This window comes from Oncorhynchus keta, chromosome 22 (genome assembly GCF_023373465.1).
Source record: "Oncorhynchus keta strain PuntledgeMale-10-30-2019 chromosome 22, Oket_V2, whole genome shotgun sequence".
NCBI classification, from domain to species: domain Eukaryota; kingdom Metazoa; phylum Chordata; class Actinopteri; order Salmoniformes; family Salmonidae; genus Oncorhynchus; species Oncorhynchus keta.
The window spans coordinates 48,357,156-48,501,334 of record NC_068442.1 but is presented as its reverse complement, the minus strand read 5'-3'; the positions used below and the strand labels follow the sequence as shown (position 1 = coordinate 48,501,334).

The 144,179-nt window shown below is 42.9% G+C and overlaps 1 protein-coding gene across 1 annotated transcript; it reads left to right on the top strand.

Annotated features, from left to right (window-relative positions):
• The first annotated feature begins 23,256 nt into the window (after positions 1-23,256).
• Positions 23,257-95,123, top strand: nmur1a (neuromedin U receptor 1a). The gene is made up of 3 exons (XM_052475425.1): positions 23,257-23,388; positions 37,312-38,221; positions 90,479-95,123. The coding sequence occupies exons 2-3, from the start codon at positions 37,330-37,332 to the stop codon at positions 90,838-90,840; spliced, it is 1,254 nt and encodes a 417-aa protein (XP_052331385.1). The 5' UTR covers positions 23,257-23,388; positions 37,312-37,329; the 3' UTR covers positions 90,841-95,123.
• The last annotated feature ends 49,056 nt before the right edge of the window (positions 95,124-144,179 follow it).

Here is a 144,179-nt window from a genome sequence, read left to right as displayed (position 1 = left end):
CCTGGTTTTCATTCCCCAATCAATATACATGTATTTAGTCCTCTGTTCCCCATCATGTCTTTGTGTGTAATTGTTTATAGTTATGTGGACATTTGTCAGGCGCTGCACTTTTGTTATAGACCGTGTTTTTTGGCACCAGTATGTTTGATGTGCTGTCATTTGTTGACCGGTAATTATACTCCGCTCTCCTGCACTTGACTTCGCCTCCCATATACACCCCTAACAGTCCGTCTGCTGGAGAGTTCATCCAAGTCTCTATCTCTCTCTTTCTGTTTACGTGAAGATCAAAGTATTTCGTGGTTAGAATGGATACTTCAGAGTACCATTCAGAAATGTTCTCATAGGATAGATGTTTCGGCGGTTGTCGGTCCCCGCATCTCAGGTTGACATAATTTCTAACTGCAGACTAGTAATTAGTATCTAAGATTTACTCTTATTCTGTAGGGATCGAAGGTCTCAGAGTTTAACCATTTCCAGCCGTGTAGCCAATGCTCTACGTCGTATGGTTAGGAATTCAATAACTATTCTCAGTCTCAGCTGGCGCTGTGTGTTTGCTTAGTCTAAACTCAAACCTGTGCCACCTCAGCTGACACCGAGGTATGTGTGGTCTAAAGAGGATTTCCTCAGGAGGGGGTTTAACATATACTTTTTTAATTTAGTTAATTTAGCAGACGGCTCTCATTAGATTTTGGGTTCTTACGAAAAAATGTGGATCAAACAGACATTCTGCCTGATAAAATGAGGTCCCGCTGAAAAAAGTTTGAAAAAAACAGTTTACGGAAGAAGAAAAAAATAAAAGAAAAAACACCCTCAATTTGCTGTATGATTTGGGCCACTTCCTTTTCTACAAGAAAGTGGAACAGCAAATCTTCTCACATTTCTGTAGATGTAGAAGGTTTTAATCTTTCGCAGATGCTTTTTTCAAACCAAAAATGCCGCCGACAGCGAATGTCAAACACTGGCCTCGAATTCTGCAAGATTGTCTATTGAACTTTTTAAAAGTAAATGCTGCCTACAGCCCACACTTCTATGCAAAAGATGTTGCATTTTGATTGTGTTTCTATCTTCTGGTAAGTTGGCTATTAGGCTATATCACACTACTATCACACAGCGATACTGCAATAGGCTACCAGTCTATTTACTTGGTTAATGGTTGGCTATTTAATAAGCATTGAATAATTGGTAGCCTAATATTTGTAGTGGAACGGGAATAAATCGTCATGTTATGAAAGGAGAGACATGTCCTGCAATATGACTATGACTTAAGCCTATATAATAGAAGTCAAATAAACACACACTACATAACCCAAAAGCATGTGGACACCTGTTCGTCGAACATCTCATTCCGAAATCATGAGCATTAATATGGAGTTAGCCTTTGCTGCTATAACAGCCTCCACTCTTCTGGGAAATCTTTCCACTAGATGTTGGAACATTGCATTGGGGACTTGCTTCCATTCAGCCACAAGAGCATTAGTGAGGTCAGGCACTAAGGCTGTTGCCGTGACTGTATTACCGCCACACCGGCGAGTCATGAAGGCAGTCAAATTCCATGTGACCTTTTAGTCATGGTAATTAGGCTTCTCCAAGCTCTGATGCTGCTGCTGGTCATTAGTAGCCTACCAAACATGCTAACTGCCTGGTACTCAGCAATCTTTTGTCCCTCTAATCACTCTGACATCAATGCAAATGTGATCAAAATTCTAATCAAACACTTCACAAGCGCCCATGAGCCCATGTTGCGCAACATATCTACAGGCTATGCAATTGCTTGAGAAAACAGGGGGATGGCCTCTATTAAAAAGAGGAGGAGCCGATCAGCTTTCTATAGGCTAGGCCTACTATATTTATCTATCAACTTTTCTAATATTAAGCACATTGCTTATCTTTACAAAAGGAGTATAGTCTACCCGGCTGGCATGAAATTGAAACACGGGAAAATCGTCTTCCATTCACTGTCAGTGCAGAGATCACATGTATTTTTCCTTCTGCCCCTGTTTCGAAACAGGTGATGATAATGGTCCATTCTACATCAAAACAAATTTCACACATATATTATTTAGTGTATGTACAGTAAAAAAAAAAACAGATTAAATCAAGAATAGTCTGATGGGTGACAATATTAGCCTTGTCACTTGTGAATGATATATAATCACTTGTTAATGATCCCCAGCTTAAGGCAAGAAACAATGCCTTTTTCTTTTGCCACTGTTTCGAATCATAGTCGCACACCTCATGTAGCCTAGCCCATAGGCCTATATGTTTTAATAAGGTTTGTATCACACCTCATGTAGCCTAGCCCATAGGCCTATATGTTTTGATAAGGTTTGTATCACACCTCATGTAGCCTAGCCCATAGCTATGTGTTTTGATAAGGTTTGTATCACACCTCATGTAGCCTAGCCCATAGGCCTATGTGTTTTGATAAGGTTTGTATCACACCTCATGTAGCCTAGCCCATAGGCCTATGTGTTTTGATAAGGTTTGTATCACACCTCATGTAGCCTAGCCCATAGGCCTATGTGTTTTGATAAGGTTTGTATCACACCTCATGTAGCCTAGCCCATAGGCCTATGTGTTTTGATAAGGTTTGTATCACACCTCATGTAGTCTAGCCCATAGGCCTATGTGTTTTGATAAGGTTTGTATCACACCTCATGTAGCCTAGCCCATAGGCCTATGTGTTTTGATAAGGTTTGTATCACACCTCATGTAGCCTAGCCCATAGGCCTATGTGTTTTGATAAGGTTTGTATCACACCTCATGTAGCCTAGCCCATAGGCCTATGTGTTTTGATAAGGTTTGTATCACACCTCATGTAGCCTAGCCCATAGGCCTATGTGTTTTGATAAGATTTGTATCACACCTCATGTAGCCTAGCCCATAGGCCTATGTGTTTTGATAAGGTTTGTATCACACCTCATGTAGCCTAGCCCATAGGCCTATGTGTTTTGATAAGGTTTGTATCACACCTCATGTAGCCTAGCCCATAGGCCTATGTGTTTTGATAAGGTTTGTGTCACACCTCATGTAGCCTAGCCCATAGGCCTATATGTTTTGATAAGGTTTGTGTCACACCTCATGTAGCCTAGCCCATAGGCCTATGTGTTTTGATAAGGTTTGTATCACACCTCATGTAGCCTAGCCCATAGGCCTATGTGTTTTGATAAGGTTTGTATCACACCTCATGTAGCCTAGCCCATAGGCCTATGTGTTTTGATAAGGTTTGTATCACACCTCATGTAGCCTAGCCCATAGGCCTATGTGTTTTGATAAGGTTTGTGTCACACCTCATGTAGCCTAGCCCATAGGCCTATGTGTTTTGATAAGGTTTGTATCACACCTCATGTAGCCTAGCCCATAGGCCTATGTGTTTTGATAAGGTTTGTATCACACCTCATGTAGCCTAGCCCATAGGCCTATGTGTTTTGATAAGGTTTGTATCACACCTCATGTAGCCTAGCCCATAGGCCTATGTGTTTTGATAAGGTTTGTGTCACACCTCATGTAGCCTAGCCCATAGGCCTATGTGTTTTGATAAGGTTTGTGTCACACCTCATGTAGCCTAGCCCATAGGCCTATGTGTTTTGATAAGGTTTGTGTCACACCTCATGTAGCCTAGCCCATAGGCCTATATGTTTTGATAAGGTTAGTATCACACCTCATGTAGCCTAGCCCATAGGCCTATGTGTTTTAATAAGGTTTGTATCACACCTCATGTAGCCTAGCCCATAGGCCTATGTGTTTTAATAAGGTTAGTATCACACCTCATGTAGCCTAGCCCATAGGCCTATATGTTTTGATAAGGTTTGTGTCACAACTAAAGTGGCCAAATAACTTACAATTAAGCACATTAAATCTGCTTTACAAGGGGTGTAGAGTCTAACTGGCATACATACGTAGCACGTGAGTTTCAAGTTTGGGGAAGCTAATTTTCACCATATAAATGCACCTTTATAATAAAAGCATTACATGCATAATTGCATTTACGGCCATTTTTTTCTTCCTCTAATGGAACATTTGCGCTTAAAGCCTGTTGCCGTGTGAAGAAATCGCCTAATCGTTTATCAACATTTTAAGATAAATGTTCTGATCTGTTGCGTCAGCCTCATTGCATAAAAACGTTTTTTTGATGCTAGTGGTTGTATTAATTTGGAATCTACTGTCCCAGACTATGTTTTAAATTCAAATTCAAATGTATTTTTAATTTATAATAATTTATAAATGTTTTTATATAGCCCTTCTTACATCAGCTGATGTCACAAAGTGCTGTACAGAAACCCAGCCTAAAAACCCACAAACAGCAGGCAATGCAGATGTAGAAAAACTAGCAGGAACCTCGGAAGAAACCTAGAGAGGAACCAGGCTCTGAGGGGTGGTCAGTCCTCTTCTGGCTGGGCCAGCACAAAAAACAAGCTACTTTTTTCAAATCATCTTTAGAGTCGCATGCAATGTATTAAAAATCAAAACATATAGCCCAACTTTTGCATCACAACTAAAGTTACATAAATAACTCTAAATGAAGCATATAGGAGGACCTATTTCTATGTTAACGCTCAACACAGAATAGCCGCATGTGCGCACTCCATCAAATTGTTTTGAGAAAATATCCTTTCTATTTTATTAAATTGTATATATTTAATTTAACTAGGCAAGTCAGTGAAGAACAAATTCTTATTTACAATGACGGCCTACCCCGGCCAAATGACACTCTATGGGACTCCCAATCACAGCCGGTTGTGATACAGCCTGGAATTGAACCAGGGTCTGTAGTGACGCCTCTTTCACAGAGATGCAGTGCCTTAGACTGCTGCAGCACTCGGGAGCCCACATATATACATAGTATTCTTCATACTATAATATAAAATAATTCCATGGAATTCTAAGCAAATCTTATCTGCTAAATGAACTAGTGTAGCCCACAGCCATATGGCATAGCCACATCAAGACTATTATGCTCTTCTGAAATAGACTACATTTTCTTCATATCATCTTTCTTTAGACCGGTCTAAAATAAATAATGGATTTATCGTGAAGGTGTATGCTACATTACAAGGATTTATTAGACTTTTAAAAATGTAGTTGTTTCCAAAAGTCTGCATCAGTGGCTTGTGGAAGCCAGGAGATGCTAAATGTGTTTATGTTAATTAACGGTCAATTTACCTTCGCTGATATCATGTTACCAAAAGGTGTCCACTACCCCCCAAAAAAATCCCACTACTCCCACATGCATGCTCGCACGTAGACCAAATCAAATCAAATCAAATCAAATGTATTTATATAGCCCTTCTTACATCAGCTGATATCTCAAAGTGCTGTACAGAAACCCAGCCTAAAACCCCAAACAGCAAACAATGCAGGTGTAAAAGCACGTGACCAGTGAAGCTTCTAGTAACGTTGACTGGAGAAAAAGGTGTGCAACTCTCTCGGAGGGTTGGCTCTTAATGAATACACAATACTTTGCCATATAAATTACAAATGGTCATGTCGTGTCAGGAACATGTCAACACACTGTTTCATACTGTTTCATAGGTTCACCTTACTTGGTTCCAAGTGTACGATGTCAGTTGAGACAAATGGAGCCTTTCAAAAGGTCATCATGACACTTATTAACATTCAATAGTCCAGGAGAGCTTGAGAACACCTGTTGGACGTGACCATATTGTTATTCATCAAGAGGATCTAGACTACAGGACAGAACCCAAGTATCGTGAAATGACACATTCACCTCTGGCTCCATTGCTACACAAATGAGAGAACTGAGTGGATAAAAGACACCGGCTGCCTTTAAATAATACACAACGTTTAAACGTTATATCATTGGCATATCCCTGAACAGGTACTCAACATCCCAATTGTCATTTTATGATACAACAATTAGGTGGCTTCTTTGTGGAGCACAGGACACACTCAGACAGCTATAAAGGGTGTGATTAGCAACTTATCCATTGTCGTGCTATACCTACATGAAGAAATACTATTGTATACTATTGTATACTATTGTATACTATTGTATACTATTGTATACTTCAGGACGCAACACTGAGTGCCAGGACACAGCCATTAGCTGTGGTATATTGGCCCTATTGTGTGTTATTGTTACTATAAACTGGTTAATTGTATGTAATGTAATTACATACAATTGTAATTAGAAAAGTAAAAAATAAATGTTTTGTCATACCCGTGTCAGCCAATCAGCATTCAGACCAATCCAGTTTATAATATGGTATGTATACTGTCGTAATACTACTGTATAGATATATATTATAGTATTCACTGAAGTGTATTTGCTGATTTTTCTGTAGTATGTTTGCATGCTGTATGATTTACAGTTTACTGTAGTAATATTGTGTTTTTGTTCAATTATTGTTTTACATAAAAGGGTAGGCTTTCTCCCTGAGTAACCCTACTGGACAGATACCAAAAGAGCACATTTTCTATAACCTAGGGGAGATGGACTGGAGGCTGAACAGTCTGAACAGACTCCACTTGTATAAAATCATTTACAAAAAAGTTATAACCTCTAGGTTCAGACTTGGCATGTAGGTTTCTCACTCATTGGTGGCACACGTTTGGATATGGGGGAGGGGAATAGGTGGGGTATAGGCAAACTAAATACTGTACTATTACTACACTGTAAACCTCAAGGCATTTTTAACTCAAATACTAAGCAAAAAAGTAAATCAAATAGTAAGTTGAACTTGAAGTCAATGAAAAGTCTTTATTACTTCAATATGTATGTGGTACTGACTCAAAACTAAATTAGAAGTCACACCAACTAAAATGTTTTATTAAGATATGATAACAAATACACTTTTTTCCCAGCATGCTCTACTGCAGGTTGATTTACAAAAATCTGTGTTTTTACATGTACATTGGGTGATTGATTGATTAATCTTATATTACACCAAGATAAATAACATATATTTTTTTCTAAACTAATAAAATGATTTAGTTTGATTTATTTGCACCCATTTACTGAAATGGTTTTTCCGGTTTAAATGAATAAGTAATCGCCTCATACTTTATCCAATCCCGGCTGTTATTATGAATATAGGTTGTAAGTGAATATAAATTTAAACTGGAGTGTAATTTAACTCTAGTAGGATTCCAACAGGATTTACACGTGGCTTTGCAAGCATAATGTGATTTGAAAATTCCCAGGTTTTCTAAAAATTCTGTCTGGAAAACTTTCAACCAGGATTTTTTGAAACTCAGGAAAAAGTTGCTGTATTTTGTGACTCCACTTGCAGGCCTGAAAGCCACGAATAAAACTAGGGATGAAAATAAGTCCTTATGCAATATCTAGTGTATTGTCTTGTCATAAAGAGTTTAATTAAAATGACATTTACTCAGGAACTCACTTGATGATGGCCACAGGATTGTAAAGGAAGGAATTCAATTCTGTCTAACAAATACAGCCATGGATGGTAACTCTACAATTCACTCGAAAAGGCAAGACACGCTGGGATATTATATTGGAGGCGTGGCTTAGCGGGGGCATTACTCTGTAAAACTGATACAACTCAAATCTGGACCCTCTACAGCAGCATTTCCCAAACCCGGTCCTTGGGACCCCAAAGGGTGCACGTTTTGTTTTTTCCCCTATCACTACACAGCTCTTTCAAATAATAAATGAATCATTAAGCTGTGTAGTGTTAGGGCAAAAACATGCACCTTTTGGGGTCCTGAGGACCGAGTTTTGGGATACCCTGAATGTAAAGATTATCTACACTCAAAAAGCTTATTTCTCTAAAATGCACACATTTTTAATATCCCTGATAGTGAGCATTTCTCCTTTCCCAAGATAATCCATCCACTTGACAGGTGTGGCAAATCAAGAAGCTGATTTAATAGCATGATTATTACACAGGTGCACCTTGTGCTGGGGGACAATAAAAGGCCATTCTAAAATGTGCCGTTTTGTCACACAGCACAATGCCACAAATCTACCATAAGCCGCCTCGAGTATTAGTTTAGCTCATTTGGCACTACGTCCAACCTGTCTAAACCGCAGACCACAGGTAACCACGCCAGCCCAGAACCTCCATTTCTGGCCTCCTCACCTCCACTTCCTGCCCATATCTACCAACTTTACAGGATATGTAGGTGTTGCTGTAGGCCCTCCTTGGTTGAGGACAGCATTAACAAAAAATCAGAGCAAACTAGTGTCGTGTCTTTGGCTATGCCCGATTAAGTGATATGACATGCTATTCTATAAAATAATTTATCCGTAATTAATATTACCTGATTGAGCTAATCATGTAAATGTAAATAACTAGAGAGTCGGGGCACCACGAAAGAATATTTATAGAGCTGTTATCTTCCGAATAAACTCTTAAAGACCTAGTATTATTTTACATCAATAGCAGTCAATATTAATACCTTAATTCAGTCTCATCTGAAAGTTGTAAATTACACAAAAGAAAAGGGCTGGGTTTGAGTGAAAGAGCGGGAAGACTGAGGGACAAAGGAAGAAGCTGTGCTATCGTAAATACAGTATCTTATGCATTCTAAATTACCGCCCATTTGGAAAAGGAAAATACAATAAATATTTACTCTGAGTCCTTTGAAGAATGTCTCTGGTGGTCAATTCGATATGTTGATGTGTAGACTTTCCACTGTAGAGTCTATGTCATCTTATCATTGATGAGAATATCTCAGATGACAACCAAATTGACATCATATTCATTAAGTACCACCGCATGTGTTCAATTGGTTGGATTACCAGAATATAGGTCATTTCCCCCCACCTACTGATGTTCCCAGAATCTCTATGGTAACCAAGGAGAGAGAGAGAGAGAGAGAGAGAGAGAGAGAGAGAGAGAGAGAGAGAGAGAGAGAGAGAGAGAGAGAGAGATTATATATATTTTTATTCTATATGTATACTTTGGCAATGTAAGTAATAATGAACTTGCCATGTGAATAATGTCAATTGAAATTAATTGAAAGGAGAGAAAGAGATGCTCAACATGAGCTCCTGATATATCTAATATTTTTTGGTTTTTAGACAAGAAGTGATGAACAACAACTCTATTCAATTAGAATAGAAAAAAAAGTAACTTTGCGCCTCAAGTTAAGAAATTTTGACACCAGCTAGCTAGCTAGAAACACAACAAAAGCCTAGCCAGCTGACTAACAAGCTAGCCAGAAAAACATTAGCTATAACAAACCTAGCAAGGGGAGTTAATACAACTACATCAAATGACCAAACTGAGTGAGGAAACCAAAAAGGAGCACGGACTAACATATCTTAGTTGTTTTGCCGGTTTTTGAACTAAATTAGAGCTAGCAACAGCAGCAGACAAACAACCGGTTGCTATGGCAACGGGGCAACAGAACAGAGCAGCAGAGCCCACAGGCACCATGTCCCTATTCCCCCTCAGCGCTGAATCCATTCTTTACCCTCCAGAGGCCCAAAATGACACCACGTGCAAAGCTTTTAAACAGAAACTACTAAAGGGGAGGCCAGAGAAAGAGAACAGAGGACAGGCTGCAGGAGAGACAGAGAACAGAGGACAGGCTGCAGGAGAGAAAGAGAACAGAGAACAGGCTGCAGGAGATACAGAGAACAGAGGACAGGCTGCAGGAGAGAAAGAGAACAGAGGACAGGCTGCAGGAGAGAAAGAGAACAGAGGACAGGCTGCAGGAGAGAAAGAGAACAGAGGACAGGCTGCAGGAGAGACAGGGAACAGAGGACAGGCTGCAGGAGAGAAAGAGAACAGAGGACAGGCTGCAGGAGAGAAAGAGAACAGAGGACAGGCTGCAGGAGAGACAGAGAACAGAGGACAGGCTGCAGGAGAGAAAGAGGACAGAGGACAGGCTGCAGGAGAGACAGAGAACAGAGGACAGGCTGCAGGAGAGACGGAGAACAGAGGACAGGCTGCAGGAGAGAAAGAGAACAGAGGACAGGCTGCAGGAGAGACAGAGAACAGAGGACAGGCTGCAGGAGAGAAAGAGGTCAGAGGACAGGCTGCAGGAGAGACAGAGAACAGAGGACAGGCTGCAGGAGATACAGAGAACAGAGGACAGGCTGCAGGAGAGAAAGAGAACAGAGGACAGAGGACAGGCTGCAGGAGAGACAGGGAACAGAGGACAGGCTGCAGGAGAGACAGAGAACAGAGGACAGGCTGCAGGAGAGAAAGAGAACAGAGGACAGAGGACAGGCTGCAGGAGAGACAGGGAACAGAGGACAGGCTGCAGGAGAGACAGGGAACAGAGGACAGGCTGCATGAGAGAAAGAGGACAGAGGTCAGAGGACAGGCTGCAGGAGAGAAAGAGAACATAGGACAGGCTGCAGGAGAGAAAGAGAACAGAGGACAGTGGACAGGCTGCAGGAGAGACAGGGAACAGAGGACAGGCTGCAGGAGAGACAGGGAACAGAGGACAGGCTGCATGAGAGAAAGAGGACAGGCTGCATGAGAGAAAGAGAACAGAGGACAGGCTGCATGAGAGAAAGAGAACAGAGGACAGGCTGCATGAGAGAAAGAGAACAGAGGACAGGCTGCAGGAGAGAAAGAGGACAGGCTTCAGGAGAGACAGGGAACAGAGGACAGGCTGCAGGAGAGACAGGGAACAGAGGACAGGCTGCAGGAGAGACAGGGAACAGAGGACAGGCTGCAGGAGAGACAGAGAACAGAGGACAGGCTGCAGGAGAGACAGAGAACAGAGGACAGGCTGCAGGAGATACAGAGAACAGAGGACAGACTGCAGGAGAGACAGAGAACAGAGGACAGGCTGCAGGAGAGACAGAGAACAGAGTACAGAGGAGAGGGACAGGCTGCAGAGACAGAGAACAGAGGACAGGCTGCAGGAGAGACAGAGAACAGAGGACAGGCTGCAGGACCAGACAGAACAGAGGACAGGCTGCAGGAGAGACCTGTCTGCTGCTCACAGGCTGCCAGCCCACAGAACAGACAGGCTGCCACTGAACAGAGGACAGGCTGCAGGAGAAAAGAGAACAGAGGACAGGCTGCAGCTAGACAGAGAACAGAGGACCTCCCCAGCTTCTCCTTCAACAGAGGACAGGCTGCAGGAGAGACTAGGGAACAGAGGACAGGCTGCAGGAGAGAAAGAGAACAGAACAGGCTGCAGGAGAGAAAGTAACAGAGGACAGGCTGCAGGAGAGAAAGAGAACAGAGGACAGGCTGCAGGAGAGACAGAGAACAGAGGACAGGCTGCATTGAGAAAGCAACAGAGGACAGGCTGCAGGAGAGAAAGAGAACAGAGGACAGGCTGTATCATCTAGGAGTGACAGAGCCAAACTGAACAGAGGACAGGCTGCAGGAGAGACAGAGAACAGAGGACAGGCTGCAGTAGAGACAGAGAACAGAGGACAGGCTGCAGGAGAGAAAGAGAACAGAGGACAGGCTGCAGGAGAGAAGAAACAGAGGACAGGCTGCATTTAGAGATCCCAGAACAGAGGACAGGCTGCAGGAATCCGGAACAGAGGACAGGCTGCAGGAGAGACAGAGAACAGAGGACAGGCTGCAGGAGAGACAGAGAACAGATATGCAGGAACCAGAGGACAGGCTGCAGGAGAGAAAAGACAGAGGACTGGCTGCAGGAGAGAAAGAGGACAGGCTGCAGGAGAGACCAGAGGACAGGCTGCAGGAGAGAAAGAGAATCAGAGGACAGGCTGCATGAGAGAAGACTCAGAGGACAGGCTGCAGGAGAGAAAATGACTGGCTGCAGGAGGTGCCCCAGGACAGGCTGCATGAGACAGAGAAAATCGGAACAGAGGACAGGCTGCAGGAAGACAGGAACAGAGGACAGGCTGTAGGAGAGAAAGAGAACAGAGGACAGGCTGCAGGAGAGAAAGAGGACAGGCTGCAGGAGAGAAAGAGAAAAGAGGACAGGCTGCATGAGAGAAAGAGAACAGATGATGTCTGCAGGAGAGATCAGAGAGACAGAACAGGCTGCAGGAGACACAGAGAACAGAGGACAGGCTGCAGGAGAGACAGAGAACAGAGGACAGGCTCCAGGAAGACAGGGAACAGAGGACAAAGCTGCAGGAGAACAAAAACAGAGGACAGGCTGCAGGAGAGAAAGTGAACAGAGGACAGGCTGCAGGAACAGGCTGCAGGAGAGACAGGGAACAGAGGACAGGCTGCAGGAGACTCTTGAAGAGTACAGAGGACAGGCTGCAGGAGCAGCACTGAGGACTACTGCAGGAGAGAAAGAGAAAGAGGACAGGCTGCATGAGAGAAAGAGAACAGAGGACAGGCTGCAGGAGAGACAGGGAACAGAGGACAGGCTGTAGGAGAGAAAGAGAACAGAGGACAGGCTGCAGGAGCAAAAAGGACAGGCTGCAGGAAGAAAGAGAAAGAGGACAGGCTGCATGAGAAATGAGAACAGAGGACAGGCTGCAGGAGAGACAGGGAACAGAGACAGGCTGCAGGAGAGAAAGATAACAGAGGACAGGCTGCAGGAGAGACAGAGAACAGAGGACAGGCTGCAGGAGAGAAGAGAACAGAGGACAGGCTGCAGGAGAGACAGAGAACAGAGGACAGGCTGCAGGAGAGAAAGAGAATTAGGACAGGCTGCAGGAGAGAAAGAGGACAGGCTGCAGGAGAGACAGGGAACAGAGGACAGGCTGCAGGAGAGAAAGAGAACAGAGGACAGGCTGCAGGAGAGAAAGAGGACAGGCTGCAGGAGAGAAAAGAAAGAGGACAGGCTGCATGAGAGAAAGAGAACAGAGGACAGGCTGCAGGAGAGACAGGGAACAGAGGACAGGCTGTAGGAGAGAAAGAGAACAGAGGACAGGCTGCAGGAGAGAAAAAGGACAGGCTGCAGGAGAGAAAGAGAAAGAGGACAGGCTGCATGAGAGAAAAGAACAGAGGACAGGCTGCAGGAGAGACAGGGAACAGAGGACAGGCTGCAGGAGAGAAAGATAACAGAGGACAGGCTGCAGGAGAGAACAGAGAACAGAGGACAGGCTGCAGGAGAGACAGAGAACAGAGGACAGGCTGCAGGAGAGACAGAGAACAGAGGACAGGCTGCAGGAGAGAACAAAGAGGACAGGCTGCAGGAGAGAACAGAGAACAGATGACAGGCTGCAGGAGAGACAGAGAACAGAGGACAGGCTGCAGGAGAGACAGAGAACAGAGGACAGGCTGCAGGAGAGACAGAGAACAGAGGACAGGCTGCAGGAGAGAAAGAGAACAGAGGACAGGCTGCAGGAGAGAACAGAGAACAGAGGACAGGCTGCAGGAGAGACAGAGAACAGAGGACAGGCTGCAGGAGAGAACAGAGAACAGAGGACAGGCTGCAGGAGAGAAAGAGGACAGGCTGCAGGAGAGAAAGAGAAAGAGGACAGGCTGCATGAGAGAAAGAGAACAGAGGACAGGCTGCAGGAGAGACAGGGAACAGAGGACAGGCTGTAGGAGAGAAAGACAACAGAGGACAGGCTGCAGGAGAGAAAGAGGACAGGCTGCAGGAGAGAAAGAGAAAGAGGACAGGCTGCATGAGAGAAAGAGAAAGAGGACAGGCTGCAGGAGAGACAGGGAACAGAGGACAGGCTGCAGGAGAGACAGAGAACAGAGGACATGCTGCAGGAGAGAAAGATAACAGAGGACAGGCTGCAGGAGAGAACAGAGAACAGAGGACAGGCTGCAGGAGAGACAGAGAACAGAGGACAGGCTGCAGGAGAGACAGAGAACAGAGGACAGGCTGCAGGAGAGAAAGAGAAAGAGGACAGGCTGCAGGAGAGAACAGAGAACAGATGACAGGCTGCAGGAGAGACAGAGAACAGAGGACAGGCTGCAGGAGAGACAGAGAACAGAGGACAGGCTGCAGGAGAGACAGAGAACAGAGGACAGGCTGCAGGAGAGAAAGAGAACAGAGGACAGGCTGCAGGAGAGAACAGGGAACAGAGGACAGGCTGCAGGAGAGACAGAGAACAGAGGACAGGCTGCAGGAGAGAACAGAGAACAGAGGACAGACTGCAGGAGAGAAAGAGGACAGGCTGCATGAGAGAAAGAGAACAGAGGACAGGCTGCATGAGAGAAAGAAAACAGAGGACAGGCTGCAGGAGAGAACAGAGAACAGAGGACAGGCTGCAGGAGAGACAGAGAACAGAGGACAGGCTGCAGGAGAGACAGAGAACAGAGGACAGGCTGCAGGAGATACAGAGAACAGAGGACAGACTGCAGGAGAGACAGAGAACAGAGGACAGACTGCAGGAGCAGGTAGATCATCACTCAATGACCTGGCCTCACACAGCAGAGGAGCCCACCTCAACCAGCCAGACCTCCCCAGCCCTGTCTGCTGCTCACCTCTCCCCCAGCCCACAGAACAACCTCCCACTGACAGCGGCCAACAACTCCACCCCGCCGCAGCTACTCGCCCAAGCCTCCCCAGCTTCTCCTTCACCCAAATCCAGCTAGCAGATGTTCTGAAAGAGCTGCAAAACCTGGACCAGTACAAATCAGCTGGGCTAGAAAATCTGGACCCTCTCTTTCTTAAACTATCCGGCCATTGTTGCAACCCCTATTACCAGCCTGTTCATCCACTCTTTCGCAATACAAAGATCCCTAAAGATTGAAAGCTGCTGCGGTCATCCCCTCTTCAAAGGGGTGACACCCTAGAGCCAAACTGTTACAGACCTATATCCATCCTGCCCTACCTTTCTAAAGTCTTCAAAAGCCAAGTTAATAAACAGATCACTGACCATTTCAAACCCACCCTACCTCTCCGCTGTGCAATCCGGTTCAATCACGGGTGCACCTCAGCCACTCTCAAGGTACTAAATGATATCAAACCACCACCGATAAAAGACAGTACTGTGCAGCCGTATTCATCGACCTGGCCAAGGCTTTCGACTCTGTCAATCACCGTATTCTTATCGGCAGACTCAATAGCCTTGGTTTTTCTAATGACTGCCTCAACTGGTGCCCCAACTACTTTGCAGACAGAGTTCAGTGTGTCAAATCGGAGGGCATGTTGTCCGGACCTCTGGCAGTCTCTATGGGGTGCCACAGGGTTCAATTCTCGGGCTGACTCTTTTCTCTGTATATATCAATGATGTCGTTCTTGCTGAGGGTGATTCCCTTATCCACCTCTAAGACAACACCATTCTGTATACTTCTGGCACTTCCTTGGACACTGTGCTAACTAACCTCCAAATGAGCTTCAATGCCATACAACACTCATTCAAACATTCAACTGCTCTTAAATGCTAGTAAAACCAAATGCATGCTTTTCAACCGTATGGGGAAACACCCGCCCGCCTGACTAGCATCACCACCCTGGACGGTTCAGACCTAGAATATGTGGACAACTATAAAACCTAGATGTCTGATTAGACTGTAAACTCTCCTTCCAGACTCATATTAAAACATCTCCAATCCTAAATCAAATCTAGAATCGGCTTTCAATTGGGGAAACCTCCTTCACTCACGCCGCCAAACTTACCCTAGTAAAACTGACTATCCTACTGATCCTCGACATCAGCGAATCTATAAACATCTTCCAATACTCTACTCAGCAAACTGATGTAGTCTATCACAGTGCCATCCGTTTTGTTACCAAATCACCTTATACCACCCACCACTGCAACCTGTATGCTCTAGTCGGCTGGCCCTCCCTACATATTCACTGCCAGACCCATCGGCTCCAGGTCATCTATAAGAATGCTAAAATCCACCTTACCACAGTTCACTGGGGAAACAACACCCACCCGTAGCGCACTCTCCAGCAGGTATATCTCACTGATCATCCCCAAAGCCAACACCTCATTTACACCTTTCCTTCAGTTCTCTGCTGCCAGTGACTGGAACACTTGCAAAAATCGCTGAAAGACTTTTATTTTCCTCACTAACTTTAAACATCAGCTATCTGAGCAGCTAACCTCGCTGCAGCTGTACATAGTCCATCTGTAAATAGCCCACCCAATCTATCTACCTCATCCCCATACTGTTTTTATTTTATTTACTTTTCTGCTCTTTTGCACACCAGTATCTCTACACACATCATCATCTGCTAATTTCTCACTTCAGTGTTAATCTGCTAAATTGTAATTATTCACTCCTATGGCCTATTTATTGCCTACCTCCTCATGCCTTTTGCACACAATGTATATAGACTTTCTTTTCTCTACTGTGTCATTGACTTGTTTATTGTGTTATTGGCTTGTTTATTGTTTACTCCATGTGTAACTCTGTGTTGTTGTCTGTGTCACACTGCTTTGCTTTATCTTGACCAGGTCGCAGTTGTAAATGAGAATTTGTTCTCAACTTGCCTACCTGGTTAAATAAAGGTGAAATCAAAAATGTTAAAATAAAACTGGCTGACATCGTTCTGTTGATGGACTCAAATGGAAAGTTTGTTCAGTAGAATAAACTTTTCCCTAGACACAAAAGGAGAAAGGTGTGGTGCCCAACAACGCAGAGTGCCATGGAGCTGCTTGAAAGGCCCATCTCGGGTCACTGAAGCCACATAATCATACACACCGGATGCAACGACCTGCGTGCTCAGCAGGAGAGGGTGGGGACTTCAATACGGGGAGTGATTGAGAAGGCCTCCGCAATCTTCCCCAACTCAAGGATCATGGTGTCAACCCTTCTACAGAGGAAGGACTTCTACCCTGCCACAATCCAAAGAATAAACGCCAGCCTCTCCCGGGACTGAGCCCTACGAGCCAATGTACACCTGGCCCACCATCCCACCCTCGGGACTGAGCCCCACGACCCAATGTACACCTGGCCCACCATCCCACCCTCGATCTGGACTGAACAAATGTACCCTGGCCCATCATCCCACCCTCGATCTGGACTGTGCCCTGCGAAACGTACACCTGGCCCACCATCCCACCCTCGATCTGGACTGAGCCCTGAGAACAATGTACCCCTGGCCCATCATCCCACCCTCGATCTGGACTGTGCCCTGCGACCCAATGTACCCCTGGCCCATCATCCCACCCTCGATCTGGACTGAGCCCTAACCCAATGTACACCTGGCCCATCATCCCACCCTCGATCTGGACTGAGCCCTACAGCCAATGTACCCCTGGCCCATCATCCCACCCTCGATCTGGACTGTGCCCTGAGAACCAACGTACACCTGGCCCACCATCCCACCCTCGGGACTGAGCCCTGCGACCCAACGTACACCTGGCCCACCATCCCACCCTCGATCTGAACTGTCTCTATGACCATGTTCACCTGTACAGGGAGACAGTCCCCATCCTGCCAAAACTCTCAAGGACGTTGCTTTAAACCGCAGCCTGACCTCTCCATCCAGGTACAGCGGGCAACACCCCTCCGAGATCACCAAGAAAACACCCGGACCAGCACCCTGGCCCCCCAGCCACGACCACAGCACCACCAACCTCAATGCCCACCACAGCCAGTATAGCACAGACCACCCCAGCCAAGCTTCCGACCAACAAATAGGCCTACCCCTCCTCCCCATCCCAGACCCCCACCTGGAGGAGCCAGCCCAGCAGGCAGAGCTACGCCCACCAATGAAATGATATTAAATAAATGCTGAGTTTAATATACTCACATGTGATAACACCGGGGTCATGGTAAGATGAGCGCAAGAACTCCACCATCATCACACTACATCCACCCAAGTGGCATGACACAAATGCTATCTTTAATGATGAACCAATCACATTTGCATAATAAGACGTTACAATTGATAAATCCTATTATAATAGTTAGTGGATTGTGAGTGTTTGTCTCATTTTAAAGGTCAAGAGCAGAAACCCAGACTTCCTGAAAGAAATTGATGATGTTGATATTGTAGTACTACAGGAAATATGATGCAGAGGTGATGTTTCCACTGGCTGTCCACTAGGTTATAGAACAAATCATACCATCCACTAAATTAAAAGGAATCTAACAGGGCAGAGACTCAGGGGAATGCTAATATGGTATTCATCTGAACTATTTAATTCGATCGAAGAACAAAACATAATTCTTTATCTGGTTAACAATCAAGGAGATAAACACTACCAGGAAACAACAAATCCCCACATACCCCTCCAGAAACAACTATGACAAAGTGAAAACAAAAACACAGTACAGCTCCTGCATCTCTGGGAACACTGAAGTCTGTACAAAGTCAATGGTAGGCTGAGAACTCTTTTGGTATACACCTTCAGCTCATCCCACACCCTGAGAACAGCACTGTAGACTACTTTCTCACCGACCTAAACCCAGAGTCTCTCAGAGCCTTCAAGTCAAACTAACACCTCTCTCAAGCCTTCATGGGGAACCCACAACACCTCTCTCAGAGCCTGCACAGTCAGCCCAAACACCTCTCTCAGACCACAAAAGTCACACCTGTATCTGGGAAGACACTGAACAACCAAACATCACGGCCCAATAAAACAAAACAGGCCTATAGATGGGTGCAAACAGTACAGACATTCGTAGCAAAAAATACAATCTCTCCTGGACAACTGTTTATAACATTCCTTCAGCAATGAAGGTGTACATTTGGCCGTTTGGAACAGAAACTTTATATACAAAGCACAATCTAAAGAAACATAGAACAAACCAAAAACCATAGATAATGAAAAATGGTTTGATAATAATTGGAGAAACTAAGAAAGTCATTGAGAAATATATCTCATCAAAAACACAGAGAACCAGACAACAAAAAATATACACCTTCAATATGGGGAAACACTGAAGCAATACAAACACACCCTGAGAACAAATATACACCTTCAATATGGGGAAACACTGAAGCAATACAAACACACCCTAAGAACAAAAAAGGAACAGCACATTAAAAATCAGCTGGATGGAATTGAGGGATACATAGAATCAAACCACTTCTGGGAGAATTGGAATAACTTAAACAAACCTCATCAGGAGGAACTGGCTTTCCAAAATGGGGATATGTGGAGAAATCACTTTGTAAACCTCTACAGCAATATATCAAAGAGCCCAGAACAAAAAGATATACAAAACCAAATACAAATCCTTGAATCAGCAGTCAAAGACTATCAGAATCCTGTGGATGCCCCAATTACGGAAGAATAATTATTGGAAAAACTATGCACGCTCCAACCCAAAAAGGCCTGTGGTGCTGATGGTATTTTAAATAAAATGATCAAATATACAGACCACAAATTTAAATTGGCTATACTCAAACTCTTCAACATTATCCTCACTGCAGGTATTTTCTCCGACATTTGTAACCAAGGATTGATCACACCAATCTATAAAAATGGAGACAAATTTGACTCAAATAATGACAGAGCTATATGCATTAACAGCAACTTGGGGAAAATTCTCTGCAGTATTATAAATATCAGACTACATAATTTCCTTGATGAACACAACGTCCTGAGGAGAAGCCAGATTGGATTTCTAAAAACACATCGTACAACAGATCACATTTACACCCTCCACACTCTAATTGACAAACAAGTCAACCAAAACAAAGGCAGAATCTACTCGTGTTTTGTAGATTTCAAGAAAGCGTTAGATTCAATTTGACACAAAGGTATTTTTTATAAACTAATAGAAAGTGGTATTGGAGGGAAAACACACGATGTTATTAAATCAATGTACACTAAAAACAAATGTGCGGTTAAAACTAGCAACAAGCAAACAGACTTCTTCTCTCAGGGACTGGGAGTGAAACAGGGCTGCCCAATAAGTCCAACACCATTTAACATCTACATTAATGAATTGGCAAAAACATTAGAAGAATCGGCAGCACCTGGTATCACCCTACACAACACTGAAATCAAGTGTTTGCTGTACGCAGATGACCTGATGCTACTGTCTCCCACTAAGGAGGGTCTGCTGTAGACAGATGACCTGATGCTACTGTCTCCCACTAAGGAGGGTCTGCTGTAGACAGATGACCTGATGCTACTGTCTCCCACTAAGGAGGGTCTGCTGTAGACAGATGACCTGATGCTACTGTCTCCCACTAAGGAGGGTCTGCTGTCTCCCACTAAGGAGGGTCTGCTGTACGCAGATGACCTGATGCTACTGTCTCCCACTAAGGAGGGTCTGCTGTAGACAGATGACTTGGTGCTGCTGTCTCCCACTAAGGAGGGTCTGCTGTAGACAGATGACCTGATGCTACTGTCTCCCACTAAGGAGGGTCTGCTGTAGACAGATGACCTGGTGCTACTGTCTCCCACTAAGGAGGGTCTGCTGTAGACAGATGACCTGATGCTACTGTCTCCCACTAAGGAGGGTCTGCTGTAGACAGATGACCTGATGCTACTGTCTCCCACTAAGGAGGGTCTGCTGTAGACAGATGACCTGGTGCTACTGTCTCCCACTAAGGAGGGTTCTGTCAGACCTGGGCTCTGACCGTTAACCACAGGTTCTGTCAGACCTGGGATCTGACCATTAACCACAGGTTCTGTCAGACCTGGGCTCTGACCGTTAACCACAGGTTCTGTCAGATCTGGGCTCTGACCGTTAACCACAGGTTCTGTCAGACCTGGGCTCTGACCGTTAACCACAGGTTCTGTCAGACCTGGGCTCTGACCGTTAACCACTGGTTCTGTCAGACCTGGGCTCCACTGGTTCTGTCCGACCTGGGCTCTGAACCACAGGTTCTGTCAGACCTGGGCTCTGACCGTTAACCACAGGTTCTGTCAGACCTGGGCTCTGACCGTTAACCACAGGTTCTGTCAGACCTGGGCTCTGACCGTTAACCACAGGTTCTGTCAGTCCTGGGCACTGACCGTTAACCTAAAAGAAACAAATATAATGATATTCAAAAAAAGGTCCGGAAATCAGGTTGACAAATATAAATTCTATTTGGACACAGTTCTATTAGAACACACGAAAAACGACACGTATCTTGGACTAAATATCAGCAACACAGGTAGCTTTCACATGGCTATGAAGGAGCTGAGAGACAAAGCAAGAAGAGCATTCTATGCCATTAAAAGGAACATTAAAATCAAAATTCCATTTAGAATCTGGCTCAAAATGTTGGTTATAGAACCAGTTGCTCTATATGGTACAGAAGTATGGGGTCCACTCTCTAACAGTGAATATATCAAATGAGACAAACATCCAATCGAAATGCAGAGTTTTGCAAGACTGGATTGCAAGTGCAAAGAAAAACTCAAAATAACGCATGTAGAGCAGAATTGGGCCAATACCCCCTCCTCATTCAAATAGAAAAAAGAGACATCAAATTTTACAACCATCTAAAAACAAGTGACCCCATAACATTCCATCACACAGCTCTACAATGTGAAGAGATGAAACAAGAGGAGAGTCCCCTCAGCCAGCTGGTTCTGAGGCTCAGTTCACCAACCCAAACCAAGCCCATAGAGCCTCCGGACAGCACTCAGAAAATCTGGCCCAACCAAATCATCACAAAAAATAAAAATATATCACCTATTGGAAAGACACCACAAAAAATCTAAGTAAATTTCAATGCTATTTGTCTCGAAACAGACTGTGGCAGACTATTTCACCACCGTGACTGATAGAAAACTGAGGATAACACTGACTAGGTACAGACTCAGTGAGCACAGTCTGGCTATAGAGACCGGTCGTCACAGACAAACCTGGCTGCCCAGAGAGGACAGGCTGTGCTCACTCTGCTCCAGGGGAGAGGTAGAGACAGAGCTACATTTCCTATTACACTGTGATAAATAGAAGACCTAAGAGAATATTTATTTCCCAAAATTATAATTCAATACAATGAATTTGAAACTATAAAATATGAAGAAACATCTAATATTTATTGTGTGAAAAGCCAAAATGTGCAGTTTTGGCAGCCAAATGTGTGTCCTCCTGCCACAACCTGAGGGACAGCCAGTGAAAAATGCAACATAATGTCAATAATATTTCCCATTTAGCTTTGTTTTGTCTTTCATACCATGTCATGTCTTCTCAGTCATGTTGAGACCGGTCTACTACTATATTATTTTTATACTATTGTTATACTATTACACTATTGTATTGTTATACTCATTAATATTGTTGTTGTAGTTGCTGTTTTTGTAGTTGCTGTTAATTGTTATTACTATATATATATATATATATAATATATATACACATATATATTTTTATATGTATACTTTGACAATGAAAGTAATGAACTTGCCATGTCAATGAAGCCAATTGAATTGAATTGAAAGGAGAGAAAGAGGAAAGGAGAGAGAGAGAAAGAAAGGAAGGAGAGGAAGGAGAGAGAAAGGAAGGAGAGAGAGGAAGGAAGGAGTGAGAAGGAGAGATGAAGGAGAGAGGAGAGATAGAGAGGAAGGATGAGGAGAGAAAGAGGGAGAGGAAGCAGAGTGAGAGAGAGAGAGAGAGAGAGAGAGAGAGAGAGAGAAAGAAGAGAGAGAGAGAGAGAGAGAGAGAGAGAGAGGAAGGAGAGAGAGAGAGGAAGGAGAGAGAGAGGAAGGAGAGAGAGAGGGGAAGGAGATAGAGAGAGAGGATGGAGAGTGAGAGAGGGAGAGAGGAGGGAGAGAGGAGAGGGAGATGGTGTGGAAGGAGAGAGGAAAAAGAGAGAGTGGAAGGAGGAAGGAGGAAGGAGAGAGGAGAAAGAGAAAGAGGAAGTAGAGAGAGATGGAGGGGAGTCAAGAGTGTGAGGAGAGAGAGAGAACGAGAGAGAGGAAGGACAGAGAGGAAGGAGAGAGAGAGAATGAGAGAGAGAGGAAAGACAGAGAGGAAGGAGAGAGAGGAAGGACAGAGAGGAAGGAGGGAGAGAGAATGAGAGTGAGAGAGGAAAGACAGAGAGGAAGGAGAGAGAGAGAAGGAGAGAGAGTGTAAGGACAGAGAGGAAGGAGAGAGAGATGGAGGGGAAGGAGAGAGAGAGAACGAGAGAGAGAGGAAGGACAGAGAGGAAGGAGAGAGAGAGAATGAGAGAGAGAGAGGAAAGACAGAGAGGAAGGAGAGAGAGAGAGAAGGAGAGAGAGAGTAAGGACAGAGAGGAAGGAGAGAGAGATGGAGGGGAAGGAGAGAGAGAGAACGAGAGAGAGAGGAAGCACAGAGAGGAAGGAGAGAGAGAGAGAACGAGAGAGAAAGAGAAGAAGAGAGAGAGGAAGGACAGAGAGGAAGGACAGAGAGGAAGGAGAGAGAGTGAGACAGGGAGAGAGGAAGGAGAGGGGAGAAAGATAAAGAGGAAGGAGAGAGAGATAGGGTGGAAGGAGAGAGAGAGAACGAGAGAGAGAGGAAGGACAGAGAGGAAGGAGAGGGAGAGAGGAAGGACAGAGAGTAAGGAGAGAGAGAGAGAGCACAGGGGGAGTATATTCACCGCGTGACAGACTGAAAGAACAGTTACTGAAAGAACGCTCACAAGCATGGACTTAAAACCAACTGACCAGCGAAATTTCACTCTGTAGGAAATGACTGAATAAGAGCTGTAGAGTCATTACTTAAGAAGATACTTGTGTGACATCATAGGAATATAAGGTGGGAAAAGCAGAAAAATTAGAAGGTAAGACTATTCTTGCTGAGAAACTTGCATAGATGTATTTTGTTAGATTTTTTTCAAATGTATTTAGGAGTTTTTACAGTATGATGTCGACATGATAACATTAGTAGAGATTTTTTTGTGTCAAAAGTATGGTACATTAATACAGTATAAATCGTACATTAATTCAGTATAAATATATCAATGTTTACTGTGATACAAACAATCTATTTCATACATTGTTCATAGCTTTAATTGTATACCACATTATTCATTACATGACACATTAATTACGTTATTTTATCAGAGCTTTCATAAAAACCAGTCATGGCATTACAATTAATACACGATGACATCATATCGAGATCTCATGCCCTTTACAAACTGACAACAGTTTCTTCAAGGATAAAAAAAAAAACATTGCCTTGCCTTGATTTGAACTCGGAAGCTGAAAGGTTTTGCTGATTTGGTTTGTGAGTGCTCTATCGCCTTCAATTAGTCAACCGTTCACCCCAGGGTACAGTACAGTGAAGTCAAGCTCACTATGACAACTACTCGTTTTATTACTGGTAAATGTGAAATGATGTTTTCCCAAAACCAAGTCAGCAGTCTGTGAATTCACTTGATCTTTGGCACTCACACAAAGTCTTGAAACGCAATCCAGAATTTGTACAGCTACTAATGTTACCATGTCACATTTCCCAGCAGTTATTTTAGTCCCGTAATTCAGGGTTTTACTACTTTTAGATTGAGCTGGATTTTCAGCCTGGTTCAATGGTTCTGATGATCAAACCTTTCAGTGAAGTCTAAAACTATTATGTTGGTTTAGGAGCCAAAAGTACCTTTAGTCCCTCTGAACACTGCACTTTGTAGCACTTGTTGACTGTAGCGCTATTTATTGAACTGCATTGTTGGTTTTCAGGGCTTGTAACCAAAGCATTACACGGTAAGATCTACACTTGTTGACTGTAGCGCTATTTATTGAACTGCATTGTTGGTTTTCAGGGCTTGTATAAGCAAAGCATTTACACGGTAAGATCTACACTTGTTGTATTCGGCACGTGACACATAATATTTGATTTGATTAGATTTTTAAAATTTGATTTTGATTTTGACAGAGATGGCAGAGCTATTCCTATGTTTAAATAGCAGAACAAAAAATTCAGACTACAGGGATTGGATGACGGGACTGTCACATGAAGTGTCATATGAAAGATTGTCTTCGAATCCCTTTCCTATTGACCGGTAAATAGAAGTGACAGATACAGCAAATAAAAGAGAACATAGTTATGTCCACAAATGCTCTTATTTCACAGGAGTTCCTGATATTGTGGAGTTGATTCCTTTGGCAGTTGTCTCATATCGTGGAGTGGATTCCTTTGGCAGTTGTCTCATATCGTGGAGTGGATTCCTTGGGCAGTTGGCTGATATTTTGGAGTGCATTCCTTGGGCAGTTGTCTCATATCGTGGAGTACATTCCTTGGGCAGTTGTCTCATATGGTGGAGTGCATTCCTTTGGCAGTTGTCTCATATCGTGGAGTGCATTCCTTTGGCAGTTGTCTCATATCGTGGAGTGGATTCCTTTGGCAGTTGTCTCATATCGTGGAGTGGATTCCTTGGGCAGTTGGCTGATATTTTGGAGTGCATTCCTTGGGCAGTTGTCTCATATCGTGGAGTACATTCCTTGGGCAGTTGTCTCATATCGTGGAGTGCATTCCTTTGGCAGTTGTCTCATATCGTGGAGTGCATTCCTTGGGCAGTTGTCTCATATCGTGGAGTGCATTCCTTTGGCAGTTGTCTCATATCGTGGAGTGCATTCCTTTGGCAGTTGTCTCATATCGTGGAGTGCATTCCTTGGGCAGTTGTCTCATATCGTGGAGTGCATTCCTTGGGCAGTTGTCTCATATCGTGGAGTGCATTCCTTGGGCAGTTGTCTCATATCGTGGGGTTTCAGGTGTCTCCGGAAGGTGGTGATTGACTCCGCTGTCCTGGCGTCGTGAGGAAGACTGAGGAACAAAGGGAAGAAGCTGGGCTATCGTAAATACACTATCTTATGCATTCTAAATTACTGCCAATTTGGAAAAGGAAAATACAATAAATATTTACTCTGAGCTGCGCTTCAGTAGGTTGGTGGTAGATGGAAGGCCGTGTTGCCAAACCAAGTCCTTTGTCCTTTGAAGAATGTCTCTGGTGGTCAATTGAATACGTTGTAGTAATGTCGTTGTGTGGTTGACAGGATACTCTGTCTGTTCCGTTCTAACCTACGTTTGCAGCTGTGGTTGCTAACTCAACGGCTAGGAGGTATCACTTCTGTAGTGAATAAGAGTTCAAAGTTCATACCATTCGCAACCAAAGCTCACGCTGATGTTGGCTTCGTTCTGTAGTTATTATCTGAACCATTCTGACATAGGACCATCGTCCTACATCCCCGGAACAGGAAGTTCTATTGTCGTCAAGGCTTTATATAGGAAGGGAGAGGAGGGTGTGTTTGAAAAGTTTTATAGCCCATGTCCCTTCACAGGGCGGGCCACTGATTGAGCAGCCCTATCTTATGAAAACCCACATCTCACATTTTAGAAGCTAAAATCACATTTCATCCTATCACAAATAATTTCATATTCAAACATTTAAATTGAACAACAATTCCATGTGAATCCGATAACTCTGATGTGTAGACTTTCCACTGTAGAGTTTATGTCATCTTATCATTGATGAGAATGTCTCAGATGACAACTGAACTGACGTCATATTCATTAAGTATCACTGCATATGTTCAATTGGTCGGATTACCAGAATAGAGTTAATTTCCCCCACCTACTGATGTTCCCAAAATCTCTGTTAAAACCAAGGGTTTTGCAAATGTAACCTCAGTAGGGTAGAGAGAGGAAAAGGGGAGAAGAGGTATTTATGACTGTCATAAACCTACCCCCCAGGCCAACGTCATGACAGTTTATATTTAAGTCAGAAGGGGTAATACCTTGACCTATTGATGTAAAGTCTAAGAACTCTCTTGAATGAAACTAGATTAAAGTAACTGTTCAGTGTTTCCATGTCTATGAAATATGACTTCCAACTCATTACAGTATTAGAGAAATAGTTGTCCTTTCAAAAAATGCTTTGACTGTTTTAAAAAGCAGCTTTTCTGTGTTGGAATCAGAGGATGTGAGCAGAGTGGGTTTTAGTGAAAATGTGAGCAGAGTGGGTTTTAGTGAAAATGTGGAGTGGATTTGGAGAGGATAATTTTTTAGGTGGGTTCAGCTTTCTCTCCTGCTCCAACTTCGCTGGCAATGCTCTGCCCACCATCACTGTTATTTTAATTAGGCCTATTGCATGTACAGTGCATTCGGGAAAGTATCCAGATCCCTTGAATTTTTGTTACAGATTAAATAACAAAAATTCATCATCAATCTACACACGATAATGGCAAAGCAAAAATAAAAGGTTTTAGACATTTATGCGGATTTATCAAAAATAAAAAAACAGGAATACCTTATTTATTTAAATATTCAGACCCTTTGCTATGAGACACACAATTGAGCTTATGTGCATCCTGTTTCCATTGATCATCCTTGAGATGTTTCTACAACTTGATTGGAGTCCATCTGTTGTAAATTCAATTAATTGGATGTGATTTGGAAAAGCACACACCTGTCTATATAAGGTCCCAATGTTGACAGTGCATGTCAGAGCAAAAACCAAGCCATGAGGTCGAAGGGATCGTCCGTATTGCACCAAGACAGGATTGTGTCGAGGCACAGATCTGGGGAAGGATACCAAAAAATATCTGCAGAATTGATTGTCCCCAAGAACACAGTTGCCTTCATCATTCTTAAATAGAAGAGGTTTGGAACCACCAAGACTTTTCCTAAGGATGGCCGCTAGGCTAAACTGAGCAATCGGGGGAGAACGGCCTTGGTAAGGGAGGTGACCAAGAACCCGATGGTCACACTGGCAGAGCTCCAGAGTTCCTTTGTGGAGATGGGAGAGCCTTCCAGAAGGACAACCATTTCTGCAGCACTCCACCAATCAGGCCTTTATAGTTGAGTGACCGGACAGAAGCTACTCCTCGGTAAAAGGCTCATGACAGCCCACTTGGAGTTTGCCAAAGGCACCTAAAATATTCTCTTTTTTACCTCTATTTAACTAGGCAAGTCAGTTAAGAACAAATACTTATTTTCAATGACAGCCTAGGAACAGTGGGTTAACTGCCTTGTTCATGGGCAGAACAACAGATGTTCACCTTGTCAGCTCAGGGATTCAATCTTGCAACCTTTCAGTTAGTAGTCCAATGCTCTAACCACTAGGCTACCTACAAGACTCTCTGGTCTGATGAAACCAATATGATACTCTTTGTCCTGAATGCTCAGTATCACATCTGGAGGAAACCAGGACAATGACCCTAAGCACACAGTCAAGAAAACGCAGGAGTGGCTTCGAGATTTGAACCCGATCTGACATCTCTGGAGAGACCTGAAAATAGTTTGAGAGGATCTGCAGAGAATAATGGGAGAAACTCCCTAAATACAGGTGTGCCAAGTTTGTAGTGTCATACCCAAGAAGAGTTGAGGCTGTATTCAGGTGCTAAGGTGCTATGACAAAGTACTGAGTAAAGTTTCTAAATACTTCTGTAAATATATTTCAGTAGTTTTTGTTTATAAATTAGAAAAAAATGCTAAACCTGTTTTTGCTTTGTCATTATGCGGTATTGTGTGTAGATGGATGAGAAAAAAATAGAATAAAAAAAATTAGAATAATTCTGTATCGTAACAAAATGGGGAAAAAGTGAAGGGGTCTGAATACTTTCTGAATGCACTGTATTTGGATTATCCCTATGTGCAGAGGTGTTGGTATGAGTCGACCAAGTCATAGGTCACAAAGCCTGTGTAATCGATGGCAAGACAACAAATCAAATATAGTTTATTCGCCATTAGTCAGCACCTCTATGTAAAATTATTTTCTCTGGGTGTGCGACAGCTCATGTGTTTCAGCTATTTCAGCCACACCCATTTATGACAGGTGTATAAAGTCGAGCACACAGCCATGCAATCTCCATAGACAAACATTGGCAGTAGGATGGCCCGTACTAAAGTGCTCAGTGACTTTCAATGTGGCACCGTCATAGGATGCCACCTTTCTAACGAGTCAGTTCGTCAAATTTCTGCCCTGCTAAAGCTGCCCCAGGCAACTAAAAGTGCTGCTATTTTGAAGTGGAAACATCTAGGAGCAACAACGGCTCAGCTGTGAAGTGGTAGGACACAGAAGCTCACAGAACGGAACCGCCGAGTGCTGAAGTGCGTAGCGAGTAAAAATCATCTGTCCCCTGTTGCAACACTCACTACCGAGTTCCAAACTGTCTCTGGAAGCAAAGTCACTACAAGAACTGTTCGTTGGGAGCTTCATGAAATGGATTTCCATGACTGAGCAGCTGCACACAAGATCACCATGTGCAATGCCAAGCGTCGGCTGGAGTGGTGTAAAGCTCGCCGCCATTGGACTGTGGAGCAGTGGAAACTGGAGTGATGTATAAAACTTGACCATCTGGCAGGCCGACGGACAAATCTGGGTTTGGTGGATGCCAGGAGAATGCTACCTGCCCCAATGCATAGTGCCAACTGTAAAGTTTGGTGGAGGAGGAATAATGGTCTGAGGCTGTTTTTCATGGTTTGGGCTAGGCCACTTAGTTCCAGTGAAGGGAAATCTTAACGCTACAGCAGACAATGACATTCTAGACTAATCTTTGCTTCCAACTTTGTGGCAGACGTTTGGGGAAGGCCCTTTCCTGCTTCAGCATGATAATTCCCCCGTGCACAAAGCGAGGTCCATATAAAAAGGGTTTGTCGAGATCGGTGTGGAATAACTTGACTGGCCTGCACAGAGCCCTGACCTCAACCCCATCAACAACCTTTGGGATGAATTGAAACTCTGACTGCAAGCCAGGCCTAATCACCCAACATCAGTACCCAACTTCACTAATGCTCTTGTGGCTGAATGGAAGCAAGTCCCCTGGAACAATGTTCCAACGTCTAGTGGAAAGCCTTCCCAGAAGAGTGGATGCTGTTATAGCAGCAAAGGAGGAACCAACTCTGTATTAATGCCCATGATTTTGGAATGAGATGTTTCGACGACCAGGTCATGACCAGGTCATTGGTCATGATGTGTAGGTAGATATTAAAGTGAATGAAAGGCACGAGAAACTTGAATGGAATAATTCATGCGACAGTGTTGGTCAGATTTGTCTTCTCTTATCATCAAAAGCCTATAGGATATGACCCACAGAACATAATGTACATATTCATGAAAACATGTTATTGCTCAGAATCTTGTTTGCGCTGGAGTTTCGAACGGCTTTCGGTCTGTCCTGAGCTGTTGATGCCTGCCTCTCTTCGCTTTTTTATCTACTAAGACAGTAATGTCAACGGATTTACAGTATAAAATATGAAACATGAAGACATCACTCTTTTATGATGCTGGATTCTCCGGACACTAAGTGAAACATCTGGTAGCCTGATGGACACTGCTCTGTTGTCTCCCCGTGTTGTATCCTCTGTAGCGCCCAGGCAATCTTGTGTCTGTCAACAGCAGCAGCAAGCAATAAGGGCTTGTTAGAGGCATGATGGAAATGCTGTAATGTAATTGAAATGCCAAGGACAATTGACATGGCCATGGTTTGGCTTGATTTGGCAGCCAGCTAAATTTCTTTCTCCAGCCTGGTTCCACACAATGTGCTGCTGATAGAATGCATATGATTCCCTGCAAGAGAGGGGGAAACTCATTAAACTGGCTAATGTATATGTATAGCCTATTACAGTCAACAGACGTTGTCTGTAATAGGCTATAGGAGTCTGTTTTTTGAAGTAGTTTTCTATTTTCTTCATTTTCTTGCAGAATAAAGAACAGAAACTCATTAACATAAATTCTGTTCACCTGACTTAGAATTCCTCACAATCAAATGTCGACCGCATTATCTAACAAGAGAATTCTCTTCGATTTGAATCACAGCCGCATATATCCCCCCCCATGCAGACACATCGATGGCCCTGAACGAACTTCATTTGTCTCTATGTAAACTAGAAACCACATATCCTGAGGCTGCATTCATTGTAGCTGGGGATTTAAACAAGGCCAATCTGAAAACAAGACTTCATAAATTCTATCAGCATATCGATTGTGCAACCAGGGCTGGTAAAATCCTGGATCATTGTTATTCTAACTTCCACGACACATATAAGCCCCCCCCCGCCCACACATATAAGCCCCCCGCCCTCCCTTTGGAAAAGCTGACCACGACTCCATTTTGTTGCTTCCAGCCTATAGACAGAGACTAAAACAGGAAGCTCCTGCGCTCAGGTCTGTTCAATGCTGGTCCGACCAATCTGATTCCATGCTTCAAGACTGCTTCGATCACGTGGACTGGGATATGTGTCAAACAACAACATTGACGAATACGCTGATTCGGTGAGCGAGTTTATTAGCAAGTGCATCGGCGATGTCGTACCCACAGCAACTATTAAAACATTCCCAAACCAGAAACCATGGATAGATGGCAGCATTCGTGTGAACCACTGCTTTTAATAAGGGCAAGGTGACCAGCAACATGACCGAATACAAACAGTGTAGCTATTCCCTCCGCAAGGCAATCAAACAAGCTAAGCGTCAGTATAGAGACAAAGTAGAGTCGGAATTCAACGGCTCAGACACAAGAGGTATGTGGCAGGGTCTACAGTCAATCACGGATCCAGGAGGTCTTGTTCCCAGACAGACTAAACAACTTCTTTGCTCGCTTCGAGGACAATACAGTGCCACTGACATGGCCCGCTACCAAAACCTGAGGACTCTCCTTCACGGCAGCCGATGTGAGTAAAACATTTAAACATGTTAACCCTCGCATGGCTGCAGGCCCAGACGGCATCCCCAGCTACGTCCTCAGAGCATGTGCAGACCAGCTTGCTGGTGTGTTTACGGACATATTCAATCAATCCTTATCCCAGTCTGCTGTCCCTACATGCTTCAAGAGGGCCACCATTGTTCCTGTTCCCAAGAAAGCTAAGGTAACTGAGCTAAACGACTTACTTCCGTCATCATGAAGTGCTTTGAGAGACTAGTCAAGGACCCAATCACCTCCACCCTACCTGGCACCCTAGACCCACTCCAATTTGCTTACCATCCCAATAGGTCCACAGACGAAGCAATCACAACCACTCTGCACACTGCCCTAACCCATCTGGACAAGAGGAATACCTATGTGAGAATGCTGTTCATCGACTACAGCTCAGCATTTAACACCATAGTACCCTCCAAACTCGTCATCAAGCTCGAGACCCTGGGTCTCGACCCCACCCTGTGCAACTAGGTACTGGACTTCCTGACGTGCCGCCCCCAGGTGGTGAGGGTAGGTAACAACATCTCCACTCTGCTGATCCTCAACACTGGGGCCCCACAAGGGTGCGTTCTGAGCCCTCTCCTGTAAGAGTGCTTGGCCATGTACGCCTCCAACTCAATCCTCAAGTTTGCAGACGACACTACAGTGGGAGGCTTGATTACCAACAACGACGAGACAGCCTACAGGGAGAAGGTGAGGGCCCTCGGAGTGTGGTGTCAGGAAAATAACCACACACTCCACGTCAACAAAACAAAGGAGATGATCGTGGACTTCAGGAAACAGCAGAGGGAGCACCCCCCTATCCACATCGACGGGACAGGAGTGGAGAGGGTGGAGAGTTTTAAGTTCCTCGGCATACACATCACGGACAAACTGAATTGGTCCACCCACACAGACAGCGTGGTGAAGAAGGCACAGCAGCGCCTTTTCAACCTCAGGAGGCTGAAGAAATTTGTCTTGGCACCAAAAGCACTCACAAACTTTTACACAATCGAGAGCATCCTGTCCACAACCGTAAGGCTCTCCAGAGGGTAGTGAGGTCTGTACAACGCATCACCGGGGGCAAACTACCTGCCCTCCAGGACACCTACACCACCCGATGTCACAGGAAGGCCATAAAGATCATCAAGGACAACAACCAACCGAGCCACTGCCTGTTCACCCCGCTATCATCCAGAAGGCGAGGTCAGTAGAGGTTCATCAAAGCAGGGACCGAGAGACTGAAAAACAGCTTCCATCTCAAGGCCATCAGACTATTAAACAGCCACCACTAACATTGAGTGGCTGCTGCCAACACACTGACTCAACTCCAGCCACTTTAACAAAGGAAAAAATGTATGGAAAAATGTATCACTAGGCACTTTAAACAATGCCACTTCATATTATGTTTACATACCCTACATTACTCATCTCATATATATATACTGTACTCTATACCATCTACTGTATCTTGCATCTTGCCATCTTGAGGTAATACATGTATCACTAGCCACTTCAAACAATGCAACTTTTATATGTTTACGGAGTCAATCACCACCTTCCGGAAACACCTGAAACCCCACCTCTTTAAGGAATACCTATGATAGGATAAGTAATCCTTCTCACCCCCCTAAAAGATTTAGATGCACTATTGTAAAGTGGCTGTTCCACTGGATGTCATAAGGTGAATGCACCAATTTGTAAGTCGCTCTGGATAAGAGCGTCTGCTAAATGACTTAAATGTAAATGTAAATGTACGTACCCTACATTACTCATCTCATATGTATATACTGTACTCTATACCATCTACTGCATCTTGCCTATGCCGTTCTGTTCCATCACTCATTCATGTATTTTTATGTACATATCCTTCATCCCTTTACACTTGTGTGTGTATAAGGTAGTTGTTGTGAAATTGATAGGTTAGATTACTTGTTGGTTACTACTGCATTGTCGGAACTAGAAGCACAAGCATTTCGCTACACTCTCATTAACATCTGCTAACCATGTGTATGTGACAAATAAAATTTCATTTGATTTTCATGTTTTGTTTTCAAACACCTAAAACCAAATCATTCATGTCTAATCGGATATTAATTGATTATTTAATGGGATCGTGGACATGTGGACTCTCTCTTCGACGTCTATTCACCATGTCCTTAATCTTCCTCTGTTTATACCCATCTCCTCCCTCTCTTTGACGTCTATTCACCATGTCCTTAATCTTCCTCTGTTTATACCCATCTCCTCCCTCTCTTTGACGTCTATTCACCATGTCCTTAATCTTCCTCTGTTTATACCCATCTCCTCCCTCTCTTCGACGTCTATTCACCATGTCCTTAATCTTCCTCTGTTTATACCCATCTCCTCCCTCTCTTCGACGTCTATTCACCATGTCCTTAATCTTCCTCTGTTTATACCCATCTCCTCCCTCTCTTCGACGTCTATTCACCATGTCCTTAATCTTCCTCTGTTTATACCCATCTCCTCCCTCTCTTCGACGTCTATTCACCATGTCCTTAATCTTCCTCTGTTTATACCCATCTCCTCCCTCTCTTTGACGTCTATTCACCATGTCCTTAATCTTCCTCTGTTTATACTCCTCCCTCTCTTCTCCTCCTTAATCTTCCTCTGTTTATACCCATTCCTCCCTCTCTTTGACGTCTATTCACCATGTCCTTAATCTTCCTCTGTTTATAATCTTCCTCTCCTCCCTCTCTTCGACGTCTATTCACCATGTCCTTAATCTTCCTCTGTTTATACCCATCTCCTCCCTCTCTTTGACGTCTATTCACCATGTCCTTAATCTTCCTCTGTTTATACCCCTTAATCTTCCTCCCTCTCTTTGACGTCTATTCACCATGTCCTTAATCTTCCTCTGTTTATACCCATCTCCTCCCTCTCTTCGACGTCTATTCACCATGTCCTTAATCTTCCTCTGTTTATACCCATCTCCTCTCTCTCTTCGACGTCTATTCACCATGTCCTTAATCTTCCTCTGTTTATACCCATCTCCTCCCTCTCTTCGACGTCTATTCACCATGTCCTTAATCTTCCTCTGTTTATACCCATCTCCTCCCTCTCTTCGACGTCTATTCACCATGTCCTTAATCTTCCTCTGTTTATACCCATCTCCTCCCTCTCTTTGACGTCTATTCACCATGTCCTTAATCTTCCTCTGTTTATACCCATCTCCTCCCTCTCTTTGAATTCTGTCCTTAATCTTCCTCTGTTTATACCCATCTCCTCCCTCTCTTCGACGTCTATTCACCATGTCCTTAATCTTCCTCTGTTTATACCCATCTCCTCCCTCTCTTCGACGTCTATTCACCATGTCCTTAATCTTCCTCTGTTTATACCCATCTCCTCCCTCTCTTCGACGTCTATTCACCATGTCCTTAATCTTCCTCTGTTTATACCCATCTCCTCCCTCTCTTTGACGTCTATTCACCATGTCCTTAATCTTCCTCTGTTTATACCCATCTCCTCCCTCTCTTCGACGTCTATTCACCATGTCCTTAATCTTCCTCTGTTTATACCCATCTCCTCCCTCTCTTCGACGTCTATTCACCATGTCCTTAATCTTCCTCTGTTTATACCCATCTCCTCCCTCTCTTCGACGTCTATTCACCATGTCCTTAATCTTCCTCTGTTTATACCCATCTCCTCCCTCTCTTTGATGTCATCCTCAAACGCATTGGATTAACTTCCTTTGCGTTGTCATTTCAAAGGGGCTTGATGATGGACTCTCCTTGATCAGATATGAGTCACTGCAGGGGGATCGTATGTTTGATTTGCTCCTTACTCTGACTTGTCAATATAGAGCCAACTCCAAACCCCCTCCCTGCTATTAACAAGTGCATTTATATTGTATTGTATACATGATATACTGTAGATTGGCCGGCTCCTAGATGGAGCAAGTCTCCATGATCCTCTCTAGAATGTCATATGACATCTATTGCCTGGCGCTGACCTCAAAGGCCTTCACATTACCATCAGATGACGTTCAGAGACACCCCTGAGTGACGTTAACTTTGGTGGTTTGTGCTCATCTGGCAAGCCATTTAAAACCAATATACCAAGGAAGAGTAGTGGAAAAACCTGGGGTGAGTATCAGGTGCATGGTGCAGGGATCACAGTCACGCTCCGTTGGGCTTTCATCAAACCCACATGTATTGACACAGATGAGACTTGGATAGCTGTTGTTGTCCAAGCAGTTGATTGTGAGTAGTTGACCCGAACACTTACAGCTCATTTGTAGTATTCAATGAACTCACATGTAGTAATGTAGTGCAATTACTGACTAATATACTTTAATGCCAGGCCTGGTTTGGATCAAAGCACATTGTTATCCTTGCACTCTGAAAACATCATGGGTTAAAAACAACCCAGCACTGGGTAAATAGTGGACAGAACAAACGTTGGGTTATATTTGACCCAGCCAGTTGCGTCACTTAGTTGGGTTATTGTGCTATGATCCGTCGGGTCAGATCAGAAGACTAGTGTGGCTTAGTACGGCCGTGGCTTTCAGATAGTTATTTTTGGCCACCCGTGAGAGTTCAATGTGCAGTGTACAAACATAACATGAACAGGAAGACATTTACTCTCACGGGTGGACAAACATACCTATCTGAAAGCCAAACCCTACATTTTAATCTAAACTTATATATTTTTTAAATATTATAACAAAGTGGTTAATATCCCAACATTGTGATATGCATACACACTTAAGGAACTCATACACTTGTGTAAGCCTTATTAAAGCTACAAAAGTGTCAGTGCTCAACCTTAACATGTTTTGACAATAATAACAGAACAGATTAATAGGAATTACATTCACGGGGTGCCAAAAATTATTATCTGAAAGCCACTTCCCTACTAAGCCACATCTCCAGTGTTCTGATCTGACCGGTTGGATCATAACTCAATAAACCAGCATCAACTACCCAACTTAAAGAAAACAGTGGGTTGTTTGTGACCCAAATGGCTGAGATCAAATATCTCAATGTGTGTTCTGTCACATATTTTCTCAATTTGGGTTGTTTCTAACCCAGCAATTTTTGGAGTGTGGACAAGTCCTGATGGCAAACACATAATCAAACAAGCACTATATAAAAAAATACATGTGTTTTCATGGTTACTGCTTAATAAAGTAAATGAATTTCCATGTGTCCTGTATGTGCTTAGAGTTATAAAAAAAGAAGACATTAAGCTAGCAGTGTTATTAAAAGTCTTATTCTGTGAAAGTTTTAAGGAAACTTCCAAATAACCAAGAATTTCTGTTCTCAGTGCATTAAATTAAAACATTCAAGTAACCAGAGTAAAACGTTCTCAGAACATCCCTCCAACCAAAAAATAAACGTCCCCAGAACAGGGAAACGTACGTTCAGGACGTGTATGGCTTCGTTCCCACAACCAATGTGAAACCAAAAACATACGTTCCCACAACTGCCAAGGAACCAAATGTGCTAGCTGTGTCTTTTTTTTACATTTAAGATTAACAAAAAAATTATAATTCAGTGTAATTCATGTTCATTGGGGCATGGTTTCCCAAACTCGGTCCTGGGGGCCACATGGGTGCACATCGATTTTGTTGCCCTAGCACTACACAGCTGATTCAATTACCCAGTTCACCATCAAGTTTTGCTTGATGGAAACCAAAACGTGCACCCATAGGGGGCCCAGGACTGAGTTTGGGAAACCCTGCAATACAGGACAAAGGTCAAGTTTCTCAGAAACTTTAAATCGCCCCCAGTGAGCTTTAAACATCCGGTAATTAGAGTTTAGCCAGTTTTCACCCTGTCTGTTTCGGGAAAATCCTTACAGCAAAATGCTGGGAACATTATTCTGTGCAACATTAATAATCACACATTCAGACATTATCAACAGAGAGCAGACATTTACGTCCACATATACTACCAACATATTCATTTAGATTTTATATCCTTCTATGATCCTGCACTTTATATTTTACTAAATAACTTTTTGCTTAGTGCAGGGACTCTAACTTGTATTATCACTACAAGAGCATGTTACAGAAAATCATATATAAATAATATAAATAAAATATAAATGTCTTGCCTCTGCAGGCTCCGTATCCCAACACGATGACATCCAGGTACAACTGCTCCTCCGCTGACAGCTGGGACTGCCCACAGGAGGGGATGTGTGGCAACCTGACCTCTAACCTGAACGGCAGCGCGGGGCTGGTAGTAGATGCATGCCTGACACAGGAGGAGTATCTAGAGAAGTACCTGGGCCCTCTGCGCTCCTCTGTCTTCCTCCCCATCTGCCTCACCTACCTGCTCATCTTCCTGGTGGGCGCGTTTGGCAACTTGCTAACCTGCATCGTCATCGCTCGCAACAAGGTTATGCGCACGCCCACCAACTACTACCTGTTCAGCCTCGCAGTGTCTGACCTGCTGGTGCTGCTGCTGGGCATGCCACTGGAGCTCTACGAGATGTGGCAGAACTACCCATTCCTCCTGGGCAAGGGCGGCTGCTACTTTAAGACTTTCCTGTTCGAGACGGTCTGCTTCGCCTCCATCCTCAATGTGACAGCGCTCAGCGTGGAGCGCTACATCGCTGTGGTGCACCCTCTACGCGCCAAGTACGTGGTGACGCACACGCATGCCAAACGGGTCATTATGACCGTGTGGGGGATCTCGGTGCTATGTGCCGTGCCCAACACCAGCCTGCACGGCATCTTTACCCTGCAGTCGGCAGAAGGGGACACCACCAGGAAGGAGATCCCAGAGTCGGCCATCTGTACACTGGTCAAGCCCCGCTGGATGTACAACTTGACCATCCAAGTGACCACCCTGCTTTTCTTCATGCTTCCCATGCTGACCATCAGCGCTCTCTACCTGCTCATCGGCCTGCAGCTCAAACGTGAGAAGATGCTCCAGGTGATGGAGGCTGAGACAAGCCGCAACAGCTACTGCAACGTCCGCAGCCAGCAGCAGAAAGCCCGGAGACGCCAGGTCACCAAGATGCTGTGTGAGTATTGCTGCTAACTCCTCCAACCCCCCCCTCTCCCGGCCCTCCTGACATCCACGTAAACGTATTTAATTTACGCTCATCCACGATAGCAGAGGCCATGTATCTTGAATTCATTGACCCATCCCAGTAGACTGTTAAGTTCAAAGGGCGACTCCTGGGTTTCATGGGATGTTATTTATTACACACTTGTGAGGTGTTTTTGTGATATATTTGTAAACCCGTGATAAAGCGACAAGTAGGTATAAATTGGGACTAAGACTGAGTTAAGTTGCTTGAGGAACTTGAATTTGAACTTGAACTTGAAGTATGTACACAACAAGTTTTTTTTTTTTTAGACTGAAGGGAACGTACAACTAAGTTAGTGAATAAAATAGTAGAGTAACTGTTCAAAGCAACTGCTTAAACATTCCCTGTTGTACCTTGTTTGTTGTTGTTGCAATTGAAAACCTCAAGAGCATTTTATAAGATAAAAAATAAATTGGTGAAAGACAGTGACCATATCCTTCCTCAATTTATTTGTGATTGTGTCTCTCGGGCATTGTAAAGAACAGCAAAAAAAACAAAAAAACAATGGTTGTGAAATGATCCAAGATAAAGACTCAAGCAAGACGGATATAGATAAGAGTAAAGACCTGACTAATATGCCCTGTGTAATCTATTTGCTGATGTCGATTAAGCATCTTTATAGCTGTTTATATCCAGTACTATTCCTTATAATTTCCTTTGGGAAGTATTTAAAGTAAAGAACCAATATCCAATATATGCTCTTCAAACAAACTAATCTATTGAAGATGAGATGGGGGGGGGGACCACTGCTCTGATAGATTAATTAATTCATTTAGCACGGTAGTATCATTATGACAATACGTTTGTCATTCAAAGTAATGTTAAGAAGGTTCTCCAACAACATTTATTTTTATGTGCGAATTTAGTCGAATCATGACATACTTTAAACAACAAAAAATAAACCCAACATGTAAAGTGTTGGACCCAATGTTTCATGAGCTGAAATAAAATATCCCAGATGTGTTCCATATGCACAAAAAGCATATTTCTCTCAAATTCTTGGAACAAATGTGCTTACGTCCTTGTTCGTGAGCATTTGTCCCTTGCCATACTACCTCAATTGGCCCGACCAACCAGTGCTCCCGCACATTGGCTGACCGAGCTATCTGCATTGTGTCCCACCACCCGCCAACACCTCTTTTTACTCTACTGCTACTCTCTGTTCATCATATATGCATAGTCACTTTAACCATACCTACATGTACATACTACCTCAATCAGCCTGACTAACCGGTGTCTGTATATAGACTTGCTACTCTTGGTTTCAAAAGTATTTTTACTGTTGTTTTTACTTCTTCACACACACACATACACACATACACATTAACACACACACACACACACACACACACACACACACACACACACACACACACACACACACACACACACACACACACACACACACACACACACACACACACACACACACACACACACACACACACACACACACACACACACCTTGTTTTCGCACTATTGGTTAGAGCCTGTAAGTTAGCATTTCACTGTAAGGTTATGTGGGGGAGCAGTTTGCTAATGTCAATGTTGTGAATAGAGTGCCCCATGGTGGCGGTGGGGTTATGGTATGGGGCAGGCATAAGCTACAGACAATGAACACAATATAATTTGTTGTATTCGGCATACGTGACAAAGATAATCCATCCACCTGACAGGTGTGACATTATCAAAAAGCTGATTAAACAGCATGATCATTACACAGGTGCACCTTGTGCTGAGGACAATGAAAGGCCACAGTTTTGTACAATGCAATAAATGCAATTGGCATGCTGACTGCATGCTGACTGCAATGTCCACCAGAGCTGTTGCCAGAATGTTCAATTCTCTACCATAAGTTGCCTCCAACGTCGTTTCAGAGAATTTGGCAGTACGTCCAACCTGCCTCACAACCGCAGACCATGTGTATGGCGTTATGTGGGCGAGCAGTTTGCTGATGTCAACGTTGTGAACAGAGTGCCCCATGGTGATGGTGGGGTTATGGTATGGGGCAGGCATAAGCTACAGACAATGAACACAATAGAATTTTATTGATATACAGTTTAGATGCACAAAAATACTGTGACGAGATCATGAGGCCCATTGTGAGGCCCATTTTTTTTACAGATGCATATCTGTATCCCTAGTCATGTGAAATCCGTAGATTAGGGCCTAATGAATATATTTCAATTGACTGATTTCCTCAAAATGAACTGTAACTCAGTAAAATCTTTGAAATTGTTGCATGTTGCATTTAGATTTTTGTTCAGTATACTTTACAGCTGCGTTGATATTACAAAATTTGATAATGAGGATGAAGATGATGAAGACGAGGATGAAGATGAAACGGGGGATGATGAGGAGGAAGATGACGACGACATGGAGAAGGATGATGATGATGACAAGGAGGAGGATGAGGATGATGAGGATGATGAGGAGGAAGATGATGATGACATGGAGAAGGATGATGAGGATGATGAGGATGACAAGGAGGAGGAGGAAGATGAGGAGGATGATGATGATGATGAGGATGATGATGACAAGGAGGAGGATGAGGATGATGAGGATGATGAGTATGGTGAACAGTAAATGCAACCCCATAAAGCTCTAAACTTTGTCCCTTTCAGCCAATTTATGTGAACTCACTGTGTTTTGCTGAATTTTTTTGTGTGCAGTGTAAACACTCCAAAGGAACTCAGATCCATCCAAAGAGCCCCCTGAAGGGAACCGAACTCAGACCCATCCAAAGAGCCCCCTGAAGTGAACCGAACTCAGACCCATCCAAAGAGCCCCCTGAAGTGAACCGAACTCAGACCCATCCAAAGAGCCCCCTGAAGGGAACCGAACTCAGATCCATCCAAAGAGCCCCCTGAAGTGAACCGAACTCAGATCCATCCAAAGAGCCCCCTGAAGTGAACCGAACTCAGATCCATCCAAAGAGCCCCCTGAAGGGAACCGAACTCAGATCCATCCAAAGAGCCCCCTGAAGTGAACCGAACTCAGACCCATCCAAAGAGCCCCCTGAAGGGAACCGAACTCAGATCCATCCAAAGAGCCCCCTGAAGTGAACCGAACTCAGATCCATCCAAAGAGCCCCCTGAAGTGAACCGAACTCAGACCCATCCAAAGAGCCCCTGAAGTGAACCGAACTCAGACCCATCCAAAGAGCCCCTGAAGGGAACCGAACTCAGATCCATCCAAAGAGCCCCCGAACTGAAGTGAACCGAACTCAGATCCATCCAAAGAGCCCCTGAAGTGAACCGAACTCAGATCCATCCAAAGAGCCCCTGAAGTGAACCGAACTCAGATCCATCCAAAGAGCCCCCTGAAGTGAACCGAACTCAGATCCATCCAAAGAGCCCCTGAAGTGAACCGAACTCAGATCCATCCAAAGAGCCCCTGAAGTGATCTGAACTCAGATCCATCCAAAGAGCCCCCTGAAGTGAACCGAACTCAGATCCATCCAAAGAGCCCCCTGAAGTGAACCGAACTCAGACCCATCCAAAGAGCCCCCTGAAGTGATCTGAACTCAGATCCATCCAAAGAGCCCCCTGAAGTGAACCGAACTCAGATCCATCCAAAGAGCCCCCTGAAGTGAACCGAACTCAGATCCATCCAAAGAGCCCCCTGAAGTGATCTGAACTCAGATCCATCCAAAGAGCCCCCTGAAGTGATCTGAACTCAGATCCATCCAAAGAGCCCCCTGAAGTGAACCGAACTCAGATCCATCCAAAGAGCCCCCTGAAGTGAACCGAACTCAGACCCATCCAAAGAGCCCCCTGAAGTGATCTGAACTCAGATCCATCCAAAGAGCCCCCTGAAGTGAACCGAACTCAGACCCATCCAAAGAGCCCCCTGAAGGGAACCGAACTCAGACCCATCCAAAGAGCCCCCTGAAGTGAACCGAACTCAGATCCATCCAAAGAGCCCCTGAAGTGAACCGAACTCAGACCCATCCAAAGAGCCCCCTGAGGGGAACCGAACTCAGATCCATCCAAAGAGCCCCCTGAAGTGAACCGAACTCAGATCCATCCAAAGAGCCCCCTGAAGTGAACCGAACTCAGACCCATCCAAAGAGCCCCTGAAGTGAACCGAACTCAGACCCATCCAAAGAGCCCCTGAAGTGAACCGAACTCAGACCAAAGAGCCCCAGATCCATCCAAAGAGCCCCCTGAAGTGAACCGAACTCAGATCCATCCAAAGAGCCCCCTGAAGTGAACCGAACTCAGACCCATCCAAAGAGCCCCCTGAAGTGATCTGAACTCAGATCCATCCAAAGAGCCCCTGAAGTGAACCGAACTCAGATCCATCCAAAGAGCCCCTGAAGTGAACCGAACTCAGACCCATCCAAAGAGCCCCTGAAGGGAACCGAACTCAGATCCATCCAAAGAGCCCCTGAAGTGAACCGAACTCAGATCCATCCAAAGAGCCCCTGAAGTGAACCGAACTCAGATCCATCCAAAGAGCCCCTGAAGTGAACCGAACTCAGATCCATCCAAAGAGCCCCCTGAAGTGATCTGAACTCAGATCCATCCAAAGAGCCCCCTGAAGTGAACCGAACTCAGATCCATCCAAAGAGCCCCCTGAAGTGAACCGAACTCAGATCCATCCAAAGAGCCCCCTGAAGTGATCTGAACTCAGACCCATCCAAAGAGCCCCCTGAAGTGATCTGAACTCAGATCCATCCAAAGAGCCCCCTGAAGTGAACCGAACTCAGACCCATCCAAAGAGCCCCCTGAAGTGATCTGAACTCAGATCCATCCAAAGAGCCCCCTGAAGTGAACCGAACTCAGATCCATCCAAAGAGCCCCCTGAAGTGATCTGAACTCAGATCCATCCAAAGAGCCCCCTGAAGTGAACCGAACTCAGATCCATCCAAAGAGCCCCCTGAAGTGAACCGAACTCAGACCCATCCAAAGAGCCCCCTGAAGTGAACCGAACTCAGACCCATCCAAAGAGCCCCCTGAAGTGAACCGAACTCAGATCCATCCAAAGAGCCCCCTGAAGTGAACCGAACTCAGACCCATCCAAAGAGCCCCCTGAAGGGAACCGAACTCAGACCCATCCAAAGAGCCCCCTGAAGGGAACCGAACTCAGACCCATCCAAAGAGCCCCCTGAAGTGAACCGAACTCAGATCCATCCAAAGAGCCCCCTGAAGTGATCTGAACTCAGATCCATCCAAAGAGCCCCCTGAAGTGAACCGAACTCAGACCCATCCAAAGAGCCCCATGAAGTGATCTGAACTCAGATCCATCCAAAGAGCCCCCTGAAGTGATCTGAACTCAGATCCATCCAAAGAGCCCCCTGAAGTGAACCGAACTCAGACCCATCCAAAGAGCCCCCTGAAGTGATCTGAACTCAGATCCATCCAAAGAGCCCCCTGAAGTGAACCGAACTCAGATCCATCCAAAGAGCCCCCTGAAGTGATCTGAACTCAGATCCATCCAAAGAGCCCCCCATGAAGAGCCCCTGAAGTGAACCGAACTCAGATCCATCCAAAGAGCCCCCTGAAGCTCCCATCCAAAGAGCCCCTGAAGTGATCTGAACTCAGATCCATCCAAAGAGCCCCCTGAAGTGAACCGAACTCAGATCCATCCAAAGAGCCCCCTGAAGTGATCTGAACTCAGATCCATCCAAAGAGCCCCTGAAGTGAACCAACTCAGATCCAGATCCATCCAAAGAGCCCCTGAAGTGATCTGAACTCAGAGCCCATGATCTGAACTCAGATCAAAGAGCCCCTGAAAGAGCCCCCTGAAGTGAACCGAACTCAGATCCATCCAAAGAGCCCCCTGAAGGGAACCGACTCAGATCCATCTCAGATCCATCAGATCCAAAGAGCCCCCTGAAGTGAACCGAACTCAGATCCATCCAAAGAGCCCCTGAAGTGAACCGAACTCAGATCCATCCAAAGAGCCCCAAAGAGCCCCCTGAAGGGAACCGAACTCAGACCCATCCAAAGAGCCCCCTGAAGGGAACCGAACTCAGACCCATCCAAAGAGCCCCCTGAAGTGAACCGAACTCAGATCCATCCAAAGAGCCCCCTGAAGTGAACCGAACTCAGATCCATCCAAAGAGCCCCCTGAAGTGAACCGAACTCAGATCCATCCAAAGAGCCCCCTGAAGTGAACCGAACTCAGACCCATCCAAAGAGCCCCCTGAAGTGATCTGAACTCAGATCCATCCAAAGAGCCCCCTGAAGTGAACCGAACTCAGATCCATCCAAAGAGCCCCCTGAAGTGAACCGAACTCAGACCCATCCAAAGAGCCCCCTGAAGTGAACCGAACTCAGATCCATCCAAAGAGCCCCCTGAAGGGAACCGAACTCAGATCCATCCAAAGAGCCCCCTGAAGTGAACCGAACTCAGATCCATCCAAAGAGCCCCCTGAAGTGAACCGAACTCAGATCCATCCAAAGAGCCCCCTGAAGGGAACCGAACTCAGATCCATCCAAAGAGCCCCCTGAAGTGAACCGAACTCAGACCCATCCAAAGAGCCCCCTGAAGTGAACCGAACTCAGATCCATCCAAAGAGCCCCCGAACTGAATCCAAAGAGCCCCCTGAATCTGAACTCAGACCCATCCAAAGAGCCCCCTGAAGTGAACCGAACTCAGATCCATCCAAAGAGCCCCCTGAAGTGAACCGAACTCAGATCCATCCAAAGAGCCCCTGAAGGAACCGAACTCAGATCCATCCAAAGAGCCCCTGAAGGAACCGAGCCCCCTGACTCAGATCCATCCAAAGAGCCCCCTGAAGGGAATCCATCCAAAGAGCCCCTGAAGTGAACCTCAGATCCATCCAAAGAGCCCTGAAGTGAACCATCCAAAGAGCCCCTGAAGGGAACCGAACTCAGATCCATCCAAAGAGCCCCTGAAGGGAACCGAACTCAGATCCATCCAAAGAGCCCCCTGAAGTGATCTGAACTCAGACCCATCCAAAGAGCCCCCTGAAGTGAACCGAACTCAGATCCATCCAAAGAGCCCCCTGAAGGGAACCGAACTCAGATCCATCCAAAGAGCCCCCTGAAGGGAACCGAACTCAGATCCATCCAAAGAGCCCCCTGAAGGGAACCGAACTCAGATCCATCCAAAGAGCCCCCTGAAGGGAACCGAACTCAGATCCATCCAAAGAGCCCCCTGAAGTGAACCGAACTCAGATCCATCCAAAGAGCCCCCTGAAGGGAACCGAACTCAGACCATCTCCAGAGGTGGTGTGAGTTTGGTTCGCTTTGAATTCCACAGTTTTGTTCCCTTTTGCAGGACAATGTGAACGCAAAGCAGCTATTTAATGTAATTTATTTCACCTTTATTTAACCAGGTAGGCTAGTTGAGAACACCTTTATTTAACCAGGTAGGCCAGTTGAGATCACCTTTATTTAACCAGGTAGGCCAGTTGAGAACACCTTTATTTAACCAGGTAGGCCAGTTGAGAACACCTTTATTTAACCAGGTAGGCCAGTTGAGAACACCTTTATTTAACCAGGTAGGCCAGTTGAGAACACCTTTATTTAACCAGGTAGGCCAGTTGAGAACACCTTTATTTAACCAGGTAGGCCAGTTGAGAACACCTTTATTTAACCAGGTAGGCCAGTTGAGATCACCTTTATTTAACCAGGTAGGCCAGTTGAGATCACCTTTATTTAACCAGGTAGGCCAGTTCAGAACACCTTTATTTAACCAGGTAGGCCAGTTGTCACGAACCGGCTCAAACCCGTAACAAAGGGAGACAACGTGGAGACAAGGAGTAGCAAAATATATATTTATTAACTAAAGCAACTAAGTATAATATACCATGGTGTGTGTAATCAGTAATCAGTAGTGTAAGTGAGTGTTTTGCATGCATGAATGTGATAATGCAGGGTGATGAAAGGTGCCAAAGCAAACAAACAAACAAAAGGCCACCAAGAACCACAACACAATCTACAAAAGGTGTCTGCATGGAGAGAGTCTCTTCCATGAATGTGGAAGAGGTCTATTTATCCTGGGAGACACCTGGCCCAGGTGTTTCCCATGTAGGTGTTTCCCTCCCAACTCCGCCCATCGGCATCCTAATAAGGAAACAAGAACAAAGAGAGAATACGGCAGACAGAGTGGGAGGGTCGTCACACAGTTGAGAATACCTTTATTTAACCAGGTAGGCCAGTTGAGAACAAGTTCTCATTTACAACTGCGACCTGGCCAAGATAAAGCAAAGCAGTGCGACAAAAACAACAACACAGAGTTACACAATAAACAAACGTACAGTCAATAATAACGCAATAGAAAAAAAATCTATGTACAGTGTGTGCAAATGTAGAAGAGTAGGGAGGTAGGCAATAAATACGCCCTATAGGAGAAAATTATTACAATTTAGCAGTAATACTGGGGTGATAGATGTGCAGATGATGATGTGCAAGTAGAGATACTGGGGTGCAAAAGAGCAAGAGGGTAAGTAATAATATGGGGATGGGGTATCTGGATGGGCTATTTACAGATTGGCTATGTACAGGTACAGTGATCGGTAAGGTGCTCTGACAGCTTATGCTTAAAGTTAGAGAGGGAGATATAAGACTCCAGGTTCAGCGACTTTTGCAATTCGTTCCAGTCATTGGCAGCAGAGAACTGGAAGGAAAGGCGGCCAAATGAGGAGTTGGCTTTGGGGGTGACCAGAGCAATATACCTGCTGGAGCGCGTGCTACGGGTGGGTGCTGCTATGGTGACCGGTGAGCTGAGATAAGGCGGGGCTTTAACCAGCAAAGACTTATAGATGACCTGGAACGAATGGCACTGTATATCCAGTTTGCTGAGTAGAGTGTTGGGGGCTATTTTGTAAATGACATTGCCAAAGTCAAGGATAGGATAGTCAGTTTTACGAGGGTATGTTTGGCGGCATAAGTGAAGGAATCTTTGTTGCGAAATAGGAAGCCGATTCTACATTTAATTTGGGATTGGAAATGCTTAATGTGAGTCTGGAATGAGAGTTTACAGTCTAACCAGACACCTAGGTATTTGTATTGGTCCACATATTCTAGGTCAGAACCGTCCAGAGTAGTGATGCTAGGCGGGTGGGAGAGTGCGGGCAGCAATCGGTTGAAGAGCATGCACTTAGTTTTACTAGCATTTAAAAACAGTTGGAGGCCACGGAAGTAGTGCTATATGGCATTGAAGCTCGTTTGGAGGTTTGTTAGCACAGTGTCCAAAGAAGGGCCGGATGTTTCCAGAATGGTGTCAACTGCGTAGAGGTGGATCACCAGACTACTGCAACACTGTTTCCCCTGACATAACCCCTCACACTAGACTACTGACATAACCCTTCACACTAGACTACTGACATAACCCCTCACACTAGACTACTGACATAACCCTTCACACTAGACTACTGACATAACCCTTCACACTAGACTACTGACATAACCCCTCACACTAGACTACTGACATAACCCTTCACACTAGACTACTGACATAACCCCTCACACTAGACTACTGACATAACCCTTCACACTAGACTACTGACATAACCCTTCACACTAGACTACTGACATCACCCCTCACACTAGACTACTGACATAACCCCTCACACTAGACTACTGACATAACCCCTCACACTAGACTACTGACATAACCCTTCACACTAGACTACTGACATAACCCTTCACACTAGACTACTGACATAACCCTTCACACTAGACTACTGACATAACCCTTCACACTAGACTACTGACATAACCGTTCACACTAGACTACTGACATAACCCCTCACACTAGACTACTGACATTACCCCTCACACTAGACTACTGATATAACCCTTCACACTAGACTACTGACATAACCCTTCACACTAGACTACTGACATAACCCTTCACACTAGACTACTGACATAACCCCTCACACTAGACTACTGACATAACCCTTCACACTAGACTACTGACATAACCCTTCACACTAGACTACTGACATAACCCTTCACACTAGACTACTGACATAACCCTTCACACTAGACTACTGACATAACCGTTCACACTAGACTACTGACATAACCCCTCACACTAGACTACTGACATTACCCCTCACACTAGACTACTGATATAACCCTTCACACTAGACTACTGACATAACCCTTCACACTAGACTACTGACATAACCCTTCACACTAGACTACTGACATAACCCCTCACACTAGACTACTGACATAACCCTTCACACTAGACTACTGACATAACCCCTCACACTAGACTACTGACATAACCCTTCACACTAGACTACTGACATAACCCTTCACACTAGACTACTGACATAACCCCTCACACTAGACTACTGACATAACCCTTCACACTAGACTACTGACATAACCCCTCACACTAGACTACTGACATAACCCTTCACACTAGACTACTGACATAACCCCTCACACTAGACTACTGACATAACCCTTCACACTAGACTACTGACATAACCCTTCACACTAGACTACTGACATAACCCCTCACACTAGACTACTGACATAACCCTTCACACTAGACTACTGACATAACCCTTCACACTAGACTACTGACATAACCCCTCACACTAGACTACTGATATAACCCTTCACACTAGACTACTGACATAACCCTTCACACTAGACTACTGACATAACCCCTCACACTAGACTACTGCAACACTGTTTCCCCTGACATAACCCTTCACACTAGACTACTGACATAACGCTTCACACTAGACTACTGACATAACCCTTCACACTAGACTACTGGCATAACCCTTCACACTAGACTACTGACATAACCCCTCACACTAGACTACTGACATAACCCTTCACACTAGACTACTGACATAACCCCTCACACTAGACTACTGACATAACCCTTCACACTAGACTACTGACATAACCTCTCACACTAGACTACTGACATAACCCCTCACACTAGACTACTGACATAACCCCTCACACTAGACTACTGACATAACCCCTCACACTAGACTACTGACATAACCCCTCACACTAGACTACTGACATAACCCTTCACACTAGACTACTGACATAACCCTTCACACTAGACTACTGACATAACCCCTCACACTAGACTACTGACATAACCCTTCACACTAGACTACTGACATAACCCCTCACACTAGACTACTGACATAACCCCTCACACTAGACTACTGACATAACCCCTCACACTAGACTACTGACATAACCCCTCACACTAGACTACTGACATAACCCTTCACACTAGACTACTGACATAACCCTTCACACTAGACTACTGACATAACCCTTCACACTAGACTACTGACATAACCCTTCACACTAGACTACTGACATAACCCCTCACACTAGACTACTGACATAACCCTTCACACTAGACTACTGACATAACCCTTCACACTAGACTACTGACATAACCCCTCACACTAGACTACTGACATAACCCCTCACACTAGACTACTGACATAACCCCTCACACTAGACTACTGACATAACCCTTCACACTAGACTACTGACATAACCCCTCACACTAGACTACTGACATAACCCTTCACACTAGACTACTGACATAACCCCTCACACTAGACTACTGACATAACCCTTCACACTAGACTACTGACATAACCCTTCACACTAGACTACTGACATAACCCCTCACACTAGACTACTGACATAACCCTTCACACTAGACTACTGACATAACCCTTCACACTAGACTACTGACATAACCCCTCACACTGACTACTGATATAACCCTTCACACTAGACTACTGACATAACCCTTCACACTAGACTACTGACATAACCCCTCACACTAGACTACTGCAACACTGTTTCCCCTGACATAACCCTTCACACTAGACTACTGACATAACGCTTCACACTAGACTACTGACATAACCCTTCACGCTAGACTACTGGCATAACCCTTCACACTAGACTACTGACATAACCCCTCACACTAGACTACTGACATAACCCTTCACACTAGACTACTGACATAACCCCTCACACTAGACTACTGACATAACCCTTCACACTAGACTACTGACATAACCTCTCACACTAGACTACTGACATAACCCCTCACACTAGACTACTGACATAACCCCTCACACTAGACTACTGACATAACCCTTCACACTAGACTACTGACATAACCCCTCACACTAGACTACTGACATAACCCTTCACACTAGACTACTGACATAACCCTTCACACTAGACTACTGACATCACCCCTCACACTAGACTACTGACATAACCCCTCACACTAGACTACTGACATAACCCCTCACACTAGACTACTGACATAACCCTTCACACTAGACTACTGACATAACCCTTCACACTAGACTACTGACATAACCCTTCACACTAGACTACTGACATAACCCTTCACACTAGACTACTGACATAACCCCTCACACTAGACTACTGACATAACCCTTCACACTAGACTACTGACATAACCCTTCACACTAGACTACTGACATAACCCCTCACACTAGACTACTGACATAACCCTTCACACTAGACTACTGACATAACCCTTCACACTAGACTACTGACATCACCCCTCACACTAGACTACTGACATAACCCCTCACACTAGACTACTGACATAACCCTTCACACTAGACTACTGACATAACCCCTCACACTAGACTACTGACATAACCCTTCACACTAGACTACTGACATAACCCTTCACACTAGACTACTGACATAACCCCTCACACTAGACTACTGACATAACCCTTCACACTGGACTACTGACATAACCCTTCACACTAGACTACTGACATCACCCCTCACACTAGACTACTGACATAACCCTCACACTAGACTACTGACATAACCCCTCACACTAGACTACTGACATAACCCTTCACACTAGACTACTGACATAACCCTTCACACTAGACTACTGACATAACCCTTCACACTAGACTACTGACATAACCTCTCACACTAGACTACTGACATAACCCCTCACACTAGACTACTGACATAACCCCTCACACTAGACTACTGACATAACCCCTCACACTAGACTACTGACATAACCCCTCACACTGGACTACTGACATAACCCTTCACACTAGACTACTGACATAACCCTTCACACTAGACTACTGACATAACCCCTCACACTAGACTACTGACATAACCCTTCACACTAGACTACTGACATAACCCTTCACACTAGACTACTGACATAACCCCTCACACTAGACTACTGACATAACCCTTCACACTAGACTACTGACATAACCCTTCACACTAGACTACTGACATAACCCCTCACACTAGACTACTGACATAACCCCTCACACTAGACTACTGACATAACCCCTCACACTAGACTACTGACATAACCCCTCACACTAGACTACTGACATAACCCTTCACACTAGACTACTGACATAACCCTTCACACTGGACTACTGACATAACCCTTCACACTGGACTACTGACATAACCCTTCACACTGGACTACTGACATAACCCCTCACACTAGACTACTGACATAACCCTTCACACTAGACTACTGACATAACCCTTCACACTAGACTACTGACATAACCCCTCACACTAGACTACTGACATAACCCCTCACACTAGACTACTGACATAACCCCTCACACTAGACTACTGACATAACCCCTCACACTAGACTACTGACATAACCCTTCACACTAGACTACTGACATAACCCCTCACACTAGACTACTGACATAACCCTTCACACTAGACTACTGACATAACCCCTCACACTAGACTACTGACATAACCCTTCACACTAGACTACTGACATAACCCTTCACACTAGACTACTGACATAACCCCTCACACTAGACTACTGACATAACCCTTCACACTAGACTACTGACATAACCCTTCACACTAGACTACTGACATAACCCCTCACACTAGACTACTGATATAACCCTTCACACTAGACTACTGACATAACCCCTCACACTGGACTACTGACATAACCCCTCACACTGGACTACTGACATAACCCCTCACACTGGACTACTGACATAACCCTTCACACTGGACTACTGACATAACCCTTCACACTGGACTACTGACATAACCCTTCACACTAGACTACTGACATAACCCTTCACACTAGACTACTGACATAACCCCTCACACTAGACTACTGACATAACCCTTCACACTGGACTACTGACATAACCCTTCACACTGGACTACTGACATAACCCCTCACACTGACTACTGACATAACCCCTCACACTAGACTACTGACATAACCCCTCACACTAGACTACTGACATAACCCCTCACACTAGACTACTGACATAACCCTTCACACTAGACTACTGACATAACCCCTCACACTAGACTACTGACATAACCCTTCACACTAGACTACTGACATAACCCCTCACACTAGACTACTGACATAACCCTTCACACTAGACTACTGACATAACCCTTCACACTAGACTACTGACATAACCCCTCACACTAGACTACTGACATAACCCTTCACACTGGACTACTGACATAACCCTTCACACTGGACTACTGACATAACCCCTCACACTGGACTACTGATATAACCCTTCACACTAGACTACTGACATAACCCTTCACACTAGACTACTGACATAACCCCTCACACTAGACTACTGCAACACTGTTTCCCTGACATAACCCTTCACACTAGACTACTGACATAACGCTTCACACTGGACTACTGACATAACCCTTCACACTGGACTACTGGCATAACCCTTCACACTAGACTACTGACATAACCCCTCACACTAGACTACTGACATAACCCTTCACACTAGACTACTGACATAACCCTCACACTAGACTACTGACATAACCCTTCACACTAGACTACTGACATAACCTCTCACACTGGACTACTGACATAACCCCTCACACTGGACTACTGACATAACCCCTCACACTAGACTACTGACATAACCCTCACACTGGACTACTGACATAACCCCTCACACTGGACTACTGACATAACCCCTCACACTGGACTACTGACATAACCCTTCACACTAGACTACTGACATAACCCTTCACACTGGACTACTGACATAACCCCTCACACTGGACTACTGACATAACCCCTCACACTGGACTACTGACATAACCCCTCACACTGGACTACTGACATAACCCTCACACTAGACTACTGACATAACCCTTCACACTAGACTACTGACATAACCCTTCACACTAGACTACTGACATAACCCCTCACACTAGACTACTGACATAACCCTTCACACTAGACTACTGACATAACCCTTCACACTAGACTACTGACATAACCCCTCACACTAGACTACTGATATAACCCTTCACACTAGACTACTGACATAACCCTTCACACTAGACTACTGACATAACCCCTCACACTAGACTACTGCAACACTGTTTCCCCTGACATAACCCTTCACACTAGACTACTGACATAACGCTTCACACTAGACTACTGACATAACCCTTCACACTAGACTACTGGCATAACCCTTCACACTAGACTACTGACATAACCCCTCACACTAGACTACTGACATAACCCTTCACACTAGACTACTGACATAACCCCTCACACTAGACTACTGACATAACCCTTCACACTAGACTACTGACATAACCTCTCACACTAGACTACTGACATAACCCCTCACACTAGACTACTGACATAACCCCTCACACTAGACTACTGACATAACCCCTCACACTAGACTACTGACATAACCCCTCACACTAGACTACTGACATAACCCTTCACACTAGACTACTGACATAACCCTTCACACTAGACTACTGACATAACCCCTCACACTAGACTACTGACATAACCCTTCACACTAGACTACTGACATAACCCTTCACACTAGACTACTGACATAACCCCTCACACTAGACTACTGACATAACCCTTCACACTAGACTACTGACATAACCCTTCACACTAGACTACTGACATAACCCCTCACACTAGACTACTGACATAACCCCTCACACTAGACTACTGACATAACCCTCACACTGGACTACTGACATAACCCCTCACACTGGACTACTGACATAACCCTTCACACTGGACTACTGACATAACCCTTCACACTAGACTACTGACATAACCCTTCACACTGGACTACTGACATAACCCTTCACACTGGACTACTGACATAACCCCTCACACTGGACTACTGACATAACCCTTCACACTGGACTACTGACATAACCCTTCACACTGACTACTGACATAACCCCTCACACTGGACTACTGACATAACCCCTCACACTAGACTACTGACATAACCCTTCACACTAGACTACTGACATAACCCTTCACACTGGACTACTGACATCACCCCTCACACTGGACTACTGACATAACCCTTCACACTAGACTACTGACATAACCCTTCACACTAGACTACTGACATAACCCCTCACACTAGACTACTGACCCCTCACATAACCCCCTCACACTAGACTACTGACATAACCCCTCACACTAGACTACTGACATAACCCTTCACACTGACTACTGACATAACCCTTCACACTAGACTACTGACATAACCCTTCACACTAGACTACTGACATAACCCTTCACACTAGACTACTGACATAACCCCTCACACTAGACTACTGACATAACCCTTCACACTGGACTACTGACATAACCCTTCACACTGACTACTGACATAACCCCTCACACTAGACTACTGACATAACCCCTCACACTAGACTACTGACATAACCCCTCACACTAGGACTACTGACATAACCCCTCACACTGGACTACTGACATAACCCTTCACACTAGACTACTGACATAACCCCTCACACTAGACTACTGACATAACCCTTCACACTGACTACTGACATAACCCCTCACACTAGACTACTGACATAACCCTTCACACTAGACTACTGACATAACCCTTCACACTGACTACTGACATAACCCCTCACACTGACTACTGACATAACCCTTCACACTGGACTACTGACATAACCCTTCACACTGGACTACTGACATAACCCTTCATACTGAACCCCTCACTACTGGACTACTGATATAACCCTTCACACTGGACTACTGACATAACCCTTCACACTGGACTACTGACATAACCCCTCACACTAGACTACCCTGCAACACTGTTTCCCCTGACATAACCCTTCACACTGGACTACTGACATAACCCTTCACACTAGACTACTGACATAACCCTTCACACTAGACTACTGACATAACCCTTCACACTAGACTACTGACATAACCCCTCACACTGGACTACTGACATAACCCTTCACACTGGACTACTGACATAACCCCTCACACTAGACTACTGACATAACCCTTCACACTGGACTACTGACATAACCTCTCACACTAGACTACTGACATAACCCCTCACACTGGACTACTGACATAACCCTCACACTGGACTACTGGACTACTGACATAACCCCTCACACTGGACTACTGACATAACCCCTCACACTGGACTACTGACATAACCCTTCACACTGGACTACTGACATAACCCCTCACACTGGACTACTGACATAACCCTTCACACTGGACTACTGACATAACCCTTCACACTGGACTACTGACATAACCCCTCACACTGGACTACTGACATAACCCTTCACACTAGACTACTGACATAACCCTTCACACTGGACTACTGACATAACCCTTCACACTAGACTACTGACATAACCCTCACACTGGACTACTGACATAACCCTTCACACTAGACTACTGACATAACCCTTCACACTAGACTACTGACATAACCCCTCACACTGGACTACTGACATAACCCTTCACACTAGACTACTGACATAACCCTCACACTGGACTACTGACATAACCCTTCACACTGGACTACTGACATAACCCTTCACTACTGACCCTCACACTAGACTACTGACATAACCCCTCACACTAGACTACTGACATAACCCCTCACACTGGACTACTGACATAACCCCTCACACTAGACTACTGACATCACCCCTCACACTAGACTACTGACATAACCCCTCACACTAGACTACTGACATAACCCCTCACACTAGACTACTGACATAACCCCTCACACTAGACTACTGACATAACCCTCACACTAGACTACTGACATAACCCTTCACACTAGACTACTGACATAACCCTTCACACTAGACTACTGACATAACCCTTCACACTGGACTACTGACATAACCCTCACACTGGACTACTGACATAACCCTTCACACTGGACTACTGACATAACCCTCACACTGGACTACTGACATTACCCTCACACTGGACTACTGATATAACCCTTCACACTAGACTACTGACATAACCCTTCACACTGGACTACTGACATAACCCTTCACACTGGACTACTGACATAACCCCCCTCACACTAGACTACTGACATAACCCCTTCACACTAGACTACTGACTAGACTACTGACATAACCCCTCACACTAGACTACTGACATAACCCTTCACACTAGACTACTGACATAACCCCTCACACTAGACTACTGACATAACCCTTCACACTAGACTACTGACATAACCCTCACACTAGACTACTGACATAACCCTTCACACTAGACTACTGACATAACCCTCACACTAGACTACTGACATAACCCTTCACACTGGACTACTGACATAACCCCTCACACTAGACTACTGACATAACCCTTCACACTAGACTACTGACATAACCCCTCACACTAGACTACTGACATAACCCTTCACACTAGACTACTGACATAACCCCTCACACTAGACTACTGACATAACCCTTCACACTAGACTACTGACATAACCCTTCACACTAGACTACTGACATAACCCCTCACACTAGACTACTGACACATAACCCTTCACACTAGACTACTGACATAACCCCTCACACTGGACTACTGACATAACCCCTCACACTAGACTACTGACATAACCCCTCACACTAGACTACTGACATAACCCTTCACACTAGACTACTGACATAACCATTTACATTTTTTACATTTAAGTCATTTAGCAGACGCTCTTATCCAGAGCGACTTACAAATTGGTGCATACACCTTATGACAACCAGTGGAACAGCCACTTGCATCTAAATCTTGTTGGGGGAGAAGGGGGTGAGAAAGATTACTTACCCTTACTTACCCTATCCTAGGTATTCCTTGAAGAGGTGGGGTTTCAGGTGTCTCCGGAAGGTGGTGATTGACTCCGCTGTCCTGGCGTCGTGAGGGAGTTTGTTCCACCATTGGGGGCCAGAGCAGCGAACAGTTTTGACTGGGCTGAGCGGGAACTGTACTTCCTCAGTGGTAGGGAGGCGAGCAGGCCAGAGGTGGATGAACGCAGTGCCCTTGTTTGGGTGTAGGGCCTGATCAGAGCCTGGAGGTACTGAGGTGCCGTTCCCCTCACAGCTCCGTGGCGAGCACCATGGTCTTGTAGCGGATGCGAGCTTCAACTGGAAGCCAGTGGAGAGAGCGGAGGAGCGGGGTGACGTGAGAGAACTTGGGAAGGTTGAACACCAGACGGGCTGCGGCGTTCTGGATGAGTTGTAGGGGTTTAATGGCACAGGCAGGGAGCCCAGCCAACAGCGAGTTGCAGTAATCAAGACGGGAGATGACAAGTGCCTGGATTAGGACCTGCGCCGCTTCCTGTGTGAGGCAGGGTCGTACTCTGCGGATGTTGTAGAGCATGAACCTACAGGAACGGGACACCGCCTTGATGTTAGTTGAGAACGTCAGGGTGTTGTCCAGGATCACGCCAAGGTTCTTAGCGCTCTGGGAGGAGGACACAATGGAGTTGTCAACCGTGATGGCGAGATCATGGAACGGGCAGTCCTTCCCGGGAGGAAGAGGAGCTCCGTCTTGCTGAGGTTCAGCTTGAGGTGGTGATCCGTCATCCACACTGATATGTCTGCCAGACATGCAGAGATGCGATTCGCCACCTGGTCATCAGAAGGGGAAAGGAGAAGATTAATTGTGTGTCGTCTGCATAGCAATGATAGGAGAGACCATGTGAGGTTATGACAGAGCCAAGTGACTTGGTGTATAGCGAGAATAAGAGAGGGCCTAGAACAGAGCCCTGGGGACACCAGTGGTGAGAGCGCGTGGTGAGGAGACAGATTCTCGCCACGCCACCTGGTAGGAGCATAACCCCTCACACTAGACTACTGACATAACCCTTCACACTAGACTACTGACATAACCCTTCACACTAGACTACTGACATCACCCCTCACACTAGACTACTGACATAACCCTTCACACTAGACTACTGACATAACCCCTCACACTAGACTACTGACATAACCCTTCACACTAGACTACTGACATAACCCTTCACACTAGACTACTGACATCACCCCTCACACTAGACTACTGACATAACCCCTCACACTAGACTACTGACATAACCCTTCACACTAGACTACTGACATAACCCCTCACACTAGACTACTGACATAACCCTTCACACTAGACTACTGACATAACCCTTCACACTAGACTACTGACATAACCCCTCACACTAGACTACTGACATAACCCTTCACACTAGACTACTGACATAACCCTTCACACTAGACTACTGACATCACCCCTCACACTAGACTACTGACATAACCCCTCACACTAGACTACTGACATAACCCCTCACACTAGACTACTGACATAACCCTTCACACTAGACTACTGACATAACCCTTCACACTAGACTACTGACATAACCCTTCACACTAGACTACTGACATAACCCTTCACACTAGACTACTGACATAACCCTTCACACTAGACTACTGACATAACCCCTCACACTAGACTACTGACATTACCCCTCACACTAGACTACTGATATAACCCTTCACACTAGACTACTGACATAACCCTTCACACTAGACTACTGACATAACCCTTCACACTAGACTACTGACATAACCCCTCACACTAGACTACTGACATAACCCTTCACACTAGACTACTGACATAACCCTCACACTAGACTACTGACATAACCCTTCACACTAGACTACTGACATAACCCTTCACACTAGACTACTGACATAACCCCTCACACTGGACTACTGACATAACCCTTCACACTGGACTACTGACATAACCCCTCACACTGGACTACTGACATAACCCCCCTCACACTGGACTACTGACATAACCCTTCACACTGGACTACTGACATAACCCTTCACACTAGACTACTGACATAACCCCTCACACTGGACTACTGATATAACCCTTCACACTAGACTACTGACATAACCCTTCACACTGGACTACTGACATAACCCCTCACACTAGACTACTGCAACACTGTTTCCCCTGACATAACCCTTCACACTAGACTACTGACATAACACTTCACACTAGACTACTGACATAACCCTTCACACTAGACTACTGGCATAACCCTTCACACTGGACTACTGACATAACCCCTCACACTAGACTACTGACATAACCCTTCACACTAGACTACTGACATAACCCCTCACACTAGACTACTGACATAACCCTTCACACTAGACTACTGACATAACCTCTCACACTAGACTACTGACATAACCCCTCACACTAGACTACTGACATAACCCCTCACACTGGACTACTGACATAACCCCTCACACTAGACTACTGACATAACCCCTCACACTGGACTACTGACATAACCCTTCACACTAGACTACTGACATAACCCTTCACACTAGACTACTGACATAACCCCTCACACTAGACTACTGACATAACCCTTCACACTAGACTACTGACATAACCCTTCACACTAGACTACTGACATAACCCCTCACACTGGACTACTGACATAACCCCTCACACTAGACTACTGACATAACCCCTCACACTAGACTACTGACATAACCCCTCACACTAGACTACTGACATAACCCTTCACACTAGACTACTGACATAACCCTTCACACTGGACTACTGACATAACCCCTCACACTAGACTACTGACATAACCCTTCACACTGGACTACTGACATAACCCTTCACACTAGACTACTGACATCACCCCTCACACTAGACTACTGACATAACCCTCACACTGGACTACTGACATAACCCTTCACACTAGACTACTGACATAACCCCTCACACTAGACTACTGACATAACCCTTCACACTAGACTACTGACATAACCCTTCACACTGGACTACTGACATAACCCCTCACACTAGACTACTGACATAACCCTTCACACTAGACTACTGACATAACCCTTCACACTGGACTACTGACATCACCCCTCACACTGGACTACTGACATAACCCCTCACACTAGACTACTGACATAACCCCTCACACTAGACTACTGACATAACCCTTCACACTAGACTACTGACATAACCCTTCACACTAGACTACTGACATAACCCTTCACACTAGACTACTGACATAACCCTTCACACTAGACTACTGACATAACCCTTCACACTAGACTACTGACATAACCCCTCACACTAGACTACTGACATTACCCCTCACACTAGACTACTGATATAACCCTTCACACTAGACTACTGACATAACCCTTCACACTAGACTACTGACATAACCCTTCACAATAGACTACTGACATAACCCCTCACACTAGACTACTGACATAACCCTTCACACTGACTACTGACATAACCCTCACACTGGACTACTGACATAACCCTTCACACTAGACTACTGACATAACCCTTCACACTAGACTACTGACATAACCCCTCACACTGGACTACTGACATAACCCTTCACACTGGACTACTGACATAACCCCTCACACTGGACTACTGACATAACCCCTCACACTAGACTACTGACATAACCCTTCACACTAGACTACTGACATAACCCTTCACACTAGACTACTGACATAACCCCTCACACTAGACTACTGACATAACCCTTCACACTAGACTACTGACATAACCCTTCACACTAGACTACTGACATAACCCCTCACACTAGACTACTGCAACACTGTTTCCCCTGACATAATCCTTCACACTAGACTACTGACATAACCCTTCACACTAGACTACTGACATAACCCTTCACACTAGACTACTGGCATAACCCTTCACACTAGACTACTGACATAACCCCTCACACTAGACTACTGACATAACCCTTCACACTAGACTACTGACATAACCCCTCACACTAGACTACTGACATAACCCTTCACACTAGACTACTGACATAACCTCACACTAGACTACTGACATAACCCCTCACACTAGACTACTGACATAACCCCTCACACTAGACTACTGACATAACCCCTCACACTGACTACTGACATAACCCCTCACACTGGACTACTGACATAACCCTTCACACTAGACTACTGACATAACCCTTCACACTAGACTACTGACATAACCCCTCACACTAGACTACTGACATAACCCTTCACACTAGACTACTGACATAACCCTTCACACTAGACTACTGACATAACCCCTCACACTAGACTACTGACATAACCCTTCACACTAGACTACTGACATAACCCTTCACACTAGACTACTGACATAACCCCTCACACTAGACTACTGACATAACCCCTCACACTAGACTACTGACATAACCCCTCACACTAGACTACTGACATAACCCCTCACACTAGACTACTGACATAACCCTTCACACTAGACTACTGACATAACCCTTCACACTAGACTACTGACATAACCCTTCACACTAGACTACTGACATAACCCTTCACACTAGACTACTGACATAACCCCTCACACTAGACTACTGACATAACCCTTCACACTAGACTACTGACATAACCCTTCACACTAGACTACTGACATAACCCCTCACACTAGACTACTGACATAACCCCTCACACTAGACTACTGACATAACCCCTCACACTAGACTACTGACATAACCCCTCACACTAGACTACTGACATAACCCTTCACACTAGACTACTGACATAACCCCTCACACTAGACTACTGACATAACCCTTCACACTAGACTACTGACATAACCCCTCACACTAGACTACTGACATAACCCTTCACACTAGACTACTGACATAACCCTTCACACTAGACTACTGACATAACCCCTCACACTAGACTACTGACATAACCCTTCACACTAGACTACTGACATAACCCTTCACACTAGACTACTGACATAACCCCTCACACTAGACTACTGATATAACCCTTCACACTAGACTACTGACATAACCCCTCACACTAGACTACTGACATAACCCTTCACACTAGACTACTGACATAACCCTTCACACTAGACTACTGACATAACCCCTCACACTAGACTACTGACATAACCCTTCACACTAGACTACTGACATAACCCTTCACACTAGACTACTGACATAACCCCTCACACTAGACTACTGATATAACCCTTCACACTAGACTACTGACATAACCCTTCACACTAGACTACTGACATAACCCCTCACACTAGACTACTGCAACACTGTTTCCCCTGACATAACCCTTCACACTAGACTACTGACAACCCTTCACACTAGACTACTGACATAACCATTCACACTAGACTACTGGCATAACCCTTCACACTAGACTACTGACATAACCCCTCACACTAGACTACTGACATAACCCTTCACACCAGACTACTGACATAACCCCTCACACTAGACTACTGACATAACCCCTCACACTAGACTACTGACATAACCCCTCACACTAGACTACTGACATAACCCCTCACACTAGACTACTGACATAACCCTTCACACTAGACTACTGACATAACCCCTCACACTAGACTACTGACATAACCCCTCACACTAGACTACTGACATAACCCCTCACACTAGACTACTGACATAACCCCTCACACTAGACTACTGACATAACCCCTCACACTAGACTACTGACATAACCCTTCACACTAGACTACTGACATAACCTCTCACACTAGACTACTGACATAACCCTTCACACTAGACTACTGACATAACCCCTCACACTAGACTACTGACATAACCCTTCACACTAGACTACTGACATAACCCTTCACACTAGACTACTGACATAACCCTCCCACTGGACTATTGACATAACCCCTCACACTAGACTACTGACATAACCCTTCACACTAGACTACTGACATAACCCCTCACACTAGACTACTGACATAACCCTTCACACTGGACTACTGACATAACCCTTCACACTAGACTACTGACATAACCCTCACACTAGACTACTGACATAACCCCTCACACTAGACTACTGACATAACCCTTCACACTAGACTACTGACATAACCCCTCACACTAGACTACTGACATAACCCTTCACACTAGACTACTGACATAACCCTTCACACTAGACTACTGACATAACCCTTCTCACTAGACTACTGACATAACCCCTCACACTAGACTACTGACATAACCCTTCACACTAGACTACTGACATAACCTCTCACACTAGACTACTGACATAACCCTTCACACTAGACTACTGACATAGCCCCTCACACTAGACTACTGACATAACCCTTCACACTAGACTACTGACATAACCCTTCACACTAGACTACTGACATAACCCTTCACACTAGACTACTGACATAACCCTTCACACTAGACTACTGACATAACCTCTCACACTAGACTACTGACATAACCCTTCACACTAGACTACTGACATAACCCCTCACACTAGACTACTGACATTACCCCTCACACTAGACTACTGATATAACCCTTCACACTAGACTACTGACATAACCCTTCACACTAGACTACTGACATAACCCCTCACACTAGACTACTGACATAACCCTTCACACTAGACTACTGACATAACCCCTCACACTAGACTACTGACATAACCCTTCACACTAGACTACTGACATAACCCCTCACACTAGACTACTGACATAACCCTTCACACTAGACTACTGACATAACCCCTCACACTAGACTACTGACATAACCCTTCACACTAGACTACTGACATAACCCTTCACACTAGACTACTGACATAACCCTTCACACTAGACTACTGACATAACCCCTCACACTAGACTACTGACATAACCCTTCACACTAGACTACTGACATAACCCCTCACACTAGACTACTGACATAACCCTTCACACTAGACTACTGACATAACCCCTCACACTAGACTACTGACATAACCCTTCACACTAGACTACTGACATAGCCCTTCACACTAGACTACTGACATAACCCCTCACACTAGACTACTGACATAACCCTTCACACTAGACTACTGACATAACCCTTCACACTAGACTACTGACATAACCCCTCACACTAGACTACTGATATAACCCTTCACACTAGACTACTGACATAACCCTTCACACTAGACTACTGACATAACCCCTCACACTAGACTACTGCAACACTGTTTCCCCTGACATAACCCTTCACACTAGACTACTGACAACCCTTCACACTAGACTACTGACATAACCATTCACACTAGACTACTGGCATAACCCTTCACACTAGACTACTGACATAACCCCTCACACTAGACTACTGACATAACCCTTCACACCAGACTACTGACATAACCCCTCACACTAGACTACTGACATAACCCCTCACACTGGACTACTGACATAACCCCTCACACTAGACTACTGACATAACCCCTCACACTAGACTACTGACATAACCCTTCACTGACTACTGACATAACCCCTCACACTAGACTACTGACATAACCCCTCACACTGGACTACTGACATAACCCCTCACACTAGACTACTGACATAACCCTCACACTAGACTACTGACATAACCCCTCACACTAGACTACTGACATAACCCTTCACACTAGACTACTGACATAACCTCTCACACTAGACTACTGACATAACCCTTCACACTAGACTACTGACATAACCCCTCACACTAGACTACTGACATAACCCTTCACACTAGACTACTGACATAACCCTTCACACTAGACTACTGACATAACCCCTCCCACTAGACTAATGACATAACCCCTCACACTAGACTACTGACATAACCCTTCACACTAGACTACTGACATAACCCTTCACACTAGACTACTGACATAACCCCTCACACTAGACTACTGACATAACCCCTCACACTAGACTACTGACATAACCCTTCACACTAGACTACTGACATAACCCTTCACACTAGACTACTGACATAACCCCTCACACTAGACTACTGACATAACCCTTCACACTAGACTACTGACATAACCCTTCACACTAGACTACTGACATAACCCTTCTCACTAGACTACTGACATAACCCCTCACACTAGACTACTGACATAACCCTTCACACTAGACTACTGACATAACCTCTCACACTAGACTACTGACATAACCCTTCACACTAGACTACTGACATAACCCCTCACACTAGACTACTGACATTACCCCTCACACTAGACTACTGATATAACCCTTCACACTAGACTACTGACATAACCCTTCACACTAGACTACTGACATAACCCCTCACACTAGACTACTGACATAACCCTTCACACTAGACTACTGACATAACCCCTCACACTAGACTACTGACATAACCCTTCACACTAGACTACTGACATAACCCCTCACACTAGACTACTGACATAACCCTTCACACTAGACTACTGACATAACCCCTCACACTAGACTACTGACATAACCCTTCACACTAGACTACTGACATAACCACTTACACACTAGACTACTGACATAACCCTTCACACTAGACTACTGACATAACCCCTCACACTAGACTACTGACATAACCCTTCACACTAGACTACTGACATAACCCCTCACACTAGACTACTGACATAACCCTTCACACTAGACTACTGACATAACCCCTCACACTAGACTACTGACATAACCCTTCACACTGGACTACTGACATAGCCCTTCACACTAGACTACTGACATAACCCCTCACACTAGACTACTGACATAACCCTTCACACTAGACTACTGACATAACCCTTCACACTAGACTACTGACATAACCCCTCACACTAGACTACTGATATAACCCTTCACACTAGACTACTGACATAACCCTTCACACTAGACTACTGACATAACCCCTCACACTAGACTACTGCAACACTGTTTCCCCTGACATAACCCTTCACACTAGACTACTGACAACCCTTCACACTAGACTACTGACATAACCCTTCACACTAGACTACTGGCATAACCCTTCACACTAGACTACTGACATAACCCCTCACACTAGACTACTGACATAACCCTTCACACTAGACTACTGACATAACCCCTCACACTAGACTACTGACATAACCCCTCACACTAGACTACTGACATAACCCCTCACACTAGACTACTGACATAACCCTTCACACTAGACTACTGACATAACCCCTCACACTAGACTACTGACATAACCCCTCACACTAGACTACTGACATAACCCCTCACACTAGACTACTGACATAACCCCTCACACTAGACTACTGACATAACCCCTCACACTAGACTACTGACATAACCCTTCACACTAGACTACTGACATAACCCCTCACACTAGACTACTGACATAACCTTCACACTAGACTACTGACATAACCCTTCACACTAGACTACTGACATAACCCTTCTCACTAGACTACTGACATAACCCCTCACACTAGACTACTGACATAACCCTTCACACTAGACTACTGACATAACCCTCACACTAGACTACTGACATAACCCTTCACACTAGACTACACTAGACTACTGACATACACTAGACTACTGACCCCCTCACACTAGACTACTGACATAACCCTCACACTAGACTACTGACATAACCCTTCACACTAGACTACTGACATAACCTCACACTAGACTACTGACATAACCCCTCACACTAGACTACTGACATAACCCCTCACACTAGACTACTGACATAACCCTCACACTAGACTACTGACATAACCCCTCACACTAGACTACTGACATAACCCTTCACACTAGACTACTGACATAACCTCTCACACTAGACTACTGACATAACCCTTCACACTAGACTACTGACATAACCCCTCACACTAGACTACTGACATAACCCTTCACACTAGACTACTGACATAACCCTTCACACTAGACTACTGACATAACCCCTCCCACTAGACTATTGACATAACCCCTCACACTAGACTACTGACATAACCCTTCACACTAGACTACTGACATAACCCCTCACACTAGACTACTGACATAACCCTTCACACTAGACTACTGACATAACCCCACACTAGACTACTGACATAACCCTTCACACCCTTCACACTACTGACATAACCCTTCACACTAGACTACTGACATAACCCCTCACACTAGACTACTGACATAACCCCTCACACTAGACTACTGACATAACCCACACTCACACTGGACTACTGACATAACCCCTCACACTAGACTACTGACATAACCCCTCACACTAGACTACTGACATAACCCTTCACACTAGACTACTGACATAACCCCTCACACTAGACTACTGACATAACTCTTCACACTAGACTACTGACATAACCCTTCACACTAGACTACTGACATAACCCTTCTCACTAGACTACTGACATAACCCCTCACACTAGACTACTGACATAACCCTTCACACTAGACTACTGACATAACCCCTCACACTAGACTACTGACATAACCCTTCACACTAGACTACTGACATAGCCCCTCACACTAGACTACTGACATAACCCCTCACACTAGACTACTGACATAACCCTTCACACTAGACTACTGACATAACCTCTCACACTAGACTACTGACATAACCCCTCACACTAGACTACTGACATAACCCCTCACACTAGACTACTGACATAACCCCTCACACTAGACTACTGACATAACCCCTCACACTAGACTACTGACATAACCCTTCACACTAGACTACTGACATAACCCCTCACACTAGACTACTGACATAACCCCTCACACTAGACTACTGACATAACCCCTCACACTAGACTACTGACATAACCCCTCACACTAGACTACTGACATAACCCTTCACACTAGACTACTGACATAACCTCTCACACTAGACTACTGACATAACCCTTCACACTAGACTACTGACATAACCCTGCACACTAGACAACTGACATAACCCTTCACACTAGACTACAGACATAACCCCTCACACTAGACTACTGACATAACCCCTCACACTAGACTACTGACATAACCCTTCACACTAGACTACTGACATAACCCCTCACACTAGACTACTGACATAACCCTTCACACTAGACTACTGACATAACCCTTCACACTAGACTACTGACATAACCCTTCACACTAGACTACTGACATAACCCTTCACACTAGACTACTGACATAACCCTTCACACTAGACTACTGACATAACCCTTCACACTAGACTACTGACATAACCCTTCACAATAGACTACTGACATAACCCTTCACACTAGACTACTGACATAACCCTTCACACTAGACTACTGACATAACCCCTCACACTAGACTACTGACATAACCCTTCACACTAGACTACTGACATAACCCTTCACACTAGACTACTGACATAACCCCTCACACTAGACTACTGACATAACCCTTCACACTAGACTACTGACATAACCCTTCACACTAGACTACTGACATAACCCTTCACACTAGACTACTGACATAACCCTTCACACTAGACTACTGACATAACCCTTCACACTAGACTACTGACATAACCCATCACACTAGACTACTGACATAACCCTTCACACTAGACTACTGACATAACCCTTCACACTAGACTACTGACATAACCCCTCACACTAGTCTACTGACATAACCCTTCACACTAGACTACTGACATAACCCTTCACACTAGACTACTGACATAACCCTTCACACTAGACTACTGACATAACCCCTCACACTAGACTACTGACATAACCCTTCACACTAGACTACTGACATAACCCTTCACACTAGACTACTGACATAACCCCTCACACTAGACTACTGACATAACCCTTCACACTAGACTACTGACATAACCCCTCACACTGGATATTGATTACCGATTGTCAAGGACACACAGAAATTCCAAAATGTGTGGAGGTTTTTTTTAGTTCAGATTATTTGTTTCCAATATGTGAACTGTAGGCTAAGAGAGCTTCATTGGCTGTGTATTGATTGTGGGGGTTGGATAGTGTGAGAAGACAACATCACAACATGGGGTACAAAATCTATTCTAGCTCTTAAAGGGACAGTAGCCTATATTGGGTGGACAATTTTCAATTACAGCATTATTTAATCTGTAGTTATTCTATTGCTATTTATTATGTTAATCAAACAGTTAATTGTTCATAGTATCTTCTGATTACCATTATTTATGTCTCATATTTTAACTAAATGCAATCTATTAGCTTCTCAAATGGATGTAGGTATATCTACAGTAGCTGTCCGATAACACATTCTGATTGGTTCTGTATTTGTATTCATGATGGATCCCCATTAGCTGCTGCCAGAGCAGAATTAAGGCAGTTTATACCACTTTGAAAGATTACAATACATTCACAGATTTCACAACACACTGTGTGCCCTCAGTCCCCTACTGGCTTGTCCTGCACTTTGTAAAAAACCCAGAATGTATGTAGGAAAAATATATTTTGTTCCTTTCTCAACATAGCAATGTGAATGCAAAGAGGACTCGGACCACAATCTAGGTCAAGTGAACTGGCAAAAGAGAGTTGAGTCCTCATTCAAAAGCAGTATGAATGCAAAGACAACTAAGATTTTATGCTCTTTTTTTTTTTTACACCAAATTTCCCGTTAAATAAGAATGAGATTGTTTCTTTTAAAGAGGACTATATGTGAAAACACCTCAAACACGGGGAATCTTTTCAACCATTATCTGCTCCGTGTTTACTATAAAAAACACGGAGCAGAGATTTCAGTGGCACCAGGGGTTGGAGATCGGCTTGTCTGGTTGCAGTGACCGAATTGTTAGAAAAGGGCTATGAAACTCTAAAAACAGAAAATAAACTATTGAAAGAGAGAGTGGACATGGTGGAGAATTATTCTCACCTCTCAAACATAAGGATTATTGCAAATATACAAGAAGGATCCAGTTAAGTTAATCACCCGTTTTTCGAGGAGGTCCTGGCAAAAAAAATTATTAGACACTCCTTTGGCCTTGGAACGGGCTCACCGCCTAGGCCGTGAATTCACTGGAATAGGCAGAGAGATCTCCAAATCATGACCCTTCGTTGTACGTTTTGATGACTATCAAGATAAGGAGCGCTTCATGCAGAAAGGGATAGAACATACAGTGCCTTCAGAAAGTATTCAGACCCCTTGACTTTTTCCACATTTTGTTACATTACAGCCGACATTACGCTGATTGCGAGCCAGGCCTAATCGCCCAACATCAGTGTCCGACCTCACTAATGCTTGTGGCTGAATGGAAGCAAGTCCCCCTGCAGCAATGTTCCAACATCTAGTGGAAAGCCTTCCCAGAAGTCTGTTATAGCAGCAAAGGGTGGACCAACTCCATATTAATGCCCATGATTTTGGAATGAGATGTTTGATGAGCAGGTGTGGTCACGATGAGAAGGCGTTGTCACGATGAGCAGGTGTAGTCATGTAGTGTCGTTAAAAAAACGACCTTCTGGCTGCTCTTACCCTAGCCGATTAAAAATCCTATCGAAAATCCTATCAGATTTTGGAACCTATCCTAAAGGACAGGCCTGGGCAACTCCAGTGTGACACCATTCAGGCTGGAGTTTCCCAGGCTTATGACTACAATAGCACTGGTTCCAAAATCTGATAGGATTTTCTATTGGATTCTTATATTGGAATCCTATAGGATTCTATAACATTAAAACCTATTGGATATAATTCCATATAGGACTGGTTCCAAAATTAACTTGCATCCTTGAATCGATCTCATATTTTGATGGTGAGTTGAAGAAGTTGAGAACCTCTGCTGCAGCACCACAGACTTTTTGATTTCTATACAGGCTATTGTTAAAAAAAGAGGATAGTCTAAGTTTGGAACCGTGGTAGATATGTGGTAGTGGTGTATGGGCCTGAGTGTGTGTTGTAAATTCTGTAATGAATGTATTGTAATGTTTTTAAAATTGTATAACTGCCTTCATTTTGCAGAAGAGTAGCTTCTGCCTTGGCAGGAACTAATGGGGATCCATAATAAATCCCAGGAAGAGTAGCTGCTGCCTTGGCAGGAACATTTTATTTGATTTTTTATTTCACCTTTATTTAACCAGGTAGCGACCTGACCAAGATACAGCAAAGCAGTTGGACACATAAAACAACACAGAGTTACACATGGAGTAAAACAAACATACAGTCAATAATACAGCAGAAAAACAAGTCTATATACAATGTGAGCAAATGAGGTGAGATAAGGGAGGTAAAGAAAAAACGAAAAGGCCATGTTGGCAGTGGAAGAATGTGCAGAGTAGAGATAGAAATAATGGGGTGCAAAGGAGCAAAATAAATAAATAAATACAGTAGGGGGAGAGGTAGTTGTTTGGGCTAAATTATAAATGAGCTATGTACAGGTGCAGTAATCTGTGAGCTGCTCTGACAGCTGGTGCTTAAAGCAAGTGAGGGAGATAAGTGTTTCCAGTTTCAGAGATTTTTGCAGTTCGTTCCAGTCATTGGCAGCAGAGAACTGGAAGGAGAGGCAGCCAAAGAAATAATTGGTTTTGGGGGTGACCAGAGAGATATACCTGCTGGAGCACGTGCTACAGGTGGGTGATGCTATGGTGACCAGCGAGCTGAGATAAGGGAGGACTTTACCTAGCAGGGTCTTGTAGATGTCCTGGAGCCAGTGGGTTTGGCGACGAGTATGAAGCAAGGGCCAGCTAACGAGAGCATACAGGTCACAGTGGTGGGTAGTATATGGGGCTTTGGTGACAAAACGGATGGCACTGTAATAAACTGCATCCAATTTATTGAGTAAGGTATTGGAGGCTATTTTGTAAATGACATCGCCGAAGTCGAGGACCGGTAGGATGGTCAGTTTTACAAGGGTATGTTTGGCAGCATGACTGAAGGATGCTTTGTTGCGAAATAGCAAGCCAATTCTACATTTAACTTTGGATTGGAGATGTTTTATGTGAGTCTGGGAGGAGAGTTTACAGTCTAACCAGACACCTAAGTATTTGTAGTTGTCCATTACATTTACATTACATTTAAGTCATTTAGCATACGCTCTTATCCAGAGCGACTTACAAATTGGTGCATTCACCTTATGACATCCAGTGGAACAGCCACTTTACAATAGTGCATCTAAATCTTTTAGGGGGGGGGGGAGGATTACTTATCCTATCCTAGGTATTCCTTAAAGAGGTGGGGTTTCAGGTGTTTCCGGAAGGTGGTGATTGACTCCGCTGTCCTGGCGTCGTGAGGGAGTTTGTTCCACCATTGGGGGGCCAGAGCAGCGAACAGTTTTGACTGGGCTGAGCGGGAACTGTACTTCCTCAGTGGTAGGGAGGCGAGCAGGCCAGAGGTGGATGAACGCAGTGCCCTTGTTTGGGTGTAGGGCCTGATCAGAGCCTGGAGGTACTGAGGTGCCGTTCCCCTCACAGCTCCGTAGGCAAGCACCTACCTGTCCACATATTCTAAGTCAGAGCCGTCCAGAGTAGTGATGTTGAACGGGCGGGCAGGTGCAGGCAGCGATCGGTTGAAGAGCATGCATTTAGTTTTACTTGTATTTAAGAGCAATTGGAGTCCACAGAAGGAAAGTTGTATGGCATTGAAGCTCGTCTGGAGGGTTGTTAACACAGTGTCCAAAGAAGGGCGGATCAGAGACTTCACCAGCAGCAAGAGCGACATCATTGATGTATACAGAAGAGAGTCTGTCCAAGAATTTAATCCTGTGGCACAAAGAGACTGCCAGAGGCCCGGACAACAGGCCCTCCGATTTGACACACTGAACTCTATCAGAGAAGTATTCCCGTTCTGTACTCCCTATTCACCCACGACTGCATGCTCAGGCACGACTCCAACACAATCATTAAGTTTGCAGACGACATAATGGTGGTAGGCCTGATCACTGACAACGACGAGACAGCCTATAGGGAGGAGGTCAGAGACCTGGCCGGGTGGTACCAGAATAAGAACCTAGTCCTCAACGTAATCAAGACAAAGGAGATGATTGTGGACTACAGGAAAAGGATGACCAGATGAGCTAAATCACTTCCATGCTCACTTTGAGACAAGCAACAGTGATGCATGCATGAGAGCTGTTCCGGACGACTGTGTGATCACGCTCTCCATAGCCGATGTGAGTAAGACCTTTATACAAGTCAACATTCGCTGGCCCAGACAGATTACAAGGATGTGTGCTCCGGGCACGTGCTGACCAACTGGCAGGTGTCTTCACTGACATTTTCAACATGCACCTGATTGAGTCTGTAATACCAACATGTTTCAAGCAGACCACCATAGTCCCTGTGCCCAAGAACACGAAGGCAACCTGCCTAAATGACAACAGACCCGTAGCACTCACATCCGTAGCCATGAAGTGCATTGAAAGGCTGGTAATGGCTCACATCAACACCATTATCCCAGAAACACTAGACCCACTCCAATTTGCATACAGCCCAAACAGATCCACAGATGATGCAATCTCAATTGCACTCCACACTGCACTTTCCCACCTGGACCAAAGGCACACCTACGTGAGAATGCTATTCATTGACTACAGCTCAGCGTTCAACACCATAGTACCTTCAAAGCTCATCACTAAGCTAAGGATCCTGGGACTAAACACCTCGCTCTGCAAATGGATCCTGGACTTCCTGACGGGCCGCCCCCAGGCGGTGAGGGTAGGTAGCAACACTTCTGCCATGCTGATCCTCAACACTGGAGCCCCTCAGGGTTGCGTGCTCAGTCCCCTCCTGTACTCCCAGTTCACCCACGACTGCATGGCCAGGCATGACTCCAACACCATCATTACGTTTGCAGACAACAAAACAGCGGTAGACCTGATCACCGACAACGACGAGACAGCCTATAGGGAGGAGGCCAGAAACCTGGCCAGATGGTGCCTGAATAACAACCTATCCCTCAACGTAGCCAAGACTGAGGAGATGATTGTGGACTACAGGAAAAGGAGGACCGAGCAAGCCCCCATTCTCATCGACGGGGCTGTAGTGGAGCAGATTGAGAGCTTCAAGTTCCTTGGTGAAGGATCTGGAGATGGTCTGTATGGAGGAGTGGGCCAAAATCCCTGCTGCAGTGTGTGCACACCTGGTCAAGAACTACAGGAAACGTATGATCTCTGTAATTGCAAACAAAGGTTTCTGTACCAAATATTAAGTTCTGCTTTTCTAATGTATCAAATACTTATGTCATGCAATAAAATGCAAATTCATTACTTAAAAATCATACAATGTGATTTTCTGGATTTTTGTTTTAGATTCATTCTCTCACAGTTGAAGTGTACCTATTATAAAAATTACAGACCTCTATATGCTTTGTAAGTAGGAAAACCTGCAAAATCGTCAGTGTATCTAATACTTGTTCTCCCCACTGTATATTACTTTGCCTTATGCTTCGTATAGCCGAGGTCTATAGCTTATAGCATAGTCTACGGATCATTTGATTGAGACCACAAAAGGCGCACTTGATGCGCCCCCCAGCAGAGCTTCAAGGATGAGTGGCAGCGTAGGGCACACGTCGAGATATAATCAGCAACTAATTCCCAAACAATGAGCAATTTGACATCTAATCGATTATAAATTACATGACACTCCCCTGGACTGACTAAGTAAATAAATACGAAACGCTCCCCAAGACTAAATAAATACTAAACCCTCCCCTAGTCTAAATAAATACTAAACCCTCCCCTAGTCTAAATAAATAAATACTAAACTCTCCCCTAGACTAAATAAATACTAAACCCTCCCCTAGTCTAAATAAATAAATACTAAATGCTCCCCTAGACTAAATAAATAAATGAATACTAAACGCTTCCCTAGACTAAATAAATACTAAACGCTCCCCTAGACTAAATAAATAAATACTAAACTCTCCCCTAGACTAAATACATACTAAACGCTCCCATAGACTAAATAAATACTAAACTCTCCCCTAGACTAAATAAATCAATACTAAATGCTCCCCTAGACTAAATAAATAGATACTAAACGCTCCCCTAGACTAAATAAATAAATACTAAACGCTCCCCTAGACTAAATAAATGAATACTAAACGCTTCCCTAGACTAAATAAATGCTAAACTCTCCCCTAGACTAAATAAATAAATACTAAATGCTCCCCTAGACTAAATAAATAAATACTAAATGCTCCCCTGGACTAAATAAATGAATACTAAACGCTTCCCTAGACTAAATAAATACTAAACTCTCCCCTAGACCAAATAAATACATACTAAATGCTCCCCTAGACTAAATACATAATAAACGCTCCCCTAGACTAAATAAATAAATACTAAATGCTCCCCTAGACTAAATAAATAAATACTAAATGCTCCCCTAGACTAAATAAATAAATACTAAATGCTCCCCTAGACTAAATAAATGAATACTAAACACTCCCCTAGACTAAATAAATAAATACTAAATGCTCCCCTAGACTAAATAAATTAATACTAAACGCTTCCCTAGACTAAATAAATACTAAACTCTCCCCTAGACGAAATAAATAAATACTAAATGCTCCCCTAGACTAAATACATAATAAACGCTCCCCTAGACTAAATAAATAAATACTAAACGCTCCCCTAGACTAAATAAATAAATACTAAATGCTCCCCTAGACTAAATAAATAAATACTAAACGCTCCCCTAGACTAAATAAATAAATACTAAATGCTCCCCTAGACTAAATAAATAAATACTAAATGCTCCCCTAGACTAAATAAATAAATACTAAACGCTCCCCTAGACTAAATAAATACTAAATTCTCCCCTAGACTAAATAAATAAATAATAAACTCTCCCCTAGACTAAATAAATAAATACTAAACGCTCCCCTAGACTAAATAAATAAATACTAAACGCTCCCCTAGACTAAATCCCCTCTCTCTACAGATGAAATCTCGCGTCTTGTGACGGCCGGCCGCCCAACAACCTGCCCGCTCGACCCTATCCCCTCCTCTCTTCTCCAGACCATTTCCGGAGACCTTCTCCCTTACCTCACCTCGCTCATCAACTCATCCCTGACCGCTGGCTACGTCCCTTCCGTCTTCAAGAGAGCGAGAGTTGCACCCCTTCTGAAAAAACCTACACTCGATCCCTCCGATGTCAACAACTACAGACCAGTATCCCTTCTTTCTTTTCTCTCCAAAACTCTTGAACGTGCCGTCCTTGGCCAGCTCTCCCGCTATCTCTCTCAGAATGACCTTCTTGATCCAAATCAGTCAGGTTTCAAGACTAGTCATTCAACTGAGACTGCTCTTCTCTGTATCACGGAGGCGCTCCGCACCGCTAAAGCTAACTCTCTCTCCTCTGCTCTCATCCTTCTAGACCTATCGGCTGCCTTCGATACTGTGAACCATCAGATCCTCCTCTCCACCCTCTCCGAGTTGGGCATCTCCGGCGCGGCCCACGCTTGATTGCGTCCTACCTGACAGGTCGCTCCTACCAGGTGGCGTGGCGAGAATCTGTCTCCTCACCACGCGCTCTCACCACTGGTGTCCCCCAGGGCTCTGTTCTAGGCCCTCTCCTATTCTCGCTATACACCAAGTCACTTGGCTCTGTCATAACCTCACATGGTCTCTCCTATCATTGCTATGCAGACGACACACAATTAATCTTCTCCTTTCCTCCTTCTGATGACCAGGTGGTGAATCGCATCTCTGCATGTCTGGCAGACATATCAGTGTGGATGACGGATCACCACCTCAAGCTGAACCTCGGCAAGACGGAGCTGCTCTTCCTCCCGGGGAAGGACTGCCCGTTCCATGATCTCGCCATCACGGTTGACAACTCCATTGTGTCCTCCTCCCAGAGCGCTAAGAACCTTGGCGTGATCCTGGACAACACCCTGTCGTTCTCAACTAACATCAAGGCGGTAGCCCGTTCCTGTAGGTTCATGCTCTACAACATCCGCAGAGTACGACCCTGCCTCACACAGGAAGCGGCGCAGGTCCTAATCCAGGCACTTGTCATCTCCCGTCTGGATTACTGCAACTCGCTGTTGGCTGGGCTCCCTGCCTGTGCCATTAAACCCTACAACTCATCCAGAACGCCGCAGCCCGTCTGGTGTTCAACCTTCCCAAGTTCTCTCACGTCACCCCGCTCCTCCGCTCTCTCCACTGGCTTCCAGTTGAAGCTCGCATCCGCTACAAGACCATGGTGCTTGCCTACGGAGCTGTGAGGGGAACGGCACCTCAGTACCTCCAGGCTCTGATCAGTCCCTACACCCAAACAAGGGCACTGCGTTCATCCACCTCTGGCCTGCTCGCCTCCCTACCACTGAGGAAGTACAGTTCCCGCTCAGCCCAGTCAAAACTGTTCGCTGCTCTGGCTCCCCAATGGTGGAACACACTCCCTCACGACGCCAGGACAGCGGAGTCAATCACCACCTTCCGGAGACACCTGAAACCCCACCTCTTTAAGGAATACCTAGGATAGGATAAGTAATCCTTCTCACCCCCCTAAAAGATTTAGATGCACTATTGTAAAGTGGCTGTTCCACTGGATATCATAAGGTGAATGCACCAATTTGTAAGTCGCTTTGGATAAGAGCGTCTGCTAAATGACTTAAATGTAAATGTAAATGTAAATAAATACTAAATGCTCCCTGAACTAAATAAATACTAAATGCTCCCCTAGACTAAATAAATAAATACTAAACGCTCCCCAAGACTAAATAAATAAATACTAAATGCTCCCCTAGACTAAATAAATAAATATTAAACGCTCCCTGGACTAAATAAATACTAAACTCTCCCCTAGACTAAATAAATACTAAATGCTCCCCTAGACTAAATAAATAAATACTAAACACTCCCCTAGACTAAATACATACTAAACGCTCCCCTAGACTAAATAAATAAATACTAAACGCTCCCCTAGACTAAATAAATAAATACTAAACTCTCCCCTAGACTAAATACATACTAAACGCTCCCCTAGACTAAATAAATACTAAACTCTCCCCTAGACTAAATAAATAAATACTAAATGCTCCCCTAGACTAAATAAATAGATACTAAACGCTCCCCTAGACTAAATAAATAAATACTAAACGCTCCCCTAGACTAAATAAATGAATACTAAACGCTTCCCTAGACTAAATAAATACTAAACTCTCCCCTAGACTAAATAAATAAATACTAAATGCTCCCCTAGACTAAATAAATAAATATTAAATGCTCCCCTAGACTAAATAAATGAATACTAAACGCTTCCCAAGACTAAATAAATACTAAACTCTCCCCTAGACTAAATAAATAAATACTAAACTCTCCCCTAGACTAAATAAATAAATACTAAACTCTCCCCTAGACTAAATAAATAAATACTAAATGCTCCCCTAGACTAAATAAATAAATACCAAACTCTCCCCTAGACTAAATAAATACTAAACGCTCCCCTAGACTAAATAAATAAATACTAAACGCTCCCCTAGACTAAATAAATAAATACTAAACTCTCCCCTAGACTAAATACATACTAAACGCTCCCCTAGACTAAATAAATACTAAACTCTCCCCTAGACTAAATAAATAAATACTAAATGCTCCCCTAGACTAAATAAATAGATACTAAACGCTCCCCTAGACTAAATAAATAAATACTAAACGCTCTCCTAGACTAAATAAATGAATACTAAACGCTTCCCTAGACTAAATAAATACTAAACTCTCCCCTAGACTAAATAAATAAATACTAAATGCTCCCCTAGACTAAATAAATAAATATTAAATGCTCCCCTAGACTAAATAAATGAATACTAAACGCTTCTCAAGACTAAATAAATACTAAACTCTCCCCTAGACTAAATAAATAAATAGTAAATGCTCCCCTAGACTAAATAAATAAATACTAAATGCTCCCCTAGACTAAATAAATAAATACTAAACGCTCCCCTAGACTAAATAAATAAATACTAAATGCTCCCCTAGACTAAATAAAGAAATACTAAACACTCCCCTAGACTAAATAAATCAATAGTAAATGCTCCCCTAGACTAAATAAATACATACTAAATGCTCCCCTAGACTAAATAAATAAATACTAAAAGCTCCCCTCGACTAAATAAATAAATACTAAACGCTCCCCTAGACCAAATAAATACTAAACTCTCCCCTAGACTAAATAAATCAATACTAAACTCTCCCCTAGACTAAATAAATAAATACTAAATGCTCCCCTAGAATAAATAAATAAATACTAAACGCTCCCCTAGACTAAATAAATAAATGCTAAACTCTCCCCTAGACTAAATAAATAAATATTAAACGCTCCCTGGACTAAATAAATACTAAATGCTCCGCTAGACTAAATAAATAAATACTAAACGCTCCCCTAGACTAAATAAATATTAAACGCTCCCTGGATTAAATAAATACTAAACGCTCCCCTAGACTAAGTAAATAAATATTAAACGCTCCCTGGACTAAATAAATACTAAACTCTCCCCTAGACTAAATAAATAAATACTAAATGCTCCCCTAGACTAAATAAATAAATACTAAACACTCCCCTAGACTAAATAAATACTAAATGCTCCCCTAGACTAAATAAATGAATACTAAACGCTCCCCTAGACTAAATACATACTAAACGCTCCCCTAGACTAAGTAAATAAATACTAAACTCTCCCCTAGACTAAATAAATACTAAACGCTCCCCTAGACTAAATAAATAAATACTAAACGCTCCCCTAGACTAAATAAATACTAAACTCTCCCCTAGACTAAATACATACTAAACGCTCCCCTAGACTAAATAAATACTAAACTCTCCCCTAGACTAAATAAATAAATACTAAATGCTCCCCTAGACTAAATAAATAGATACTAAACGCTCCCCTAGACTAAATAAATAAATACTAAACGCTCCCCTAGACTAAATAAATGAATACTAAACGCTTCCCTAGACTAAATAAATACTAAACTCTCCCCTAGACTAAATAAATAAATACTAAATGCTCCCCTAGACTGAATAAATAAATATTAAATGCTCCCCTAGACTAAATAAATGAATACTAAACTCTCCCTAGACTAAATAAATAAATACTAAATGCTCCCCGAGACTAAATAAATAAATACTAAACGCTCCCCTAGACTAAATAAATAAATACTAAACGCTCCCCTAGACTAAATAAATAAATACTAAATGCTCCCCTAGACTAAATAAATAAATACTAAACGCTCCCCTAGACTAAATAAATAAATAGTAAATGCTCCCCTAGACTAAATAAATAAATACTAAATGCTCCCCTAGACTAAATAAATAAATACTAAACGCTCCCCTCGACTAAATAAATAAATACTAAACGCTCCCCTAGACCAAATAAATACTAAACTCTCCCCTAGACTAAATAAATAAATACTAAACTCTCCCCTAGACTAAATAAATAAATACTAAATGCTCCCCTAGAATAAATAAATAAATACTAAACGCTCCCCTAGACTAAATAAATAAATGCTAAACTCTCCCCTAGACTAAATAAATAAATATTAAACGCTCCCTGGAATAAATAAATACTAAATGCTCCGCTAGACTAAATAAATAAATACTAAACGCTCCCCTAGACTAAATAAATAAATATTAAACGCTCCCTGGACTAAATAAATACTAAATGCCCCACTAGACTAAATAAATAAATACTAAACGCTCCCCTAGACTAAATAAATAAATACTAAACCCTCCCCTGGACTAAATAAATACTAAATGCTCCCTGAACTAAATAAATACTAAATGCTCCCCTAGACTAAATAAATAAATACTAAACGCTCCCCTAGACTAAATAAATACTAAACGCTCCCCTAGACTAAATAAATAAATACTAAACGCTCCCCTAGACTAAATAAATAAATACTAAATGCTCCCCTAGACTAAATACATAAATACTAAACGCTCCCCTAGACTAAATAAATACTAAACTCTCCCCTAGACTAAATAAATAAATACTAAACTCTCCCCTAGACTAAATAAATACTAAACGCTCCCCTATGGTCCTTCTGTAGCTCAGTTGGTAGAGCATGGCGCTTGTAACGCCAGGGTAGTGGGTTCGATTCCCGGGACCACCCATACGTAGAATGTATGCACACATGACTGTAAGTCGCTTTGGATAAAAGCGTCTGCTAAATGGCATTTATTATTATATTATAAATACAAAACGCTCCCCTAAATAAATAAATACTAAACCCTCCCCTGGACTAAATAAATAAATACTAAATGCTCCCTGAACTAAATAAATACTAAATGCTCCCCTAGACTAAATAAATAAATACTAAACGCTCCCCTAGACTAAATAAATAAATACTAAACGCTCCCCTAGACTAAATAAATAAATACTAAATGCTCCCCTAGACTAAATAAATGAATACTAAATGCTCCCCTAGACTAAATAAATAAATACTAAATGCTCCCCTAGACTAAATAAATACTATACGCTCCCCTAGACTAAATAAATAAATACTAAACGCTCCCCTAGACTAAATAACTAAATACTAAATGCTCCCCTAGACTAAATAAATACTAAACACTCCCCTAGACTAAATAAATACTAAACGCTCCCCTAGACTAAATAAATAAATACTAAACTCTCCCCTAGACTAAATAAATAAATACTAAACGCTCCCCTAGACTAAATAAATAAATACTAAATGCTCCCCTAGACTAAATAAATAAATACTAAACGCTCCCCTAGACTAAATAAATACTAAACGCTCCCCTAGACTAAATAAATAAATACTAAATGCTCCACTAGACTAAATAAATAAATACTAAACTCTCCCCTAGACTAAATAAATAAATACTAAACCCTCCCCTAGACTAAATAAATAAATACTAAACGCTCCCTTAGACTAAATAAATAAATACTAAACGCTCCCCTAGACTAAATAAATAAATGCTAAACTCTCCCCTAGACTAAATAAATAAATACTAAACTCTCCCCTAGACTAAATAAATAAATACTAAATGCTTCCCTAGACTAAATAAATAAATACTAAACGCTCCCCGAGACTAAATAGATAAATACTAAATGCTCCCCTAGACTAAATAAATAAATACTAAACGCTCCCCTAGACTAAATAAATACTAAACTCTCCCCTAGACTAAATAAATAAATACTAAACGCTCCCCTAGACTAAATAAATGAATACTAAACTCTCCCCTCGACTAAATAAATAAATACTAAACTCTCCCCTAGACTAAATAAATAAATATTAAACGCTCCCTGGACTAAATAAATACTAAATGCTCCCCTAGACTAAATAAAGAAATACTAAATGCTCCAATAGACTAAATAAATAAATACTAAACGCTCCCCTAGACTAAATAAATAAATGCTAAACTCTCCCCTAGACTAAATAAATAAATATTAAACACTCCCCGGACTAAATAAATTCTAATTGCTCCCCTAAACTAAATAAATACTAAATGCTCCCCTAGACTAAATAAATAAATACTAAACGCTCCCCTAGACTAAATACATACTAAACGCTCCCCTAGACTAAATAAATAAATACAAAACGCTCCCCTAGACTAAATAAATAAATACTAAACCCTCCCCTGGACTAAATAAATAAATACTAAATGCTCCCTGAACTAAATAAATACTAAATGCTCCCCTAGACTAAATAAATACTAAACGCTCCCCTAGACTAAATAAATAAATACAAAACGCTCCCCTAGACTAAATAAATAAATACTAAACGCTCCCCTAGACTTAATAAATAAATACTAAACGCTCCCCTAGACTAAATAAATAAATACTAAACGCTCCCCTAGACTAAATAAATACTAAACGCTCCCCTGGACTAAATAAATAAATACTAAATGCTCCCCTAGACTAAATAAATAGATACTAAACGCTCCCCTAGACTAAATAAATAAATATTAAACGCTCCCTGGACGAAATAAATACTAAACGCTTCCCTAGACTAAATAAATAAATACTAAACGCTTCCCTGGACTAAATAAATACTAAACGCTCCCCTAGACTAAATAAATAAATACTAAACTCTCCCCTAGACTAAATAAATAAATGCTAAACGCTCCCCTAGACTAAATAAATAAATGCTAAACTCTCCCCTAGACTAAATAAATAAATACTAAATGCTCCCCTAGACTAAGTAAATAAATACTAAACGCTCCCCTAGACTAAATAAATAAATACTAAATGGTCCCCTAGACTAAATAAATAAATACTAAATGCTCCCCTAGACTAAATAAATAAATACTAAACGCTCCCCTAGACTAAATAAATAAATACTAAATGCTCCCCTAGACTAAATAAATAAATACTAAATGCTCCCCTAGACTAAATAAATAAATACTAAACGCTCCCCTAGACTAAATAAATACTAAACGCTCCCCTAGACTAAATAAATACTAAACTCTCCCCTAGACTAAATAAATAAATACTAAACGCTTCCCTGGACTAAATAAATACTAATCGCTCCCCTAGACTAAATAAATAAATACTAAACTCTCCCCTAGACTAAATAAATAAATACTAAACGCTCCCCTAGACTAAATAAATAAATGCTAAACTCTCCCCTAGACTAAATAAATAAATACTAAACGCTTCCCTAGACTAAATAAATAAATATTAAACGCTCCCTGGACGAAATAAATACTAAACGCTTCCCTAGACTAAATAAATAAATACTAAACGCTCCCCTAGACTAAATAAATAAATGCTAAACTCTCCCCTAGACTAAATAAATAAATACTAAACGCTTCCCTAGACTAAATAAATAAATATTAAACGCTCCCTGGACGAAATAAATACTAAATGCTCCCCTAGACTAAATAAATAAATACTAAATGCTCCCTGGACTAAATAAATAAATACTAAACCCTCCCCTGGACTAAATAAATAAATACTAAATGCTCCCCTTGACTGAAATGTAAAAAACATAACCCTCTCCCACTTTCATCTGGGTAATAATTGTGTATAATTCAACCGTTCCCTTATTGATTATTGATTTGGACACTAAGAAAACTGTGTTTTGAAATTGGGATATTTATCAAAAGTTATTGTCAACAGGAAGCAGCGATAACATCATTTTCAATTTATGTTTTAGGAATAAAAAAATGGACCTTCCAATAGTATTCTAATTATTTAGGTAAAAACTGCTGAATGAGTCCAAAAAGGTCTGCCACGTTTCATCTTCAATGCCCTTGCTGATGGAAGGAGGTTTTCACTCAAAATCTCACGATACATGGCCCCATTCATTCTTTCCTTTACACGGATCAGTCGTCCTGGTCCCTTTGCAGAAAAACAGCCCCAAAGCATGATGTTTCCACCCCCATGCTTCACAGTAGGTATGGTTTTCTTTGGATGCAACTCAGCATTCTTTGTCCTCCAAACACGACGAGTTGAGTTTTTACCAAAAAGGTATATTTTGGTTTCATCTGACCATATGACATTCTCACAATCTTCTTCTGGATCATCCAAATGCTCTCTAGCAAACTTCAGACGGGCCTGGACATGTACTGGCTTAAGCAGGGGGACACGTCTGGCACTGCAGGATTTGAGTCCCTGGCGGCGTAGTGTGTTACTGATGGTAGGCTTTGTTACTTTGGTCCCAGCTCTCTGCAGGTCATTCACTAGGTCCCCCCGTGTGGTTCTGGGATTTTTGCTCACCGTTCTTGTGATCATTTTGACCCCACGGGATGAGATCTTGCGTGGAGCCCCAGATCGAGGGAGATTATCAATGGTCTTGTATGTCTTCCATTTCCTAATAATTGCTCCCACAGTTGATTTCTTCAAACCAAGCTGCTTACCTATTGCAGATTCAGTCTTCCCAGCCTGGTGCAGGTCAACAATTTTGTTTCTAGTGTCCTTTGACAGCTCTTTGGTCTTGGCCATAGTGGAGTTTGGAGTGTGACTGTTTGAGGTTGTGGACAGGTGTCTTTTATACTGATAACAAGTTCCAACAGGTGCCATTAAAACAGGTAACGAGTGGAGGACAGAGGAGCCTCTTAAAGAAGAAGTTACAGGTCTGTGAGAGCCAGAAATCTTGCTTGTTTGTAGGTGACCAAATACTTATTTCCACCACAATTTGCAAATAAATTAATTAAAAAATCCTAATTTTCAGGATTTTTTTCTTGTCATTTTGTCTGTCATAGTTGAAGTGTACCTATGATGAAAATTACAGGCCTCTCTCATCTTTTTAAGTGGGAGAACTTGCCCAATTGGTGGCTGACTAAATACTTTTTTGCCCCACTGTAAATGTATGTGATTGGGTGTGTGGCTGTGTAGAGTCAGTATAAATGTATGTGCATATTATGTATAAGTGAGCAGATTATGCAGTGAGTGTTTGTGTGTGTGTTGGAGTGACAGTGTGTGTAGGGAAATAAAAGGTAAATTATGATACAAGGTAAGCTCGGTCTGTGTAGCTATTTTGTTAGCTATTTATCAGTCGTATTACTTTGGGATAGAAGCTGTTCAAGAGCCTGTTGGTGTTAGACTTGATACACCGGTACCTCTTGCCGTGCGGCAGCAGAGCAAATAGTCAGTGGTTTAAGTGGTTGGGGTCTTTGACGATTTTCTGGGCCTTCTATTCACACCGCCTAATATAGAGGTCCTGGAAGGTAGGGATCTCGGCCTCAATAATGTACTGGGCCTTACGCATTACTCTCTGTAGTGCCTTGCGGTCGGAGGCTGAGCAGTTTCCGTACCAGGCAGTGATGCAAACAGTCAGGATGCTCTCGATGTTGCAGCTGTAGAACCTTTTGAGGATCTGAGGACCCATGCCAAATCTTTTTAGTTTCCTGAGGAGAAATAGGCTTTGTAGTTCCCTCTTCACGGCTGTCTTGGTGTGTTTGGACCATTCTAGATTGTTGGTGATGTGGACACCAAGGAACTTGAAGCTCTCAACCTGCTCCACTACAGCCCCATCGATAAGAATGGGGGTTGTGCCCGGTCCTCCTTTTCCTGTAGTCCACAATCATCTCCTTTGTCTTGATTACGTTGAGGAATAGGTTTTTATTCTGGTACCACCCGGCCAGGTCTCTGACCTCCTCCCTATAGGCTTTCTCGTCGTTGTCAGTGATCAGGCCTACCACCGTTGTGTCATCTGCAAACTTAATAATGGTGTTGGAGTCGTGCCTGAGCATGCAGTCGTGGGTGAGTAGGGAGTACAGGACGGAACTGAGCACGCACCCCTGAGGGGCTCCAGTGTTGAGGGTCAGTGTGGCAGATGTCTAGGAACAGCTGATGCTCTCATGCATGCCTCGGTGTTTCTTGCCTCGAAGCGAGCATAGAAGTGATTTAGCTCTTCTGCTCGTGTCACTGGGCAGATCGCGGCTGTGCTTCCCTTTTGTAGTCTGTAATACTTTGCAGGCCCTGCCACATCCGGTGAGCGTCGAAGTCGGTGTAGTACGATTCAATCTTAGTCCTGTATTGGCGCTTTTGCCTGTTTGATGGTTCGCCTGAGGGTGTAGCGGGATTCCTTATAAGCGCCTGGGTTAGTGTTCCGCTCCTTGCATGCGGCAGCTCTACCCTTTAGCTCAGTGCGAATGTTGCCTGTAATCCATGGTTTCTGGTTGGGGTCTGTACGCACAGTCACCGTGGGGACGACGTCATCGATGCACTTATTTATGAAGCCAGTGACTGATATGGTGTAGTCCTCAATGCCATCGGAGGAATCCTGGAACATATTCTGTGCTAGCAAGTCCTTTCCGTTACTGTCCCAACGCTCTAACCACTAGGCTACCTGCCGACTCTTTTCCTCTCATGTATGCTAAGTCATCTTGGAAAACAAATCAGTCAGTATCTAACTACTGCAGCTGTACATAGTCTATAGGTAAATAGCTCACCCTTTTTCACCTACCTCATTCCCATACTGTTTTTATACTGTTTTTATTTATTTACTTTTCTGCTCTTTTGCACACCAATATCTCTACCTGTACATGCCCATCTGATCATTTATCACTCCAGTGTTAATCTGCAAAATTGTATTATTCGCCTACCTCCTCATGCCTTTTGCACACATTGTATATAGACTGCCCATTTTTTTCTACTGTGTTATTGACTTGCTAATTGTTTACTCCATGTGTAACTCTGTGTTGTCTGTTCACACTGCTATGCTTTATCTTGGCCAGGTCGCAGTTGCAAATGAGAACTTGTTCTCAACTAGCCTACCTGGTTAAATAAAGGTGAAATAAAAAAAAAAAAAAAAAAACTAGTTATGTTGATATTATACATCGTTTCTATATCTATTTTGATGCAGCTCTTCTGCATACCTCAGCGACTTTTGTATGACCTTGTGATCAAATACAATTTATTTAAAAAATATCTAAATAAAAAGACCTAGAAGACAACCAGGTGTTCCTAACTCATCAATGACTTTAATTGACCAATCAATCACAAGGGAGTAGTAAAAACCCAGCAGACACTTGGTCCTCCAGGAATGAAGTTTTACACCCCTGCCTTACACATACAATACTACAGCCACAGAGAGTACAGGAATAGTATATTGTCGATGAATGGGCATTATTTGGCGGCAGGTAGCCAAGAGCATTGGGCAAGTAACCATAATGTTGCTGGTTCAAATCCCTGAGCTGTTCTACCATTGAGCATTTAACCCCCAGCAACAATTGCCACCTTCACCTTATTCATAGGGGTTGACTTAAATGTGGAAGACACATTTCGGTTGAATGCATTAGGTTGTGCAACTGACTAGGTATCCCCTTTCCCCAGTTCGAATCCCGGGTCTGACGGGAAACATCTGGCACGAAGTCAGCATGCAAACCGAAGAGTTGCTGTCATCAAATCCTAGATGCCATTGCCTGCTGTTGTGCCTTTGAGCAAGTCACTTAACCCCCCACAACAGATATACTGAAACACTGGAACCGTTGCGCAATGATCATACCACGCTTAGTGTCACTTGTTTTGCCCATTCTAACATTCAGTCGAACAGTAACTGAACGCATCAATGCCTGTCTGCCTGCTTTATATAGCAAGCTACAGTCACGTGATTCATTGTCTGTCGGAGTGAACCATTTTCGTGAACGGGTGGTGTACCTAATAAACTGGCCACTGAGTGTATATAGTATGTAAGAAGGAACTGGGGTACAATGACCTTACAGCCCAGTGACAAGCGGTTTTACCCCTTTAAGAACGCTAAACCTTTATTTCTAAGAGTGTTTGTTATTATCTCACTCTATTTCTCTTCATCGTGATATAGTCTATCCCTCTTATTTAGCTCGGAGGTCCTTGGGTGTAAGTCTGCCTCAGTTAGATAGTTGTAATTTAGAGGTGTACTTCAAGGCTTCACCCAGACTCCCAACTTGGTATTTATATATAAATTCATTAAGAGTGGATCTTCTCATAAATAATCCCTGAGAAACTCTGTGTTTACCAAGACCATAAATTACACTGAGGTAAATAATAAATAATAGAATAATGTGAGTTTAATAAAAATACATCTCTGTTCACATACAGCACGAGTCAAAAGTTTGGACACACCTTCTCATTCCAGGGTTTTTCTTTATTTTTTACTCTTTTCTACAATGTAGAATAATAGTGAAGACATCAAAACTATGAAATAACACATATGGAATCATGTAGTAACAAAGTAGCCGCTTTTTGCCTTGATGTCAGATTTGCACACTCTTGACATTTTCTCAACCAGGATCATGAGGAATGCTTTTCCAATAGTATTGAAGGAGTTCCCACATATGCTGGGCACTTGTTGGCTGCTTTTCCTTCACTTTGCGATCCCAAACCATCTCAATTTGGTTGCGATTGGGTGATTGTGGAGGCCAGGACATCTGATGTAAGCACTCCATCACTCTCCATTCTGGTTAAATAGGTCTTACACAGCCTGGAGCGGTGTTTTGGGTCATTGTTCTGTTGAAAAACAAATTACAGTCCCACTAAGCACAAACCTGATGGGATGGCATATCGCTGCAGAATGCTGAAGTAGTCATGCTGGTTAAGTATGCCAGCAAATGTTTCACGGTAGGAGCCACACATGCAGAGATTGTCCGTTCAACTACTCTGTGTCTCACAAAGACACGGCGGTTGGAACGAAAAATCTAAAATTTGGACTCGTCAGACCAAAGGAAAGATTTCCACCGGTCTAATGTCCATTACTTGTGTTTGTTGGCCCAAGAAAGTCTCTTCTTCTTATTGGTGTCCTTTAGTAGTGGTTTCTTTGCAGCAATTTGACCATGAAGGCCTGATTCACACAGTCTCCTCTGAACAGTTGATGTTGAGATGTGTCTGTTACTTGAACTCTGTGAAGCATTTATTTGGGCTGCAATTTCGGAGGCTGGTAACTCTAATGAACTTATCCTCTGCAGCAGAATAAACTCTGGGTCTTCCTTTCCTGTGGTGGTCCTCATGAGAGCCAGTTTCATCATAGCACTTAATGGTTTTTTCAACTGCACTTGAAGAAAGTTCTTAAAATGTTCCAGATTAGCTGACCTTCATGTCTTGAGGTAATGATGTACTGTCGTTTTTCTCTGCTTATTTGAGCTGTTCTTGCCATAATATGGACTTGGTCTTTTACCAAATAGGGCTATCTTCTGTATACCCCCCTACCTTGTCACAACACATCTGATTGGCTCAAACGCATTAAGAAGGAAAGAAATTCCACAAATGGACTTTTGACAAGGCACACCTGCTAATTGAAATGCATTCCAGGTGACTACCTCATGAAGCTGGTTTAGATAATGGCAAGAGTGTGCAAAGCTGTCATCAAGACAAAGGGTGGCTACTTTGAAGAAGCTAAAATACAAAATGTATTTTGATTTCTTTAACACTTGTTTGGTTACTACATGATTCCATATGTGTTATTTCATAGTTTTGATGTCAACAGAATATGAAAATACTAAGAATCTCTCTCTCTCTCTCTCTCCCTCTCTCTCTCTCTCTCCCTCTCTCTCTCTCTAGTTGTTCTGGTGGTGGTTTTTGGAATCTGTTGGGCTCCGTTCCACACCGACAGACTCATGTGGAGCTTCATCGACGAGTGGACCAGCATCCAGCTGGAGGTGTACAAGTATGTCCACGTGGTCTCTGGCGTCTTCTTCTACCTCAGCTCGGCCGTCAACCCGATCCTCTACAACCTCATGTCCACCCGCTTCCGAGAGATGTTCAAGGAAGTGATGTGTCATCGGCCACGGCACCCCGTGCCCAGGAAGCAGTCACTCAGTGTTACCCGGGTAACACTCCGCAGCATTCTCAGTGAGGCCACGCCCATTAATGGCATTGCGGGCCTACACGAAGACAAGGAGCATGAGACCACCTTTCCTTGAAAGGACTTCCTAGCAGAGGATAATTAATACACTAAACTGATCAGATGAATGATTGAGATGTATTGTTATAAGGGATTTTAAGGATCTAAGGATGTGCTTATCCAGTCTGTTATTGCAAGCTTTGGTCACCATACCACAGTAGACTTCTCCTGTCACTAAACTGATCAGATGAATGATTGAGATGTAATTGTTATAAGGGATTTTAAGGATCTAAGGATGTGCTTATCCAGTCTGTTATTGCAAGCTTTGGTCACCATACCACAGTAGACGTCTCCTGTCACTAAACTCCCTAAACACAAGAAAACAAAACACATTAAAACCTGATGCTTTGACACATTATTTGAGCGATTCTATGAAAAAAACAAATATCTCAGGAGATACAGACAAATCCATAATTCTCATCGAGAAGACCTGGTAGATTCTGCATCACTGCGTTTGCATTTCATGTTCAACAGCACAAAACTTTTGAAAATCTGGTCTCACGAGAGAGATGACTTAAAGCTGCCTTTTCCTTACATCCTTACAGCTCAGATTGAAAACAGGCCGAGATGCCCTGTCAAAAGCTCCTTCAAAGACGATGTCCAACGTGGTTGTTTGACGAATGTATAATAGTTCTCAAATCACTGAGTGATTTACAAAACGGTGCAAAGGATTTTGCAGTGCGTACTAAATAGAACTTGAGATGAGCAGCTTCAAAATCAAATGCCATTTGTCACGTGCGTCTAATACAACAGGTGTTATAGTGAAACGTAACATCTACACCTGCTTTCTGAGCATAATAATACATATCTGGGTATTAAAAAAGTGAACCTGGACTACAGTAAAAAACAACAAAAAAAGCTTCAAAATAGATGTAGCTGCACCGTCAACTGCATATTTTCAGAAATGTATGTCATTGCATGAGTCGTTGGATATTGCTAATGAACTTGACGCCTCCATTCAGGAGAGTTTGTCACATTATTAACAGAGGTATCCTGCTGCAGATTGGCATTTTTGGAAAAAAAAATAGCTTTTAAAATTCCCCAGACACTGTATGTGTCCATCAACAATCTGGTGAATGATCTCTGATGATCTCTGATGATCTCTGATGATCTGTTTCACTAATGTAAAACGTACAAATATGAGCGTGACTATGTACAAAAACAATGTATAGATTCACAGTAGATAAACACATATTTAACAATTCGATGTATTCATAAAAAATTAAAATAAATGTAAAAACACCAGGAGCATTTGAATCTGATCAAGGACTGATTTAGACCTGGGACACTAGGTGGGTGCAACTAATAATTAGTAAGTAATAGCCTTGCACGAGCCTTGGCTTGTGAGAGCCTGAACGGTTCATAATTATCAGGTAGAACAGAAAACCAGCAGAACTCCACACCTCCTGGATCGGATCTAAATACCACTGGTCTAAACTGATGAAAAAGCGACACTGTCTGGAACCTCCAAAACGATGGAGAATAATTAGGAAGTAAGAGCACTGACATAATGTGAATGGGGAAAGGTAATCTTTACAGCCCAGGGTATTTGGCTTCATGAAATAAAGGACCTTGTGCTAATTCCAAAATCAAACTGAATTTTTTAAAACTTTTTTTTTAACCTTCATAACTATTTACTTGTATTATTTTGGCCTTTACATGTTGGACATTTAAGCAGACACTCTTATCCAGCATGATTTAAGTCAGTGCATTGACTTATGACTTTGACTTGACCTTTATCTGAAACTATTAAATCCAAGTCATAACTCTTAAAGGTATTTTGTTAAGGAAGTCCTTTATCTACTTTCCCAGAGTCAGACGAACTCATGGATACAATGTTTATGTCTCTGCATCCAGTGTGAAGGAAGTTAGAGGTTTTGCTTTGCGAGCCAATGATAACTAGCATTAGCACAATGAGAGGAAGTCTATGGTACAGCAAGCTAGCAGTTACCATAGACTTCCAGTCATTGTTCCAACGCTAGTTAGCAGTTGCGCTAATGCTAGTTAGCAATTGTATCCCTTTAAGAGTTTAAGCTTCAGATTAATACTAAGCTTCTTTCCAGTCAAGTCAGTGTGTTGTTGTGATTCTGGACGGCCAGATGACAAGAAAGTGGGGACTCGTAGGTCGTTTCAGCTAGTTTTATCTTGTTCTTGATACCATGTCTTGTTTTGAGTTGTTTTGACTGATGTCACTTCTATGCTAACGTTGCAAAAAAAAAAAAATAGCTAGCTGGCTGACCAACAACTGTAACAGTGTATTTCAGAGGCAACAAGTGCTCATTGTGCAACTTAAATATTGGAGACAAAATATAGTTTACACGTTGTCAACAATCTAAGCCAACCCTGTCTGTTTTGCCCCATCGATGCACACATGTTGTTTTTTGTTACTAAACAATTAATCTTTCTATTAAGGAGTAGACTACTCCACTAAAGTCATGTATTCATTTACCTTTATTTAACTAGGCAACTTAGTTAAGAGCAAATTCTTATTTACAAAGACAGCCCAGGAACAGTGGGTTAACTGCCTTGTTCAGGTGCAGAACGATAGACTTTTACCTTGTCAGCTCGGGGATTCGATCTTGCAACCTTTCATCTACTAGTCCAAGGCTCTAACCACTACCTGCCACCCCTGAATGTATACATTTTTACAGTATAAGATGTACAGGATAGCAAATGACAAGAAACGGGTATTGATTTTCTGAGAGTGTACACTGCCGAATGGGTGCTTTATAAAAAAATGTTTTTTTAATTTTACCTTTATTTAACCAGGCAAGTCAGTTAAGAACACATTATTATTTTCAATGACGGCCTGGGAACAGTGGGTTAACTGCCTGTTCAGGGGCAGAACGACAGATTTGTACCTTCTCAGCTCAGGGGTTTGAACTCGCAACCTTCCGGTTACTAGTCCAACGCTCTAACCACTAGGCTACGCTGCCGCTTCAGCAAAGCTGTGAAAAAAACTGGCCTTCTGAAGATGTGCACTGAAGTCCTATGGGGAAAACATCAAATCTTCTGAATGCAATTTCACCAAACAAACCTTTTATCGAGGTTGGCCTCATTGAACTGTCATTCCAGTAGCTGCTAGTTTCCATCTACTCTTGGAGGTGGTGTGTGTGAGCCAGGAATGTGTAAATCTGTCAGTCCTTCTGCAAGGAGCTGTCGTACCACCTCGTGTTCTCATCCATCATCGCCCGAGCGACAACACCTGTGTCAGGCACAGTAAATGACCATTTCGCTGCTCTGACAAAACATGGACTGTACATGCAAACAGGCAGTTACAGCTAACAAACTGATTCATCCCTCCGACCACACTATCTGATTGGGGGGGGGTACATTTTCACAAACCAAAGGAGAGGGACCATCTGGTCAACAGTGGGTACAGACTGATAAACAATCTTGTACAGACTCTCACTGTTTGAGATTTTGACTGAATGCAACTGCATGATTCTATCTCTTTGCTTCTTTTTCTTGTAAATGTATACCTGTGTGATAGCCTCAGTGTAGAAGAGTTTCCCGGGGGGGGGACTACTCTCCAGTGAGGCGGACATTTGTGCTGTAGTGCCATTACTGTATAAAGCTGCAAGAGAGGAATATTGTACATTGGAAAACAATGGGTGCATTTTTTTTTAAATGCTTGAATTTTTACCGGTACCTAAAATATTCTACTGCTTGAGCACCTGTTCCTCTTATAAAATATTAGCTCAAAAGTATTGTAGAGCGCCTGCACCTAAATATAAAAAGTACCGGCTTCCAAAATCAGTACCGGAATCTGTTTCAGTCCAAGACATGCACTGTACTGAGTTATTGTGTTTCAACAGGGTATTTAATGAGGACAAAAAGGAATTGATTTATTCTTGCTTGAAATAAGCATTGTGCTTCTGTTTTGCTTATTAAATATGTAACGGAAAACTGGAACATGTCGTGGAAAAGCTATACCAAAACAGGTTACGCCAAATAAAATCTAAACTCATACAATGTAATGTCACATTTGTAAAATGAGTTCTGTGTGGGAATGCATTATATATACATTATATAAGTGATGTTGACCTAGTGGTAACGTCAGCAATTTCTGAGAACACATCCCCTCAAACAATAGTCATTACGTTAACTGTCAGTGAAATCGATACCTGCATTGACACAGTTTTGTTCAATAGTTGTTTTGGTTATGTTCAAACTAGTCTACAAATAATGTGTGGGTTGATTTCAACTGGATTATTGTGTGCAAGTGACAGAGGTTATTACCAACCATAAAGCAACACAACTTTATTTTAAAAGTATGGTATTTTTCTGTCTGGTAAATAAAATGAATACACCTAAGTGTTCCTCTAATTCCTTTGTTTGAAAGACATTTTAATTGTACCTGACAAACTGTAAAAAGAGGGCTTTGACCCATACACCATTATTTTACTGATGACTAAATATTCTCCATATTTATAAATTACAGACAATTAAATATGCATCTCTGCTGTAAGGCCTTTTTTTGTCTCAGCAGTGATAGTTCAGCTTTTTTTTATGACCCAAGCACCAAACTGTACCCAAGGGGAATTTGTTAATCAATGTTAAAGGGCACAGAGAAAGGTTGCCTCTTTTCTTCAGACAAATGGTGTTTTTTTTTTTTTGGGGGTGCAAGGACTCAAGCTTCCACCATGTTTCTATTTTAGGTGGACTGATGAGGTCAAGGCAATGGTATACTAACCACTGGGACTTCATACTGAAGTATATGCAATAGCATTTTATCTATAGTGGGTTTGACCATTTCATCTTCTACTCTCCCGTTGGACAAAGATGACTCAGGCCCACTATAGGACTGTCGGGGAAAGATGACTCAGGCCCACTATAGGACTGTCGGGGAAAGATGACTGAGGCCCACTATAGGACTGTAGGGGAAAGATGACTCAGGCCCACTATAGGACTGTCGGGGAAAGATGACTGAGGCCCACTATAGGACTGTCAGGGAAAGATGACTCAGGCCCACTATAGGACTGTCGGGGAAAGATGACTCAGGCCCACTATAGGACTGTCGGAGAAAGATGACTCAGGCCCACTATAGGACTGTCGGGGAAAGATGACTCAGGCCCACTATAGGACTGTCGGGGAAAGATGACTCAGGCCCACTATAGGACTGTCGGGAAAGATGACTCAAGCCCACTATAGGACTGTCGGGGAAAGATGACTCAGGCGCACTATAGGACTGTCGGGGAAAGATGACTCAGGCCCACTATAGGACTGTCAGGAAAAGATGACTCAGGCCCACTATAGGACTGTCGGGGAAAGATGACTCAGGCCCACTATAGGACTGTCGGGGAAAGATGACTCAGGCCCACTATAGGACTGTCGGGGAAAGATGACCCAGGCCCACTATAGGACTGTCGGGGAAAGATGACTCAGGCCCACTATAGGACTGTCGGGGAAAGATGACTCAGGCCCACTATAGGACTGTCGGGGAAAGATGACTCAGGCCCACTATAGGACTGTCGGGAAAAGATGACTCAGGCCCACTATAGGACTGTCGGGGAAAGATGACTCAGGCCCACTATAGGACTGTCGGGGAAAGATGACTCAGGCCCACTATAGGACTGTCGGGGAAAGATGACTCAGGCCCACTATAGGACTGTCGGGGAAAGATGACTCAGGCCCACTATAGGACTGTCGGTGAAAGATGACTCAGGCCCACTATAGGACTGTCTGGGAAAGATGACTCAGGCCCACTATAGGACTGTCGGGGAAAGATGACAGGCCCACTATAGGACTGTCGGGGAAAGATGACCCAGGCCCACTATAGGACTGTCGGGGAAAGATGACTCAGGCCCACTATAGGACTGTCGGGGAAAGATGACTGAGGCCCACTATAGGACGGTCAGGGAAAGATGACTCAGGCCCACTATAGGACTGTCGGGGAAAGATGACTCAGGCCCACTATAGGACTGTCGGGGAAAGATGACTCAGGCCCACTATAGGACTGTCAGGAAAAGATGACTCAGGCCCACTATAGGACTGTCGGGGAAAGATGACTCAGGCCCACTATAGGACTGTCGGGGAAAGATGACTCAGGCCCACTATAGGACTGTCGGGGAAAGATGACCCAGGCCCACTATAGGACTGTCGGGGAAAGATGACTGTCGGGGAAAGGACCCACTATAGGACTGTCGGGGAAAGATGACTCAGGCCCACTATAGGACTGTCGGGGAAAGATGACTGAGGCCCACTATAGGACTGTCGGGGAAAGATGACTCAGGCCCACTATAGGACTGTCGGGGAAAGATGACTCAGGCCCACTATAGGACTGTCGGGGAAAGATGACTCAGGCCCACTATAGGACTGTCGGGAAAGATGACTCAGGCCCACTATAGGACTGTCGGGGAAAGATGACTCAGGCCCACTATAGGACTGTCTGGGAAAGATGACTCAGGCCCACTATAGGACTGTCGGGGAAAGATGACTCAGGCCCACTATAGGACTGTCGGGGAAAGATGACCCAGGCCCACTATAGGACTGTCGGGGAAAGATGACTCAGGCCCACTATAGGACTGTCGGGGAAAGATGACTGAGGCCCACTATAGGACGGTCAGGGAAAGATGACTCAGGCCCACTATAGGACTGTCGGGGAAAGATGACTCAGGCCCACTATAGGACTGTCGGGGAAAGATGACTCAGGCCCACTATAGGACTGTCGGGGAAAGATGACTCAGGCCCACTATAGGACTGTCGGGGAAAGATGACTCAGGCCCACTATAGGACTGTCGGGGAAAGATGACTCAGGCCCACTATAGGACTGTCGGGGAAAGATGACTCAGGCCCACTATAGGACTGTCGGGGAAAGATGACTCAGGCCCACTATAGGACTGTCGGGGAAAGATGACTCAGGCCCACTATAGGACTGTCGGGGAAAGATGACTGAGGCCCACTATAGGACTGTCGGGGAAAGATGACTGAGGCCCACTATAGGACTGTCGGGGAAAGATGACTCAGGCCCACTATAGGACTGTCGGGGAAAGATGACTGAGGCCCACTGTAGGACTGTCGGGGAAAGATGACTCAGGCCCACTATAGGACTGTCGGGGAAAGATGACTCAGGCCCACTATAGGACTGTCGGGGAAAGATGACTCAGGCCCACTATAGGACTGTCGGGGAAAGATGACTCAGGCCCACTATAGGACTGTCGGGGAAAGATGACTGAGGCCCACTATAGGACTGTCGGGGAAAGATGACTGAGGCCCACTATAGGACTGTCGGGGAAAGATGACTCAGGCCCACTATAGGACTGTTGGGGAAAGATGACTCAGGCCCACTATAGGACTGTCGGGGAAAGATGACTCAGGCCCACTATAGGACTGTCGGGGAAAGATGACTCAGGCCCACTATAGGACTGTCGGGGAAAGATGACTCAGGCCCACTATAGGACTGTCGGGGAAAGATGACTCAGGCCCACTATAGGACTGTCTGGGAAAGATGACTCAGGCCCACTATAGGACTGTCGGGAAAGATGACTCAGGCCCACTATAGGACTGTCGGGGAAAGATGACCCAGGCCCACTATAGGACTGTCGGGGAAAGATGACTCAGGCCCACTATTGGACTGTCGGGGAAAGATGACTGAGGCCCACTATAGGACGGTCAGGGAAAGATGACTCAGGCCCACTATAGGACTGTCGGGGAAAGATGACTCAGGCCCACTATAGGACTGTCGGGGAAAGATGACTCAGGCCCACTATAGGACTGTCGGGGAAAGATGACTCAGGCCCACTGGAATGAAACCAACGCAGATTCTTGCAACACGTTATTCAAAACAAAATCTTCAGAGACTGAGAAGTACTTACTCTTTAATACATTTTATCGAAAAATAAGCTTTTACATTATGTGGAGTCACGTTGGAGCCACATTATGTGGAGCCACATGTGGGGGCGATTTGCGCACAGTGGGCTATATTCTGAAAAGGTACAGTATTTCAACAAACAGCTTTAGACTGCTGAACATTGGCAGTCACGTAGACCCGATCCAAACGAAGGTCTGTCCTTAGGGGTTCTTCCTGTTTTCTATTCGTATACAAAGACTGCTAAATCCCTGTCATCCCGGGGTTCCTTTCAGGAACATATCAGTTAGTCATTCAGTGGTGATAACTATGAAAAAACATTTGTGCAACATGTCCATTCAATATCGATAGTGGCAACTGCTACAAGCCTAGTGCCAGAATATTAGCCAGAGTACACAAGTGGCAACAATAACCTTTACTTGATTTTCACAACATCAGAGCAAGGGACATAGTTTATCCCCCAGGCTACCATTTTTGCCCTACAGCTTGTCTTCTTCTTGTTCCCCCTGAGAACCATCTCTCTGAACTGTATCCTACTGATAACTGCCCTTGTAAGGTCACAGTGCAAATTTCAGTTCACACCAGCAGAAATTCAATTAGTAATTTACTTTTTAAAAGTTGCCTAAAGCTTCTTTTACATTACACCATTTTCTAAATCCGTCTTATCATATTTCACACTATGCCAATCTTAGTGTTCTAATACCAAATTCCAAAGATGGAGGTCTTTCACATTTAAGGACTTTCCAGAAGAGCATATTATGCGACCTTCGGGAACCCCTTTTAAAAACTTTCATATTTCACACATTTTTCCCCGACAGTCCTATAGGGGATGTCCCCAAACGTCCTTAGTATATCAGGATGTCGTGGTGAATATTGTGTGAAGGCAGCACAGAGAACAGACGGTTTGGTGGTGAATATTGTGTGAAGGCAGCACAGAGAACAGACGGTTTGTTGGTGAATATTGTGTGAAGGCAGCACAGAGAACAGACGGCTTGGTGGTGAATATTGTGTGAAGGCAGCACAGAGAACAGACGGTTTGGTGGTGAATATTGTGTGAAGGCAGCACAGAGAACAGACGGTTTGGTGGTGAATATTGTGTGAAGGCAGCACAGAGAACAGACGGTTTGTTGGTGAATATTGTGTGAAGGCAGCACAGAGAACAGACGGTTTGGTGGTGAATATTGTGTGAAGGCAGCACAGAGAACAGACGGTTTGGTGGTGAATATTGTGTGAAGGCAGCACAGAGAACAGACGGTTTGGTGGTGAATATTGTGTGAAGGCAGCACAGAGAACAGACGGTTTGGTGGTGAATATTGTGTGAAGGCAGCACAGAGAACAGACGGTTTGGTGGTGAATATTGTGTGAAGGCAGCACAGAGAACAGACGGTTTGGTGGTGAATATTGTGTGAAGGCAGCACAGAGAACAGACGGTTTGTTGGTGAATATTGTGTGAAGGCAGCACAGAGAACAGACGGTTTGGTGGTGAATATTGTGTGAAGGCAGCACAGAGAACAGACGGTTTGGTGGTGAATATTGTGTGAAGGCAGCACAGAGAACAGACGGTTTGGTGGTGAATATTGTGTGAAGGCAGCACAGAGAACAGACGGTTTGGTGGTGAATATTGTGTGAAGGCAGCACAGAGAACAGACGGCTTGGTGGTGAATATTGTGTGAAGGCAGCACAGAGAACAGACGGTTTGGTGGTGAATATTGTGTGAAGGCAGCACAGAGAACAGACGGTTTGGTGGTGAATATTGTGTGAAGGCAGCACAGAGAACAGACGGTTTGGTGGTGAATATTGTGTGAAGGCAGCACAGAGAACAGACGGTTTGGTGGTGAATATTGTGTGAAGGCAGCACAGAGAACAGACGGTTTGTTGGTGAATATTGTGTGAAGGCAGCACAGAGAACAGACGGCTTGGTGGTGAATATTGTGTGAAGGCAGCACAGAGAACAGACGGTTTGTTGGTGAATATTGTGTGAAGGCAGCACAGAGAACAGACGGTTTGTTGGTGAATATTGTGTGAAGGCAGCACAGAGAACAGACGGTTTGGTGGTGAATATTTTGTGAAGGCAGCACAGAGAACAGACGGTTTGGTGGTGAATATTGTGTGAAGGCAGCACAGAGAACAGACGGTTTGTTGGTGAATATTGTGTGAAGGCAGCACAGAGAACAGACGGTTTGGTGGTGAATATTGTGTGAAGGCAGCACAGAGAACAGACGGTTTGTTGGTGAATATTGTGTGAAGGCAGCACAGAGAACAGACGGTTTGGTGGTGAATATTGTGTGAAGGCAGCACAGAGAACAGACGGTTTGGTGGTGAATATTGTGTGAAGGCAGCACAGAGAACAGACGGCTTGGTGGTGAATATTGTGTGAAGGCAGCACAGAGAACAGACGGTTTGGTGGTGAATATTGTGTGAAGGCAGCACAGAGAACAGACGGTTTGGTGGTGAATATTGTGTGAAGGCAGCACAGAGAACAGACGGTTTGTTTGTTTTGCAATATGGGATGTTTGTCAAGAAGTCAAACTGTGGAGTGTGGAATGCAAATTAAGTTCAATTCGATCATCACTAATGAAAATAAACTCTAACTAACCACGTTTCCAGCCACAGATTTTATTAAAGTCTGTACCATGTAAGTAAAGTCATACCGTATAAAAAAATATATATATAAAGACAGCTGTTATGGAAAGAGGAAGTTTCAACACAAAATGTATTAGAGAAAAACACCTTCATGTGCAAATATTGATATAATAGTTTTAGGCTACAGATAAAATAAGTTAACATTATTTATTTATTTTTTATTTGTTTTAACCTTTATTTAACCAGGCAAGTCAGTTAAGAACAAATTCTTATTTTCAATGACGGCCTAGGAACAGTGGGTTAACTGGCCTAGGAACAGTGGGTTAACTGGCCTAGGAACAGTGGGTTAACTGGCCTAGGAACAGTGGGTTAACTGGCCTAGGAACAGTGGGTTAACTGGCCTAGGAACAGTGGGTTAACTGGCCTAGGAACAGTGGGTTAACTGGCCTAGGAACAGTGGTTTAACTGCCTGTTCAGGGGCAGAACGACAGATTTGTACCTTGTCAGCTCAGGGGTTTGAACTTGTAACCTTCCGGTTACTAGTCCAACGCTCTAACCACTGCTAAATGGCATATATTATGTATTACAATAATCATCTACAGTGTTTAGATAATCTGATATCTATTTGAGAAAGTATTCATGGAGGATGCATCACGTTGTCACTGTGATAGATACTGAATATTGTAAGCTGTTAAAGATTAAGGGGTCAGTCAAGTGCTTTGCCAACTTTTTCTGTGATATTTGCGGCATATGAGTGAAGATTAGTCCACCATTGATAGCAGCCCCCCTCCTGGCTACACCATTAAAAACAACCTCTTGTGATGGACAACAAAAAACATGGGTTGCACGCAGTGTGTGAAGTGAATTAATGATATGTGCTAATTTTCCATAACACGTTTTATAATGATACATTGTACATAATGATCTTAGTGACTATATATTCTAGGGATAAATAATACTTGATTCCATATGAGAAGTGAACACAGTATGCCATTAATTGATCTGCTTTTTCACGCAGCGATTCTTCCCAGACCAAACTAATGGGGCTTCCCCCCCCCCCCTTTGTGTACCTCAATGGTAATGGCAATGTGTGAGAGGGCTGGCCGATGCCCCTCACATAAAGGGATTTACTAAAACAATTGGACCAGTTTCTTCCAAATGTATAAATTTATTTAAATCAATAATATTGAAATACAAAAACAGGTTTCGGGAATGGCAAAAAGTTAAAAACAAGACCAAGAATAATTTTTGCCAGTGTATCCCTGCTTACCTCTCTTCCCACTGGCACTCTCCCACAAACACACGTGTAGCTCATTATCTCATTTACAGTAGGGAGAGGGGCCTACAATTACCTCTTTAGCCAATACCAATTCAGACACAAACACTCAATTACTAGACACATAACTGGTTCAGGTGAAATGTGATCACAACTATGGCATGATAGGAATAACGTACGTTAAACAGGAACCTGGAATACAATACATACACAAATACAATATAAATAAGTAGAAACGTTCAAAGGATTGTGTTGGCATCACACATCATTCCCTTCTTCCTCGCTAGACAAAAGTGATGTGGACCTACTCTTAGCCTGTAACAAACAGGCCACACAATTACAACTCTCGCCATTTGATGGTATGGTGGTGATGACAGGCACCTCTCGCGAGGCACGTTGAGCAAAACAACTACATTGTCCCGCGGGAAAGACAGCTCCTCACGCCAGACGACGAGTGTCAGCCCCATTAACTGGGGTTCCCCAAGCTGGGCCTCCAGACTAGACCATTAGGCTGCCTCCCTCTGGAGCCCCGGGAAACTGCCCCCATGGACCTTTGAGCGTCACCTGATGAAGCCGCGGAAGTAGCTCTCCTCCTAGCTCGCTTTAGCACCAGTGGACTCATGAACGGCTCACCCCTTGGGCACTGGCCACGCTCCATCCTCCAGACAAACCAGTCCTCAGGTCCAGCAACTTCCTGAATGAAGTCCTGTCACCCACCATATCGCTTTACACCGTCAAATAGCACACTGTTCCTTACAAACCTTTTCCTCTAAAAAATGTTAAATCTTGGGCCTTGCCGTTGGGTAATAGTGAACCTATCTCACCACTGCCACCACGTGTGAGAGTGCTGGCCGATGCCATTCACATAAAAATGGTTGAACTAAAAGAACTGGAACAGTTTCTACTAAATTATGATATATATTTTTCTGTATATAATGTACCAGTCAAAAGTTTGGACACACCTACTCATTCAAGGGTTTTTCTTTATTTTTCCTATTTTCTACATTGCAGAATATTAGTGAAGACATTGAAACTATGAAATAACACATATGGAATCAAAAAAAGTGTTAAACAAATCAAAATATGTTTTAGATTTTAGATTCTTCAAAGTAGCCGCACTTTGCCTTGATGACAGCTTTGCACACTCTTGGCATTCTCTCAACCAGCTTCATGAGGAATGCTTTTCCAACAGTCTACCACATGTGTTATTTCATAGTTTTGATGTCTTCACTATTATTCTACGATGTAGAAAATAGTAAAAAATAAAGAAAAACCCTTGAATGAGTAGGTGTTCTAAAACTTTTGACCAGTAGTGTATATAAATAAAAGCAGGTTTCAAAATGGCAAAGAGTTCAAATGGTCAAAACAAGGACTAAAAGATGAAGACCAAGAATAAAAGAATAATCTTCTTTGTTTTTTTATGTGCCAATGCAGGCACCATCTTCTCCTTGACACAGTCAAATTTATAATAACGGCAGTCTTCTGCCGGGTGTTTAAAATACAGACTATTCTTCAAATTCTCATCATTACTATGAGTTGTGTTAATCAGTTGTGTTAATGAGTCGTGATAATGAGTCGTGTACTGTTTTATTGTATTTAACTGCCTTGGCAGCAGTTAATGGGGATCCGTAATAAAATACAAATGACAATGACAGCCTTCCCCATGTGAGAGTTGTCTTAATTTGATAACTGCAGTTTATTCGAGGTTTAAAAAGGCTTGCACTTTTTACTATTTCAGACATTATTTTCCCTAATGAAAAATCTATCAACCCCTACAAAAATGTCCATTAACTACGATCCACATAATAATTCACATTTCCTGTTGCTGCAGATTCATTTTCGGGCTGTGAGAAACTGCTCTAATTAAGATATGATATCGGTAGGATTGTCCGAGCAGAATTGAGGCTCTAATCTGGAGGATTACTTCAGATTACTTCAATTCTTTATCTAGCCGCCCCAACCTTCACTCCCCCCTCCCAAAACCATGTCAACTGTTCGTGTCTCAGTGAGGGATTAGATACAAAGTTGGCATCTACACTTTCTCCCAGGACTGGGACTGTCATTAAAGGGCCTTTCTCACCCCGTGACAGCATATCGTTCACTCATGACTGCACGACCAGGCACGACTCCAACGCCATCATTAAATTTGCTGATGACACAACAGTGGTAGGCCTGATCACCGACAACGGCGAGACATCCTATAGGGAGGAGGTCAGATACCTGGCCGTGTGAACAACAGGACAACAACCTCTCCCTCAACGTGATCAAGACAAAGGAGATGATTGTGCACAACAGGAAAAGGAGGACTGAGCACGCTCCCATTCTCATCGACGAGGCTGTAGTGGAGCAGTTTGAGAGCTTCAAGTTCCTTGGTTTCCACATCACCAACAAACTAACATGGTCCAAGCACACCAGATTGCTTTTAATCTAAAATAAAGAGGGCATGACAAAACCTATTCCCCCTCAGGAGACTGAAAAGATTTGGTATTTGGTCCTCAGATCCTCAAAAGGTTTTACAGCTGCACCATCGTGAGCATCCTGACTAGTTGCATCACTGCCTGGTATGACAACTGCTCAGCCTCCGACCGCAAGGCACTACAGAGGGTACTGTGTACGACCCAGTACATCACCGGGGACAAGCTTGGTGCCATCCAGGACCTCTATACCAGGTGGTGTCAAAGGCAGGTCCTAAAAATTGTCAGACTCCAGCCACCCTAGTCATACTGTTCTCTCTGGTACTGCATGGCAAGCGGTACCGGAGTGCCAAGTCTAGGTCAAGATGCTCCTAAACAGCTTCTACCCCCAAGCCATAAGACTCCTGAACAGCTAATCAAACTATTTTGATAAACTATTTGCTCTGCACCTCCACATTGACTCTGTACCGTAACACCCTGTATATAGCCTCCACATTGACTCTGTACCGTAACACCCTGTATATAGCCTCATCCAGATGGGGACAGCACAATAGACATCAACCTTTCATGATTTTTTCCAGAGGGACTTGAACCTAACATTTGACTGACCAACCTCCCATTCCATTGAATATCACATTTAACTGAGTTGTGTGTAAACCACTTTAGTTGTTCAATGTTTACCTTCCTGTCGTCTGTTCCGTTAGATTAGCAGACAGTACACAACCTTTTGGGTTGGATATGTTTCACATTGACTCTGTACCGTAATACCCTGTATATAACCTCAACATTGACTCTGTACCGTAATACCCTGTATATAGCCTCCACATTGACTCTGTACCGTAATACCCTGTATATAGCCTCCACATTGACTCTGTACCGTAATACCCTGTATATAGCCTCCACATTGACTCTGTACCGTAATACCCTGTATATAACCTCCACATTGACTCTGTACCGTAATACCCTGTATATAGCCTCCACATTGACTCTGTACCGTAATACCCTGTATATAGCCTCCACATTGACTCTGTACCGTAACACCCTGTATATAGCCTCCACATTGACTCTGTACCGTAACACCCTGTATATAGCCTCATCCAGATGGGGACAGCACAATAGACATCAACCTTTCATGATTTTTTCCAGAGGGACTTGAACCTAACATTTGACTGACCAACCTCCCATTCCATTGAATATCACATTTAACTGAGTTGTGTGTAAACCACTTTAGTTGTTCAATGTTTACCTTCCTGTCGTCTGTTCCGTTAGATTAGCAGACAGTACACGACCTTTTGGGTTGGATATGTTTCACATTGACTCTGTACCGTAATACCCTGTATATAGCCTCAACATTGACTCTGTACCGTAATACCCTGTATATAGCCTCCACATTGACTCTGTACCGTAATACCCTGTATATAGCCTCCACATTGACTCTGTACCGTAATACCTTGTATATAGCCTACACATTGACTCTGTACCGTATAGTATATAGCCTCCACATTGACTCTGTACCGTAATACCCTGTATATAGCCTCCACATTGACTCTGTACCGTAATACCCTGTATATAGCCTCCACATTGACTCTGTACCGTAATACCCTGTATATAGCCTCCACATTGACTCTGTACCGTAATACCCCTACACATTGACTCTGTACCGTAATACCCTGTATATAGCCTCCACATTGACTCTGTACCGTAATACCTTGTATATAGCCCACACATTGACTCTGTACCGTAATACCCTGTATATAGCCTCAACATTGACTCTGTACCGTAATACCCTGTATATAGCCTCCACATTGACTCTGTACCGTAATACCTTGTATATAGCCTACACATTGACTCTGTACCGTAATACCCTGTATATAGCCTCCACATTGACTCTGTACCGTAATACCCTGTATATAGCCTCACATTGACTCTGTACCGTAATACCCTGTATATAGCCTCTTGACTCTGTACCGTAATACCCTGTATATAGCCTCCACATTGACTCTGTACCGTAATACCCTGTATATAGCCTCCACATTGACTCTGTACCGTAATACCTGTATATAGCCTACACATTGACTCTGTACCGTAATACCTTGTATATAGCCTCCACATTGACTCTGTACCGTAATACCTTGTATATAGCCTCCACATTGACTCTGTACCGTAATACCCTGTATATAGCCTCCACATTGACTCTGTACCGTAATACCCTGTATATAGCCTCCACATTGACTCTGTACCGTAATACCCTGTATATAGCCTCCACATTGACTCTGTACCGTAATACCCTGTATATAGCCTCCACATTGACTCTGTACCGTAATACCCTGTATATAGCCTCCACATTGACTCTGTACCGTAATACCCTGTATATAGCCTACACATTGACTCTGTACCGTAATACCCTGTATATAGCCTCCACATTGACTCTGTACCGTAATACCCTGTATATAGCCTCCACATTGACTCTGTACCGTAATACCCTGTATATAGCCCTGCTATTGTTATTTACTGCTGCTCTTTAATCATTTGTGATTCTTATCTTTGACCTTTTTGTTGTTGTTGGTATTTTCTTAAAACTGGATTGCTGGTTAAGGGCTTGTAAGTAAACATTTCACTGTAAGGTCTACTACACCTGTTGTATTCAGCATTTCACTGTAAGGTCTACTACACCTGTTGTATTCAGCATTTCACTGTAAGGTCTACTACACCTGTTGTATTCAGCATTTCACTGTAAGGTTTACTACACCTGTTGTATTCAGCATTTCACTGTAAGGTCTACTACACCTGTTGTATTCAGCATTTCACTGTAAGGTCTACTACACCTGTTGTATTCAGCATTTCACTGTAAGGTCTACTACACCTGTTGTATTCACGGCATGTGACAAAATACAATTTGATATCGAGGGCGATCATCAGCAGCTCAGAGGATCATCTGGGATGACAACCTACAGCCTTTGACAGAGACTTAGGAGCTTCAGCCAGGTCAACCTTCACCAAACATTCTCTGCTGTCACTGCAGAATCTATCCTTACCTCCCTGAACGTATTAAAGGTTTCTGCCCCCTAGCTGGAGAAAACTGTCAAGTATGTAACTATGCCCTCTTGAATGCAGACACACAGAGCTGAATGGGATCCGTCAGTTTAAAAAAAATATGAATAATAAATACGTAACAATATTAAGATTTGGGACGCTAGTGACAGCCATCTTCCAGAGATCTCAGGAGTGCAACTACAAAAGTATACAAACCGTGTTTGGTTACCTGCTGGGAAACGCTGTGGTCTAAAAATGTACCAAAAACGTTCTGTTTTATGAATTAATTACACACAGCTGTCTGTTTATTTATATACACCTTGGCCACTGACTTTCCAAATAAATACCAATACATTGTTATCATTGAGCTCTGACGACTTACATATTGTAGAATATCTTACTCTGGGAAAATGGTTTATTTTCTATAGGCAACAATTCTTACATTTTTATTTACATTGAGATGTTGCTTGTTGCAGTATGAAGTTGGGAGTAAGTAAAAAACAACAGAGGGTTGGTTGAGTCCAAAGGGGAACAAAATAAAAAGTGACACAGGTGAGGTCACCACGTGAGCGGATTCCGATTCAGGCCCAGCAAATAAAATAGCTAACAATCTTCCAACACAATTGAGACACCCTGATGAAGGCATACGCCTGGTGTATTTTAATTATGTCTTAGCCCATACATTAAATACTTTTTCACTTTCAAACCCAAACGAGCACCTGGACTTTGTTATGCCTTTTTTATTTTATTTTTTTTGAATTTTTCCTTCTGCTTTTCAATTGTGATTGACCTCCAGGAGCACCTGTGGTTGTTTGGGAATTATTGAAGCACACCTCTGCTATTTATTTTCTTCAAGAATCTGGCAACACAAAAGGCCACATGCACCAGCCATCTTGACAAAACGAAACACCAAAATGTCCATCATCAAAGGGGCATGCTTCAGAAACAAACAAGTTGATTAAACCTTGTGCCTTGTGTACTTCGGCACCATGGTGATTTATTAAGGAGCCACTACAATGCAGTCCTCTGTGGCCCCAAGAGGTCTATTCATAGTACATTGGGATACATTGTTCAGTGTAGCGATGCTTTGTCTCTGCTCCTAGAAAGGTTGACTCACATCTATATAAATTAAAATGCACCCTGCTTGGCAATGACACACCCTGTTTAACAATGACATGGCAGACAAATACAGAGGGACAGCGGTCTCTGAGTGCTTTAACTCAAACACTGCCAGTGTCTGCTTGGACAAACTCTTATGGAACCATTGGAAGATGACAGCAGGGTGGACTGGGCATCTGGTATATTGGGAAAATGCCAGATGGGTTAATACATTTTTAGCCCTGTGGGCCTGTTTAACAAATGATAATTCTCTGGCTCATAATGGAGGCCTCAAAGGGGGAAAAAAATGGTTGATGTGGGTGTCTGGTCTCAGTCCACCCCTGTCAGGGTGTATTTGTCATCATCATCACAACATGGAGGTTAGATGTGGGGCCAACTGTGATAAAGAGACAGCAATCTATCCCGATGCAGAGGCTTGGAGGATAGCGGGTGGTGATGTTTGGGAATAAGAGTTGCAAATGATCAGAATGACTTGAGGTGTGTACCAGAAGCTAGACTGAAAACAAAATGTAAAGGTTAGCTCTTAAGCTTCCTAGGAGAACTCTTGCCTGATAAATAACCTTTGAGCTAAGCGTGTAGTTCTTGACATGGCGTCTATGGTTCTTTAGAATTCTAAAAGGTTCTGGAAGTTTGCCGATGTGTCCCTTTCACAGCACACAGCTAAATGGCCAGTGTTAACTAGCGTTGATCTTTCAGTGTAACATTTCTAGTGTTGATTCAAGAATAAAACATACGAAATGTTGGAGTGGAACTATAACACATCACTTTACAAACCAGCAGAATGTGCTTTGCAGGCCCGATGTGGCCTGTAAACTATGACTTTCAGGCCACTGTATTACTAGAAAAACTAGTAGTGATGGGAATTTATTTAGACTTGTTCAGTCAAAATAACTAATCTTCTGTCAACTAATTTAGTTTATTTGAGTCAGTAATGCCCAGAGCATGCAGGAACGCCTACCAGCAAACGATGAACTGAAAACTCAAAAAAGTAATGATTAGACCAGTAGCGGCTTTTGGGTAAAATCCCTTAGGAAGACAACCAGTAGTGGAGTATGGGTAAAATCCCTAAGGAAGACAACCAGTAGTGGAGTATGGGTAAAATCCCTAAGGAAGACAACCAGTAGTGGAGTATGGGTAAAATCCCTTAGGAAGACAACCAGTAGTGGAGTATGGGTAAAATCCCTTAAGACAAGACAGTTGTAATAAAGCAGTATTACAACCTATGGTTGGTTGCTCTAAAATCCATTCATTCATTTATTGTTATTTAACTAGGCAAGTCAGTTAAGAGCAAATTCTTATTTAAAATGACGTCCTACACTGCGTTCATCCACCTCTGGCCTGCTCGCCTCCCTACCACTGAGGAAGTACAGTTCCCGCTCAGCCCAGTCAAAACTGTTCGCTGCTCTGGCCCCCCAATGGTGGAACAAACTCCCTCACGACGCCAGGACAGCGGAGTCAATCACCACCTTCCGGAGACACCTGAAACCCCACCTCTTTAAGGAATACCTAGGATAGGATAAAGTAATCCTTCTCACCCCCCTTAAAAGATTTAGATGCACTATTGTAAAGTGGCTGTTCCACTGGATGTCATAAGGTGAATGCACCAATTTGTAAGTCGCTCTGGATAAGATCGTCTGCCAAATGACTTAAATGTAATGTAAATGTACCCCTGCCAAACCCTAACCCGGACGACACTGGGCATCGCCTTATGGGACTCCTGCCAAACCGGCAGGGTAGCCCAGTGGTTAGAGCGTTGGACTAGTAACCTAAAGGTTGCAAGTTTGAATCCCCGAGCTGACAAGGTACAAATCTGTCATTCTGCCCCTGAACAAGGCAGTTAACCCACTGTTCCTAGGCCGTCGTTGTAAATAAGAATTTGTTCTTAACTGACTTAACTAGTTAAATAAAGGTAAAAAATTCAAATTAAAACCCGGACGACACTGGGCGCTGCCTTATGGGATTCCCAATCATGGCCGGTTGTGATACAGCCTGGAATCAAACCAGGGACTGTAGTGACACCTCTAGCACTGAGATGTAGTGCCTTAGACCGCTGCACCACGTCCATACAGCTTGATATACAATATGGCCCGTGACAACAAAAAGACAACAGTCACACAGTGGCAGAAAAACAATCAACAACACATACGTTTGTTTCATCACATTGTTAGTGTCAGCTATAGAAAGCAGCTGTCCGTCCTGTCTCCGCTGTCTTAGGCGTCTCACAGTTTGGACATTGCAATTTATTACCCTGCCACATCTGCAGTCCTCATGCCTCCTTACAGCATGCCTAAGGTACATTCACACAGATGAGCAGGGACCCTGGGCATCTTTCTTTTGGTATTTTTCAGAGTCAGTAGAAAGGCCTCTTTAGTGTCCTAAGTTTTCATAACTGTGACCTTAATTGCCTACCGTCTGTAAGCTGTTAGTGTCTTAACGACTGTTCCACAGGTGCATGTTCATTCATTGTTTATCGTTCATTGAATAAGCATGGGAAACAGTGTTTAAACCCTTAACAATGAAGATCTGTGAAGTTATTTGGATATTTACAAATGATCTTTGAAAGACAGGGTTCTGAAAAAAGGGAAGTTTCTTCTTTTTTTGCTGAGTTTATACTTTGGTTGTTACTCCTACCCCCTACTTTTTCGAACATTCTGTTAAAAATCGCGCAACATTTCAGCGCCCTGCTGCTCATGCCAGGAATATAGTATATGCATATGATTAGTATGTGTGGATAGAAATCACTCAGACGTTTATAAAACTGGTTAAATCACGGCTGTGACTATAACAGAACGTGCGTTTCATCAAAAAGCGCAGGAAGATCTGATAACTTAAAAATGAAAAATATATCCATGCGCGACTTGAACCCATTGATAAAGGTTAACCACATTTAATGGGGCTGAGGTTGCAATACCTACAGCTTCCACACGATGTCTAGAGTCTTGTCATTTGCCTACTATTTGTTTCTTGGTCAAACAGACGCAAGACCGGATATTTTGGTTGAGATTTACCCGGACATTATTTCCAGACGGACAGCTATAGAATATACATCGCCTCGTGATCAATTTAATCGCTTATTAACGATTACTAATACCTAAAGTTGCATTACAAAAGTATTTCGAAGTGTTTTGTGAAAGTTTATCGTCGACTTTTTTAATTTAAAAAAATGACGTTACAAGACTATTTTTTTTTGTTTATCACACAGTCTTCATAGATCGATATCTAGGCTATATATGGACCGATTTAATCGAGAAAAAAAAAGACCCAATAGTGATTATGGGACATCTAGGAGTGCCAACAAAGAAGATGGTCAAAGGTAATGAATTTTTTATATTTTATTTGTGCGGTTTGTGTAGCGACGACTATGCTAATTATTTTGTTTACGTCCCCTGCGGGTCTTTTGGGGTGTTACATGCTATCAGATAATAGCTTCTCATGCTTTCGCCGAAAAGCATTTTAAAAATCTGACTTGTTGCCTGGATTCACAACGAGTGTAGCTTTAATTCAATACCCTGCATGTGTATTTTAATGAATGTTTGCGTTTTACCGAGGGCTATTAGCATTTAGCGTAGCGCATTTGCATTTCCAGATGTCTAGATGGGACGCTTGCATGCCAGGTAGGAGCAAGAGGTTAATACACTGAAAACAAACTTAAAGATACAAAAAACTATTTAGTCCAATCAATGTTGCTAAAGGTTCTTATTTCTGTCTGCGTGCACAAGTAAAACACTTTTTGGGGACTTGCAGACTAGTTGAACACCAATGCCATTCTCCTCTCTTTCATGTTGGCAAAACGGTCTGTGGCTCTGTCATACAGTACTCATTTAGTTTTTGTTGTCCTTGGTTACCTGGCTAAAACCCTTTCTAGCCTAACTTCTTCGCACTGGCAACAATGAACCAGCTAAGTTATCCAGCTAGTTAACGTGAGCTTACTAGACTACATATTGAACTTCAATCTTCTCAGGACAGTGGCACAATATGTGAATTGATGGTTAGATCAGAATCGCCGTCATAATCATTGACCTGTACAGAGAATTAAGTCCAAATCCCCATCTCTATCCATGGCTTAGGAAAGGATTGATTTAGCAAGTTAGCTACTGCTGCGCCTGGACAACCCACAATTGAGCTCAGCTCAACACTGATTGGCGTGTTCAAGACGACTGGGAACTCTGAAAAATACAAGGTTGAATCATGATGATGTCAGTGATCTTCAGGCAGCAAGAGAAAGAGAAAGAGAAAGAGGCCTGAGGTCCCAATTTACAATTCCGAGTTGGAGGATTGCTCAAAACGTATTTTCCCAGTCGGAGCTCGTCTCAGGCTTGTGACTGCATTGCAATGCTTGCAGTTAACCACGGATTCCTTCCAAACCACTCATTGTTGAATTTACGATTTCCAACTAGTTGAGTAATGTTTATGTCCAATGGCCAACGAGCACAGAAACGTTTTATCTATCATTTCCCTTCGTTATTTCTCTTCATATGACAAGGATTAAAAAGGATTTGCCAGTAGATTGTCGATTTGATCATGATGATGACTTCTAGCTAAGATTTTTAAAGTGTGATGTTGACATACAGTCCAATCAGAGCTACTGTGGATATAACGTGATTTGATGGCATTTTATCTGTGGCCAATGATCTTGAAACTTCTTTGAGGGGCACTTCTAATGTAATGCTATGAATTTTCGAGCAATACCCTTAGACTTGGTGGTGACGTTGTGTCCCCACGACTGACGGAACACTGAGCCAATCACAGCGCAACTAGAGAATATTACCAACCCCTATGCTTCGTATTTTCCGCTGGCTGCCCCACCACCACAGAAAGCACCGAGCTAGGCTGAAACATCTGCATTTTGGAGCTGCCTTACTCATGAAAGCAAAAAAATACATCCTGTTTGTATGCGGCATTATTAACCGAATGACGGGGCGCCACTGGACCTCACAATGGCTGTCAAGCACCCAAGCTAACTGGCTAAAGTTGGCAAGCTTGCTAGCTACTTCCAGACAGAAATTTGAGAACACATCACCATTTTACTCACCCTATCAGAGCTGTTTAGACTGTGTTCATGTACATTAGTGACTAACTGTACTGCTAGGAAAAATGTCATTAAAATGTAATTTTTTAAAATTTAATTGCAGACATTCAGACAACGGGGGTTGAGCATTCTTAAATTCATCAGTTTTTCTGCGATCTGCTCTGAAATAGACGTAGATAGCCAGGCAGGGGTTTAGGAAGTCAATGAGAGAAGTGACATTCTTCCTTAGTTGTTCATTTTCTCCAAATATAAAGGCACAACCTAGATTTGAGCCAATGTCTTAATTAAGTATTTGAACATGCTATTACTCCAACTTCGTGAAAATGACACTGACATGTTTTATTGAAGGAATGCCTTTGATTTGACGGCCTGCACATGTGTGGTTCTTCCTAACTTCATACTTTACGTCGGTATTGCCCAATAGCTCTCCACCTCCATCTAGTGGCAAAATGTAATATTGTCGCTTTAAATCAGCTAACTTTCTGTTCAAGAGCTCATCACTCCTATCCAATCAGATCTGAAGAGAGGCAGCATCACGGACGAGCTCAATATTTTTTTTGACTCTCTAGGTCCTTTGAAAGATAGTCTGCAAGTAGATTACCTTTGTTTTCAAGTGTTTGGTATGTGATTTTGTTATTTAAAGCTGTGCCTTTAGTTAAAAAAATGTATTCTAGCCTTTATAGTCCCAATGATGCTAAGCTAATGTGTGCTAACTAATCGCCATAGGGAATACATTGGGTGTTATTATGTTAGCTATCGTTTCTACATGCAACTTCAGCTTCCTTTACTTTATAATGTATCTGGCGAGTGCCTTTGAGTTACAAGATTATACTGTTGTGATTATGTTGTATGTATACATAACAGGTGTATTGGTATTTTAGTCATTTTGTGGCACTTGTGAAGTCAATTCTGCAAGTAATTTGTTGTACTGGCTAGCTAGGCCACTATTATTAGCTTGTGATGGTAGCTAAATGAATGGAGTCATGCTATTCATAATTCGTATACATTTGTGAAGGAATTTATGCAGAACATTTTGGAAGACAACATTCTCTTTTCTGTATTTTACAGTTTTACAAAAAAATTAAAAATATCTCACTAAAGATTCAAAACGATACTCCTGCCTCCGTGGTCTTTATTGGGAGTTGTCAACTGTCTGCCAAAATGTATACATACGGTACACATACTGAGGGTAGAATTCAACAATCAATTTATTCTTGCACCATGAGAAACATGTCTATTTCTTCTCTACGTTGCCTTGCAGCATGATGTATTTTGTATGCACGCATATACTTTAAGACAGACAGCACGTCTCTGCAGGCACAGGAGGAGAGTGCATTAAACCTACTGTAGAATTCATTGCGGCCAGCAGGTCAAACAAATGACTAGAATGAACAAGTGACTCTGGAAAAACAAAATCACGACTCGGGTCAGTAAAAAAAAGAAAGAATCGTTGGCGAACTGCACATCACTTAAAACTAAGCCCTCAAAATGAGACCTTGTAAAATGTCATGTCAATCATCACAGGACTGAAAATTAACCACGTCTCTGTCATTAGCAAACAGTCATGGGTAGTACTGGTAACTCCAAAACAAAATCACTTGAAAGGCACCCTGGGAAATATGCAAATAAGGTTAAAGACTCTACAGCAGGGCTTTTCAATTCCACTCCTGGTGGGTCAAAACATTTATGATTTTGGAGTTTTGTATCTTTCTTCAAAGAACCATCCCATGTCTGTCGCTTCAGAGACCATAAAATGATTCACTTAAGGCATTGCTCCCAAGAAACCTATGTGGATCCAACTTCAACCTGCTAAACAACAGACTTGAAGAGTTTACTGTAAACCTGCTAAACAACAGACGTGAAGAGTGTACTGTAAACCTGCTAAATAACAGAAGTGAAAAGTGTACTGTAAACCTGCTAAACAACAGAAGTGAAGAGTGTACTGTAAACCTGCTAAACAACAGAAGTGAAGAGTGTACTGTAAACCTGCTAAACAACAGAAGTGAAGAGTGTACTGTAAACCTGCTAAACAACAGACGTGAAGAGTGTACTGTAAACCTGCTAAACAACAGAACTGAAGAGTGTACTGTAAACCTGCTAAACAACAGAAGTGAAAAGTGTACTGTAAACCTGCTAAACAACAGAAGTGAAGAGTGTACTGTAAACCTGCTATACAACAGAAGTGAAGAGTGTACTGTAAACCTGCTAAACAACAGAAGTGAAGAGTGTACTGTAAACCTGCTAAACAACAGAAGTGAAAAGTGTACAGAATGGATGTTTGTATACGCATATACAGTGCCTTGCGAAAGTATTCGGCCCCCTTGAACTTTGCGACCTTTTGCCACATTTCAGGCTTCAAACATAAAGACATAAAACTGTATTTTTTTGTGAAGAATCAACAACAAGTGGGACACAATCATGAAGTGGAATGACATTTATTGGATATTTCAAACTTTTTTAACATATCAAAAACTGAAAAATTGGGCGTGCAAAATGATTCAGTCCCCTTGAGTTAATACTTTGTAGCGCCACCTTTTGCTGCGATTACAGCTGTAAGTCGCTTGGGGTATGTCTCTATCAGTTGTGCACATCGAGAGACTGAAATTCTTTCCCATTCCTCCTTGCAAAACAGCTCGAACTCAGTGAGGTTGGATGGAGAGCATTTGTGAACAGCAGTTTTCAGTTCTTTCCACAGATTCTCGATTGGATTCAGGTCTGGACTTTGACTTGGCCATTCTAACACCTGGATATGTTTATTTTTGAACCATTCCATTGTAGATTTTGCTTTATGTTTTGGATCATTGTCTCGTTGGTAGACAAATCTCCGTCCCAGTCTCAGGTCTTTTGCAGACTCCATCAGGCTTTCTTCCAGAATGGTCCTGTATTTGGCTCCATCCATCTTCCCATCAATTTTAACCATCTTCCCTGTCCCTGCTGAAGAAAAGCAGGCCCAAACCATGATGCTGCCACCACCATGTTTGACAGTGGGGATGGTGTGTTCAGGGTGATGAGCTGTGTTGCTTTTACGCCAAACATAACATTTTGCTTTGTTGCCAAAAAGTTCAATTTTGGTTTCATCTGACCAGAGCACCTTCTTCCACATGTTTGGTGTGTCTCCCAGGTGGCTTGTGGCAAACTTTAAACAACATTTTTATGGATATCTTTAAGAAATGGCTTTCTTCTTGCAACTCTTCCATAAAGGCCAGATTTGTGCAATATACGACTGATTGTTGTCCTATGGACAGAGTCTCCCACCTCAGCTGTAGATCTCTGCAGTTCATCCAGAGTGATCATGGGCCTCTTGGCTGCATCTCTGATCAGTCTTGTCCTTGTATGAGCTGAAAGTTTAGAGGGACGGCCAGGTCTTGGTAGATTTGCAGTGGTCTGATACTCCCTCCATTTCAATATTATCGCTTGCACAGTGCTCCTTGGGATGTTTAAAGCTTGGGAAATCTTTTTGTATCCAAATCCGGCTTTAAACTTCTTCACAACAGTATCTCGGACCTGCCTGGTGTGTTCCTTGTTCTTCATGATGCTCTCTGCGCTTTTAACGGACCTCCGAGACTATCACAGTGCAGGTGCATTTATACAGAGACTTGATTACACACAGGTGGATTGTATTTATCATCATTAGTCATTTAGGTCAACATTGGATCATTCAGAGATCCTCACTGAACTTCTGGAGAGAGTTTGCTGCACTGAAAGTAAAGGGGCTGAATAATTTTGCACGCCCAATTTTTCAGTTTTTGATTTGTTAAAAAAATTTGAAATATCCAATAAATGTCATTCCACTTCATGATTGTGTCCCACTTGTTGTTGATTCTTCACAAAAAAAATACAGTTTTATATCTTTATGTTTGAAGCCTGAAATGTGGCAAAAGGTCGCAAAGTTCAAGGGGGCCGAATACTTTCGCAAGGCACTGTATATGGATTCAGCTTTTTTTGTGCATAACACGTGTTTTTGACTGGAGAAGGGAGATCAGCAGCTGTGCTGTAACTTGTCTGTGGATGTGTAAACCTGAAGCCAGGAGGTGTGGGGGGCATGGATGGGAATATATTGAATGACTGTGCAGGGACACCTGTGCCCAGCCACTCAGTAGTCAGAGAACAAGAGCCCACTTGTTCCCAGTGGCAGAATAAATTTAAAAACACACATTACAGTGCTCCTCAGTCTCAAAGTGATGCTTCCGCCCACTCTGCTGGAAAGGAATGGCAGAGGAGGGAGGTGTCATTAAGAATCTCTTTAATCCATACGGATTATCAGACTGCACGGGGAGCAGGAGAATTGATGGATTATTAGACAAACTTCATAACAGCGTTTGGCCCACATGAAAAAATGCTAAATCCTAACCTGCCCATTCCCCTCCACCATATCCCAAATTGGGCCAGAGAAACCTACAGTGTCTTCAGAAAGTATTCACACCCATTGACTTGATTCACATTTTGTGGTTAGAGACTGAATTTAAAATGGAATTCAATTAAGATTTTTTTTGTCAATGGCCTACAAACAATATGACATGATGTCAAAGTTTAAGACGTAGAAAAATGGTTGTCTAGCAATGATCAACAACCAATTTGACAGAGCTTGATGAATCTTGAAAATAATAATGGGAAATGTTGCAGAATCCAGGTGTGTAAAGCTCTTAGAGACTTGCCCAGAAGGACTCACAGCTGTAATCGCTGCCAAATGTGCTTCAACAAAGTAGTGACTCTAACATTTATTAACCCAGGGGGTTGAATACTTGCATTACAGAGTATTTTGTGTAGATCGTTGACAACAAAAAGACAATTAAATACATTTTATCCCACTTTGTAACACAACAAAATGTGGAAACAGTCAAGGTGTAAATACTTTGGAAGGCACTGTAATTGTATGTGTGGGCTACAGAGATGAGGTAGTCATGTGAAAGTCATGTTAAACACTGTAATTGTATGTGTGGGCTACAGAGATGAGGTAGTCATGTGAAAGTCATGTTAAACACTGTAATTGTATGTGTGGGCTACAGAGATGAGGTAGTCATGTGAAAGTCATGTTAAACACTGTAATTGTATGTGTGGGCTACAGAGATGAGGTAGTCATGTGAAAGTCATGTTAAACACTGTAATTGTATGTGTGGGCTACAGAGATGAGGTAGTCATGTGAAAGTCATGTTAAACACTGTAATTGTATGTGTGGGCTACGGAGATGAGGTAGTCATGTGAAAGTCATGTTAAACACTGTAATTGTATGTGTGGGCTACGGAGATGAGGTAGTCATGTGAAAGTCATGTTAAACACTGTAATTGTATGTGTGGGCTACGGAGATTAGGTAGTCATGTGAAAGTCATGTTAAACACTGTAATTGTATGTGTGGGCTGAGATGGGTAGTCATAAAGTCATGTTAAACACTGAGATGAGGTAGTCATGTGAAAGTCATGTTAAACACTGTAATTGTATGTGTGGGCTACGGAGATGAGGTAGTCATGTGAAAGTCATGTTAAACACTGTAATTGTATGTGTGGGCTACAGAGATGAGGTAGTCATGTGAAAGTCATGTTAAACACTGTAATTGTATGTGTGGGCTACAGAGATGAGGTAGTCATGTGAAAGTCATGTTAAACACTGTAATTGTATGTGTGGGCTACAGAGATGAGGTAGTCATGTGAAAGTCATGTTAAACACTGTAATTGTATGTGTGGGCTACAGAGATGAGGTAGTCATGTGAAAGTCATGTTAAACACTGTAATTGTATGTGTGGGCTACAGAGATGAGGTAGTCATGTGAAAGTCATGTTAAACACTGTAATTGTATGTGTGGGCTACAGAGATGAGGTAGTCATGTGAAAGTCATGTTAAACACTGTAATTGTATGTGTGGGCTACAGAGATGAGGTAGTCATGTGAAAGTCATGTTAAACACTGTAATTGTATGTGTGGGCTACAGAGATGAGGTAGTCATGTGAAAGTCATGTTAAACACTGTAATTGTATGTGTGGGCTACAGAGATGAGGTAGTCATGTGAAAGTCATGTTAAACACTGTAATTGTATGTGTGGGCTACAGAGATGAGGTAGTCATGTGAAAGTCATGTTAAACACTGTAATTGTATGTGTGGGCTACACTGAGATGAGGTAGTCATGTGAAAGTCATGTTAAACACTGTAATTGTATGTGTGGGCTACAGAGATGAGGTAGTCATGTGAAAGTCATGTTAAACACTGTAATTGTATGTGTGGGCTACAGAGATGAGGTAGTCATGTGAAAGTCATGTTAAACACTGTAATTGTATGTGTGGGCTACAGAGATGAGGTAGTCATGTGAAAGTCATGTTAAACACTGTAATTGTATGTGTGGGCTACAGAGATGAGGTAGTCATGTGAAAGTCATGTTAAACACTGTAATTGTATGTGTGGGCTACAGAGATGAGGTAGTCATGTGAAAGTCATGTTAAACACTGTAATTGTATGTGTGGGCTACAGAGATGAGGTAGTCATGTGAAAGTCATGTTAAACACTGTAATTGTATGTGTGGGCTACAGAGATGAGGTAGTCATGTTAAACACTGAAAGTCATGTTAAACACTGTAATTGTATGTGTGGGCTACAGAGATGAGGTAGTCATGTGAAAGTCATGTTAAACACTGTAATTGTATGTGTGGGCTACAGAGATGAGGTAGTCATGTGGAAAGTCATGTTAAACACTGTAAGTCATGTTAAACACTGTAATTGTATGTGTGGGCTACAGAGATGAGGTAGTCATGTGAAAGTCATGTTAAACACTGTAATTGTATGTGTGGGCTACAGAGATGAGGTAGTCATGTGAAAGTCATGTTAAACACTGTAATTGTATGTGTGGGCTACAGAGATGAGGTAGTCATGTGAAAGTCATGTTAAACACTGTAATTGTATGTGTGGGCTACAGAGATGAGGTAGTCATGTGAAAGTCATGTTAAACACTGTAATTGTATGTGTGGGCTACAGAGATGAGGTAGTCATGTGAAAGTCATGTTAAACACTGTAATTGTATGTGTGGGCTACAGAGATGAGGTAGTCATGTGAAAGTCATGTTAAACACTGTAATTGTATGTGTGGGCTACAGAGATGAGGTAGTCATGTGAAAGTCATGTTAAACACTGTAATTGTATGTGTGGGCTACAGAGATGAGGTAGTCATGTGAAAGTCATGTTAAACACTGTAATTGTATGTGTGGGCTACAGAGATGAGGTAGTCATGTGAAAGTCATGTTAAACACTGTAATTGTATGTGTGGGCTACAGAGATGAGGTAGTCATGTGAAAGTCATGTTAAACACTGTAATTGTATGTGTGGGCTACAGAGATGAGGTAGTCATGTGAAAGTCATGTTAAACACTGTAATTGTATGTGTGGGCTACAGAGATGAGGTAGTCATGTGAAAGTCATGTTAAACACTGTAATTGTATGTGTGGGCTACAGAGATGAGGTAGTCATGTGAAAGTCATGTTAAACACTGTAATTGTATGTGTGGGCTACAGAGATGAGGTAGTCATGTGAAAGTCATGTTAAACACTGTAATTGTATGTGTGGGCTACAGAGATGAGGTAGTCATGTGAAAGTCATGTTAAACACTGTAATTGTATGTGTGGGCTACAGAGATGAGGTAGTCATGTGAAAGTCATGTTAAACACTGTAATTGTATGTGTGGGCTACAGAGATGAGGTAGTCATGTGAAAGTCATGTTAAACACTGTAATTGTATGTGTGGGCTACGGAGATGAGGTAGTCATGTGAAAGTCATGTTAAACACTGTAATTGTATGTGTGGGCTACAGAGATGAGGTAGTCATGTGAAAGTCATGTTAAACACTGTAATTGTATGTGTGGGCTACAGAGATGAGGTAGTCATGTGAAAGTCATGTTAAACACTGTAATTGTATGTGTGGGCTACAGAGATGAGGTAGTCATGTGAAAGTCATGTTAAACACTGTAATTGTATGTGTGGGCTACAGAGATGAGGTAGTCATGTGAAAGTCATGTTAAACACTGTAATTGTATGTGTGGGCTACAGAGATGAGGTAGTCATGTGAAAGTCATGTTAAACACTGTAATTGTATGTGTGGGCTACAGAGATGAGGTAGTCATGTAAAGTCATGTTAAACACTGTAATTGTATGTCATGTTAAACACTGTAATTGTATGTGTGGGCTACAGAGATGAGGTAGTCATGTGAAAGTCATGTTAAACACTGTAATTGTATGTGTGGGCTACAGAGATGAGGTAGTTAAACATGTGAAAGTCATAGTTAAACACTGTAAACACTGTAATTGTATGTGTGGGCTACAGAGATGAGGTAGTCATGTGAAAGTCATGTTAAACACTGTAATTGTATGTGTGGGCTACAGAGATGAGGTAGTCATGTGAAAGTCATGTTAAACACTGTAATTGTATGTGTGGGCTACAGAGATGAGGTAGTCATGTGAAAGTCATGTTAAACACTGTAATTGTATGTGTGGGCTACAGAGATGAGGTAGTCATGTGAAAGTCATGTTAAACACTGTCATTGTTAAACACATGTAAAGTCATGTTAAACACTGTAATTGTATGGGGGCTACAGAGATGAGGTAGTCATGTGAAAGTCATGTTAAACACTGTAATTGTATGTGTGGGCTACAGAGATGAGGTAGTCATGTGAAAGTCATGTTAAACACTGTAATTGTATGTGTGGGCTACAGAGATGAGGTAGTCATGTGAAAGTCATGTTAAACACTGTAATTGTATGTGTGGGCTACAGAGATGAGGTAGTCATGTGAAAGTCATGTTAAACACTGTAATTGTATGTGTGGGCTACAGAGATGAGAGTCATGTGAAAGTCATGTTAAACACTGTAATTGTATGTGTGGGCTACAGAGATGAGGTAGTCATGTGAAAGTCATGTTAAACACTGTAATTGTATGTGTGGGCTACAGAGATGAGGTAGTCATGTGAAAGTCATGTTAAACACTGTAATTGTATGTGTGGGCTACAGAGATGAGGTAGTCATGTGAAAGTCATGTTAAACACTGTAATTGTATGTGTGGATGCTACAGAGATGAGGTAGTCATGTGAAAGTCATGTTAAACACTGTAATTGTATGTGTGGGCTACAGAGATGAGGTAGTCATGTGAAAGTCATGTTAAACACTGTAATTGTATGTGTGGGCTACAGAGATGAGGTAGTCATGTGAAAGTCATGTTAAACACTGTAATTGTATGTGTGGGCTACAGAGATGAGGTAGTCATGTGAAAGTCATGTTAAACACTGTAATTGTATGTGTGGGCTACAGAGATGAGGTAGTCATGTGAAAGTCATGTTAAACACTGTAATTGTATGTGTGGGCTACAGAGATGAGGTAGTCATGTGAAAGTCATGTTAAACACTGTAATTGTATGTGTGGGCTACAGAGATGAGGTAGTCATGTGAAAGTCATGTTAAACACTGTAATTGTATGTGTGGGCTACAGAGATGAGGTAGTCATGTGAAAGTCATGTTAAACACTGTAATTGTATGTGTGGGCTACAGAGATGAGGTAGTCATGTGAAAGTCATGTTAAACACTGTAATTGTATGTGTGGGCTACAGAGATGAGGTAGTCATGTGAAAGTCATGTTAAACACTGTAATTGTATGTGTGGGCTACAGAGATGAGGTAGTCATGTGAAAGTCATGTTAAACACTGTAATTGTATGTGTGGGCTACAGAGATGAGGTAGTCATGTGAAAGTCATGTTAAACACTGTAATTGTATGTGTGGGCTACAGAGATGAGGTAGTCATGTGAAAGTCATGTTAAACACTGTAATTGTATGTGTGGGCTACAGAGATGAGGTAGTCATGTGAAAGTCATGTTAAACACTGTAATTGTATGTGTGGGCTACAGAGATGAGGTAGTCATGTGAAAGTCATGTTAAACACTGTAATTGTATGTGTGGGCTACAGAGATGAGGTAGTCATGTGAAAGTCATGTTAAACACTGTAATTGTATGTGTGGGCTACAGAGATGAGGTAGTCATGTGAAAGTCATGTTAAACACTGTAATTGTATGTGTGGGCTACAGAGATGAGGTAGTCATGTGAAAGTCATGTTAAACACTGTAATTGTATGTGTGGGCTACAGAGATGAGGTAGTCATGTGAAAGTCATGTTAAACACTGTAATTGTATGTGTGGGCTACAGAGATGAGGTAGTCATGTGAAAGTCATGTTAAACACTGTAATTGTATGTGTGGGCTACAGAGATGAGGTAGTCATGTGAAAGTCATGTTAAACACTGTAATTGTATGTGTGGGCTACAGAGATGAGGTAGTCATGTGAAAGTCATGTTAAACACTGTAATTGTATGTGTGGGCTACAGAGATGAGGTAGTCATGTGAAAGTCATGTTAAACACTGTAATTGTATGTGTGGGCTACAGAGATGAGGTAGTCATGTGAAAGTCATGTTAAACACTGTAATTGTATGTGTGGGCTACAGAGATGAGGTAGTCATGTGAAAGTCATGTTAAACACTGTAATTGTATGTGTGGGCTACACTGTAGATGAGGTAGTCATGTGAAAGTCATGTTAAACACTGTAATTGTATGTGTGGGCTACAGAGATGAGGTAGTCATGTGAAAGTCATGTTAAACACTGTAATTGTATGTGTGGGCTACAGAGATGAGGTAGTCATGTGAAAGTCATGTTAAACACTGTAATTGTATGTGTGGGCTACAGAGATGAGGTAGTCATGTGAAAGTCATGTTAAACACTGTAATTGTATGTGTGGGCTACAGAGATGAGGTAGTCATGTGAAAGTCATGTTAAACACTGTAATTGTATGTGTGGGCTACAGAGATGAGGTAGTCATGTGAAAGTCATGTTAAACACTGTAATTGTATGTGTGGGCTACAGAGATGAGGTAGTCATGTGAAAGTCATGTTAAACACTGTAATTGTATGTGTGGGCTACAGAGATGAGGTAGTCATGTGAAAGTCATGTTAAACACTGTAATTGTATGTGTGGGCTACAGAGATGAGGTAGTCATGTGAAAGTCATGTTAAACACTGTAATTGTATGTGTGGGCTACAGAGATGAGGTAGTCATGTGAAAGTCATGTTAAACACTGTAATTGTATGTGTGGGCTACAGAGATGAGGTAGTCATGTGAAAGTCATGTTAAACACTGTAATTGTATGTGTGGGCTACAGAGATGAGGTAGTCATGTGAAAGTCATGTTAAACACTGTAATTGTATGTGTGGGCTACAGAGATGAGGTAGTCATGTGAAAGTCATGTTAAACACTGTAATTGTATGTGTGGGCTACAGAGATGAGGTAGTCATGTGAAAGTCATGTTAAACACTGTAATTGTATGTGTGGGCTACAGAGATGAGGTAGTCATGTGAAAGTCATGTTAAACACTGTAATTGTATGTGTGGGCTACAGAGATGAGGTAGTCATGTGAAAGTCATGTTAAACACTGTAATTGTATGTGTGGGCTACAGAGATGAGGTAGTCATGTGAAAGTCATGTTAAACACTGTAATTGTATGTGTGGGCTACAGAGATGAGGTAGTCATGTGAAAGTCATGTTAAACACTGTAATTGTATGTGTGGGCTACAGAGATGAGGTAGTCATGTGAAAGTCATGTTAAACACTGTAATTGTATGTGTGGGCTACAGAGATGAGGTAGTCATGTGAAAGTCATGTTAAACACTGTAATTGTATGTGTGGGCTACAGAGATGAGGTAGTCATGTGAAAGTCATGTTAAACACTGTAATTGTATGTGTGGGCTACAGAGATGAGGTAGTCATGTGAAAGTCATGTTAAACACTGTAATTGTATGTGTGGGCTACAGAGATGAGGTAGTCATGTGAAAGTCATGTTAAACACTGTAATTGTATGTGTGGGCTACAGAGATGAGGTAGTCATGTGAAAGTCATGTTAAACACTGTAATTGTATGTGTGGGCTACAGAGATGAGGTAGTCATGTGAAAGTCATGTTAAACACTGTAATTGTATGTGTGGGCTACAGAGATGAGGTAGTCATGTGAAAGTCATGTTAAACACTGTAATTGTATGTGTGGGCTACAGAGATGAGGTAGTCATGTGAAAGTCATGTTAAACACTGTAATTGTATGTGTGGGCTACAGAGATGAGGTAGTCATGTGAAAGTCATGTTAAACACTGTAATTGTATGTGTGGGCTACAGAGATGAGGTAGTCATGTGAAAGTCATGTTAAACACTGTAATTGTATGTGTGGGCTACAGAGATGAGGTAGTCATGTAGAAAAGTCATGTTAAACACTGTAATTGTATGTGTGGGCTACAGAGATGAGGTAGTCATGTGAAAGTCATGTTTTAAACACTGTAATTGTATGTGTGGGCTACAGAGATGAGGTAGTCATGTGAAAGTCATGTTAAACACTGTAATTGTATGTGTGGGCTACAGAGATGAGGTAGTCATGTGAAAGTCATGTTAAACACTGTAATTGTATGTGTGGGCTACAGAGATGAGGTAGTCATGTGAAAGTCATGTTAAACACTGTAATTGTATGTGTGGGCTACAGAGATGAGGTAGTCATGTGAAAGTCATGTTAAACACTGTAATTGTATGTGTGGGCTACAGAGATGAGGTAGTCATGTGAAAGTCATGTTAAACACTGTAATTGTATGTGTGGGCTACAGAGATGAGGTAGTCATGTGAAAGTCATGTTAAACACTGTAATTGTATGTGTGGGCTACAGAGATGAGGTAGTCATGTGAAAGTCATGTTAAACACTGTAATTGTATGTGTGGGCTACAGAGATGAGGTAGTCATGTGAAAGTCATGTTAAACACTGTAATTGTATGTGTGGGCTACAGAGATGAGGTAGTCATGTGAAAGTCATGTTAAACACTGTAATTGTATGTGTGGGCTACAGAGATGAGGTAGTCATGTGAAAGTCATGTTAAACACTGTAATTGTATGTGTGGGCTACAGAGATGAGGTAGTCATGTGAAAGTCATGTTAAACACTGTAATTGTATGTGTGGGCTACAGAGATGAGGTAGTCATGTGAAAGTCATGTTAAACACTGTAATTGTATGTGTGGGCTACAGAGATGAGGTAGTCATGTGAAAGTCATGTTAAACACTGTAATTGTATGTGTGGGCTACAGAGATGAGGTAGTCATGTGAAAGTCATGTTAAACACTGTAATTGTATGTGTGGGCTACAGAGATGAGGTAGTCATGTGAAAGTCATGTTAAACACTGTAATTGTATGTGTGGGCTACAGAGATGAGGTAGTCATGTGAAAGTCATGTTAAACACTGTAATTGTATGTGTGGGCTACAGAGATGAGGTAGTCATGTGAAAGTCATGTTAAACACTGTAATTGTATGTGTGGGCTACAGAGATGAGGTAGTCATGTGAAAGTCATGTTAAACACTGTAATTGTATGTGTGGGCTACAGAGATGAGGTAGTCATGTGAAAGTCATGTTAAACACTGTAATTGTATGTGTGGGCTACAGAGATGAGGTAGTCATGTGAAAGTCATGTTAAACACTGTAATTGTATGTGTGGGCTACAGAGATGAGGTAGTCATGTGAAAGTCATGTTAAACACTGTAATTGTATGTGTGGGCTACAGAGATGAGGTAGTCATGTGAAAGTCATGTTAAACACTGTAATTGTATGTGTGGGCTACAGAGATGAGGTAGTCATGTGAAAGTCATGTTAAACACTGTAATTGTATGTGTGGGCTACAGAGATGAGGTAGTCATGTGAAAGTCATGTTAAACACTGTAATTGTATGTGTGGGCTACAGAGATGAGGTAGTCATGTGAAAGTCATGTTAAACACTGTAATTGTATGTGTGGGCTACAGAGATGAGGTAGTCATGTGAAAGTCATGTTAAACACTGTAATTGTATGTGTGGGCTACAGAGATGAGGTAGTCATGTGAAAGTCATGTTAAACACTGTAATTGTATGTGTGGGCTACAGAGATGAGGTAGTCATGTGAAAGTCATGTTAAACACTGTAATTGTATGTGTGGGCTACAGAGATGAGGTAGTCATGTGAAAGTCATGTTAAACACTGTAATTGTATGTGTGGGCTACAGAGATGAGGTAGTCATGTGAAAGTCATGTTAAACACTGTAATTGTATGTGTGGGCTACAGAGATGAGGTAGTCATGTGAAAGTCATGTTAAACACTGTAATTGTATGTGTGGGCTACAGAGATGAGGTAGTCATGTGAAAGTCATGTTAAACACTGTAATTGTATGTGTGGGCTACAGAGATGAGGTAGTCATGTGAAAGTCATGTTAAACACTGTAATTGTATGTGTGGGCTACAGAGATGAGGTAGTCATGTGAAAGTCATGTTAAACACTGTAATTGTATGTGTGGGCTACAGAGATGAGGTAGTCATGTGAAAGTCATGTTAAACACTGTAATTGTATGTGTGGGCTACAGAGATGAGGTAGTCATGTGAAAGTCATGTTAAACACTGTAATTGTATGTGTGGGCTACAGAGATGAGGTAGTCATGTGAAAGTCATGTTAAACACTGTAATTGTATGTGTGGGCTACAGAGATGAGGTAGTCATGTGAAAGTCATGTTAAACACTGTAATTGTATGTGTGGGCTACAGAGATGAGGTAGTCATGTGAAAGTCATGTTAAACACTGTAATTGTATGTGTGGGCTACAGAGATGAGGTAGTCATGTGAAAGTCATGTTAAACACTGTAATTGTATGTGTGGGCTACAGAGATGAGGTAGTCATGTGAAAGTCATGTTAAACACTGTAATTGTATGTGTGGGCTACAGAGATGAGGTAGTCATGTGAAAGTCATGTTAAACACTGTAATTGTATGTGTGGGCTACAGAGATGAGGTAGTCATGTGAAAGTCATGTTAAACACTGTAATTGTATGTGTGGGCTACAGAGATGAGGTAGTCATGTGAAAGTCATGTTAAACACTGTAATTGTATGTGTGGGCTACAGAGATGAGGTAGTCATGTGAAAGTCATGTTAAACACTGTAATTGTATGTGTGGGCTACAGAGATGAGGTAGTCATGTGAAAGTCATGTTAAACACTGTAATTGTATGTGTGGGCTACAGAGATGAGGTAGTCATGTGAAAGTCATGTTAAACACTGTAATTGTATGTGTGGGCTACAGAGATGAGGTAGTCATGTGAAAGTCATGTTAAACACTGTAATTGTATGTGTGGGCTACAGAGATGAGGTAGTCATGTGAAAGTCAACTTAAACACTGTAATTGTATGTGTGGGCTACAGAGATGAGGTAGTCATGTGAAAGTCATGTTAAACACTGTAATTGTATGTGTGGGCTACAGAGATGAGGTAGTCATGTGAAAGTCATGTTAAACACTGTAATTGTATGTGTGGGCTACAGAGATGAGGTAGTCATGTGAAAGTCATGTTAAACACTGTAATTGTATGTGTGGGCTACAGAGATGAGGTAGTCATGTGAAAGTCATGTTAAACACTGTAATTGTATGTGTGGGCTACAGAGATGAGGTAGTCATGTGAAAGTCATGTTAAACACTGTAATTGTATGTGTGGGCTACAGAGATGAGGTAGTCATGTGAAAGTCATGTTAAACACTGTAATTGTATGTGTGGGCTACAGAGATGAGGTAGTCATGTGAAAGTCATGTTAAACACTGTAATTGTATGTGTGGGCTACAGAGATGAGGTAGTCATGTGAAAGTCATGTTAAACACTGTAATTGTATGTGTGGGCTACAGAGATGAGGTAGTCATGTGAAAGTCATGTTAAACACTGTAATTGTATGTGTGGGCTACAGAGATGAGGTAGTCATGTGAAAGTCATGTTAAACACTGTAATTGTATGTGTGGGCTACAGAGATGAGGTAGTCATGTGAAAGTCATGTTAAACACTGTAATTGTATGTGTGGGCTACAGAGATGAGGTAGTCATGTGAAAGTCATGTTAAACACTGTAATTGTATGTGTGGGCTACAGAGATGAGGTAGTCATGTGAAAGTCAACTTAAACACTGTAATTGTATGTGTGGGCTACAGAGATGAGGTAGTCATGTGAAAGTCATGTTAAACACTGTAATTGTATGTGTGGGCTACAGAGATGAGGTAGTCATGTGAAAGTCATGTTAAACACTGTAATTGTATGTGTGGGCTACAGAGATGAGGTAGCCATGTGAAAGTCATGTTAAACACTGTAATTGTATGTGTGGGCTACAGAGATGAGGTAGTCATGATAAAAGTCATGTTAAACACTGTAATTGTATGTGTGGGCTACAGAGATGAGGTAGTCATGTGAAAGTCATGTTAAACACTGTAATTGTATGTGTGGGCTACAGAGATGAGGTAGTCATGTGAAAGTCATGTTAAACACTGTAATTGTATGTGTGGGCTACAGAGATGAGGTAGTCATGTGAAAGTCATGTTAAACACTGTAATTGTATGTGTGGGCTACAGAGATGAGGTAGTCATGTGAAAGTCATGTTAAACACTGTAATTGTATGTGTGGGCTACAGAGATGAGGTAGTCATGTGAAAGTCATGTTAAACACTGTAATTGTATGTGTGGGCTACAGAGATGAGGTAGTCATGTGAAAGTCATGTTAAACACTGTAATTGTATGTGTGGGCTACAGAGATGAGGTAGTCATGTGAAAGTCATGTTAAACACTGTAATTGTATGTGTGGGCTACAGAGATGAGGTAGTCATGTGAAAGTCAACTTAAACACTGTAATTGTATGTGTGGGCTACAGAGATGAGGTAGTCATGTGAAAGTCATGTTAAACACTGTAATTGTATGTGTGGGCTACAGAGATGAGGTAGTCATGTGAAAGTCATGTTAAACACTGTAATTGTATGTGTGGGCTACAGAGATGAGGTAGCCATGTGAAAGTCATGTTAAAAACTGTAATTGTATGTGTGGGCTACAGAGATGAGGTAGTCATGTGAAAGTCATGTTAAACACTGTAATTGTATGTGTGGGCTACAGAGATGAGGTAGTCATGTGAAAGTCATGTTAAACACTGTAATTGTATGTGTGGGCTACAGAGATGAGGTAGTCATGTGAAAGTCATGTTAAACACTGTAATTGTATGTGTGGGCTACAGAGATGAGGTAGTCATGTGAAAGTCATGTTAAACACTGTAATTGTATGTGTGGGCTACAGAGATGAGGTAGTCATGTGAAAGTCATGTTAAACACTGTAATTGTATGTGTGGGCTACAGAGATGAGGTAGTCATGTGAAAGTCATGTTAAACACTGTAATTGTATGTGTGGGCTACAGAGATGAGGTAGTCATGTGAAAGTCATGTTAAACACTGTAATTGTATGTGTGGGCTACAGAGATGAGGTAGTCATGTGAAAGTCATGTTAAACACTGTAATTGTATGTGTGGGCTACAGAGATGAGGTAGTCATGTGAAAGTCATGTTAAACACTGTAATTGTATGTGTGGGCTACAGAGATGAGGTAGTCATGTGAAAGTCATGTTAAACACTGTAATTGTATGTGTGGGCTACAGAGATGAGGTAGCCATGTGAAAGTCATGTTAAACACTGTAATTGTATGTGTGGGCTACAGAGATGAGGTAGTCATGATAAAGTCATGTTAAACACTGTAATTGTATGTGTGGGCTACAGAGATGAGGTAGTCATGTGAAAGTCATGTTAAACACTGTAATTGTATGTGTGGGCTACAGAGATGAGGTAGTCATGTGAAAGTCATGTTAAACACTGTAATTGTATGTGTGGGCTACAGAGATGAGGTAGTCATGTGAAAGTCATGTTAAACACTGTAATTGTATGTGTGGGCTACAGAGATGAGGTAGTCATGTGAAAGTCATGTTAAACACTGTAATTGTATGTGTGGGCTACAGAGATGAGGTAGTCATGTGAAAGTCATGTTAAACACTGTAATTGTATGTGTGGGCTACAGAGATGAGGTAGTCATGTGAAAGTCATGTTAAACACTGTAATTGTATGTGTGGGCTACAGAGATGAGGTAGTCATGTGAAAGTCATGTTAAACACTGTAATTGTATGTGTGGGCTACAGAGATGAGGTAGTCATGTGAAAGTCAACTTAAACACTGTAATTGTATGTGTGGGCTACAGAGATGAGGTAGTCATGTGAAAATCATGTTAAACACTGTAATTGTATGTGTGGGCTACAGAGATGAGGTAGTCATGTGAAAGTCATGTTAAACACTGTAATTGTATGTGTGGGCTACAGAGATGAGGTAGCCATGTGAAAGTCATGTTAAAAACTGTAATTGTATGTGTGGGCTACAGAGATGAGGTAGTCATGTGAAAGTCATGTTAAACACTGTAATTGTATGTGTGGGCTACAGAGATGAGGTAGTCATGTGAAAGTCATGTTAAACACTGTAATTGTATGTGTGGGCTACAGAGATGAGGTAGTCATGTGAAAGTCATGTTAAACACTGTAATTGTATGTGTGGGCTACAGAGATGAGGTAGTCATGTGAAAGTCATGTTAAACACTGTAATTGTATGTGTGGGCTACAGAGATGAGGTAGTCATGTGAAAGTCATGTTAAACACTGTAATTGTATGTGTGGGCTACAGAGATGAGGTAGTCATGTGAAAGTCATGTTAAACACTGTAATTGTATGTGTGGGCTACAGAGATGAGGTAGTCATGTGAAAGTCATGTTAAACACTGTAATTGTATGTGTGGGCTACAGAGATGAGGTAGTCATGTGAAAGTCATGTTAAACACTGTAATTGTATGTGTGGGCTACAGAGATGAGGTAGTCATGTGAAAGTCATGTTAAACACTGTAATTGTATGTGTGGGCTACAGAGATGAGGTAGTCATGTGAAAGTCATGTTAAACACTGTAATTGTATGTGTGGGCTACAGAGATGAGGTAGTCATGTGAAAGTCAACTTAAACACTGTAATTGTATGTGTGGGCTACAGAGATGAGGTAGTCATGTGAAAGTCATGTTAAACACTGTAATTGTATGTGTGGGCTACAGAGATGAGGTAGTCATGTGAAAGTCATGTTAAACACTGTAATTGTATGTGTGGGCTACAGAGATGAGGTAGCCATGTGAAAGTCATGTTAAACACAGTAATTGTATGTGTGGGCTACAGAGATGAGGTAGTCATGTGAAAGTCATGTTAAACACTGTAATTGTATGTGTGGGCTACAGAGATGAGGTAGTCATGTGAAAGTCAACTTAAACACTGTAATTGTATGTGTGGGCTACAGAGATGAGGTAGTCATGTGAAAGTCATGTTAAACACTGTAATTGTATGTGTGGGCTACAGAGATGAGGTAGTCATGTGAAAGTCAACTTAAACACTGTTATTACACAAACAACTTGTTAGGCACATTTTTACTCCTGAACTTATTTAGGCTTCCCATAACAAAAGAGGTTGAATACTTATTGACTCAAGACATATCAGCTTTTCATTATTTATTAATTTGTAAAAATGTCTGACACTATAAATCCACGGGTATTGTGTGTATGTTGCACAATCCAATTGTGGAAAGCTCTTAGATACTTAACCCAGAAAGACTCACAGCTGGAAACCAAGGGTTGTGAATCAATGGAAGTTGCTGAGTGCCCAAGAACACAAAGGTAACCTGCCTAAATGACTACTGACCAATAGCACTCACGTCTGTAGCCATGAAGTGCTTTGAAAGGCTGGTGATGGCTCACATCAATCTCTCTTTTGACGAACATATCAAGACTGTTTCAAGGACAGCTTTTTTCCATCTATGTAACATTGCAAAAATCAGAAACTTTCTGTCCAAAAATGATGCTAAAAAATACATTGATGCTTTTGTTACTTCTAGGTTAGACGAGTGCAATGCTCTACTTTCCGGCTACCCAGAAAAATCACTAAATAAACTTCACTTAGTGCTAAACACGGCTGCTAGAATCTTGACTAGAACCACAAAATTTGATCATATTACTCCAGTGCTAGCCTCCCGACACTGGCTTCCTGTTAAGGCAAGGGCTGATGTCAAGGTTTTACTGCTAACCTACAAAGCATTACATGGGCTTGCTCCTACCTATCTTTCTGATTTGGTCCTGTCGTACATACCTACACGTACGCTACGGTCACAAGACGCAGGCCTCCTAATTGTCCCTAGAATGTCCCTAGAATTTCTAAGCAAACAGCTGGAGGCAGGGCTTTCTCCTATAGAGCTCCATATTTATGGAATGGTCTGCCTACCCATGTGAGAGACGCAGACTCGGTCTCAACCTTTAAGTCTTTACTGAAGACTCATCTCTTCAGTGGGTCATATGATTGAGTGTAGTCTGGCCCAGGAGTGTGAAGGTGAACAGAAAGGCTCTGGAGCCTTCCCCAGGAGGGGTGCGTCACTTGAGTGGGTTGAGTCACAAAGTGGGTGGGGTTATATCCTTCCTGTTTGGCCCTGTCCGGGGGTATCATCGGATGGGGTCACAGTGTCTCCTGACCACTCCTGTCTCAGCGTCCAGTATTTATGCTGCAGTAGTTTATGTGTCGGGGGGCTAGGGTCAGTTTGTTATATCTGGGGTACTTCTCCTGTCTTATCTGGTGTCCTGTGTGAATTTAAGTATGCTCTCTCTAATTCTCTCTTTCTCTCTTTCTTTCTCTCTCTCGGAGGACCTGAGCCCTAGGACAATAACTTAGGACGACCTGGCATGATGACTCCTTGCTGTCCCCAGTCCACCTGGCCGTGCTGCTGCTCCAGTTTCAACTGTTCTGCCTGCGGCTATGGAACCTTGACCTGTTCACCGGACGTGCTACCTGTCCCAGACCTGCTGTTTTCAACTCTCTAGAGACAGCAGGAGCGGTAGAGATACTCTTAATGATCGGCTATGAAAAGCCAACAACTACAGCTCAGCGTTCAACACCATAGTGCCCTCAAAGCTCATCAATACTTTTTTTTTGGTTTAACCGTTATTTAACAAGGCAAGTCAGTTAAGAACAAATTCTTATTTACAATGGTGAACCAGGGAAAAGTGGGTTAACTGCCTTGTTCAGGGGCAGAATGACAGGTTTTTACCTTGTCAACTCAGGGATTCGATCCAGCAACCTTTCAATTACTGGCCCAACGCTTTAACCACTAGGCTACCTGCTGCCCCAATAAGCTAAGGACCCTGGGACTAAACACCTCCCTCTGCAACTGGATCCTGGAATTCCTGACGGGCCACCCCCAGGTGGTAAGGGTAGGTAACAACACATCCGCCATGCAGATCCTCAACACGGGGTTCCCTCAGGGGTGCGTGCTCAGTCCCCTCCTGTACTCTCAGTTCACTCATAACTGCACAGCCAGGCACGACTTCAACACCATCATTAAGTTTGCAGAGGACACAACAATGGTAGGCCTGATCACCGACAACGATGAGACAGTCTTTACAGAGGAGGTCAGAGACCTGGCCATGTGGTGCCAGGACAACAACCTCTCCCTCAACGTGATCAAGACAAAGGAGGTGATTGTGGACTACAGGAAAAGGAGGACTGAGCACGTCCCCATTCTCATCAAGTTACTTGGTGTCCAGATCATCAACAAACTAACATGGTCGAAGCACACCAAGGCAGTCGTGAAGAGGACAAGACAAAACCTACTTCCCCTCAAGATACTGAAAAGATTTGGCATGAGTCCTCAGATCCTCTAAAGGTTCTACAGCTGCACCATCGAGAGCATCCTGACTGGTTGCATCACTCCCTGGTACAGCAACTGCTTGGCCTCCAACCACAAGGCACTAGAGAGGGTAGTGCGAACAATCCAGTTCATCACTGGGGCCAAGCTTCCTGCCATCCAGGACCTCTATCCCAGACGGCCATAAAAATTGTCAAAGACTGTTCTCTCTGCTACCACACGGCAAGCGGTACCGAGCGCCAAGTCTAGGTCCAAGAGGCTTCTAAACAGCTTCTACCCCCAGGCCATAAGACTCCAGAACATCTAATAAAATGACTACCAAGACTATTAGCATTCCCCCCCCCCCCATCCTACGCCACTGCTACTCTCTGTGATTATCTATGCATAGTTTAATAACTATACCTACATGTACATATTACCTCAATTGCCGTACCCCCTGTATATAGTCTCACTGTTGTTATTTTACTGCTGCTTTTTAACTACTTGTTACTTGTTACTTTTATTTCTTATTCTTATACACCTGTTGTATTCAGCATTTCACTGTAAGGTCTACTACACCTGTTGTATTCAGCATTTCACTGTAAGGTCTACTACACCTGTTGTATTCAGCATTTCACTGTAAGGTCTACTACACCTGTTGTATTCAGCATTTCACTGTAAGGTCTACTACACCTGTTGTATTCAGCATTTCACTGTAAGGTCTACTACACCTGTTGTATTCACTGCACTATGTTCACTGTAAGGTCTACTACACCTGTTGTATTCAGCAATTCACTGTAAGGTCTACTACACCTGTTGTATTCAGCATTTCACTGTGAGGTCTACTACACCTGTTGTATTCAGCAATTCACTGTAAGGTCTACTACACCTGTTGTATTCAGCAATTCACTGTAAGGTCTACTACACCTGTTGTATTCAGCATTTCACTGTAAGGTCTACCTACATCTGTTGTATTTGGTGCATGTGACTAATAACACTTTATTTGAGGGGAGAATGGCTGATAATAATGGCTGTAAATTAGCGAATGGAATGGCATCAAACACATTGAACCCTTGTTTGATATTTGACACCATTCCACTTATTCCGCTCTAGCTATTACCACTAGCCTGTCCTCCCAAATTAAGTAGGCACCAACCTCCTGGGGTGTGAATACTTATGTAAATGAGATTCTGTTTTTAATTTTCAATAAATCTGCATAAAATTCTGAACACGTTTTCACTTTGTCATTATGGGGTATTGTGTGTAAATGGTTGAGAAAATATATATATATATATATATATATATATATATATATATATATATATATATATATATATACACACTGCTCAAAAAAATAAAGGGAACACTTAAACAACACAATGCAACTCCAAGTCAATCACACTTGTGTGAAATCAAACTGTCCACTTAGGAAACAACACTGATTGACAATAAATTTCACATGCTGTTGTGCAAATGGAATAGACAACAGATGGAAATTATAGGCAATTAGCAAAGACACCCCCAATAAAGGAGTGGTTCTGCAGGTGGTGACCATAGACCACTTCTCAGTTCCTATGCTTCCTGGGTGATGTTTTGGTCACTTTTGAATGCTGGTGGTGCTTTCACTCTAATGGTAGCATGAGACGGAGTCTACAACCCACACAAGTGTCTCAGGTAGTGCAGCTCATCCAGGATGGCACATCAATGCGAGCTGTGGCAAGAAGGTTTGCTGTGTCTGTCAGTGTAGTGTCCAGAGCATGGAGGCGCTACCAGGAGACAGGCCAGTACATCAGGAGATGTGGAGGAGGCCGTAGGAGGGCAACAACCCAGCAGCAGGACCGCTACCTCCGCCTTTGTGCAAGGAGGAGCAGGAGGAGCACTGCCAGACCCCTGCAAAATGACCTCCAGCAGGCCACAAATGTGCATGTGTCTGCTCAAACTGTCAGAAACAGACTCCATGAGGGTGGTATGAGGGCCCAACGTCCACAGGTGGGGGTTGTGCTTTACAGCCCAACACCGTGCAGGACGTTTGGCATTTGCGAGAGAATACCAAGATTGGCAAATTCGCCACTGGCGCCCTGTGCTCTTTACAGATGAAAGCAGGTTCACACTGAGCACGTGACAGACGTGACAGAGTCTGGAGACGCCCTGGAGAACGTTCTGCTGCCTGCAACATCCTCCAGCATGATTGGTTTGGCGGTGGGTCAGTCATGGTGTGGGGTGGCATTTCTTTGGGGGGCCGCACAGCCCTCCATGTGCTCGCCAGAGGTAGCCTGACTGCCATTAGGTACCGAGATGAGATCCTCAGACCCCTTGTGAGACCATATGCTGGGTTCCTCCTAATGCAAGACAATGCTGGACCTCATGTGGCTGGAGTGTGTCAGCAGTTCCTGCAAGAGGAAGGCATTGATGCTATGGACTGGCCCGCCCGTTCCCCAGACCTGAATCCAATTGAGCACATCTGGGACATCATGTCTCGCTCCATCCACCACAGACTGTCCAGGAGTTGGCGGATGCTTTAGTCCAGGTCTGGGAGGAGATCCCTCAGGAGACCATCCGCCACCTCATCAGGAGCATGCCCAGGTGTTGTCGGGAGGTCATACAGGCACGTGGAGGCCACACACACTACTGAGCCTCATTTTGACTTGTTTTAAGGACATTACATCAAAGTTGGATCAGCCTGTAGTGTGGTTTTCCACTTTAATTTTGAGTATGACTCCAAATCCAGACCTCCATGGGTTGATAAATTTGATTTCCATTGATAATTTTTGTTGTCAGCACATTCAACTATGTAAAGAAAATAGTATTTAATAAGAATATTTTATTCATTCAGATCTAGGATGTGTTATTTTAGTGTTCCCTTAATTTTTTTGAGCAGTGTATATTCCATTTTGAATTCAGGCTGTAACACAACAAAATGGGGAATAAGTCAAGGGGTATGAATACTTTCTGAAGACACTGTACATGTGCCAAGTATAGACCACTGTATACAGGTTATAGAAAAGACCAGAAGCTCTGAACTCTCCGTTCAGCCCTCAGTCCTACTGGTCAATTTTCATTTGTAATATTTCCTTAAGAAGAAAGACCCTAATGCTATGTCAAAGATAATAAAACACTACATTGAAAGCAGTATACTACAGTCCGCGAAAACACAAGTAATTACTGTAGTATATAATACGGTATTTATACTATAGTAAACTGTAAATGCTACAGTCATATCTGCAACACAGTCCACAAAAACACTACAGTATTTATATTATAGCATTTCTTTCATGTTGGGGGTGATAATGTATTCTCTTCACACACAATATCACCTAGAGCACGATTTCCATCAGACATGGGAGAGAGTTCAGCTAGTTTGATGATGCTAATAGTGGAAATGGCAAGGGGGTTAGTATTTTGATCTTCACATCCCAGCAGCCTCCAGAAATTGCAATGTTCTACTGTTTCTCCTACCCCCTGCGATGTTGTCTCTCCAACACTGCTAAAAATGTCCTCTGGCCTTTGAAAACCTTTCTACTGTGAATAGAGTTCTCCCAAAATCAAGAGGAGTTACAGAGCTAACTTGTGATAAGGGCATAAAATTGACAAAATGCCAGAATGAAGTATACAGACGACTTGGCTTCTTCAGTTTAAATGCCACATTGAGAATATGTTACTTTGAAAAGCTGGTTTACATATCATCTTGAGGGAAAGTGTCTGCGTTTTTAGTTATTTGAGGAGAATTTCATCAATCTAAGTGGGGACCGTGTGTGTGAAGTAAATTATGCCAAGCAAGGTCCCCATTCATCAACAAACAAATATTTAGATAACCTGGTTAGTGACAGCCAATTTACATTTCTCAAACCTTTTTATGCGAGTAAAAGTACACTACATGACCAAAAGTATGTGGACACCTGCTCGTCAAACATCTCATTCCAAAATCATAGGCATTAATATGGAGTTGGTTCCCCCCTTTGTTGGTATAAAAGCCTCCACTCTTTTGGGAAGGCTTTCCACTAGATGTTAGAACATTGCTGCAGGGGATTTAGGCCTGGTTCGCAGTCAGTGTTCCAAATCAAAGGTGTTCGATAGGCTTGAGATCAGGGCTCTGTGTAGGCCAGTCCTTCCACACCGATCTCTACAAACCATTTCTGTATTGACCTCGCTTTGTGCATGTGGACATTGTCACGCTAAACAGGAAAGCGGAAAAAAAGACTAAAAAACTGTTGCCACAAAGTTGAAAGCACAGAATTGTCTAGAATGCCATTGTATGCTTTAAGATTTCCCTTCACTGGAAATAAGGGGCCTACTCCAAACAATGAAAAACAGCCCCAAACCATTGTTCCTCCTCCACCAAACTTTACAGTTGGCACTATGCATTGGGGCATGTAGTGTTCTTCTGGCATCCCGCGAACCCAGACTTGTCTGTCAGACTGCCAGATGGTGAAGTGTGATTCATCATTCCAGAGAATGCGTGTCCACTGCTACAGAGTCCACTGGCGGCGAGCTGTACACCACTCCAGCCGACGCTTGGTATTGCGCATGGTGACGAACAGTTCTTGTGCTGACGATGCTTCCAGAGGCAGTTTGGAACTGGGTAGTGACTGCTGCAAAAGAGGACATATTATTTTTATGTGCTACTCGCTTCAGCACTTAGCGGTCCCGTTCTGTAAGCTTGAGTGACCTACCACATTGCGGCTGAGCCGTTGTTGCTTCTAGACATTTCCATTTCACAATAACAACACTTGCAGTTGACCGGAGCAGCTCTAGCAGGGCATACATTTGACAAACAAACTTCTTGGATAGGTAGCATCCTATGATGGTGCCTCATTAAGCACTTCAGTAAGGCCATTCTTCTGCAAATGTTTGTCTATGGAGATTGCATGGCGGTGGGCTCTATTTTATACACCTGTCAGCAACGGGTGAAATAGCCAAATCTACTAACTTGAAGGGTTGTTCACATACTTTTGTATATACAGTTGAAGTTGGAAATTTACATTCACTTAGGTTGGAGTCATTAAAACTAATTTTTCAACCACTCCACAAATTTCTTGTTATCAGACTTTAGCTTTGGCAAGTCGGTTAGGACATCTACTTGTGCATGACACAAGTCATTTTTCCAACAATTGTTTATAGGCAGATTATTTCACTTATTCGCTGTATCACAATTCCAGTGGGTCAGACGTTTACATACACTAAGTTGACTGTGCCTTTAAACAGCTTAGAAAATTAAAGAAAATTATGTCATGACTTTAGAAGCTTTTAGGCTAATTGACATCATTTGAGTCAATTGGAGGTGTACCTGTGGATGTATTTCAAGGCCTACCTTCAAACTCAGTGCCTCTTTGCTTGACATCATGGGAAAAACAAAAGAAATCAGCCAAGACGTCAGAAAAAAGATTGTAGGCCTCCACAAGTCTGGTTCATCCTTGGGAGCAATTTCCAAATGCCTGAAGGTACCACGTTCATCTATCCAAACAATAGTACGCAAGTATAAACACCATGGGACCACGCAGCCGTCATACCGCTCAGGAAGGAGACGCGTTCTGTCTCCTAGAGATGAACGTACTTGGGTGCGAAAAGTGCAAATCAATCCCAGAACAACAGCAATGGACCGTGTGAAGATGCTGGAGGAAACATGTACAAAAGTATCTATATCCACAGTAAAATGAGTCCTATATCGACATAACCTGAAAGGCCGCTCAGCAAGGAAGAAGTCACTGCTCCAAAACCTCCAGTTTATGAGGCTACAGATGAAATATGTTATATTATTATATTATTATATATTCACATGGTGGTGAAAGCGCACGGTGATGAGCTTGATGCCGCTTTCCATAAATAGGGTCTTATTCTGGTGACATGATGATCGATGCTTGATGCTGCCGTTTGACAAATAAAAATAATCTAGCTCTTTTTCCATAATTAGTTGTCATCGTATACGTAGCCTTCCTGCACAGTCTGCGAGCTATTGGCAAGACCAGGGTTTCCTAGGGACAGGACCGAGTTTGGGAAAACCCTGGGCTAGAGCGCATATGCAAAGACCAGGGTTTCCTAGGGACAGGACCGAGTTTGGGAAAACCCTGGGCTAGAGCGCATATGCAAAGACCAGGGTTTCCTAGGGACAGGACCGAGTTTGGGAAAACCCTGGGCTAGAGCGCATATGCAAAGACCAGGGTTTCCTAGGGACAGGACCGAGTTTGGGAAAACCCTGGGCTAGAGCGCATATGCAAAGACCAGGGTTTCCTAGGGACAGGACCGAGTTTGGGAAAACCCTGGGCTAGAGCGCATATGCAAAGACCAGGGTTTCCTAGGGACAGGACCGAGTTTGGGAAAACCCTGGGCTAGAGCGCATATGCAAAGACCAGGGTTTCCTAGGGACAGGACCGAGTTTGGGAAAACCCTGGGCTAGAGCGCATATGCAAAGACCAGGGTTTCCTAGGGACAGGACCGAGTTTGGGAAAACCCTGGGCTAGAGCGCATATGCAAAGACCATTCACTATATAACTAAACCAGACCTGTTACAAAACCATCAGTAGAGTGGAAAATGCGATGGAAACACATTTTTATTTTATTTATTTTAGTCCGTACATGGGAATTTAACCGCAAAAGTTGTTTTTATGTGCATAACGTCATCACTAAGGCTTCACGTGATTGTGGGAAATAAGAAACTTGGAACTGTTAAATCTGACGTGATTGTGTTCAAGTGCTTTTTGAAGTCGGAACAATTATTCAACCAATAAGATTTTAGCTTGCTTGATAAGCTTGCTAACATTGACAATATGGTCAGACCTAGCTACGTCATCCATAATGAGGGTGTAATTGTCAAAAATGAATTAGGTTGAAAAGGTAAAAAAAAAAAAAAGTCAATGGTGAAACATCACAGCTCGGCAACAACATTTTCTCTGAGTTCCCCCACTTGTAATTACAACTTTGAGGGTCATTCAAGTGAAATTACCCACTGGGAATTAGGATCTTCCGATTACTCCGATTAGCATGTGAACGTACACTTCTACTCTCTACTCCAGTGTTTCCCAACTCCGGTCCTCAACTACCCCCAACAATACATATTGTTGTTGTGGCTCCGGACAAGAACACCTTATTCTACTTGTCAACTAATCATCAAGCCCTTGACAAGTTGAATCAGGTGTTTTTGTCTGGGGATACCACAATAATGTGTGCTGTTGGGGGTATTTATTAAATTGAAATTGAAACAAATTCTTATTTACAATGACGGCCAACCAAAAGGCCTCCTGCGGGGACAGGGGCCTGGGATTAAAAATAAATACAATATAAACATAGGACAAAACACACATCACAATGAGACAACAACACTACATAAAGAGAGACCTAAGACAACAACATAGCAAGGAAGCAACACATGACAACACAGCATGGTAGCAACACAACATAACAACATGGTAGCAACACAAAACATGGTACAAACATTATTGGGCACAGACAACAGTACAAAGGGCAAGAAGGTGAGACAACAATACATCACAAAAAAGCAAGCACAACTGTCAGTAAGAGTGTCCATGATTGAGTCTTTGAATGAAGAGATTGAGATAAAACTGTCCAGTTTGAGTGTTTGTTGCAACTCAGTCGCTAGCTGCAGTGAACTGAAAAGACGAGTGACCCAGGGATGCGTGTGCTTTGGGGACCTTTAACAGAACGTGACTGGTAGAACGTGTGAAGGAATATGTGGAGGATGAGAGCTGCAGTAGATATCTCAGATGGGCCTCACTCCCCCCTAAGAGGGTTTTATAAATAAGCATCAACCAGTGGGTCTTGCGACATGTATACAGAGATGACCAGTTTACAGAGGAGTATAGAGTGCAGTGATGTGTCCTATAAGGAGTGTTGGTGGCAAATCTGATGGCCGAATGGTAAAGGACATCTGGGTACTGGAGGACCGGAGTTGGGAAACATTGCTCTACTCAATAGCTCAACAACTATCTGTGTCCAGACCTATAATGCATCCTGTGTAGAGAATGACACCATCCTTTTTGTCAAGCAAGAATGATGAAACAACAGCACCTTGGGCTGTATAATCTCTCTGTGCAGAAAAAGCTTTTGAGAGACAAGAATGGTTATACGGTGAGCTCCAGAATGATTTGGACAGTGGCAAATGTTTTGTTGTTTTGAAATTGTAGTCAGCTTTAATTTGAGGGTACTTCCTCCATATCAGGTGAATCGTTTACAAAATCACAGCACTTTGGGGTCCCCCCATTTTAGGGGACCAAAAATATTGGGAAAAATTCACATATGATTTAAGGTAGTCAAAAGTTTTTTAATGTGTTAATTTTAGAGGGTAGATCAGCTTTAATGTTGCAGATAGATTATGGCTTCTGTCAATGTAATTGTCTGCAGACGCATAAATATAACACAGACACACAAATATTATACCCCTAAGACATGCTAACCTCTCACCATTACAATAACAGGGGAGGTTAGTATTTTATATCATACACCCAAGACATGCTAACCTCTCACCATCACAATAACAGGGGAGGTTAGCATTTTATATCATAACCCCAAGACATGCTAAACCCCAAG

Coding starts and splice junctions, on each gene's coding strand:
- nmur1a (XM_052475425.1), top strand. CDS start 37,330: ATGACATCCAGGTACAACTGCTCCTCCGCTGACAGCTGGGACTGCCCA. Junction 38,222..90,478: donor CCAGGTCACCAAGATGCTGT/GTGAGTATTGCT, acceptor CTCTCTCTCTAG/TTGTTCTGGTGGTGGTTTTT.